This window comes from Carassius carassius, chromosome 4, assembly GCF_963082965.1.
Source record: "Carassius carassius chromosome 4, fCarCar2.1, whole genome shotgun sequence".
NCBI classification, from domain to species: domain Eukaryota; kingdom Metazoa; phylum Chordata; class Actinopteri; order Cypriniformes; family Cyprinidae; genus Carassius; species Carassius carassius.
Genome location: NC_081758.1, coordinates 20,198,925 through 20,343,103, shown reverse-complemented (window position 1 = coordinate 20,343,103; position 144,179 = coordinate 20,198,925). Strand labels below are relative to the sequence as shown.

The 144,179-nt window shown below is 38.2% G+C and overlaps 4 protein-coding genes and 1 long non-coding RNA gene across 6 annotated transcripts; 2 read left to right on the top strand and 3 right to left on the bottom strand.

Moving 5' to 3' along the window:
- The first annotated feature begins 38,001 nt into the window (after window positions 1-38,001).
- Window positions 38,002-106,567, top strand: LOC132139415 (death-associated protein kinase 1-like). 2 transcript variants are annotated; one of them, XM_059547770.1, is made up of 26 exons: window positions 38,002-38,140; window positions 38,688-38,848; window positions 58,482-58,703; window positions 60,842-60,980; window positions 61,795-61,924; window positions 66,697-66,745; window positions 66,835-66,861; window positions 69,354-69,506; window positions 70,577-70,622; window positions 70,714-70,803; window positions 71,278-71,370; window positions 74,204-74,323; window positions 75,235-75,333; window positions 77,053-77,151; window positions 77,889-77,987; window positions 79,274-79,471; window positions 79,674-79,871; window positions 86,767-86,865; window positions 95,279-95,356; window positions 96,370-96,586; window positions 98,241-98,426; window positions 98,650-98,847; window positions 100,125-100,263; window positions 100,407-100,527; window positions 101,061-101,249; window positions 103,611-106,567. In XM_059547770.1, the coding sequence occupies exons 2-26, from the start codon at window positions 38,787-38,789 to the stop codon at window positions 104,877-104,879; spliced, it is 4,320 nt and encodes a 1,439-aa protein (XP_059403753.1). In that variant the 5' UTR covers window positions 38,002-38,140; window positions 38,688-38,786; the 3' UTR covers window positions 104,880-106,567. The 2 variants fall into 2 exon arrangements, with proteins under 2 accessions (XP_059403753.1, XP_059403745.1); XM_059547762.1 differs by lacking the exon at window positions 38,002-38,140 and adding an exon at window positions 38,193-38,575.
- A 2,824-nt stretch (window positions 106,568-109,391) lies between these two features.
- LOC132139401 (procathepsin L-like) lies at window positions 109,392-111,841 on the top strand. Its single transcript, XM_059547752.1, has 7 exons — window positions 109,392-109,569; window positions 109,660-109,782; window positions 109,873-110,025; window positions 110,615-110,839; window positions 110,924-111,092; window positions 111,201-111,318; window positions 111,406-111,841. Exons 1-7 carry the CDS (start codon window positions 109,393-109,395, stop codon window positions 111,503-111,505), a joined length of 1,065 nt encoding a protein of 354 aa, XP_059403735.1. The 5' UTR covers window position 109,392; the 3' UTR covers window positions 111,506-111,841.
- Window positions 111,842-112,775: 934 nt separating this feature from the next.
- On the bottom strand, window positions 112,776-118,753 carry LOC132130217 (fructose-1,6-bisphosphatase isozyme 2-like). Its single transcript, XM_059541923.1, has 7 exons — window positions 118,320-118,753; window positions 117,594-117,756; window positions 116,771-116,874; window positions 116,017-116,155; window positions 115,297-115,434; window positions 113,994-114,113; window positions 112,776-113,103 (listed from the first exon to the last, which is right to left on the bottom strand). The coding sequence occupies exons 1-7, from the start codon at window positions 118,490-118,492 to the stop codon at window positions 112,915-112,917; spliced, it is 1,026 nt and encodes a 341-aa protein (XP_059397906.1). The 5' UTR covers window positions 118,493-118,753; the 3' UTR covers window positions 112,776-112,914.
- Window positions 118,754-119,765: 1,012 nt separating this feature from the next.
- LOC132134896 (fructose-1,6-bisphosphatase isozyme 2-like) lies at window positions 119,766-122,528 on the bottom strand. Its single transcript, XM_059547169.1, has 5 exons — window positions 122,372-122,528; window positions 122,064-122,155; window positions 121,582-121,719; window positions 121,256-121,375; window positions 119,766-120,395 (listed from the first exon to the last, which is right to left on the bottom strand). Exons 1-5 carry the CDS (start codon window positions 122,526-122,528, stop codon window positions 120,216-120,218), a joined length of 687 nt encoding a protein of 228 aa, XP_059403152.1. The 3' UTR covers window positions 119,766-120,215.
- A 9,212-nt stretch (window positions 122,529-131,740) lies between these two features.
- Window positions 131,741-137,675, bottom strand: LOC132130214 (uncharacterized). Its single transcript, XR_009428689.1, has 4 exons — window positions 137,442-137,675; window positions 135,007-135,181; window positions 134,606-134,748; window positions 131,741-132,736 (listed from the first exon to the last, which is right to left on the bottom strand). It is a non-coding gene; the product is annotated as an uncharacterized LOC132130214 (long non-coding RNA).
- Window positions 137,676-144,179: the final 6,504 nt, after the last annotated feature.

Below are 144,179 nucleotides of genomic sequence, written 5' to 3'. Positions count from 1 at the left end.
GGGCAAATAATGTCCCAGTGATTCACTTTAGCTGTTTCATTCACAGTTGTTGAAATGATGAAGTTTGGGACTGCTGATGCTTTATATCAAAACTTAAAGGGATAGTTCACCCTCAAAATTATGTCATTAATAACTTACCCTCATGTTGTTCCAAACCCGTTTTTATTTTTGTCAATTTTTTATTCATTTTAATTTCTTCTTGTGCTTTTCTTGAGCAAGTCGGAGTGAACTTCTGTACTAAGAGAGTCTCATGAACACTCAGCTGTGCACAGAAATCACAGTCAATGTCAGGATTTTTGTTTAAGTTAAATTTCAGTTTGTTTTTTACTAAACACAATTTTATACCCTCAGGACATTTTGAATACACAACATGTGTCACATTGGACCATTCTGTGATACTTTAGCATTTTTGATGCTGGTTTCTATTCACTGTCATTATATGGATGAGTGTGAGCAGGACATTTCTTTAAATTTCTTCTTTTGTTGTTTGAAAAAGAAAGAAGGGCATACTGCATTAGAACAACACAAGGATTAATAAATGATTACTTAATTTTGATTCGGAGGTGACAATCATTTAGATGTATTTGATATACATACCCACAATTAATGAGAGAGAACCATAGTTTAGGAAAACGTTACACCATCACACTTTCCATTTTGTCTATTGTTGTGAAATGAAAAATGGATCATGTGCCAAATATTATACAGTTACAACATTTTATAACCAAATAATTTATAGCCTACCTTGACAGTTTGCACCTTTTAATGGTCAAAACCTGCCAAGCTCGGGAACTGCTAAAGAGCAGCATTGTTTCTCAGTCCAAAGTGAGTTAACATCGCTTTTCCCCTGCAGTTCCATAAAGATACAATCACGCTGACCCTCCCTTCAGAAAGGAAATGATGTTTGTCTAGACAAGGTATAGTGTGGCACAGTAGGCATGAGGCAAGGGCACCTGTTACTCTGAGGTCATTATTTATAATTTTATTTTGGAAAATGAAAGGGTTTGGGATAAAATATATATTAAACTGTAAGTAGCACAGTGTCTGTAACTTGCATGTATTCAAATATACATACATCACATGTCTCATATTCTCAAATATATATATATATGTTAGATCATTTTTTTGGAAATCATTCGATTTAATTTGTCAGCTTAGTTTACTTGACTAATCGTGGGTGACATGTAACATCCCTTGTGTTTGAAATGGTCAGAACACAATCCCATGTTTGTTAATGCTTGTCAGAGTTGGCATAAATATCACTGTTATTGTAAGTGAATCACTGTTGTAGTCGCCCTGTCAAGATGGTGCCACATCAAATAAACTGTTTATAATTCCAACTTTATAGTCTCAGTGTCCAAGCTTGTGGTCAGACTTAAAACTTCAGACTCTCCAAATGAGCTTGCAGCTTGAATTTCCTCTTCAGCTTGCGTGTTTCAAAATGAAGTTTCACATTTTGACAAAAAATTCTTTGTTCATATGACTTGGGGATTCCAATGGATTGCTGGGACATAACCAATAAATGCAATATTGATTTGATAATTGCTCATGTATACAAAAGATGAATCACAGTTAAACCCCTGGGTATTGGAGCTTTCTTTTAAGGAGATTTAATGATTCCTCCAACCATCATAATCATAAATAATCGTAGTTATTATAAATATTGTGGTGGAAGTCAATCTAGTTCCTCCATTGTTGAAACTCATGGATCAGACATTTTCTTGTCAGCAGTACTTTGGCAATGACCTCCATCCATCATGCCAGGAGGTTTCTGGAGGCTGTGGCGCCAGCAGGCCTTCTACGTCTCTCAGTTCTTCAGTTCTTCAATGAGGTCTTCAGTTTTTCTGGAAGCCCCCCGGGACTTTGGCCAAACTTATGATCCATGTAGCTGGTTCTGGAGCATGCCACAAAGGAGCAGCCAGGAGAAAGAACATTTTTGTGAATGCAGCCCAGTTTCAGTAGGTCATGTGTGCTGGGTTTGGGTGTCAGTTAGATGATAGATACTGGTGCTTAACTGAATACGGATGCATGAGGCTCAGTTTATGATTGGGAACCTACAACAGGGCAATTAGTTGGAGGGGAAATGCTAGTAAGAGCAAGAATGATGGCTTAAATTTCTGACTAAGTAATCATGCTTCATAAGGCTTGGAATATAGATCATAAGTCATGTGGACTTTTTTGATGATTTTGTGTCCCATTTGAAGTTGATACATAGGGCTGCGCATTTAATCAAAATAAAACTGAAATCACATTTTGACTAACTATGAATATTAATCGCAAAGGCTGTGATTTAATTACATAAATACATGTGGTGCATGTTTTAGAGTGAAGCATGGCACACATGAGCAACTCATGATCCAGTGTTTGGGTCACTTGTAATTTGCATTTGGTAACAAAACATGTTCCGAAAAAATCTTCTACATTTGTAACAGAAAGTGCTCATACATTAAACTGACTATTGGCAAGAAAAAAGAGAAGCTTTACAGTAAATCTTCTGCCAAAACAAGTTTGATTATAAAAAATTAAAAAACACACATTAAGACAGCCAAAAAACTATAATTTTACACTTCTACATATCTATATAAAATTTTAACACTATATGTTTTTTCAATTAAATATTACAATATTTTGCATACAGCCCTGACTGAACAGAGGGGAAAAACTAGAGGGAAAACTAGGTCAAATGACAGAGACAACTAAAGCAAAATAGACTGCACATGACAATTATTTGACAATATTTATTTTGGGGCAAAAAAAGCACAGCAAGCATGGAGATTTTTTTCAAATTGCATTATAAATCACAATATTTATTCTAGAAAAAATAAAATAAAATCGCAATTACATTTTTCAACGAATCAAGCCTCCCATTCATTGTATTTGTATGCAAAAGACTAACCAGTACAGCCTCCTGTAAACCTTCTCCTGTTGTGTTCTACAGAAAAAGGGATGAACAACCTCTTTAAGAAGTTAGAAGTTTACATGAAGGATCCACCCAAATGCATTGACAACATGTTAATATTTAATGCCATCACAATAAGAAAACCATGTGCACATGAAGACATCTGGAGGACCTCAAAGTGCTAAAAGTGAAGTCAAGTACTCAAAAAAGTTAATTTCTCGGTTGACACCAAAAGATATGATAGAATTAGGAACATACATCCCTTGAAACACTCCAGGATCCAGTTCACAGGTTAGGATTCAGTCTGCTGTGTCATAAATTACAGCTCAGAGCGATCTGCAGGAGATGATGTTTGTTGTAACATCAAGGGCCGGAACATTCCTGCAAGTCAAGGGATCCCAAATATAGGTAGATCGAAGGAGGGGGGACACCAGTGGAGAGCACGAGGGAGATGAAGTAAAAGAGAGAGAGAGCTCTGGATTGTATTATGTGCTATTCCAAGCCGGGTGGTCCAAAGTTGCTTGGCTGCAGCAGTAAATTTAACTATTCCTCTCTCCAAAACAATCCAGACTCTGAGCTTCTCTGCTACGTGTAAGGGGGTCATTAACCATTTATGGGATAAGACAACACTGGCCGTTTTAGGAACACAAAGAGGTGAGGAGAGAGAGAATAAGCTGTAAATGTTAGAATTTTACATTTATGAAAACCACTAACTGTTACACAGTAGTCACACTAGACAAAGGAGAATGAACAAGGCAAACTATTTCAGTTTAGTAATTCATAAATCACATTTCCTTATCCAAATGCAGAGATCAGAACGCTCAGTTCTGTAGCACAGGATGGTTTCAGGGCATTGGAAATACCCTCCAGACTGATCATGCTTTATATTACGCCTGCGACGGGAGCCTGCAAATCATTATTTCAAATTTAAGTCAGTAAAGTTGTTGCATAGTTTAAATCTTATCATTTATGAGGAATGTCTTCTTGTACTGTAGCCTGTTTCTTCTTTCTTAAATACCTTCTTGTTGATCTGATCCATTCAGGCATTATCTTTGTGATTTTCTTTGAACACAGCGACCTTTGATGCTCCTGTGATGAAAGATCACCTGATTTTCTCATTTGAAAGTTAAGGCTTGGCTTGGCTTGGCTTTTTATGATGATGGCAAGGGCGTAAAATCATCTAACATTAGGGGGACAATAAACATAAAATTTATCAGGAACAATTTTTGAGAGGGACACAAATAATACAGCCAAAATTGTAATTGCAGAGATAGATAAGTGTGCACAGCATGTGTACATAGCATTATGTAATATTTTCAAACCTTTTGGATTGACCAAATTACAGATTGATAGGAAATAACATAATAATACGTTCATAATTGATATTTGCCTTGATTTGTTACATCACAACTCACGTCTCATATTCTCAAGCTCTTCACTAACACTATTGCCTCCTCAGTAAACAATTACACTAACATTAGAAACTTTATTAGGGGGGATACTAGTTTACTGAGGTGCAAATTCTGTAACTGATTGAAATAATTGTCACACAATAAATATTAAAGTTTTTTTATGTTTACTTAGCTCTTTGATTACATTTGATAGAGGTCAGGGACAAAAATAAAAAAGTAGACTCTTAGTTTTAATAAAAATCAACCCCTGGTCCATAAAAGTGTCCAAAGTTGAAGAAACGCATTAATATGTTGAGGAATCTGCTGTAGTACCTCTGTATTTTAGACTTTGCATTTAAGATCCCAGGGGAATCTCTGCAGTTTCACGTCATTGAGAAATGACAGGGGAGCATGAATGACCTATTGTTCACCCTCCACCCAGGAAAAAAATTGAGTTTGAGAAGCTGAGAGAGGGAGAAAAGAAGAGAGAGGGAGGGAGAGAGAGCACAATAATGACACTGTCTCATCTCTTTCATCAGTGGGAAACATCTTTGGTCTGAGCCATCCTGGATTACACTGGCTTGCCTCTTGTCTGTGAGAACTCACTTGGGAAACAATTGGTGGAACTAATTACAAGTTCAGTTCAGGCAATTCAACTTTGTATTTGGGTCTTTTGAGGAAAAAAGTACGAATCTAACGAATATTTGTTATTTTGAAACAGGAATTCCAGGAAAGATTATACTGGCAGATACTCAGTTTTTTGGTTTCTCTTTTGCTTTCACGAAGCAACTTTATCTAACCCATGGAGGAGTGAACGTCTCCCTAAGGTTGTTTATGCTGGCTGACGGCTCTTGACATTTAGTTGTGCAGACGGTAGATTCAGTGCTGAACAGATGAGGGATCGCCTCCATTACCGGCTGCCAGTGATAAACACGATTTGGTCTTAACACATTCCATGAAGGCCTTCTGATTTATCCCACTTCTCCACACTGGCTGCACCCACACATGGTTTAAAAGCTGTCAACCTCTTAGGCAGATCCAAATTTCAAAAATGTTTTTGTAAACATCTTTAGACAGTAAAATCTGTCTTTAACCTTCAGAATCTTTGTGTGTTGTTAAAGGAACAAAGGAAGGAAAGCTGTCACATATCATTCGGTTGAACTTTGTTTTCCTCTTGCACCGTTCCTCTTTATTGAGTTAAACTGTAGTCTTGCATAGACCTTTAGACTGAAGTCTGAAATGTATGGCAGCTTTCATTGGCCAAGGCCCACCCATGAGGCGGTTTGACCGACATCTCTAACAACCAATCACAGTTCATTTAGTTCAGAACCACATTTGGGGCATGGAAATGTCACCACAATAACAGACGGGTGTGTAAAACTTTCTGACGTATTTAAAAAGATTCTATGCCGTGAACTTTAAATATTTCACATGAAAAATATTTTTTGAAAACCAGGCATTTAGTTGATCCCGATAAACGCTCGTCGGCACAGTTGTAAACATAACTGCTTTCTTCTTTCGTGAGGGGGTTTGGGGTCATGGCATCTTTGTAACAGAACATTAAAGATCGCAACATGTCTCCTCCGAAAATCCTGCAGAATTCAGCCAATCCAATGACGACAATGCTGAAGTGTTTCCACATTTGTGTTCAAATGCATCAGACATTTAGCCAGCAGTCCGTGGGCATGATGTCTGAGGCTGAGACTAAGTGAAAGTGAAGTGACATTCAGCCAAGTATAGTGACCCATACTCAGAATTCGTGCTCTGCATTTAACCCATCCGAAGTGCACACACACAGAGCAGTGAACACACACACACACACTGTGAACTCACACCCGGAGCAGTGGGCAGCCATTTATGCTGCGGCACCCGGGGAGCAGTTGGGGTTTCGATGCCTTGCTCAAGGGCACCTCAGTCGTGGTATTGAGGGTGGAGAGAGCACTGTACATGCACTCCCCCCACCCACAATTCCTGCCGGCCCGAGACTCGAACTCACAACCCTTCGATTGTGAGTCCGACTCTCTAACCATTAGGCCACGACTAAGTTAACAGTTTCATTCTGTTCAGGTGTTTGTAGTTAAATATTCTTGTTCGGTCTATGTATTTAAGTAAATTGGGTTAAAGGCTTTATAAAACTTAATTTTCTTTGTGCATTTATTACAGCGTAACTGTGACAAAAGCTTAGTGGAAGGCTTTGACTGAGGTAACTTGACATCTTTTCTACTTTTGAGGATTTAAGCAGTTGAGTGTGTTTTTTTATGTCTATGAGCATAAGATTGTATTTATCTCATGGCATACAAGATGCTGTAAATAAAACACAGGCGTTTCAGCTAAGAATGTGCTACAAGGGATCCCGGATAAAGGCAGACGACTGCAACATAAAATCTGGCCAGTTTATGATGCACTGGAGAGTTTCTCAAAGCCACAGGGCATATTTCAAGGGCAGAAGAATGAAAGCTGAGGTTTCTGGTTTGGGGTCATCAGCAGAGTCAAGAATAAGCATCCCTCACGGGGCTCTGAGAGGAAGTCATCATGCAGTGCCCAATTATGAGCTTGTTAAGTGTGTGTATGTCTGAGGATGTCTCCCTAATCTGTTTTTGTTATGTTAGTATGGACAACATTTTGGCAAAATGCACTTGGAAACAAAGGTGGGTGGGTGTTTGGGTGTGGGGGTTGGGGTTTCATGAAAATCTGTGCTGGTTTTGCTTTCGATTTTTTTTCAAAGCAGTTTAACTCATTTAATTTCTTCTTAGTTTGTTTCTGAAGCCCTCCAGCCCACCCAAATCCTTATCTTTAAGCAATGTTTATATATTTTTTAGTAAACTATGTAATATACAGATAAGCACCTCAACATCAGAAGTAAGCACTCCGTTTCACTCACTCGTAAAAGCATGGTGTTAGTAAAGACCCAAGAGATGTTAACTACTCTCAGACACTTGTTTCTACTTCTAGTGCCATTTTTAAGGTCTCAGCTGGCCCTGCTTGTTTAAAGTAATATATCACACCCACCACCTCTTAAGGGCACTCACTGTAGTCTGGGAGAGTTCACTAAGGTTCACCGAGCATAATGTGTAAGTATTCTTACTTTAAATATTTCCTTATCTGTACATGTGTCTTGCGCCAATTTTTCAAGCAGTCCCCAAAACAATACTGGGTTTATAGGCAGACATACAGTGCCTGTCCAAATTGGCCTATGACACCTTGAGTATATATACAATGAACAAGAATCATTACTTCCACAATATTAATGAAGCATTTATTAATTATGGTTAATGTAATTTTTACTACCAGGCAAATGTTTGGGCACAGGAAGTTTTTTTTTTTTTTTTTTTTTTAGAAATTAATGCTTTAATTCAGCAAGGACATTTTGGTATTACTTTAGTTTGTATTTTATTTTTATATTTTATACATCAAAGAATCATGAAACTCTAAACATGAGTAACGGCTGCTGAAAATTCGTCTTTGCCAATACAGGAATAAATTACATTTAAAAAATATATATAAAAATAGAAAACTTAAATTGTAATAATATTAAACAAATATTGCTGTTTTACTGTGTTTCTGATCAAATAAATGCAGCCTCTGTGTAAAGGTTATTAATGTTTATTTGTATTAAGAGCATCTCTAACACTATAAATTATATAAACTATGTGATGTGTGATACAATTTAGGTTTTAAAAGTTAACGGCAAAAGAAAATGAGCACAGTTTTCTTGTCTTAGCACATTTTCTAAAAGTTAACTGCGTAAGACTTGCCTCATTTGTGAGTCACTAAATGAATGTATGCAAATGTCTGTTTTAAAACAAGTTTCAAAAACTTCACGTCTTTTCATTGGCTGGACAAAGAGCTCCTACCTCAAACTTAAGCCCCGTTCACACTAGCAGTGACACACAGGGGCTGGCGACGAGGTTGTTAATGGCCGTATACTGGTTGCCTGACAGCGAATCAGGTTTCTTGCCGCTAAGTACAAACAATTTGGAGGCAAAAGACTAAATATAATCTAAATCTAAATTAAATCTGTACATACAAACAAAAATTAATGAGAAACAGAGCATACTTTCTCCCATTGCGTATGTTCATCTATGGTGCTGAGAGGAGAACAATTATATGAACTCTACTGTCTTCTTTCCTATTGGCTGTCGCTCCCGAAAGTCACTATTTTTTATTTTAGTAAATTTTTTTACATAAAGTAGAAGGATTCTGAACTTTGTTGCATCGCTGGGCGTGTCGCTTGTGTGAACGGGGCTTTATGGGGTCAATATCATTATAAATGTCTTACAGATTGCAGTTCCATTTCTCACCATTAGTGGTGCAAAAATGACACACTTCACCTTTAAAACTCTAAAGCTTTTGTCTTATGCCATAGTTATCACTTTACATCTTCATGCATCAGTCTCTAAACCCCCAGTAGATGTACATGTGTGAATTCCCTGCCCAAAGATCATGAACCCCATGTTAGCTGCACAACTTATTATGCCAGCCTGATGCAAACACATGTGCAGTTTAAATGTCCACACTGTAATTCCTTCTGAGAGAATATGAAATCTTATCTGTTGACTGAGATTACAAGGACAGGGTGGAATGGTGGTCGGTTGTGACGGTAATATGATCTCTTTGGCAAAAGTGCAGGATTATGTGAAATAATCAGCTCCAGTATGCTGGCACCCTCAGCCCTGTGTCATTCTAGAAGCCCTCAGAGTCCTGAGGGTTGACAAACAAGAGGAAATGGAGTAATAAAGAAGACATTATGGAAGACCTTATGGGGTGAAAACTCAGACATGGAGTGTAAACAAATATATACCCAACCCAGAATAGCCATATCCTTATACTATAGTCTTTAAAGCCAAAGTAACTCTTCATCCGCAACCCATTTCACTGTTGAACTGTAATGTATTTCCAAGTGAAACCAAGGAAGGAAGGGATTTGTTTCAATTTAAATCTTCATTCTCAATCTCAACCCATTTTATTTCTCAACCGTGATTTATTTCCAAGTAAAAATAGAAAACATAAAAGGGACTTTTACGGTTGGTTGCTACCGAAGATTTTGTGTGCTAAATCTTTCCAAAGCAAATTTCAACATAGGGATCAAGTTTGATGAACTTTGACACAAATTTGCAGTAACGACAAATAGCAAGCCTCTTGGTTCGACAATGTTTCGTTTACGGCTGGAGATTCGTAAAAAAGCAAAACTGAGGATCTACAATGGTAAGGCGCTAATTTTGCCAGTGTCTATTCGGTTGTATAACACAACACGCCAATATTATAAAATAATAATCATTTTGGATGTTTGTTTCCTCATCATTATTATATTTTGTCACAACTGGACTCACTTTTCTTTCTGAAGTTTTTCTGAAGTTATTTAGCAGCACACTCGGCCTACTGACATCACCAGAGGTCATTTCAGAGGAAGAGCAAGTTATTACTATACTTAATATTAAATATATTATTTTGAATAAATATATTATTCTATAATTACAAAATTGTTCAGAATAACATGCAACAATGAATCAATCACATTAAGACTAAGAATGTGCATTAGAAACTTAAAGGGTTAGTTCACCCGAAAATGAAAATTATGTCATTAATGACTCACCCTCATGTCGTTCCAAAACCGTAAGACCTCCGTTCATCTTCGGAACACAGTTTAAGATATTTTAGATTTAGTCCGAGATAGGGCTGGGCGATATGGAGCAAAAAAATATCTCGATACATTTTGCTATATCTCAAAATACGATATACTGTATATCTCGATATCTTTACAGGAAAAATAATCCCCCAAAAACTACTGCAAAAACAAATATGCCAAATATTACGTTTAGGGCCCTATGAAACGTTTTATTTTTTTCTTCACCATATGTTTTATTGTTACCTAATTCTGTGTTTTAGCATGTGTAATTATTTAAATGCATAAAAGCAACTTAATTAAGTAGTTACAAAAAATTCTTCAGAAATTCTGTGTATTTACATTTTTCTGGTTATCAAATGAAGGCATAAAACATTCATTTAATTTATCTTTTAATTATTTAAAATTAAGCAAACTTTATTTTTTTGTAAACAAAGGGGATTTTCTTTTTAAAATAAAACATGGAAGAAGTGTTGTGTGATTATTCCTTAAAAAATTATGTTTGTTTCATTTTAATAGTAGTAGTAGTGGGCTATGTACAGTACATTCTGCTGAACAATAGTAATAGATTTCTGGCAAATACTTTTATTTTGACGGGTTTGTTCTGTGTATGTGATACTACAGTCTATGATGTGATATGAGCTAGTTTTACTCAAATCAAACGGTCAGATGCTCATGAAGTGACTCTCAGTGCAGTTCTGGAGATGTTGTTCATGTGTTCACGTCTTTATTTAGTGAGAGGAAAGACGCTGAGATCAGCACGAGCGTAACGCGCACTTCCCTGTGTTTAATGAATGAAGACGCGCTTCTGCACCATTCATTAACACAGACACGCAGAACATGCAGGATTCATATTTAAATAGACTTTTCCGGGTTAATATTTGCAGATATTAGTCCATATAGCGGTTATGATGTAAGTGCATGACCCACTTTTGATTAATTAATTCAAAATTTGACACATTTCGTTTTTATGACTGGATTACGCGATTCTGTCCGCGTTCTCTGCATCGAGGAAATCATAGGGCCTTACAGTAGACATCTACCTGCTGTTCGCCCTACGCCTTAAAACCGAAGTATCTCCATATAATGGAGCCATTTGTCCTTTTTTTTTAGACTAGTTCTGTACACGCGAGGGGAGGGGGGACAAAAGCAATGAGGCGGGGGGCAAGCGAGTGGGGGCGAGCACAGCACAGAGAAGGCAAACAAGCAAAGTGGCGAAATCAGAATTAAATATAAACAATATATATATATATATATATATATATATATATATATATATATATATATATATATATATATATATATACGATATGTCAAAATCCATATCGTGTTTAAAAAATATCTCGATATATTTTAAATATTGAGATATCGCCCACCCCTAGTCCGAGAGCTTTCTGTCCCTCCACTGAAAATGTATGTACAGTATACCTTCCATGTCCAGAAAGGAAATAAAAGATCATCAAAGTAGTCCATGTGACATCACAGGGTCAGTTAGAATTTGTTGAAGCATCGAAAATACATTTTGGTCCAAAAATAATAAAAACAACAACTTTATTCAGCATTCTCTTCCGGGTCTGTTGGGAGCGCATTCACTGCAGTGTAGTGATATCCGGTTCGCAAACGAATCATTCGATGTAACTGGTTCTTCTTAGTGAACCGGTTGAACCAGTTCACCTAATCGAACTGAATCGTTTGAAATGCTTCGCATCTCCAATAAGCATTAATCCACAAATTACTTAAGCTGTTAACTTTTTTAAAGTGGCTGACACTCCCTCCAAGTTAAAATAAACCAATATCCCAGAGTAATTCATTTACTCAAACAGTACACTGACTGAACTGCTGTGAAGAGAGAACTGAAGATGAACACCGACCCGAGCCAGATAACGAACGAAAGATTGACTCGTTGTTGATTCAAGAACCGGTTGCATCGGTTTTCGGATCACCAGTAGTGATGGGAAGTTCGGTTCTTTTCCGCGAACCAGTTCTTTCGGACAGTTCAATTCAATAAACCGGTTGAAGAAAATGCTTCACTAGTTCTTTTTGCGTTCTACCTAATGACGTCATTGGCGATGATTGCCCTTCAAGACTTCTTCAAGAGAAGAGAAGTCAATGCTGAATAAAGTCGTAATTTTTGTTATTTTTGTACTGTAGCAATCTACAGTTTCTTTATAAGCAGATATTTTCTAGTAATGACTGGGGTTTATATCAACTATATTTGAAATGGCCAAGTGCTTTGGTCTTGTCTTTGCTTTATGAGTTTACGGCTGTAAAATATATTTATAATTGAACATAAGTGTCCTAAAACAAGTCTGTCTTTATACTTTATTTGGAATCTATACAGCTTCTTAAATATTCCAGGCATACAGCAATACGCCGTACAGAATATTTCCATTCCAATTTGGGATGTTTGAAAGCAGCAAAGGCAACCGAAAGGCCGAGATAGAGTGAAGCGATATTAATTGCTTCAGTACAAGAATTCCATGAAGATAAATGATTAAGCACCACAAGTTGTCATTGTGTCAGGGGAAAAAATGTTCTTACCACAGTGGAATGGTCTTCCTCCCTTTGCCAAAAATAGGATGGAAATACTTAGCTACATGTACTAGAATAGCTAATAATTTGCTTAAAGTAGCCACATCTGGTATATGCCTTAGGTTAAGAGTCTGTCAAAACTAGAGCTCCAGGACCTTGTCAGGCAGTGGCTGAGAATAGGCCTGAAGTTAAACAAAAATGTGAACTACAGGAAATTAGCCTATTATCATAAAAAATGCATTTACATTGGCCGATGGCCAGTGTCACACATTAAAAAGCATTTGTTTACTATTTTTTATAAAACCAGAAGTTTACATATAAATAGTGGAGACTCTTGCAAAGCAGCTGCAGAATTCATTGGTTTATTTAGAAAAATCTCAGCCAAGAAACTGTTGCACATTCACAGAACAAGTGCAAACAGTGTTTGTGTTGACGCTTATCAGCTGCTGTGGAAGGCAGAGTTGATGATCTTTAGAGCTTCACTGATGTAAACCTACACACTAACTGAACCAATCAGCTGTGCTAAAAGGAGAAGCAATAACAGTATGATAGTAATTTTATTATTATTATTATCCACTTAGTTGACATTCTTGAACAGATCTATCGATCAATCTATCAGCATATAGAACTAAACAAATTACTTTGAGGTATTATAAAGCACATTTTTCCATTGGTTTAAGCATTATGTTCCACCTGACAACAGCAACAATGGCTCAACCAGTGGCATGAGTTTGCAGCCATTATTTTTGAAACGCTTTTGGTTTTAAGAAGAAAAACATATTTATTAATTGCGGATCTCTCAGTTGTTGTGCTATAGTCAGGTTTTCATTTCAGTCAACAATGAGGATCAGATTCAATCTTTTTAAATCTGAGTTTAAATCTGAGCTTAGTCACCAGTTCTTGCATGCTGATTTGAAGTGGTGTGAAAAATAAATGCTGGGACCCAGGGACTGTGCAGCAGCCTTGATAAGACAGAACCCTGCAGAGAAAAGTGTTATGTAAAAAAGGGAAAGCAGCTGAAAACACTTAGAGCAAAGTTTGGAAATTAAACTTCAGAAAACAAAGTTTTTTCTTCTGTTTCCAATTCCACTGGTAAGAAAAAGGAGGACCTAAATTGTCTGACAAAACAGCATGTTTTTGTCAGTTCCTTAAGGTGATTTCTTTTTTTTTTAAAACAGCTTGTAAGAGGTCAAGAAGGGAGTGACCAAAATGACAGGAATGTGATATCATGCCCAATTATCCACTGAGAAAATCAGTTTGCTTCCAAAATCAGGCCCCAATCAAACTGCTCACATTCATCCTTATCAGAATACCAAGCTGCTTTGATCCCAAGCACACTTAATCACAGAGAGACTTGGAGCCTCTATCATGATGGCCTGTTGATTATGAATGGAGATCCAAACAATTATGCTTTTCCCTTTGGTCTGTTTAGCTTAATACCAGTCTTCCTGAACTATTACTGTGCTATTATTAACCCTGACCCTACACATCAGCAAGAGAATATAGAGTCCAGTCTTCCAGTTTATAACATTTAAAGCTGTGAAAGCTGGATTTAAACCTAATGAAATAGTAATTAGAAAATTCTAATGCTTTTTTCTTTATTATTAATTCTTACTGAGATACACAAAATCAAATCTACCACACACATTGTACCTAAATTACAACAGTTTGACAGGAGACCCAGAGGAAGTACATTATACTATCTCACAGTAATCCATGTCTCATTTTTGGTGGTCTACAACATAAATGAGAGAGGCTACATCAACATACACACATCTGTCAAATTACCGTAATGAAACCGTTTGCTTCTGGCTGCACAAGCCTCTGTTACCGCATTTCGATTTAAAACAATCAGTGCACCGTTTATGAAAAATAGTCTGGGAAGTAACTCAGATTTTTAAGCAGAGTTGTGTGTGAATGTCGTATTTGTTTTCCTACCAAAATGCTTCCATTATTCCAAAAATGTAAAAAAGGCAAACAAACCACCAGGAGATTTTCGGCACACAAAGTATCTCAGCATCAGAGGAAATGTAAGGCAGGGGACCAAACTTGAACTACATTCTACAGTCTCTCCTCACTCTCATTTTTCCCATTTTTTTCCGGCTTCACAATGAATTCCAGATGTGTGTGTGAGTTTAAGTGAAATTGAGTTGGTGGTGGGGGCTGAACCTATTTCCTGCTTGTAGTTCACCTATTACACTGCAGGCAAAGGCAGGCGTTGAGAGTTTGAGGAACATTTAGGGTGTTTTGGGGGCGAAGGGATAACTGGTATACATACAAAAAATACATTTACATTGATGTTAAAATTTGTGAACAGAATATTTTAAAGCGTTTGTGCTGCTTGGCTTATTACCGTAACATTGTGTTCTTTGTGTTAATTCAGCAAAAAAATTAATTAAGTTGATAAATGCATAAATGTATATGTAATAAAGTTGGCTTTTTTAAGTTATAAGGTTTGCCAGAGGCTCAAGAGTTTCCCAGTGTTTTACTAGTTCACTTTGTAACTTGCCATTACTGAAGCTAAGCAGAATCAAATGAAAACTCTGGGAAAAGAGACTTGGAACAAAAAAAACTATAAGAAAAGAAAGCAAATCCTTTTCATTCTGATTTGTGAGCATGTGTGTGTTTTTGCCGCAGTGTTCACATATGTCTGTATTCATGTGTATGGGTCAGAGCGTGTGTGGTCTGCTTGCACACTGCAACCCCTGAAATAGAGTCATGACTGAAAGAAAAATACTCTCCCTATTTTTAATAAATCTTAAATCCTCTCAGCCTGAGGGCCAGAATGTAAACCGGCGCAGAGTTTAACCAAGATGTTTTATACAGAAACAACCCTTATTGTGTGCATCCAAGATGTGTGCACCTCAAGCTTTTGCACCGATTTAGGAGTCTTGTATAACATAATAATCAAAATATGTTAGGCTTTTTGTGTTGTGGTTTCATATTTTCAGGGAATTACTTTGCATTTGAAGACACACACTGTAAAAACATGTAAAATGTTACTGATGCTGATGTAAAATTGGCATGTAAAATAATATTTATAATATTTCACACACACACATACGTATTATTGCAATAATGAAGCTGTTCTAGCCTGAATAATTAAAAAACTGTGCGTACTTAAAAAGAGTTTAACTTTGTATAATCAACAAAAGTGATAAAAGCTAGAGCTAACAATAGCATTAATTATCTTAAGACAAGCAAATGAATACCATATGTTCAGTACTTGTAGACTACTAGTCTCTTAATAGAAAAGTTATCATTTCATTTCATTTTTATTTATATTTGGGTGTCATCAGCATAGCGGTGGTATGACACACTAAATCTACCAAATATTGACCCAATATATAATGAAAATAGTAATGGTGCCAAAATTAAGCCCTGGGGAACTCCACAAATGAGGGAAGTTGCCGAAGTCAGTAGTCGCCAAGTCTGATGCACTATCATCTCCTATTCAAAAGGTAAGACCGGAACCATTTAAGTACAGTGCCTCTGATTCCAGTACAACATTCCAGCCAAGGTAAGAGATTCCCATGAACGTCAAAAGCAGAGTTCCAATCTAAAAGCACTTAAGCCACAGTGTTGCCAGCATTGGTAGTCATAAAAATCAAATAGTTTCAAGAGGGCAGACTTAGTGAAAAAAAGAAGATAAGTAAAATCAAATGTAATTTAAAATAAAAAAAATTAAAAAATTAAATTATGCTCCCAAACCTAAAGAGCAGTGCTATTTCAAAAGATGTCTAATTAGGTACTGTCATCACGGTTATAAAAGCTATACCTAAGAGCTAATATTTATGCATCACATTGTAATAAAGCCGACAGACGCAATGCCACCCTGTTTTACACAGCCTCTCTGATCCTGTTTGTTTGTCTTTATATTTGTCACATTGGTGCACTTTTGATTTTTACACGCAGGCTTCTGGCAGCAGATGTTGGGAGAAGTGGTGAGAAGCAAAATATACTGACCGCCTGCAATCCATCTGCAAAAGCTAAATATTGACTTTGTGACCTGTAATCAGATTCATACATGACAGAATGGAAATAAACACCAACATGTGCACTTCGCCTCTAACTGCCGCCAGCCCACAACAGAGGGAGAGTGCGGGATGCTGGGAGATGGAGACCGCCTGAAGCTGTCTGTAAAGTTAATCTGGTAATCTGTGCACAGGAATGGGAGTTTAATGATCCCATTCATTGCAAGTATAAATATATATGCAACACTGTACGTCAATGTTTTTTCTGATTTCGTTTGTTCACTTTGGCATACAACAGATTGAACTTCCATGTCATTGCCATCAAAAAATTCAGGACGTGTTCACAGCTGGAAACTGCTGGTTGTAAAACTACGCTGTGCATGTGGAGTCATACACAAGTTGCTATGTGCTGCATATGCTTTAGTCATTTTTTTTTTATCATTAATTTTGGATAATAATACATAACCAGAAGAAAGGTTTTAGTGTTTTTTTTTCATCATCAATGTTCTTTGTTCTTTATTGAGGGACAGGTTTTTGGAGCAATATGCTGTGACATCAGGTGTGATTTCATTGAAATTCACAATTGCCTGTCTGGCAGAGAGAAAGAGAAAAAAGAATGAGAAACATTTTTCCTATTCTTAGCAGACTTTCATGTGTCTGAAATCTTCATGACTGTGAATTATTCATTAGCGTATACATGTGCATGACTGAGGTCAGGTTGCTGTAAACATATGCCATCAGTGGACTAGAAAACAGGAAATGTGTTGCAGGCACATCAACGTATCATAGAACACAACTGCATTTGACAAGGAAAGAACAAAAAAGGGTAAAATTCAATGGTGGACATTTTTTTACTTTAGCAGAGTAGTTTCATTATGGGAAACTCTTCCTTCTACGTTATTGCACTCCAAAGCATAATAACTGACTTTTTAATAGTAACACATTCCTTGTTATTTATTTATATATTTATTTCTCTGAAGTGAAGAAACTAAGTACTGCTCTAAGACCTGATGGAAATATCAGATTCATGAATGACTTTTTTTTTTCTAGAAGAACTGGCTGAATTGGTTCACAATTAATTTAACCAATAATCTCTCATGGCAATTTGTAACTTTTATGTTTTTGTACTAATCACATTGTGCAATTCATGAATTCACAACCTCATTAAATAGTTACATTTTATCATGAGATAAAGTTGAGTCAAACGATTTAATGATTTAGTCAGAGCGAATCGCCAGTCAACAACTCACTGAATTTGTGTTGTCCAACTCAGAATGAGCTAAGAACCATGCACAATTATGTTTATGAACAATAGATCTTGAGTGTGCTGCCTCATGTGTGAGACTGGAACCCCTCTCTCTTTAAATATATTTTAAGGAGAAGGATGGAGAATATAAAACAGCAAAAACATAGTCATTGAATGTACCTCTTGTTCAAAATGCATAATGCTTAAACTGCATAGCTCCTCTTTACACATCGAGAGTCAACTTCTAAATGCTGCCACTGATCGTGATTTTGGTTTACCAGAGAACATTTCCCAAGCTTAGTTCTTAATCCAGATGTTTATGAATTGTGATTTGGGCCTGTGCACTTTTCCATCTGCTCTTAATTAATTTCCTTTATGCCTCATATGAATTTTACACCCGTAGAACTGACATTCAAGACCTTTTATCACATGCCAAAACATTAAACGATGAAAGTAACAGAATCTTTTATCCAGATCATTTTGTTTTGAATTACAGTGTCTCCAAGTGCTGGTAAGAATTCACTCTGTGTTAAGGCCAATAGATGGTGTGCTCTGAATATGTAAGAGCGTGGCTTAATGGCTTTTGAAGTGCAGAGTCAAAAGTGTGCAGGGTTTTTAATGCAATGTATCGGGAGCTCCAAATGGACTTAGCAGAGAGGAAGGCTGATCATGTGACACAAGCAAACCATTAACATTCTGTCATCTAAGAAATCTGGAACTGGTTTAGTGTGACTAAAAGCAGTCAAACTGTTTGACACCCAACACACACACACAAACACAACCCTAGCTCTGCACTGAATAAAGGGGGACAAATTAAAGATGCATTTTCATTACAAACAACATATTGCCTCTTTGCACTGAACTCCTCTAATTGGTGCCTGAGTAAACTGTCGGCCATACAGTGAGATTTCTTAAACAGGCTCATTTTTTAATGGCCCATTTGTCTTGCATCGACACTAGCATGTTTTTGGCAGGACTACACATGAGATAGCATGCCTCTGATGCCAAGCACAATTGTGACTTTGTGAACAGATTTTTCTGGAGCTAATTGGAAGGGGAGTGAGACTAATCAAGCCCTGGGTTCATAGCCAAATAGGGCTGGCCTTTTGGGCTCTTCGCCCCAGTGTTGCACATGTAGGACGCAATGCAAAAGTCTATTTATGCAGTCAGTGAAAAGAAAAAAAAACAACAAACAAAGGACCAGACTAAAGACGCACAGGTATGATCTGAACCCTTTTTGAGGTGTTCTTCAAAAGAGAACACCAGGCAAAATACATTTTTAAGTATTTTTAAGATGCTCATCACATATTCTCCTGGTAGTTATTCATTCCTTGGCACCGATTTCAGATGTTATAGTCATGCTTGGTTCACTGAGTACAGAGTGTGGTTAAATAATAGATTATCTTGCAGTGTCACTGAAAACTTCAGCTTACTAAACTTGGATGTTATGTGGCATACCCACATAACTGCTATACTCATGTTTGTTTCGGTGCCCTGCAGTTATTCAATCTGCAGTAATAACGGGTTTTGATGTGTAAGCTTGTTCATATTTGTGAGGAGGAAAATGATTTTGAAGCCCCTAAAGACTTTAGAGTAACCACAAGACTGCTTAAAAAACAAACTGAAACATGATAAATGAAACCTGACAGTTGTGCTGCTCAAGATTTTTGTAGAAGCCATGATAATTTTTTCAGGATTCTCTAACGAATAGGAAGTTAAAAACAACATTTATCTGAAGTACATTTGTGTGTGTGTGTGTGAGAGAGAGAGAGAGAGAGAGAGAGAGAGAGAGAGCGCATGTGTGTGACAGTGAAAATATCCTTGTTAATAAATGTATCTTGAAAAACATCTTAGTGACCACAAATTGTTGGACAGTAGTGCTAAAAAAGTTTAAATATGCATTAAATGTGTGTTTAATATAAAATTATAATAGTATAAAATTATAAATAATATGCAAAACATGCATTAAATAAAAACCTCTTACTTAGAAGATAATCTAAGCTATAAACTAATCAATTCATTCTAATTAAATTTACCATCCAGCATATACGAGTAAATCTCATAGGCCTGGCTTCCCAATTGGCTTGAATAGCTCAGTGATCAGTTCAGGTCATGAGTAGCTATTTTTATCTTGTCAGGCATGTACTTGACTGTGGAGTCAGAGCTGCCAGACATGCCTGGAGGCCTCATAGTGAGGGATTACTGCTATTAAAGGGAAAAAGCTGGTGGAGACGACCTAACAGAGACCCACAATACGCCTTTATTCAGTGACTCTCTCACCCTATATTGGCTTCATGTATATATCATTTTGATTGAAATTTGGCCTATGGAATTATTTGCTTTTCCGATCTTCAGTTTTAGGTCAACACAAGTGTTTTATTCACACTCTCTGTGAACCAAGCACATTTTTTTCCCAGCATTTTTCATGGAAGATTCTTTTTTTGGGGTGGTGGGGGTGGGGGGGGGGGCTGATATTGTCGAGATGTACTTGACTTTACCTAATTACACTGGCTTACCTTTATCGTAAGTTTACAAATACTTCTGCACTGGACTCTAGTATCAACAGAAACCTATTCATAAAAATCCCCATTCACCAACATTGAATAAATACCTCTATATATCCACAATCTAAAGGGTCTTCTGACTTCCCTGTGTCTCCTTTTAGCACAATGCGATGATAAACGGATGTTTAATGAACTCTTACAGAGTTGCTATTGTGAACGCAACAGTTGTTCTTTGTAATAAGGTCTGCTGAACTATAAATTAAAGGACCAGCACTCTTCCCAAAGACTGGAATGGAATTAACTTGAATGCTATAGTGTTTCACTTTCCTAGACATGTCTGTCAAATGCCTTAAAATGAGTTCTGTAGCCAGACAAATGAACTCATGTTTTGGTGACAACGTGACAGCTTTGAGTTCTCAAAGATGAAGAATCTTGCATTTGAAAATAACAGTTTTGCGGAAATAAGGGACATCATTTAACATCATTTATAAAAATATTTTTGGAGTGTTGTAAAACACATTAGTACTTGACTCTCAACTCTCTCCATTTCTTCCTCTTCCCATCTCTTGACTTGAATGTGGTTCTGTGGGATTCATGTTAACACCAAATTTTCCCCATACTTTATTCTGTAAACCCCAAATTTGTTAGTCTTACAAAGTTGTTTAGTGTGTGGAGCCTTAAGGTGCAGTAAAGGGAATTTTAATCAGACAGAGTTTAGACCAATAAATTCTTAAGTGAGCATCACAAACGCATAGCAATGTTTTGAACTCAAATTAATGATTAAATAAATATCCACAAAAATATTAAGTGGTAAAAATGCTTTTTTCAGCATTGATAATAATAATAAATGTTCCCTGAGCACCAATTCAGCATATTAAAATAATTTCTGAAGGGTCTTGTGACACTGAAGACTGGAGTTATGACTGGTGAAAATTCAGCTTTGCCAACACAGGAATAAACTGCTAAATTTTAAAATATATTCAAATAGAAAACAATAAAATAAATTGTAATCAGCTGAATGCAGCCTTTTAAAAACATAACATTTTTTTAATCATTTCCAACATTTGACTGCCAGTGTACATAAAGGCACAAATGGCCTATGAGAGTCTGATGATTCACATCTGTGGGCCAGTAAAGCACAGAGGTCAGAGAGTCTGTGATATCGGTGTTAGCTGCTGCATAGGCCTGTCCCTACAAGCTCATCTGTCTCTTTACCTTGCCCCCTTATAGCTGGTTTTCCCAAACAGGAAACTCAAGTGGCTGGAATGTTTGCTGAGGTGAAGTGGCTGATTCTCATGGGATCAATCCCAAATCATGGTCTAACTCCTTCTCCTTGAATCCCATGCTGCATTTCAGGTTTTAAACACCTGGAAAGTTTTAAGTACATCTTCGTCATACCACTCAGAGGGTTGTAGTGAGATCATACAAAGATCATTATCATACAGTCTAGACTCCAGTATCAAGGCTACTCAGCATCTTCAAACATGCCTTTTAAAATGGTTAAGGGTTGGCTTTGGATTTAGCACTAGCATGCTAGAATACCTCTGTTGTTTAGTTAAAACAAATCATTCCCATACATGAAGCTTGATGCATGGATAGCTGAATAATGTCAGGAATGATGATGATGATGGCAAGCGAATAAACAAACAAACAGCAAATGAGCTATTACCTTCGGAACTTGTTGCGTCATTAGCGGCTCACGCGCGAGTTGGTCTGATTAGGCTTTGACCATAGACTGTATAAAAACAGCTTTGACACGGAAAATGTGAGTTAGGAGGAAGAGGAGGTATTTCCAGAGCCTCATTACAGTTTTTCTCAGTCACTTTGGTACGTTTCTTAGATCAGAATTGAAATTCTCAAAACTATTTGTTGAATTCTCACATCATTGTGTCACTTGTGCACATCAAAAAAGCAGTTTCTCATTTCTTTGAACAAGTTGCAAATGCTTTGGTACATCCATGCAAATGAATATGTACAATTAATTCTCTGTTGTTTCCTACATTATCAGTTGCTAATGTCATGTTGCTCAAAATTTATTATATAGTTTTCTGTGCAATAGTCTTATACCCCCCAAAACATCGTGTCTTTAGTTCATCGTATAAGTCATTAAATGCAAAATGGTTAATCTAGTTGTCATAAACTGCCAAGCACACTTTTCTTTACACATTATTATTAGACTTTTTGTCATCTTTGTGCCCATATTTATTTTTCCATTTCTATATCACAGTGACATTGTTTTTTTTTTTTTACAGTATTATAATTTTTTTGGACAGACCACTAGTAAAAGTGTAACTGGGAATTCTATCCAGTCTCTTTCAATCAATATCCCACATACAGTAATGTGTAAATTTTTACTTTTGAAATGGATATATGGCATACATAAGCATATTGCATACTGTTCAATACAGTAACTATCATCCAAAATGTTGCCATAGTTTACATCAGAACATCTCTCCAGAGTAGCTACACTGTTATATTGACAACATGACTAAGCGATTTGACTGTCTTATCCGTAAACTATGACACAATGACTTGTTATTCGATGGCACTGACATGTTCATTGACACAGATATTTATTTTTGAGCGATTAACTAAGGATTTTGAGCAAGACTGGCTTTTGCAGGTAATCCATGGTGTTTTGCTATTTGTACGAGTTGTTTTGAGAAATGCACTTACTGTTTTGCAAATTGTGAGTTTGATTCGAGAAATGTACCAAAGCGACTGGGAAAAACTGTAATGAAGTAAAAACGGTTTTACAGTCTCAGCACTTTCATTTCATTGCATTCATTGCTAAACTCAATGGTTTCTCTAAGCTCGAGCGCCCTCTTGTGGCGGAAAACAAATTAAAGCGTGTTTTCAAACTGGGAAAAACTTCTGTGTGTATCCAACCCTGCTCCTGGAGGCACATCAACAATTCACATTTTTGAATGCTTCCTAATCAAACACACATGATTCAACTCATCAGCCCATTTAGTAGAGACTCCAAGACCTGAAATGAATGGGTCAGCTAAGAAAGACATCTTATATGTCTGTACTGTTCCTGTGCCTCCATGAACAGGGTTGGGAAACACTGAATTAAGTTAATTTACTTAAACAAGTTTAAACTACATTTGCTTTATTATCATGTATTTTGCTCATACAATACATGTCTATGATTGTAAAATGCACATTTATCTCAAAATACCCAACTAGATAAAAAGCAGTGGTCTTCAAACTTACAGTGTGCAAACACATTTTGGCGTCAATGTATTATGTAGACATGTATATCTTTAAAAAGTAATTTTCACTGCCCACCCTTTCTTCCATATCTTGAGGCAATTAGAGCTATAGTTTTTCTTTACACAGGTTACAGAAGCTCAGACGTGTACCCAAGACGCACAGGAGACCTCAGTTAGACCAATAATTAGGCTGTGCTTCAAGAGTATTGCTGCGCACAGGTTGATGAGTAATAGCAGCCCCACTCGGAGGAAACATCAGCTGCCCAGTGCCAGAAGGGTTCGGATGATGGATTGAAAAATAAATGCCAATACACAATCCCCAAGCCTGACAAACATGACCCCCCTGAGGGGCCCATAGCTTCAATATTAAAGGAACACTCCACTTTTTTTTGAAAATAGGCTCCTTTTCCAACTCCCCTAGAGTTAAACAGTTGAGTTTTACCATTTTTTTATCCATTCAGCCGATCTAGCACTTTTAGCTTATCTTAGCATAGATCTGAAACTGATTAGACCATTAGCATCTCCCTCAAAAACGACCAAAGAGTTTCTATATTTTTCCTATTTAAAACTTGACTCTTCTGTAGTTACAGTACATTGTGTACTAAGACCGACGGAAAATAAAAAGTTGCGATTTTTCTAGGCTGATATGGCTAGGAACTATATTCTCATTCCGAAAACTCAACTGTTTAACTCTAGGGGAGTTGGAAAAGGAGCCTATTTTCAAAAAAAAGTGGAGTGTTCCTTTAAAGCAATAGTTCACCCAAAAGAGTTAATTCTGTCAACATTAACTCACCTTCAAGTTGTTGAACATAAAAGACGATATTTTCAAGAATGTTGGTAACCAAACATTTGCTGGTCTCCACTGACTACCATGGGGGGGGGGGGGGGGGGGTACTATGAAAGTCAAAGGGAATCAGTAATCACATTATTCAAAACATTTCTTTTGTGTGTTCAGCAGAGAAAAAAATCATACAAGTTTGGAACAACTTGCAGAATGTTTGAAAGAGAGGAGAACTTATTGCAAAATATGGCTTTATTGCAGAAAGTCAAAACCTAAAATGTTTCACCTAAAAATCCAATGTGCAAGGTGCAATGAATTTCAAAAACTATTGATGTGTGAAGTTAGTACAGCAAACCCTAACAGTCTTAATAGTTCACCCAAAAATCAAAACTCTGTCGTTAATTACTCACCCTCATGTCATTCCAAACCTGTAAGACCTTTGTTTACAACCTTCTACAGTGCAGCGTACTGTACACTTGGAAGTGAGCATTGCTTAAACCCACATGTGCCATGCGGCTGTTCCGTTTTAGAGGAATAAAACACACACACACACAGCGAAAATTACACACTGGCATTTTCAGAGGAGCAGAACTTGTTACACAAATACGCAAACAAACAAAGCCAAAGCATAGCTAAGGTCTCCAAATTGTTATGTGTTTAACCATCAAATTACAAGGCTACATTATAGTTTATGCAGCAATAAAAACCGTAATTATGTATTGTGGGTTCATAAAATGGTTAGATCTGAAATTTAGTTCGCTGCTAGATGCTAAATTCCTTTCTGTTAATTTGCTCCCTCTTTCATTTCCTTTGATATGCTCGTTGTGGTGAGAGAAATCCCATGAAATAATAGGACCCTTGATTGAGACACACTGCCAAAGCACACCAAGCAAATCGAGTGGAATATATATATATATTCCTAAAATATTATAGTATAATGGTAATAATGAAACATTCATAATCATAAGGGAAGTGTTCAGAAACCAAAATGTCTTTCCCAGAGAAACTCTTGACCTCTGCGTTATACTGAATCTTTAAGGTTTTTGTTTGAAGCCCTATTTAATGGTTTCAATCTTTTTCATCTTTTTATATGAACTCAAAGATTTCCTCCAGGAAATTATGACATTGCCTAGAGACGTGCAAACTTTCTTTGTAGTATGTGTCATCATGTACATGTAGATTTACACAGCACTCAATTCAGAAGAGTTTGTGGTACTGTTATTGCCACATATACCTCAGTACTAATTGGCAGATAAATCTACAGCAGAACTAGTGAAACCACAAAATTAGTTTCTGCTATGAGCATTCATATATTCACAGTAAGAAGGCTTCACTAACCAAACAAATTGATTTTACATCATACATCGTTCTAAATCCATCATGGGTTATATATTAAAAAGGCCTGAGTTGCAGTTGTTGACATTCACTCTGCCTCAACCCAAATGGCAGGAACAGAGTTATGCAGGGCCTGATTCTGTAAGTAGCATTGTGTGGACTGAAGTAGATTATAGAATTTATGAAAGCAATGTCAGATCCTATTTGGTCTGACGCTGCGCCTGCACTGGAATCACTGACAGAGGCAAAATGAAGTTAATTAAGTACAGGACTGCTCCAGCAGTGTGCTCGCTGAACTGTGGCTGTGGGTTAAAACTTCACTAATCCAGGTTTGGGAGGAAAACATGAGCTTGTGGTTCTGGAATGGCTATGGTGCTTGGAGAATGTCTCTGAGGAAACAAGAAGAAAAATACATTGAAAGATGGTTTGAATAGATACAACTGTTCATTGTTAGTTCATATCAACTCAGGTCCATTAAATAATCTGAACAGATAAAACTTTATAACAATAGTAATATATTAGGACATTTTGAAATGAACTAAGATTAATATATGCTTTAGTAGAATTGTAATTGTTAGTTCATGTTAGCTGATAATGGAATGTTATTGTAAAGCGTTACCAATGTTTTTTGGACTCAAATTGATCGAAAGTGAGAGTAAAATAATTATTAATCTCACAAAAGAAAATGTATTTTTCAGAGTAAGTGATAATAATACCAAATGTGGTCATTTATTATTGGTCAGGTAAAATGTATTAAGCCAATTACATAGTCAATTCAGAGATAATCAATACAAGACATCGAATTCTCAAAGATAAAGATAAGTGTAAAGGACGTGACTACCTGAAAAATACACACTGCAGTATGGAGTGTGTGAACAAACTCCACACTATAGGCTCACTGGCCTGATCTTCTCAGTACTCAGACCAAGACATTCATCCTTCAAATAAAGACAGGAACTAACAATTAGTTTTTGCATTGATCAAGTCCTAAACATGGAGAGTTTACACCTTTTGGGGACTGGTGGTAATCTGCATGAAATGGGAATGGGAAATGGCGCACCCTCTACATTAAGCAACATATCTCTAAACTCTAAAGTATCTGTATAACCTTTTAGTTTACTTACTCTTTGTAAGACTGAGACACTTGTACCAGTCACACTGAGACAATTCAAATTATACCAAACATGACTGTAAATATCACTTGCATTCATAGAACATTATATTATGCCATTGACCATGCAGAGCAAGCTGAGTGATGGGAATGATGGGCGAGGGGAAGGAAGTGGATGAAAAGGGACAAATGTGAAGGAGTTTTCCCACATCTTCTCTCAGTGATATGTGTGTGTACCTGTGAAATGGGCATAATGAGAGAGATGAGAGGAGCACATTATCCCATGACAGGAACACCATGGGGGATATAAGTAGGGGTGAAGAAAGTGGGGAGGTGTTCCGATTCTTCCACATCCCTGCTGGGCACCTAGATCTCCAGCATTTTATCTGAGTCAGTCTGCTGGAAAAGAGGCTTTGAAGATTTGGCTTCTTTTTGCTAATAAAAAAACTTCATTTCCTCCATTTCATTTTAGTTCAAGAAAGCTGGGAGCCATTTTAGCACCTGTTAATGTGACCTCATTTGGGAATTTGTATGAAGGTCAAAATATGTAAAGCTGACTTGACTGTAATTTATGTGTAATCAAGGCATCCCAAACTTTTTTTCTTCTTCTTCTTTAAATAAATGCTTGTGAAATGAAAAGTGCCAGACAATAAAAGGGAATCTGGAGGTGCTTTAGGCCTCTCGCAAAAGAAAGAGATGAATCGAGCCTGCAAAAAAATGAGATGAAATTCTTGAACATATTGAAAATGTGTTTTTGGATGAGTTCAGCACTGCCGTTCCTTCACATCCACAAACCCTAATCTGAAACACTGTGAGGGAAAGCTAAGGTAACACAACCAATGGCATTTCCATAAAAAAATACACCTTTTCACATTTTTGTATATATTACTTTTGTTTTCTGTAATACACATTCCCATATCTTAAACATTAGAATCTTGCTTTTGTTATGTTAGCATGTTTTCTGCATGAGGTCATGTGATTTTAACAGTTGTTTTTACTTTTCCCCTCACTGAGTCATTGCTAATGCATTCAAAACAGACCAAAAAGGAGTACACAGATGACACTAGCCTTTCACACTCATACATCTACACTTATTTCTCTAAGTAAATGGGTTGAAATAGAAAATTTATTTTTATTATTATTATTAACATTTTGTATTATTGTGGGGCCTGGAGAACTCCTTTAAAGAGAGTTCCTCTGTGTGAGGTGAAGATGTTGAAATTGTGAGTGAAAAGTCAAAAAAGCCTCAGAAACGCTTGCGGCTTCAACCCGGTGGCAAGAAAACAAAGACTCTGACATATACTTTAACTGCGATTTTACAAGTAAGACAGCTGGATGGGTGTGTAAATTAAATCCGACATGTTTACACCGATCATTTGGCTGTCAAGATGACTGTTTGTGTAACTCAGGTACAGACACTCATGGGTGTTTCCTCATGGTCATGTGCATGTCTCCCTGTGTTTGCCTGCATGAACGCCTCAGTGTGTGTGAACAGCTGTGAAAACACCAGAGATTCGAGGGCACCGATGGCCATACAGAAGACAGTGAAGCATTTTAGTTTTTGAGTATTATGTAGTTCATTCTGTCACCCTCTAATCACATTTGACCATGTTGTTCTGACACTGACTCAACAGAATAAATATAAAGTTGTCATAAGGGCTATATTTAGTAACTATAAAATTTTGTGTCAGAAGGCTAGGATTTTTTTTTTTTACTTTTATATAATAATTGTATTAATGTAAAATTTTGCTGAAAATAAAAAAGTATTTTATTTTTTTCAATTGTTAGTAAATGGGAATTTCCATTGTGATAACATACCTCATATAGTGTAATGACATGTACTGCTGTAAGGGTCAAGACTAACAAACTAAATCATTTTTTAATAATTGATTATATATTTGCCCATAATCTGCATCTGAACATGTAAATTACACAACCAAAAGTCATTCAAAACCACTTGTGAATCAGTTCTCAATAATAATCTCAATATGGCCATTCCATGTTGTGGCCTAATGGTTAAAGAGTCAGACTTGTAACCCAAAGGTTGTGGGTTCAAGTCTCAGTACCAGCAGGGATTGTAGGGGAGTGAATGACCAGCGCTCTCTTCCACCCTCAGTACCAAGACGTAGCTCCGTGTAGCTGTTTTTATTTTATTTTTTTCTCTAGAATCTTTATCTTACTATCACTCTCTGTTTTTTAAAGTGGTAAAATATAACTTAATTCACACCATATTTCTGATATTATCGATCAATCTTATCAGATTAACTTTGATCATTCACTTTTATTTTATTTCCGTGAGTGCAGTACACCTGCAAAGCGTTAGCACTCGTTAGCTTGTCATTAGCGTTTTCATTCGAACCTATCGCTGTTTTCTTTTCTCCTCTCCCTCGCTCCAGTTTTTCACAAGTTCATCAAACAACCGCAGTAAGAATTTTCATCAAGCATGGTGAGTAATGGCTTCTCCTATCATTGTTTCTTGCACCTCTTGCCACATGTACAGTTTATCTATCTCTGTCGCAGATGAGGGATTCACATGTGATAAATGCAGGGAAATAGTTAGGCTGACAGAGAAGATTTCAGAATTAGAGACACGCATCCAAACTTTAATTGAGGACAGTAAAAATGTTAGGGCTCTAGATACGGCTTTGGATGCGTCTAGCTCAGGGATTCCTGTACATTGTTCGGTTCCGGAAACAGAGCCCCAGCAGCAGGGCAACTGGGTGACGGTGAGGCAGCGTAGTCGTGGGTCAAAACACCGCTCTTCTGTTCCGATCAAAACATTAAACAGGTTCTCCCCACTCAGTGATGCACCCACTGAGAAACCTGATGAAAGTGCTCTAGTTATTGGTGATTCTATTGTACGGAACGTGAATATAGAGACACCAGCCACCATAGTCAAATGTTTACCGGGAGCCAGAGCGCCTGACATCTTGGCAAATTTAAAAGTGCTGGCTAATGCTAAACGTAAATACAGTAAGATTGTTATTCATGCCGGCGCTAATGATGTTCGACTTCGCCAGTCGGAGATCACTAAAAATAACATTAAAGAGGTGTGTGAACTTGCAAGCACGATGTCAGACACTGTAATATGCTCTGGTCCCCTCTCTGCTTACCGTGGTGATGAGATGCATTGCAGATTGTCATCACTCAATGGCTGGATGTCTAAGTGGTGCCCACAGAATAACATAGGTTTCATAGACAATTGGACGAGCTTTTGGGGCAGACCTGACCTGTTTAAAAGAGATGGTCTTCATCCCTCATGGGGTGGCGCCACTCTTCTCTCTAGAAATATGGCAAATAGTCTTAGTGTTTATACTTGACTAACTGGGGCCCAGGTCAGGAAGCAGACAGACTGGCTAAACCGACCGTCTGCTAGCTGCCTCCCGTCACAGAGGTCAGTTAATTCTCAGCACATAGAGACTCTTTCACCTAGATATCACACTATAGAGACTGTGTCTGTTCCCCGAACTAGAAAATACAAAAAACGTCCAAACCAAGTTAAGATTAACAATTTAATTGAGGTTCAACAAATAAAAAACAGAAGCAATATGGATAAACAAATGATAAAGCTTGGCTTATTGAATATCAGATCCCTTTCTACGAAAACACTTTTTGTAAATAATATGATCACTGATCATAATATAGATGTACTCTGTTTGACAGAAACCTGGCTAAAACCTGATGATTACATTATTTTAAATGAGTCCACCCCCCAAGATTACTGTTATAAACATGAGCCACGTCTAAAAGGCAAAGGTGGAGGTGTTGCTTCAATTTATAACAACGTTTTCAGGATTTCTCAGAGGGCAGGCTACAAGTATAACTCGTTTGAAGTAATGGTACTTCATATAACATTATCCAAAGAAACAAATGTTAATGATAAATCCCCTGTTATGTTTGTACTGGCTACTGTATACAGGCCACCAGGGCACCATACAGACTTTATTAAAGAGTTTGGTGATTTTACATCCGAGTTAGTTCTGGCTGCAGATAAAGTTTTAATAGTTGGTGATTTTAATATCCATGTTGATAATGAAAACGATGCATTGGGATCAGCATTTATAGACATTCTGAACTCTATTGGTGTTAGACAACACGTTTCAGGACCTACTCATTGTCGAAATCATACTCTAGATTTAATACTGTCACATGAAATTGATGTTGATGGTGTTGAAATTATTCAGCCAAGTGATGATATCTCAGATCATTATTTAGTTCTTTGCAAAATTCATATAGCCAAAATTGTAAATTCTACTTCTTGTTACAAGTATGGAAGAACCATCACTTCTAACACAAAAGACTGCTTTTTAAGTTATCTTCCTGATGTATCCAAATTCCTTAGCATATCCAAAACCTCAGAACAACTTGATGATGTAACAGAAACTATGGACTCTCTCTTTTCTAGCACTTTAAATAAAGTTGCTCCTTTACGCTTAAGGAAGGTTAAGGAAAACAGTTTGACACCATGGTATAATGAGCATACTCGCACCCTAAAGAGAGCAGCCCGAAAAATGGAGCGCAGCTGGAGGAAAACAAAACTAGAGGTATTTCGTATTGCTTGGCGGGAAAGTAACATATCCTACAGAAAAGCATTAAAAACTGCTAGATCCGATTACTTTTCTTCTCTTTTAGAAGAAAACAAACATAACCCCAGGTATTTATTCAATACAGTGGCTAAATTAACGAAAAATAAAGCCTCAACAAGTGTTGACATTTCCCAACACCACAGCAGTAATGACTTTATGAACTACTTTACTTCTAAAATCGATACTATTAGAGATAAAATTGCAACCATTCAGCCGTCAGCTACAGTATCACATCAGACAGTGCACTATAGACCCCCTGAGGAACAGTTCCACTCATTCTCTACCATAGGAGAGGAAGAATTGTATAAACTTGTTAAATCATCTAAACCAACAACATGTATGTTAGACCCTATACCATCTAAGCTCCTGAAAGAGGTGCTTCCAGAAGTCATAGATCCTCTTCTGACTATTATTAATTCCTCATTGTCATTAGGACATGTCCCCAAAACCTTCAAACTGGCTGTTATTAAGCCTCTCATCAAAAACCCACAACTTGACCCCAAAGAACTAGTTAATTATAGGCCAATCTCGAATCTCCCTTTTCTGTCCAAGATACTAGAAAAGGTGGTATCCACACAATTATATTCCTTCTTAGAGAAAAATGGTATATGTGAGGATTTCCAGTCAGGATTTAGACCGTATCATAGTTCTGAGACTGCTCTCCTTAGAGTTACAAATGATCTGCTCTTATCATCTGATCGTGGGTGTATCTCTCTATTAGTTTTATTGGATCTTAGTGCTGCGTTTGACACAATTGACCACAACATTCTTTTGCATAGACTTGAATACTTTGTTGGCATCAGTGGAAGTGCATTAGCATGGTTTAAATCGTACTTATATGACCGCCATCAGTTCGTAGCAGTGAATGAAGATGTATCCTATCGATCACAAGTGCAGTATGGAGTACCTCAAGGCTCAGTACTAGGGCCGCTACTCTTCACGCTTTATATGTTACCCTTGGGAGATATCATCAGGAAACATGGTGTTAGCTTTCACTGTTATGCTGATGATACTCAGCTCTATATTTATTCGCAGCCCGGTGAAACACACCAATTTGAAAAACTAATGGATTGCATAGTCGATATAAAAAACTGGATGACGAGTAATTTCTTACTGCTAAATCCTGAAAAAACAGAGGTGTTAATTATAGGACCTAAAAACTCTGCTTGTAATAACCTAGAACACTGTCTAAGACTTGATGGTTGCTCTGTCAATTCTTCGTCATCAGTTAGGAACCTAGGTGTGCTATTTGATCGCAATCTTTCCTTAGAAAGCCACGTTTCTAGCATTTGTAAAACTGCATTTTTCCATCTCAAAAATATATCTAAATTACGGCCTATGCTCTCAATGTCAAATGCAGAAATGTTAATCCATGCATTTATGACCTCAAGGTTAGATTATTGTAATGCTTTATTGGGTGGTTGTTCTGCACGCTTAGTAAACAAACTACAGCTAGTCCAAAATGCAGCAGCAAGAGTTCTTACTAGAACCAGGAAGTATGACCATATTAGCCCGGTCCTGTCAACACTGCACTGGCTCCCTATCAAGCATCGCATAGATTTTAAAATATTGCTTATTACTTATAAAGCCCTGAATGGTTTAGCACCTCAGTATTTGAATGAGCTCCTTTTACATTATAATCCTCTACGTCCGCTACGTTCTCAAAACTCAGGCAATTTGATAATACCTAGAATATCAAAATCAACTGCAGGCGGCAGATCCTTTTCCTATTTGGCGCCCAAACTCTGGAATAACCTACCTAACATTGTTCGGGAGGCAGACACACTCTTGCAGTTTAAATCTAGATTAAAGACCCATCTCTTTAACCTGGCATACACATAACATACTAATATGCTTTTATTATCCAAATCCGTTAAAGGATTTTTAGGCTGCATTAATTAGGTAAACCGGAACCGGAAACACTTCCCATAACAACCTATGTACTTGCTACATCATTAGAAGAATGGCATCTACGCTAATATTTGTCTGTTTCTCTCTTGTTCCGAGGTCACCGTGGCCACCTGATCCAGTCTGTGTCCAGATCAGAGGGTCACTGCAGTCACCCGGATCCAGTACGTATCCAGACCAGATGCTGGATCAGCACCTAGAAAGGACCTCTACATCCCTGAAAGACAGCGGAGACCAGGACAACTAGAGCCCCAGATACAGATCCCCTGTAAAGACCTTGTCTCAGAGGAGCACCAGGACAAGACCACAGGAAACAGATGATTCTTCTGCACAATCTGACTTTGCTGCAGCCTGGAATTGAACTACTGGTTTCGTCTGGTCAGAGGAGAACTGACCCCCCAACTGAGCCTGGTTTCTCCCATGGTTTTTTTCTCCATTCTGTCACCGATGGAGTTTCGGTTCCTTGCCGCTGTCGCCTCTGGCTTGCTTAGTTGGGGACACTTCATCTACAGCGATATCGTTGACTTGATTGCAAATAAATGCACAGACACTATTTAACTGAACAGAGATGACATAACTGAATCCAATGATGAACTGCCTTTAACTATCATTTTTGCATTATTGACACTGTTTTCCTAATGAATGTTGTTCAGTTGCTTTGACGCAATGTATTTTGTTTAAAGCGCTATATAAATAAAGGTGACATTGACATTGACATTGATGTGAGACCCTTGAGCAAGGCATCAAACCCCAAAATGCAAAAAATGTATGCCCACTGCTCTGGGTGTGTATTCACTAATCACTGCTGTGTATGTGTACGTGTACATGGATGGGTTAAAAGCAGAGCACAAATTCCCAGTGTGGGTCACTGTACTTGGCTACACTTAACTCTAATTTAATAAATTGACAGTAATTTGATTAAGATTTGCCATCATGTTAACTGGGTTAACATAAAAAAAAAATGTTTGGGCAATAAAATAACTGTCAGATTGAAAGGTCAGGGCTATGATAAATAAGATAAATGAGCAGGTGTGAGAGAGAAACTGTCACTTCAGGTTAATTAAAGTAGAAACACAAACACATATGCACACACACAAACAAAACTCACCCTGAGGACATGAGGGAATCCCAGCGTGACTGTTTGAGGAGAGACTGAAAACAACAGTGGAAAAAGAAAGTCCCTCAGTACTAATGGAAAGAATGGAAAGGAGGGACTGTGGTGGGGGACTGACTGTTTTGTCTTATCATAAACCAAAGCCAGTCACCAAAGCCTGACAGTTTTCTCTGATGTAGTTCATGTTTATATCAAAGGATGGTGCACAAATTTAAAAAAAGTTTCAATTTGCTTGTTTCATTTAAATGTTTAACGCATGATAAAAATGGCCTAATGCCCTGCGTCTACCATTTTAGACACCAGATGGCGCACTAAAAGCACAGACAAGTTATTTAAACTCTTTGACAGGACTGCCTATATGTTATTGTCTATAGAAAACAAATAGCCTATGTGAGATATTAGATTAAAATTATAAGGTTGCCACATAACATTTTGCAGAAGCTTACAAAGTTGTTATTGCTTTTATTCACTGATCTGTAAGTTAGATGAGACTATAAACAACAAAATATAAACAGCAAATTACCATGAGAGTGCAAGTCTGACATTTTTTATAAAAAGGCAGTCTTTAGGCTACAACATGTCATTAATGCATGGATGATAATAACCACTTTATAAGTAAACACTTCATGAAGGCAGACATGAGTCAAAACATATAAAAGACTGACACTAACAATCTGCTGTCAACAATGAGCTGGTTATTTCAGCACACGGTGAAGTTTTTATGTGAAGAAAAACAAGCCATAGTTCTAAACCAAGCAGAAAAGTGTCTGATAAACTGGAAAAATAATCTAAGAACATAAATAAAAAGAAATAAAATCTCAAATATTATTAGAGCGTGTTTATAGCTGATTGTATGTGGTCACTAGGTCTTCCTTCAAATACCACATTTATGTGTCACTGTCTAGAAACTATGTTACCAAAAACTTTGCATAGTAAATGTAGAAAAAACAAGTGTCACACAGTGTACCATCCAGTTTTACTCAAGTGGTTTTACTTTTACAGCCTTTGCCAGCACTCTCATTGTCGGCCTACAGTATACAGAATCAGATGTATCATAGTCAATCTGCAAATAGTCAGACGTTATACAAAAAGTGCTTTAAAATAAAATATTGGAAAATTTAATATAATATATTTACTTCTAATCAATTTATACATTTTATTTTTTAGAAACCTTTCATGAAACACTATAGCATATAGCACTGTACCATTATAGATTTACAGATTAATGGATGGACAGACAGAAAGACAGACAGACAGACAGACAGACACAGACAGACAGACAGATAGATAGATAGATAGATAGATAGATAGATAGATAGATAGATAGATAGATAGATAGATAGATAGATAGATAGATAGATAGATAGATAGATAGATAGATAGATAGATAGATAGATAGATTATGGTTGTTATATTCAGTGTTGGGAAGGTTACTTTGGAAATGTAATAGGTTACAGATTACAAGTTACCCTGTTTAAAATGTAATAGTAGTGTAACTTTTTCAACTACTTTATTAAAGTAATGTAACTAATTACTTTTGAGTACTTTTTGATTACTTTTCTAAATTTTGGAAAGTTAAAGAATAATAAATAAAAGCATATACATCAACTCAAATACAGTTATCTAATAAGCATGTGACGTATTCTGTGTACTAAACTCCTGAAACATTGGTGTTTTTTTGAAACTGCTGTCTCTGTATATGATGATAGTTTTCTCAAAATAAGTAAAATGCACATGAAGTGACACAGAGCAGTTCAAGAAATTATGTTTATGTGCTCGTGTACTCCTATATTGAGGCGGCAGAGGTTGAAAACACTGCGAGCTTCAGTAGGCCTCTGTGTAGTAAATGAAACCATGTCTTTGCCATTAATTTACAGGAGGGGCGGACTGGGAAAAAAATTCAGACTGGAAAATTCAAACTCATACAAACAAATTCATGGACAAAACTATTTTTTGTATGGACCTGACATAAAAAAGGTTTAAATCTTTAATTTGGGGACATGCAAAATAATTAAAAGTTCTCTCCTGAACTGCACCTTCACTTCCATTTTTCACTTCAGTCTCTTTATTTTGCCCTGTTATCCATCTCTCTCATGACTTTAATACTCAAGATTGAACAAAACTATACTTTACAATACAATACTCTACAATACTACAATCTTTATAGAAAAATCCTAATACTGTACACGAGTCATGTTTTTCCCTTACAAAAAATTACCATGCTTTTATTAGCCTATATAAAAGTAAAATAACCTTGTTTTTTTTTTTTTTTTGCAAATGGATTTGTATTTATTTTTAAATAAATACATTTGTAAAACAATTTTAAATTTTTGGTTATCACAGTTAAACAATATTAACCATTTTCTCTGGATTTATAGTTAAATATTAAAATGTTCATTTTCGTAAGGGTTGTGTTGTTGTCTGTCATAGTTCCCCCTAAACCTATAAAAAAATAAAAATTCAGCTAAATTACTACTGTAACATTTCAACAGATAATAATGATGTCCTTTATATAGTATTTTGAGTGATGACTGATGAGCAACGTGCTGCTGCTTGATTAAATAAATAAAAAACAAAGACAAAAAAGCATCTTTACAGATGAAACTGACCTGAAACCCTGAACAGTAGTTCTGCTTCTCTGCTCCAGCAGTCCACTCTATTCTATTCTATTCTATTCTATTCTATTCTAACGCATTCTCATCCCAAGGCGTCATATACTGACACTCTTGACATTTCGTCAACATCCTACGCATATGGCACCCTCTAGCGTCAATATGAGACACAGATTATGGGTTAAGGTTAGGGTTAGGGTTAGGGTTAGGGTTAGACCGCTAGGAGGCGCCTTCTGGCCCATTTTTATCTGCTTCTAATATTGACGCTAGAGGGTGCCATGTGCGTAGGATGTTGACTAAATGTCAAGAGTGCCAGTATATGACGCCTTGGGATGAGAACGGGCTGTCTATTCTATTCTATTCTCTCTCTCTCTCTCGCATTGATTACTCTGATCCAAACCGTTTGGCGGAGGCGCGGAGAGCGCGCGAGTCATGACTAACAATTCATGATTTATTAGAGATTTAATTATCAAATGGCGGATTCGCAAATGATCGCTTTAGTACATTCAGCAGGCTATTATACAATAATGATATTACATAGTGGGGCAAAATCGGCTGCCAGGCCACCGGGAATTGTCCCGGTTCTCCCGGTGTCCAGTCCTTGCCTGATTTCCACAGACACGCGGAATGTGCAGGAGTCATACTGTATATTGCATTTTTGGGGCTTTATATTTACAGACACTAGTCGATGTCATGTTTTGATTCAAGTGTACTGACCTACTTTTGATTTAGTCATCCAAAATGTGGCATATTCCGTCCGCGTTAGGCATTCCGTTTTTATGACTGGATTCTACGAACCAGACTGTATTTCCGCATCCCGGAAATTATTAGTGCGGTATGTCTCAGAATAATCAGTGCAATTTGGGAAAGAAATCAGTTAAATCTGTATGTGGATATGTGTAAATATTCAAATGTAATCCCCTTTGTAATCGTAAAAAATTTCATAAGTAACTGTAATTTAATTACTCATTTTTTCTTAGTAACTGTAACTAATTACAGTTACAATAATTTTGTAATTAAATTACGTAACGCCGTTACATGTAACTAGTTACTCCCCAACACTGGTTATATTTTAACACATCAGTGTAATATTGATCAGAATGTCTAGACTATATTTCTCCACAGCGCCCCCCTCAGGTGGACAGCTAGCGGTCTCATTACCGAGAGCCCCGCTCCATCTACATTGTTACAATCCTCCCATTTCCTGCAACACACTTCCATGTCTCGCGTGAAGGGTATGCTGTTTTATTGCTTCACACTGGATCGTACCTGCTGCCTGAACATTTACAACGATGGAAACATGAAGGTAAGCTACTTTTATAGGCTTTTATCAAAGTAATAAACATGTTACCGGTGAGAGCATACTATACTCTGTTAGACCGTGTGAGTAATGAAGGAATAGCTACGCCAGGTTTCTCTAACGATATGAAAGATACAAGGGAGGGCGTAGGTTTAATGAAACTGCCACTTTACGTGAGGTGTCAACCGCCAATTTCCCAGTGTAATTCGGTAATCATTCCGTGGTGAGTGAACACAGGGGTACGTATTAAGAGCAGACACACACACACACACACACACACACACACACACACACACACTGAACAGCGCTGTTCACTTGGCAACGCCGAGTGCCGTAGACGCCTTAACAAAACCGCTGCTACCTTTCTCCCGTGTGGGCTTGACTAGTTTCTACCCACCGGTTAAATCACTCTGAGCGCACACAAACACTAGCTGACATGCGGTGAGTGTGGTCAGGGTCTCAGAAGAGGTTTTTACATGAGTCGTGAAGACATAGAGCGTTTTTACGCACGACACGCGCGTTTTTCCTCACGCGTCTCTCTCTCTCTCCGCAGAGCGAATATGAAAGGGGTTCGCCGCAAACTGTCATTAGGTTGACAGAGGTGGGGTGCTGATTTGGGAATCCCGGAGAGCTGGAAGCGCCCAGGAGCACCATGACCGTGTTCAACCAGGAGAATGTGGAGGATTATTACGAGATAGGAGACGAGCTCGGGAGGTAGGTGATGGGTTTCACACCAGATTTTGGACGTGAGGTGAATTTTATTTTATTTATTTTAGTTAGTTATTTCAGGTTTATTAGGGCATTGTTTTTATGAATAGCAGAAGTCTCCCAATTTACATGAATTATCTCTATACATTTCTTAAACAGCTATTTTATTGTGATTAACTTATAAAAATTAATTGTTCAGAAAGTTTTTTTTTTCAGTCATGCCATAGATGAACCATTTTAGCATCCACAAAGAACATTTCAGTGAACAGTTCTTAAAAGAACATTTTAATAAACTGCCTTTTTTTCCCCGCAATAAAAAATTATTTGTTATATTCCATTTTTGAAGAGTGAAGTGAAGAATGAACACCATCTAAGGTTGTTCAATCAGAATGCATAAGTCAGCTTTAAGATATAAGATGGTTCATATGTCTCTCAGGGTTAGCTGTACTACTAAAAAAAGTACCTAAAAAAACGTGGTATTACCCCATGTTATCACAGCATGGTAATTCCATGGTATTCTTTGAAGTAGCTTAAGCTGCCATTCAGGTACCATTCGTGGTATATATCTTAAATGTCACAATTATTGTACCTTGGTACCTCCACAGTACTTGTTGTCTTGTGTCTTGCCTTGTGCTTGTCCACAGAGTTGTTGATTGTGTGGTCTCAAATAATTATCGGGTGTCCCAAACCCTCCTGGAGCCTGAAATATCACTGGTTGTCACTGTAGGCAGATGTTCTTGCATTCCTAGTTGTAATGATCTTTAATGGCATTTATTGATTAATGGGGCTCAGATGGTTGTGAATCTCCACTGTGTAGATTTCTCTTCTGGGAGTCCTACTTAACAGGTTGATCATGATAAATTGGATTATCCTGCTATGCTGAGATGCCGCAACAATTACATTTTTACTCTAGAATTTGGCTGTTAAAGACATCCAGTCAGCAATTGATTTCATTTCACAGCGCATCACAACTGATCAACGTGTGGTCACACTATACTGTTTGTTTTATTTACTTCCGTTTACATGCATGCGAATGCTGGAGACTATAATTGCAAGTTTATGTGAAGAAGCTTCACATTTTGCTACATTCTAAATTCAAATTTGATGAGCTCTAACCTGTAAATTTGTATGACGTTTAGATGTGACGCATAGGATATTGATATATCGCTGCCTGACCTCTGAGCTGAATTAAAAGAAAACAAAGTTTAAAGTTGCAGTGAAAGTTGGGTTCATTATTTTTTGTTATATGTTGAGTTATTTAAAAAAAAAAAATTGTTTTATGTGTGTGACATCATATCACAGCCGCTGCGGTGTCCAGCTGTCTGCAGAATTGTCACATGCTCAAAATCTAGTGTGACTGCCACTTAAGGCTTTGCTTTAGAGTTTGTGGTGGTCCTTTTACTCCTGAAATATCAGCTGTGTAACATTTCACCACTGGTGGTCAAGAGATAGACGTTCTTTTTGAACTGGGTTTCATGAGAATGCAGCTTCTTGGATTCCCATTGTCTGCTGTGTGTGCGGGCGATAAATCACCACACAGATAGGAATGAGTCTGCTTTTTGTGTGGGTTGTGGGAAATCGTCCTCTTTTGTATTTAAGAAAAATATTTTTTGTGTTAGTGCTCATGTAACAGTCTATAGGATGCCCACGATCAGTGAAATTGATTGCATAATGCGTAAACATACTGAGGGGACTTCGAATTGAATGTTCTAAGATGTTCTTGTCATTGGCTCCTGAGGGATGACGGCATCTTTCAGTTTTTCTGATTACATAATTGACTCAGTGACTGCAAAGCTGACTAGCTTACTCCAGTTTTTGCTGAATTAAACTGCTTTTGTTTAATAAGGAAGGTAGGAAGCAGTGTTATTTTTTCACTTAGGGTTTTTCAAAATAATTGCATTTGTAAAATCCTGTTTATTTGCATATTCATGAATATTGATTTAATATTTGAGTCTGGACAGGTTTTAATTGACAGTTACCTGTTTTAACTATTTAACTATGCATGATCTGTTCTTTATTTATTGGTAATCTTTGTCATTTGAATGTTAATTGAAGACAACTACTTTAAATAATTGTGATGACAATTTTTTCTATGCTGTCATTGAATTTTTATTCACATGTGAAATGGCATTTTACATATTCAAAATTATTTGAATAGTATTGAAGACAAAACATTTGAATATTATGGCCTCACCATGACAACTATATGTCTATCAAGAGTAGCCAATCCCACTATTGACATAAAACAATGAATGTATTGATGCTTGTTGAAGGAATCTATGACCCTGCATACAAAAAAAAGAGTCTGAAATAAAACAACGGGACTACCAATCAGTGAAGCCCAGCGGCACGTTTTAAGTTTCCTGTTCTGCATAACAAAAATACCCCTTTCCCTCCCCCACTGAACAAAAACTCAAAATCTGAACCAAGAACACCATTCACTGTTCTCAATTCAGCCATTAATTCCTTTACCCTCCTCACCAATATTCAGTGCTTAGATTTGATGCCTAATCAAAATAGTTTAGCATACCCCTCAGCACTGACGCGTTAATTAACCCTGCATCAGACGGTGCTTGTGTGCTACTCTGGCTTTAAGGTTAAACACACAGGCTCTCTTCATGGGGTGTATGACGCTCTTAAGTTAGGATGTTTCTTTATTCTGATGGGAACTGCTCTGGGTGATCCTCACCAGAGTAGGAGGAGCTGTGGACTGTTAGCTAAATTTGAAGCCGGGGACTGCTTTTCATGGATTAACACTATGAGCTGCTTTAACTCAAAGGTGAAGTGTGGTGTTTTTACTCCAATAGTGCCAAAAGAGTCTTCTGAACTAAAAAGGATATTAAAACTTGAAATGTTGCCTTCACAGCTAACGGAAATATGTTTAAGCTGAAGCACTGATTCATATACTATAATAGTAAAGAAATAATACTAAAATAACACTGCCCCACATTTTTCATTGGTTGAAGAAAATGAGATGCCAGGTGCTTTTAAGTACATTAAATATCACTTAACAACTTTTGGACAGGAGTCTGATTGACTGTCTGTTTCATGCGATATGGATACTTTCTAATGATATCTGTGTTCTTCTATTACATTATGTCTCTTAGACTGACTATATGCTTGGCTGCTCTTGGTCTTTCCTGACACTAATTGGTTCTCTTTTGTGTCTGTTTGCTCTGGCTGTGTGTGTGAAAGGGGAGGAGGAGCTTTTTGCTGGATCTCACTATCTCTTCAAGAGGCAGTGATTCTCTGACTGTGTAGTTTTGAAGAGTGTGCTCCAGAGAACTTATTACCCGGACCCTTATGCTAATTAGACTCCTCCAAAAAAAAAGCTGAAATCTCAGGCAGTTTTTAGGACCACTTTAACAATTTCCCCACCCCCCTGTAATGATATGCAGAGTATGCAAGTTGTTTGTTGTTGACCTATATTTGTGCCCCAGTGAAAAGTGTCAGATGGTGCTGGTGCTGAGGTTTGACCAGTGTGGGATATCAACCTTTTTTTGCCCAACAGCCGTGGTGGTTAGTAGCTATATGCCAGATGTTTCCTACCATTGTTTTTCTTGTTTAATATATAACATCCTATTTGAGAAAAATTAACAAATACTGGTCCTATAAGATGTCTCAGATTGGTCTATTTTATTATTATTATTATTTATTATTGTTAATAATTATTATATAAAATAAATAAATGAGCATTTCATATTTATAATACATAATATAAATAAATATATATATATATATATATATATATATATATATATATATACATACAGTACAGACCAAAAGTTTAGACACACCTTCTCATTCAAAGAGTTTTTTTTATTTTCATGACTATGAAAATTGTAGATTCACACTTTTGGTCTGTACTGTATATATATATATATATATATATATATATATATATATATATATATATATATATATATATATATATATACTATATATATATATATATATATATATACTATATATATTATTGCTCATCATTCGTAAATTTGCTACAACCGCTTATTTTTATAATGTATTATATAATGCTAATTTATTTATTTTATATAATAATAATAATTAGCAATAATAATAATAACAGAGCAATCTGAGATATCTTATAGGTCTGGTATTTGTTAATTTTTCCCAAATTGGATTTTAGTGTGGATCTATATATCACGCTGAAGATATCTGCTAGAATGAGTGGCTATGCACACATAGCATCATTCAGAGTGCTCTAGTGCATAAAAGTAGCTTCTCACCCAGCTGTGTGTTCAGTGGGTGAAGTTTGGGTGTCTCTTGTGAAGCCTAATGAGATCTGTGGGGGTGAGAATGTGTATGAGATGAAGATCATTTGTGAGTGAACGTGCCGGGAGGGTCATGGTACACTATAAAGCAATCCTGCTGTGAAGTATTATCCTTGACCAGTGAAGCATGTGTAAGACAAGAGTGAAAGTTTTTTTTTTCCCCTCTGTCTGTCATTTTCTATTTGGCATGGTGAATGCAGCTTTTGAGGTGCAAAATATATTCTCCCCCCAGCATCTAAAACTAACCATCTTTACTGGGCTTCCTGGATAGTACAAAGGTTAAACCAGCCACATCTGACCACAGCATGTTAATCAGTGCCAGTAAGGAGCCATTGTTAGTCACTGACAAAAACATGGCACATTTTATTTTTCCTTTCTGCTGTTGGGGTGAAATAACTGTTTAAACCAAAAGACAGAAGAACTAGGGATGTCAAAGGGATAAAGAACTGTATTTCCATTACCCTTCACAAACTGCACAAATTGACTTTGCAAATTGAAAATACGCTCGGAGGAATCAAATGAATTTCACAAAAACTCCTATATATCTCATGGTTTTTCAGGCAATTCGAAAAAGGAATATAATTTTTTTCTTGCATTTACAGGTCACCTGGCGTACATAAGTCAAATGATTATTCTTTAATTAACTATAATCTCCATTAAACACCCCATACGTGGTTGTTCTCAAATATAAAGGGCTCTCCTTGCCATTAATGCTTAGATAACCCCTTATTTACCTTGCACACGTCTGTGGCACATTATAGCCACTCTAGTCTGCTTGTGTTTATACCAGCCGTGCCATGTCACATTTCAGAAGTGTCCCTAAAACCATGTCTCGATGATCACGGCCCCTCCACTAAGTTGATTAGAGGTTTCGATTTGAAGCAGCGCTGCGCAGACCAATCGGTGTATGACATCAAAACACCGCGAGAGCTCTAGAGAGCAGACGCTCCTTGCTTTTGAATCCTCTCTGTACTTAGATGTCACACAATGATCGGGCTGCACAGCGCTGCTTCAGTTCGAACACACCTAATAACTAGAGCGCATTAGCATCTGTGGTTCATCTGCTCGTTACCGTTAGTCACTACAGCCCTCAGTTGGCTAGCAACTTTGCCTTTGTCACATAAATGCAATTTACAAAGCAGCTTGGTCTCCTTATTTAAACTAAGCTGCTAGGAGGCAGCATCCATTCAGGTTGTAGTGGTATTTGACAGTTTATGAGAGTTGGCAGCTTCAGCGCCGACGGTGGATAAGCCCCCAATGTTTGAGATCTGTAAAACTGCTTATTCTTTCAAGAATTGGTTACCTTATTTTATTTACTTGGCTTTTTTATCATCCATATTTGACTGGGTGGATAATAACACATTTTTCTGTTGTGTGACAAACTCAGAACACATACAGTATTTAATATTGCTTTACACAGACTTTAAAAAAGAATGGCTAAAGTGGTGGCTTTTACGCTTGGAAATTGGCGGAAATAAACCTACCAACATCCATCTGTAAACCTGTAATGAAAACACAGCTAAGGATTGGCTAGTTAGCATGCTAAATCATTAGGGATGCACAATATATTGATACCATGATAGTTACAGGCTAATATTATTATTTTTTTGCATTTACATTTTTTAATTTTTGACAATGGAAATTTAAGTATGCATGCTTGCTTACCCTATATTTACATTTAGAATGCCTTTGCCTTCATCTAACACATTTGAGTGTTTTTCAAAATAAATTTTCCCTTGTGGTTTTTAAAATTGTAGATTTTTAGTCATTAGGCCTATTTGTAATTTAGACAAAATAAATATTTATTCAGTTATTCATCGGTTATTAACCAAAAGATTTAATAGTTGTTGTATTATTGTTTTCAGCCAGAATAGTAAAATCATCGCATCCCTACATTATTCTGCAGTAGACATTTAACACGTGAGAGATCGTTTTGCTTACTTTTCCTAAAATGTTAAAATACATTCACATCACAGCTCAGTATTGTCACTAGTAAAGAACTGTATTTTTCCAGTACCATTAACCAATCAGCATCATCAGCCGTCAGTTTCCTCGTTTGTGGCTTTAAAGTGAAAAGTCCCATGACATTTACAGAATTTACAAATTTGCTTTCTGTCCCAATTTGTATTTGGTTTTTGTTTGTGCGCTGCAGTCATCTGCGAGGGGCTGTCATGCTGTTTTGTCTTTATTTGGTTATTAAAACTTTGTTTGATTGTCCGCCGGTTCCCTCCTCCTCCTCCTTCCCGTGATTGTGAAGTTTTTAATGTGTTACACTGGTGCCGAAGCCCATGAGGAAGGAGGGACGCGCTGCCAAAGATCCCTCGCCGCTGGGGTGAATCTGCGGTGCAATCGAGCAGGGCGAAGGAGTCTGCCATCGAGGATGCTCGAGGCGTGGGCTGGGGTGAGTTGCCGGGGGCACGGACAAACTCACTCCAGCCCACCGCCTCGAGCATCCTCGGCGGCAGACTCCTTCGGGAAGGAGGCGGGAACCGGCGGACAATCAAACGAAATTTTAATAACCAAATAAACACAAAACAGCGCAACAGCCCCTCGCGGACGACTGCCGTGCACAAACAAAAACCAAACACAAAATAAATCCCAGGCCTGGTACTCTCTCGTCCTTCACTGTCGTCGGTCCTCTTTTGTATCCTTCCAATCTCCTCCGTGGGACTCGAGACCGCTGAGTGGAGCAGGTGTCGCTCATTTCCCAATCACTCCACCGTTCCCGTGGCTCTCGGCCCTGCCCCACTCGATATAGCCTACCAACATTAATTATGAACTGCAATATCCTTAGTGTGATTTTCGAATTGCAATTAAGTCCGCGTGCGTTGTGTTTTGAAGCGTGGGCGCACACGAGTTGTAATAACAGTGAAGGTTTCAGAGCGATGTCATTAAAAGGTTAAATCGTTCCGCATTATTAAAGAGAAAAAATCATCCGTTCGAACAATGCACTTTTTTCAGTCCGGAAACGGTTTGTAAAAAGCATATCACATGTACAGGGGGAGCAGGGCACAAACGCAGGGTTAATTGTAACACTACAAGATTTAATCATTTCCACATAACACAATGTACAAAATTTCGCAATATTTCCTTTACGTATCTCTGTTTAGAGAAGTTCAGAATTCTTTTAAAGATATTGCTGAACATTTATTTAACCGTTGCAAAAAATTATTTCTGCCTAAACTAATTGTCATCCAGTTTTTTTTTGTTTTGTTTTTGTTTATTTAAAACGAGACCCATCTGTTTATTATAACTTTTTTACCTATTTCACAACTATTTTAATTTCCAAACTCTTTGCTTCTTGTGCTTTTCTAAAAAAGTGTTGGATTGTGCTCCGTTCTCGCCGACACACACAGAAGGATCATGAATGCATTTTCTGCAACAAAACACAGCAGCGAAGATCACAGTTCACTGGAGTGAGCCTTTTTCTCGTTTTTATGGACACAACATATTTTAACGTCTGTAAACAAAAATTAAACTTAAATATTAGTAGTGGACTAAGTTGTACTCTAAAATAAAATGGTTATTTTTCTTAAATACTTAAATTCTGTCATCAAACTTTTAAGTAAGATAAGGCTTAAAGTAATGTCAACCGTTTCTCAAATATTTTGGTGGGTCGTGAAATAGATTACACTTGTCTAGGTGGGTTGTGGAATGGAAAAGTTTGGGAACCCCTGATTTAAGAGAAACCCGGTCAACAGGAAAATGCTATGAGCTTGGATACAGGCGAGCGTTAATGCGTCATGCAGCTGGTGGCCTGTGTTGGCAAATGTTTACACAATTCAATATGTGTACAATGTGACCTGGCTGCTTTTTGTGCCACTCCTTTTACAGCTGTCTTGCATAGACTGTAAGATTATAATATTCATCTTAATAACATTTGTTATTTCATAATGAGCATGACATAGACTTATTTTCATTTTGAAACCATTCATCATGCCTTTTTTTTAATAATCAAACCTGCTAGAGTCATTGGCACTGTGGGTATTATTAGGTTTTACCATTTAACTGCTGTTTTATTGCATTCACTCACAATAGTTAATGTCCCAGTGTTGTCATACACAAGAGACCCCTTACAGAGTCCAGGAAGTGTTGCTACAGTGGATCATAGTCGCTTAAACGACTTAATTTGCACAGCCAACACTTCTTTATTCATCAGGGCCTGGTTTTACGATGCAGTCATGGTAATGATCTTGAGCATCAGCCATGATGGGGCTATTTGAGATCAAGTGTTAGCATATAAATAATGGGAATTCTCCTCCTGGATCATCATTCTTAATAGCAAACTACTGCATCTTGGTTAGTCAAAGGTGGCTTGACCAAGAGCTGTGAAACAACTTTTCCTCAGAAACATTTGTTAATATTCAGCAATAAATTTGTGTGAAAATGTTATGAATTCTTCTCACAGATCTCACAGCACCAGCACTGTTAATGCTGTTGCTAAGCTACTGGCAAAGTGATGTCGTGGAAGCAATTCAGAATCCTTGTGCTGGATATCGAGTGCTTTTCTTCATATCTTGTAAGCCATTGGCATCGTCTCATCAATCATTTAACTCGTCCTTTAGCATCTTTTTAATTCTTTGTTTTTACTTTAGATAAAGTATTTGACCCTATTTGAAATGCCAAGAGAGGCCTTGTCACAGTTCTTTCATATTGCTGCTAGAAGCCAGTCCAGCGTAGTTAATGCTGGCTAATCACATCCCTAAAAGCTATAATTTATCATAATTATTCTTTTATGGAGGGGGTTGAGCTACTGTATCCTCAGTTACTGTTAAGATGTCAATAGTGAGGCCGCAGAATGTGCTTTCAACACTCATGTCTTGACAGTAAGCAGTACTTGTCGAAACCAGGTGAATGTCAGTTTCTGTCTACATTAGGGCATTTGGAAGATAAGGCCTACAGCAGATTCCAGGTCTCCTCCCCTGGGTTGCTATGGGAACCGCCCATTTATCTGGTTCTTTCCAGGCGTAGCTATCAGTTAGACTCGGTCATCTGTAGGGGCTTCCTCCATTAGCAACGCTTCCCCAAACAAGCTCTGACTGACTAAATGTTTGACACAAAGAGAAGAAGTCCTTCATGCACATGGGAGATGGCCAATTAATCAGACAATGCTGCTTTTCTGATTGGTTACACTGTTTTGATTGAATTCTAAATGTGAGCTTGTGTTTTAGCTGGATTTTGAGGACTCGAGTAGTAATGGCTACTTCAGACCATGTCGTACACATTTGCCTCCTCACACAATGTGTGCTTTGTGTCTTTAACTCTTCTGGAAAGGACAAAATTACATTCCACTCACATGTCAGATGCCTTTCTGGACAAATAAAGTGTCCCACCCTTGCTCATTTTTACAGATTACCAAGGCTGCATTTATTTGATAAAAAAAATAAAAAAAATAAAAACAGTAATATTGTGAAATATTTTTGCTATTTAAAATAATACTTAATGGCCTGGTTTCATAGACAGGGCTTAGCCTAAACCAGGATTAGGCCATAGTTCAATTAGGATATTTAAGTAATTTTTATAAACATGCCTTAGAAAAAAACATTACTCGTGTGCATCTTGAGACAAAACAAAGGCACTGATATATTTTAAGATCAATCAGTACAAGTTTCTTTCATTTGAAACAACTCAGACTTGCATTTTAGTCTAGGACTAGGCTTAAGCCTTGTCTGTGAAACCGGGGGTATATATTTTAAAATTAAATTAATTTCTGTGATGACAAAGCTGAATTTTCAGCAGCCTTCAGTGTCACGTGATCCTTCAGAAACCATTCCAATATGCTGATTTAAAGCTTTTAAAGATTTTTATTATTATCAATGCGGAAACATTTGGGCCTCTTAATACTTCTGTGGAAACAGTGACACATTTTTTTTTAGGATGAATAGAAATTTTAAAAGAATACATTTTTTTTTTACTGTAAATATTTTAGTGTATAGTGTCTTTGTTGAATAAAAGTATGAATTTCTCTCAAATGTTTTATTTTTCTCTTTTTCACTCCGTTTCACATGTTCCTGTTTTGCCCTCAAATGCTGAATCAAATGTATATTTTTCTGGTGATTCTTTGGCTGTCTGAAGCACGTGAATATGAGGAACGTAATTGTGTGTCTGTTGCTTAGCATGTAGCCATAACATTGTTTCACACAGCACAAGTTTGGCACAGCTCAGAACCCCAGAGTAACCCATAAAGGAGTGCAAGACACCTCTTTGAGAGTGAGTCCAGATCTGGTCAAATGCCTTCAGAAGAGGGGTAAATACTTTTCCTGATGTTGTAATAAACAATAATAAAAAAGACATTAGTTATATACCTCAAGAAAAAAAAGAGATGGTGCAGAGAGTTGACCTTTTGTTTCTCCTTGTGAGGGAACGAGTTTCACTTCCTCTGACGAGTTTTGTTTGATTAAACAACACAGCGACGAAGCTTACACTGTCTACACAGGTTGTAACACTCCTTAAGTTGACAGACGCTTATTTTTTGACATGCTGCAGAGCTGCTTTAGCCACTTTATTTCCCTCATCCATTGGAAACAAAAAATATAATGCACTGTTTTTAAAAAACAGTTTAGAGTTCTTAGTTACTTTTGTGTACACACTTGAAGCGGTACTACTATAATGTTCAATTATTTAACTATTTTTAAATATAATTTATATAAATGTATATTAAATATAAAAATAAGGTCAATTGGGATTTCAGTTGAAAATAATCTACTAGTAATAAAGTTTTCCTGTTGTTCCTGAGTTTATTTGGTTTGTCATGACAGTTAATGTGCAGTTGCAAAGTTTCCAGTATATACACTTTTTTTTTTTTTCATTGAAAAACTTCAAATAGTTAAAATTATAGGCTTTTGTGTATGTCTTAGAGTGAAGGTTTAGCAGAATATTTTTAATGCAGTGTGAACTGACAAGCACACAGTAGTCAAGTGTTTCCTGTCTCTGAGAAGGATTGCTTATGAGCCTCGCTGATTGTATGCACGCAAACCCAGCCAATCTTCCTCCAAATTCCTAATATCCTCAGCTCAAAGCTCAGAGAGTGCCAGGCAGCTTTACTCTAACCACAGGTCTGTTTCCTTGGTTACTCCTGTGTGGCACTACAGCACCAAGAGGTATTGCATAACGTGTGCAGTTTGGGCGCTAAATATTAGTGGGCTCTGTTCTATCTGAACTCTCCACCCACATTCATTTTTTCACTAATGAACCAGTATATGACTCACATACACACATTATCATTTCAAATGATGCACATCTAAACGGGCTTATTTCCTGTCTTAAGATATATAGATCTATTCCCACCAATGCCATTTAGCATATATGAGTAACCTTGCACGTTGCTTTGATAGTTGATACTTCTGGTCCCTTCATTCTGTTGAAGTGCTGAGAAATATTGAGAAAGTAGGTTGATTTTTGTGTAATGTGTCTTGTGTTGCAGTTTAAAAACTCTCCAAATCTTAATTGTGTGGGATGACACAAACAAGGCTTATTTAATTACACTTGGACTGGATCAGCAGGCTAGAAAAAGTAAGTTCAGACTCTGCCAGATTCCTTCCAGAAGACTATTGACCCAAAACAATGACCAAAACAAAACCAGTTCACCAGTGGAAAAGGGGATCGCTGTATTTTGAGTATAACGCTACATACAATACTGACTTAACTGAGCATATTTGGCATTGCATTATAAAGCAATTAATTGCTTTTTGGTTGAAAATTTGTAAATGTATGGAAATTTAAAGCAAGTGGTGATTATAAAACCTTAAGAGGGTTTTAAAATCATCCAAGTTCAAATTCATTATGCTAGCATCTGACAATGCTTAAGTTAAAAATGTAGTCAGAAAACCTCAGATTTTGTACTTAGTCATTTTTAAACCAAGTTTGGGTCTCAACTCTAAAGCTGAGATCGAAACATCTGAGTCTACAATGATAAAGGGATTTGCTAAATTCAACTTATTGATAAAAGTGTTCTTTCAGTTCCTGGAAAAGTGGCAGATTGCCTGGGCTACAGCCTGTGATCGTCATGCTCTTTTACACTCTATTGATCTGACAGCATTCACATTGGTCTACCCAACCAATTTTATGCGCATAGTAAGCATTTCTAAAACCATTTATTTTGCAATTTCTACTTTTTTCTTTCAGTTGGATGACAATTCTGATTAATATTGAAAACTGAAGGTATGGAAGAAGAAGGCTGTATTGTCACTGATGCATTTTTTTTTAAAGCCAGATAACCCAGACTGCTATTTTACTACTAGTCGATTATTGCTGTAGGAATGCATTTGTTACACGATGAAAGATAATTCATAGACACGGTAGAACAGCACAGTCACACATAAGCTGTTTTATAACTAGAGATCTGATCTAGTTGGTTGTAAATAGCAATGTAAAAAATCAGGGAAGCTTATATCTTCCTCTTTCTCTTTAAAAACTAAATGGGAGAAATTGTTTTCCAAAAGTAATTTGAAAATTGTGTACTATTGGATTAGTACAGCTGACTGATATTTGGACAGATAATTATTTGTAAGGATGGACTTGTTGATGTCCAGGTTTGAGAATGCTAACTCGGTTTAACACATGGAATCGGGGGGCAATAGAAGTATATGTATTTTAAATAAATGCTGTTCTTTTAAACCTTGACAGAAAAAATGGATCATGGTTTCCACAAATATATTAACCAGCACAACTGTTTCTACCTAGATAGTTACAAGAAAAGTTTCTTGAGCACCAAATCATATCATTACAATGATTTCTATAGGATCATGTGACACTGAAGACTGGAGTAATGGCATCATGCTAACAGCAAACTCTGTTGAAACTGATTCATGTCTCTAGTTTTGTGTGGTGCACATGAGTGGTAGGTTTGAGCTCATTGGCCTTCTATGATATTGGCAAATCAATTAATGGCAGGCTCAGTGCCTACAGTACAGTGCATTACATCTTGTACTGGAGACATGAGGAAGTGAGAGGAAATGAGGGTAAACTGAAAGAGCGCCATATTCCCAAGTGTTTCTCCCTTGCTCATAAGTTCAAAAGTGCAAGGCTTTCAATAAACGGTGGGATAAACTGTATGGTAATCCTGGTACTGTAGTGTTTTTTTAATTTAAAATTGTTTATAGATCAGAACGGCTTAAATTATGAGCCACTCTTATCGTGGGGCTCTTTGGGTGTAATAATATGGGGGTTGCTGAAAGCAATCTCGGGGCTGGTGTTGTGCACCCCACTGGCCAGCCTGACGAGCCAATGGTGGGACAGCACAAAAGCTGCTTTGTCATAATGCTTGCAGGGGTTGAAACCCAGCCGACATGATTATACAGGGTAGTTATTATCAGACGAAGACATAGGCCACTCTGAAATGTACACTGTAGTGTTCATGTTTTGTGTCTTTTGTTTATGGGTCAATGACCTGTTTTTTTTTTTTTTTTTTTTTTTTATATCTATTTATTTTTTCAGAAATATTATTAAATATATAAATAAATTATATTTTGTGCATATTATATTATGCACAAAACCGCAGTTAACACAAGTTCTGTACTGCAGTTCTTATTTTTAGATGGTTTAATTCCTGCGTGTTTCTCGTCTTTGGCTGTTGGGTCCCAGTTGAGTTGAAACCCTTGGTTGGATTTTTCCCCTCACACATGTGGATGGAGGCCTTTGAGACCGCATTCACTCACTGCTGCTATTCTAAGTTTGCGTGATGTTGATTTGGCACCAGGTGAAAATGCATCTCATTTCCACAGTGTAAACATACTGATGAGAGCAAAATGGGAGTAAACACATTCCCTGAGCCACCTGATAATGACTCCTTGAGTTGACGCCATCGGGAATAAAAATAGAGCTGAAAAAATATGCGTCTTGAATTTTCTAGTGAAAAATTCTTTACCATCAAGGTTCACTATCTTTTTCTTTCCGGTAAGCATCACAGGTCTCTCTTGTGAGTTGAGCAAGCTTTGTTTTGTTCCAAGGTCGGTGGTCTGCCGGTTTTATAGAATAAAGTACTTGTCTGGTTCATAGGCAACTGTAATATATCAATGTGTGGTTTGTACTCTGAAAATGAAAGAAGGAACTGTTTCTTGAATTTGTGTCTTTCTTTCTGCTTATTTGTTCGCCTTAGGCTTTTCCAATTTCCCGCTTAAATGAGCAAGCTAGCGTGCAGAATTGGTAGGTGTCCTTCATAATCGACAATGTGTACACTCTGCATTTTAAAAAGTGTTGACAGCTGTCTCATTGCGCACTTTTCTCAGCTATAATCTGCAGTCATTCAATATTGAATACATTTTATGCAGTGTTTAGGATTTACTGTTGTATGCTTGCATTTCTCATGGCTTCAAATAAGATGGACAATTAATTGTGGGTCCCAGCCAGCATAAAGTGGCTTGGTCTAGTGTTTCCTCTTTGGCACATGCAGAGGAGTCAGCAGTCAGCGATGAAGTTAAGTAACAGGTTCAGGGGTCACTGTTCGCGGCACGCTGACATTTTCTCAGGTATTAAAGTGTTTTAATGAGCTATCTTCTGTCCTCCAGCTGTGTTTTCCTCATTGCTTTGCTGAGCCTGGTCTAAAAACAGCAGGAGGGCGGCTCTTCTGAGGTCTCATAGTAGAGATCTACAATCAGTGACAGTCTTAGAACTCTTAGAACTTAGTATCTTTTTTTAACAGTAGAATTTTTTAACAGTAGAATTTTTCAAGATTTGAAAAAAGATATTTAGAAGAATGTTTACATGCTGTCTCTTCCATACAATGAAAATGGATGGGGACCAAGAGCTGTCAAGCTTCAAAGGGATAAAAACATTATAAAAGCTTTGTAAAATTAATCCTCACACTGTATTTCAAGTATTCTCGGGCCAGAGTTGTTATTCACTAAAGATCTTGCTTGGCATTGGTCATCATTCACTTTAATTGTTTGGAAAAAGAGTAGATTGGACATCATATCATGTTGCGAAAACAAAAAGTAATACAAGCTTGGAAATTGTAAGGGGGGAATAAATGATGACAGAATTGATGAATTATCTCTTTAAATGCTTCATACATGACTAGAAGAAACATTTTACTTCTGCAGTGTGAAGGTACTCTCTAATTGCGTCTGTCTATAAATTAAAGACAAAAATATCAAACATTAACGGTCGTTTATGGTTTATTTGTGACTTCAGTGTAAATCTGCAATAGAGCAATAATGTATGCTGCATCTTCTTTACGTATCATTTAGAAATATTCCCTTGGTCAGCAAGAGATGTGTGTCTCCGTGGATGAAGTGCTGCATAATGGCTGTGCAGCTCAGCAAAGGTGCTCTGAATCCTAATGGCAACCTGGACTGGTGTTCAGCTGCACACAGAAGGGAGGGTCATTTGGAAGAAAATGTATTTAAAAGAAGAAAAGACCAAATGTACAATAGTGAAACCAAGATAAAATGAACAAGCCCTGAAGATAGTGGCATTTGATTAAGCCCCCTGTTCATCATTGCCTATGTTCATTACCTCTTGGCTGTCATATCGGTGATCTTGCCTTGACACCAGGTCAGGCTAATGCTGGGGATTTTGACAATGACATTCAAATCCTGTCTGGGAAAAGCTTGCTCAGGCACAAGGAATCTGTATTCAGATTGCGCTAACCCACTTAAATATTCATCCAGAGCAGTGCTGGCTGGTTAGGACTGTCCGTGTGTGTTACACTAATAGCACTGAGTGCACCTAGCATTTGTGTTTTCATTAGGAACCAACCACTTAGTGATGGATCTCATTTTTAACAGTTTTTCTACCTGACATACTTTTCTATTTGCTCTTTTATGCACATTCGTAACCCATCGTGACACAGTAAATCCTCCTCAGCTTGAATCGGGATTGGACTCTAATGGGTGATGGAGCGAATAAAAAATTATCAGTGATCCTCATAATAAAGGCTTGCACAAAATACGGGTGCCCTAAAATCATAAATGTGGCACTGAATCAAACACACACTCTGCAAATCAGATCAGCATAACAACCCAAGTGTGTTGAGTAATGCAGATCTCTCGGTCTCCGCTCTCTTGGCCTAAAGAGCTATTCAGTCACGCCTGGCCCTGGACTGTGATAGGTAGACAGAAAACAGGACGCAAAAGGGAAACAGAGGCTGTTCACATCCCTCCCTCCGGCCCTCCTCCACAACCTGGCTCACGTTTCACTGCAAAAGTTGGAAGCCTTTTTCCAAAGAAGTAACAAAGAACAACATGATCCCTCGCAATAGTGTGTCTGGGAGTAAAAACTGAGTTTGCTGGCCTGCTTTGTTTACATAATTTTTGATGTGTCCTTTATGTATAAACATGCAAATTAAATCATTAATGATATGCAATTTTGCCTCATTGAGGTTGAGTGGGAGTGTAACTTGCACTTAAAGCATGTGGGGTTTCTCCTTAGGATCCTATGGGAATAATTACAGAGCGGGATTTTCTGCTGAATGGGTTGTTGACATTTAGGCTCGTTCATAACCGAGCAGACAGTTGAGTTACAGAGTTCTCCTTTTATATTTTTGCTTTTTTATTGTTACAAACATATTGGCAGCGGGTCTGATCTATTCACATTAGACCTTCATTATGTCTTTGCTTTGCCCTTGACATCTGTATAATATCTGTCTCGTGATGGAAAAATTTGACAAATCTGAGCGTTGTAATAGAATTGCAAAGAGATGGTGTTAATGATTTAGATTTGATTTACCTCAAACTCTCTCAAGATACTTTACCACACTATGAGGAAATATTAATTATTGAGGATTATCTTTATAATCCGTCATTGATAGTGTTATTGACCTAAATTTGTATGCTTCATTCTGTTTCATATGTGATGCAAGTCCCAGGTTGTAATCCTGATTATGAATCTGGTGAACTTAATCAGAGGTTATAATTTGACAATGCTTTCTTTATTTTTTATTTTATAAAGGAGTAATCAGCCTTCTATGAATTTGTGCTTTCTGGTGCACAATGTAAAAGGAGGCAAAGTCTAAATGGCTAAAAGGTAAAGTCCAATGACTGAAATTAAAATGCACTGTTCTTTTTTTTTCTGTGTGCAAACATCTGCTGATGCCTGATGTGGATTTCTGTATTCAGAGAAATCCATTCCTTTCCCACTGTGAAGTTTCATTCATATACACTGAAAAAATGTTGGTGTAGGAAAAGGATAGACCGTACTTTGAAAAAAATTTCATTTCCGAAATTGCTAGTAAATTTTAAAGTAGAAATCTTGACAGTATTTTCTTGTAAAAGGTGCTCCAAAAATGTTAATTTTATTTACAACTTTCAATTTTTTAGTGCATTTCACATTGTATTTACAAACTTGGTGCTGAATTATGTAAAAACATTCAAGAAATACAGAGCTTGTGATTAATCATACAGCAAATATTCCTTATACATTAAAATCTCATGTCAGAAGATGATCATTTTTAACAAACATTTTCTTCACTTTAGGGTGGATGCCTGTATACCATCAAGCGAATTGCAGAAACAATGACAGTTGTTAAAAGAAAATGATTACTTCAAAGCAGAACCTGAGTGATTCCTAACTCCTAACACTAGATGAATGCCATGTCAGCTTCAGCCTTGATGATTGGGGCTTGTATCTTGTGCAAATCTTGCATCATGTGCCCATCTTTTATGTGTTTCTTGTGCCCACTCTTCTGGGCAAGCTCTTTAATGTCCGCTGTGATTGCCTCAGCTCTTCATCACCATTGTGCTACAGATTTCAGGAGCGCATGAGCCCTGCCATACTGATATCTTGATTCACACATTTGCCCCATCTCCCATTCAGACAAGACAGAAACAGCTGTGAAAAGGACTTTGGGAACTGCATGACTCGTAGAAGAGAAAAACATGCCGTGTCTATTGCCGGCCGGTTGCTTGGCTATGTGTGACGATGTTTGGCATGGACCGTTGTGCTCTGCAGGCCTCTTTCTAGCTGACACGACCCCCTCCTCTCCTGCGATCCTGCCCCAGCACTGCTATGGAAACTGGCACAGCTGAAGACCCATGCCCTCCTCTCACTGAGGAGTTTAGACATGCCTGAATGCCAAAAGCCATGCTGTCAGAACCACGAGGCATGACTTGATGATTTTCAGGACCTTTTAATTCAGTTCCTGAAATATGAAATGTGCATGGAATTGTGTATTTTATTATACTTTTTTGTGTGATTTTGGAGCTTGTCAGCCCCAGTCATCATTCACATTTAATGTGGATTTAAGGCCAGGACATTTTTCAGAAATTCACATTTTTGTTATATATATATAGAGGTTGCGATATGCATTTAACAACATGAAAGCAGGTAAATGATGCCACTTTTCATTTTTGGGTGAACTATTCCTTTAAGATTACTCAGGGAAGATGTCTGCTTTCTCCGAACCTTTCAGGCCCCAGATAAAATGCAAATGTACTGTCTCTCGTTGCTGTGGGGCCTGATTGCTGTCTGGGTGACGAAAGGTGGAGCAGGCAAGAATAGAGGCCCTGCGTTTTGTATTAGCATCAGAAAGCCCCATCCCAAGGATCCCTTTTCCTTCCCCGTGTTGTTTGGCTTTTTGTTTCTTTGCCCAAAAGCGATTGTTATTTCTGTGGAAGGAAACCTCCCAACAGCTGTCTAACAGCCACATTAAAAAGAGCCAGAAATGTTGCAGAGCTGTGACATTTTTGAGAGAATTCTGTTGGGAAATTCCTCACAATACATGCTGCTTGTTTGGCAGAGTTCTAAGCTTCAGGGGCCAAATGTTCTTGTCGGTGTATTATACTGGTGTGTTTGTTGTGATGCTTTTGAATGGCATATCGTAGGAGTCATTGTTAGCTTATCCACCCTTATAATATTATCCATAGAACAGCACTGAATATCTACAGTATGTGGGAAAACATGGCTATCATGCTGTTTTGTGTTTAATCTGCTGTTGTAATAGGCCTTATTTATGTCAATCAAAAGAATTCTTACACGGCTTGATATTAGTGATTATATGTGCTAGTGATGGTCAGCCTGACTTGATCTTGGTTTGGTGACTGTTGGTTTCTGGCAGTGGTTCAGAACGCATGTTGTGTCTTAAGGAGACTAAGATGGGAACATGTCAAAGGGTAATGTGGAGTCCTGCCTGTTGGCAATATGTTATAGAGGAGCAAAACTGAATTATCACCGTTTATTCTTCTAAAATTATCTTCTAATTTTAAAGCATCATGTCATTCTCTGAAATACTGTACAACAAACCTCTGCTTAATGTTAAGACTTTTGTAATAATACATGTATTTAGTTCTGTTTTTGGTCCATTTGTATTAAATGTGTAAAATAATTTTAAATAAGGACCAGGCTCTTGAATATTTGGTTGTTAGTGCTTAAATATGACAACAATCGTTGTTTTATTTTTTTTATTTTTTCAGTGGTCAGTTTGCTGTGGTAAAGAAATGCCGTCATAAGAGCACTGGAGTGGAGTATGCAGCCAAATTTATCAAGAAAAGGCGCAGCAAATCCAGTCGGCGAGGGGTCTTCAAAGACGACATTGAGAGGGAGGTCAGCATCTTGAAGGAAATCCAGCACCCCAATGTCATCACCCTGCACGATGTGTTTGAAAACAAGAGCGAGGTCATTCTCATCCTGGAGCTGTAAGTTGTTTTTTCTTGCATTTACAGCCTCCATTTTTAAAAACTGAGAACTAAGACTGGTAACAGACACTAGTATTACATAAACAACTGCCTCTTGTAGAGCTCTGGAACATAATAGTATAAATGAATCTATACAAGAAGATTACAAGGGCTCCTCACTGAATCCAGTAGCACCAGGCTTTACTTAAAAAGCAAACACTTGACAAGGTCAACAGTGGGGGGTTGAGGAGAACCAGTTCATGAACCAGTTTTGCCTGTTGTACTGTGCACATTCATACACTACTGCCAATGTGTTCAAAGAGAATAGATATGTATTGATGTCTGTACTGCCTTAACTATAGTGAAACACAAAAACAAAGACCTTTGACTGATAAAGCATGAAGCATGAAATGTATATTAAAGGATTTACATAACCTCTTTATGAGGGTTGCATAAATAAATTAATGGGAAAACTACTTTCAGAAACCAAGGCTTTGCTGAAAAAGTATTGCAGTCTGCTGGTGCTATACGATGTTAGGATGTAGTATCATCCTATTTGGCTTCAAGAAATACTTCCTAGAGTAACCATGCAGTCTAACTTGAAAAGCAACATGAAGTCTAACATTGCAAGCAATTTTAAATGTGACCCAAAGGACAAAATGATCAAGGATTAGAATAATCAAGCCATCACTGAGTCACTCGTCATTACATTGTGTGTAATTCCTCATTATCTGAGCAGAATGTTTAATAGGCATTGAAATATTCAGTTATTTAAATGGAGCTCTGTAATCTGATATTTTGCTATTTAGTCAGTACAGAAAGCATGCAAGAAAAACTGAATTGCAAAACTGATAACCGAATCAGTGTCTGGAATGTTAAACCTCCAACCTTTTCAGCAAAATTGTTTTGTTAGACATAATTATGTGAAGGATGTGTCTTTCCTCAGAACCTCTTGAAGTGTCTCCTCACCCAACTGGTTTTCTTTGCTTCTCCATAACATGTGACAAAGGGTGTCCATGCAGCTATGTTCTGAGCTCATATTTGTTACACATTACTCCTCAGTGAAGCTATTTTGTCTACTAACTGAAGCATCTGGAGTTAAGTACTTTGCTAAAGGACATAACCATACTAACCTGACCTTGGAATTGAAAGTCAAGTCTCATTTTCAAGTCATTTGCATTCTCTCAAAACCTTGTGAGAAAAGTGAGAAGTTACAAGCTATAGTGTTTTTTTTTTGGGTCTCGGATGGCACGCTCATAGACCACCCATAGTTAATTCACTGACTGTCTGAGGCATACAAAAATGGCAAATTCTAGCTAAAATCTGATTGGCTGGCACTACACAATTTCCGAAATTGAAAACCGCGCTTTTTTTCAGTTTGCCTGGAAACAAAGCCATGTTTTTAAGGTAACAGGTTGATACAATGAACGCGTTTGAGGAAGAACTAATTTAGTATAGTTTAATGGCGGTTTGTTTGCCTTCATTATATGTCGATCAGATGGTCTCGTCTTGATTAAGTGGCTGGTTCTTTGCCAGAACAAGCTGTAACGAGGTCTAGACAAGTCCTCTGACAATGAGACTTGAGCTGTTCAGGGTGGGGGCTGGTGTTTTTTTTTTCTGTTTCTGTGAAGACATCGAGACATATCTGCCACCGCTGTTTTTGCAGCTGGGCGGCTCGTTGCTGCACTTGCTCAACCTCACCATTAGCAGCAAGCGTTATCATGTCATCAGCGTGCAGCTGGTGTGCAGCTTCCTTCTGCTGAATAAATATATGCCCAGATCCTGTTGGTCCTCTCCCAAAAGCCATGATTATAGCACTGCCAACAGCCAGAGTGAATCACTCAGAAACATTAGAGAGGCTGGTTCTTCTGTTTAATAAGCTAGACTCCATTTATGTGATTTTTATTTATCTATATTTTCTTACACTATAGTCATCTCTTATTTAAGATGTTAAATTCTTATTTGATACTCTGATTAATCTTATTTAAATCAGTGAATGCTGATGTTTCTTTCCAAAATTCTTGTAAATTTCAGTTGTTTTTACCTGATTTGGCAATTGCATGAAACTTATTGTGTTCTTTGCTGCTCTTCTGATCAATTCTCAATTAATTTTATCCTTGTTAAATGAAGATTATCAAATCTGTCCTCTCTCTCTACAGTGTGGCAGGAGGGGAACTCTTTGACTTTCTAGCTGAGAAAGAGTCACTGAGTGAAGAGGAGGCCACCGAGTTCCTTAAGCAGATCTTGGATGGAGTCCGTTACCTACACTCCAAACAGATTGCCCACTTTGACCTGAAGGTACTGAGTCATGTTTGAGTTTTCCCCCCAGTGCCAGACTGTGGCAATTACCATCACTGTGAACCAGCCACAACAAATCAATTTAGCTGCCTTTATCCTCTCTATTGGTTATCCACTTATTTCCACCCTTCCACCCTTAATTGCTGGGCAGAGCTGGAATGGTCATAAATTCAGTCCTTTCTACCCCGATGTAATTTTTGAAAGGTTTTAATACGAAATTGGATTAATATTCTAGTAGTCAATGTTTTGAAAGTTTCAGGTATAGATTGAGTTTTTACCTCCGGCCAAAATCACTTAACCTGAATAACCAGTCTAACTGAAAAATGAATTTCAAAGCAGCCAACATTCACATTAACCAACTTACCTGTGACCTAAAGAATAAAAAATAAAATAGTCGTGCAATGGCGTTTATGTAATTAGATCCACTGCTTTCAGTGCAGTCATCCACACAGCTTTCCGTAACATTTCTTTTAAATATTTTGAAGTCATTGGAGCTTTTAAGAGATTAGTCCATGCATGAATAAAGCCCACTGAAGGAAGTATTGTTTTTATGGAATGTCCAAGCAGGGATCTGTTACTGACTGGCTTGAGTATGCCTGCGCTTTCTAGTGAACATTTCTGTAGCTTTGCATGTGATTTCCATGTGTTATGGCAGATTTCCTGCTTTCTATCTCTGTCTGTCTCTCTCTCTCTCTCTCTCTCTCTCTCACACACACACTTCTGCTGTGTTTTTGTTCCATACCTATCATTAGTTCTTCTGATTCTGTCTTTTGCAATCTCCCTCCAATTCTCTCTCTGCTCTCATCTCTCTCAGCCGGAGAACATCATGCTGCTGAGCCGGAGTGTGCCTCACCCACGCATTAAGCTCATTGACTTTGGCCTGGCCCACAAGATCGATTTTGGCAATGATTTCAAAAACATCTTTGGTACCCCGGAGTTTGTAGGTCAGTGTCATCCGCTGGTCAGTCTATAGAGATGTGTTGTAATTACACCCGCTCTTATTGTTATTGTCCTCTGTCCAATCCTCTCTTTTCTCCTTTCATGTGTAATCTGAACCGCAAGCCTGACATAACTGTAAAGAAACCCCATGGATCACTGCTTTGTTACCCACTGAATCCTGCAAATAGTCACATGAACATGTACTTTTAAGTATAAACGTACATAAATTAATTTTAATGTTATTATTATATATTTTTAATTTTAATATAAGCATAATATAGTAATTATTTATAATTACATAATTATTGATTAGTAAAATATAGTATAAAATAATTATTGAATAAATATATGGTACATTATATTGTTTTAGATGTGTTATTATTATTATTCTTATAAAATATTTGTATATTTTTATATTAATACAATTGTAAAATGCACATGTACACTGTACAATATATGCATGCAATAGACATGCATTTTCTTTTAAGTTTAAGCATAGGCTTTTAAATCAACTTTAACATTATTTCAGTCAAGTGTGTCTAGACTTTAAATGGTGTTCTGTATTGATGTGTTTTGGTTGGTATTTTGCGTACACATACAAAACAACCTTCCTTAAATCTTACTGTTTTTACTTAACAATATGAGTTAGCTCTGCTGTTTTCAGTCACATTTTACGTGAACAAGCCCCCAGCCATCCCAGAAAGCAAACAGACGCCCCCATCCCTTTATGACATTGGCTTCACATCCAGTCCTACCTGAATGGCAGCCAGTGTGGCTGCAGGCAGTGATGATACAGCAGTCTTAAAAAAAAACACAATGCTAATGGCCACAATCAAGTTCCAGCTAACCCACAGTGCAGTCTATTTCAGTGCTCAAAATTATGTTCAGTCTTTACAGAGGAGAATCCGGTCAAGCCAGACACCTGGTCCTGAAGACACTAATCCAATCCAATCCCAGAATAGTATTAGCCCATTACAGGAGCATGACTTCATTTATTTATTTTTTTAAACTTATGGTTAAGGAATAGCTTGCTTCCTCCCAACGCTGGTCAATGACCGAATCTCAATGGTGCATAATAATACAAGTAGTAAATCTAAGTCAATTCTCAGATGTAGAGAGCAGTAGCATCTCTCCCACCTCAGACTTCTTTCCTTGTTTCCTCATTAACATTCAGAGATTGAGATCCTCTGAAAGCAGTGACTCATTTCACAGCACATACCCTGAGAAACCACAAAAATATCTTACCATCGACTTGGCAGTTCTAGACATTTTTGCAGGCATTTTTTTAATGCTAGGGAGAGTGGGGTAGGTTGTGACTGTGCATTATTTTTGTCACATGACCATATATTTAGAAAGAGTTTATAATAAATAGCTGCCATATATGACTGTTTGAGAGATTTTTGTTTTAATGATAAAAACTATTTTGCATGTCTAAATATATATTCTGTTATGGCAGATAAAAACATATTCAGGTTTAACAACATATACATATCTGTGAATTGCTGATATATAAAACCATATAAATTACTTGGTTAAAGATTAGTCTTTCAAAAATTGAAATTGAAGCATTTTCCCAAGAGTGTGTCAGATGCTGCACAGATTACTTTTACCACAAGACTAGTAATGTAATTTTATGCAGATTTTAACTAAAAATGATGGTAAGGTTTACCTCCGAAAGCATGAAATACCATAATAAAATATTAATGGAATTATTTAATTCACTTATCAAATGTTTTCTTGGTTGGTACATGAATATGTGAATGTTGTAGTAGGGCTGGGCGATATATCTAACAATATGATCATGCGCATCTAGTCAGTAAATCTGGTCCTGTGATTACCGCTAAATCGCCATCACCTGCTTTCAAATGGAGTGGCATTTAATAGACAGAGCCATAGATCACTGACAAGCTACGCAATATCGCGTTCCTATTGCGTATTCATCAAAGGTAATAATGAACGCGATATTGCATAGCTTTTCAGTGATCTATGGCTCTGTCTATTAAATGCCGCTCCATTTAAAAGAAGGTGATGGCGATTTAGTAATAAAAAGGTAATCACGGAACCAGATTTACTGACTAGATGCGCATGATCATATTGTTAGATATATATCGCCCAGCTCTATATTGTAGGGTTATTTAGGTAAGACTACAACCCGAATTCCGGAAAAGTTGGGACGTTTTTTAAATTTTAATAAAATGAAAACTAAAAGACTTTCAAATCACATGAGCCAATATTTTATTCACAATAGAACATAGATAACATAGCAAATGTTTAAACTGAGAAAGTTTACAATTTTATGCACAAAATGAGCTCATTTCAATTTTGATTTCTGCTACAGGTCTCAAAATAGTTGGGACGGGGCATGTTTACCATGGTGTAGCATCTCCTTTTCTTTTCAAAACAGTTTGAAGACGTCTGGGCATTGAGGCTATGAGTTGCTGGAGTTTTGCTGTTGGAATTTGGTCCCATTCTTGCCTTATATAGATTTCCAGCTGCTGAAGAGTTCGTGGTCGTCTTTGACGTATTTTTCGTTTAATGATGCGCCAAATGTTCTCTATAGGTGAAAGATCTGGACTGCAGGCAGGCCAGGTTAGCACCCGGACTCTTTTACGACGAAGCCATGCTGTTGTTATAGCTGCAGTATGTGGTTTTGCATTGTCCTGCTGAAATAAACAAGGCCTTCCCTGAAATAGATGTTGTTTGGAGGGAAGCATATGTTGCTCTAAAACCTTTATATACCTTTCAGCATTCACAGAGCCTTCCAAAACATGCAAGCTGCCCATACCATATGCACTTATGCACCCCCATACCATCAGAGATGCTGGCTTTTGAACTGAACGCTGATAACATGCTGGAAGGTCTCCCTCCTCTTTAGCCCGGAGGACACGGCGTCCGTGATTTCCAACAAGAATGTCAAATTTGGACTCGTCTGACCATAAAACACTATTCCACTTTAAAATAGTCCATTTTAAATGAGCCTTGGCCCACAGGACACGACGATGCTTCTGGACCATGTTCACATATGGCTTCCTTTTTGCATGATAGAGCTTTAGTTGGCATCTGCTGATGGCACGGCGGATTGTGTTTACCGACAGTGGTTTCTGAAAGTATTCCTGGGCCCATTTAGTAATGTCATTGACACAATCATGCCGATGAGTGATGCAGTGTCGTCTGAGAGCCCGAAGACCACGGGCATCCAATAAAGGTCTCCGGCCTTGTCCCTTACGCACAGAGATTTCTCCAGTTTCTCTGAATCTTTTGATGATGTTATGCACTGTAGATGATGAGATTTGCAAAGCCTTTGCAATTTGACGTTGAGGAACATTGTTTTTAAAGTTTTCCACAATTTTTTCAGCAGTCTTTCACAGATTGGAGAGCCTCTGCCCATCTTTACTTCTGAGAGACTCTGCTTCTCTAAGTCAAAGCTTTTATAGCTAATCATGTTACAGACCTGATATCAATTAACTTAATTAATCACTAGATGTTCTCCCAGCTGAATCTTTTCAAAACTGCTTGCTTTTTTAGCCATTTGTTGCCCCGTGCCAACTTTTTTGAGACCTGTAGCAGGCATTAAATTTTAAATGAGCTAATTAAGTGGATAAAAGTGTAAAATTTCTCAGTTTAAACATTTGCTACGTTATCTATGTTCTATTGTGAATAAAATATTGGCTCATGTGATTTGAAATTCCTTTAGTTTTCATTTTATTAAAATTTAAAAAACGTCCCAACTTTTCCGGAATTCGGGTTGTACTTAAATAAGAGAGTGTGATGTGTTTTGTGCATTTAGTTAATTTATTTTTCTCACGTTTTTTTTTTATCTGAAATTGGATATGTTGCAATCTTTTTGCACCTTGAAGTTTAATTAGGTGTATTTAAACCTAAGTTTTCACTTGTTTCTTATTGCCAAGAAGATGACATAAAAGGATAGTTTACCCAAAAACGAAAATTTTATGTTTATCTGCATACCCCCAGGGCATCCAAGATGTACTGTAGGTGACTTTGTTTCTTCAGTAGAACACAAACAAAGATTTTTAACTCAAACCGTTGCAGTCTTCTAATTCATATAATGGAAGTGGATGGGAATCACAGTTTGAGATTCAAAAAACATACTCAAACAAACCCAAATTAGTCCCTGCAGCTTGTGACGATACAATTAAGTGTAAAGACTCAAAACTATCAGAAAAATCTAAAAAAAAAATTTTTTTTTACCTCTGATTCACACAATGTTCGAACTGTCCTGAGCGCATTCTCAACAGCAGGAGCACAAGGCGATGCCTTCTTGCTTTACGGTGGATCGCAGACTTATAAGTGCATTAAAACCACCTATCTCTTAGTGAACCGTTGACACTCCTAATTGAGATTGTAGATAGACCCTGCGTTCCAGCGACCCAGAGGTTAAAAAAAAACCTATATAAATACTGTTCAGTTTCTTGCACAGACCAACTGTTTTGTGTCTTTACAGATCAATGTATCGTCAAGAGTCACAGTATTAATTTGGTTTTGTTTGTGTATGTTTTTTGACTCTCAAAGCCGTGATTCCCATTCACTTCCGTTTATGACAGACAGACTTGCAATGGTTTGAGTTAAAAATCTTAATTTGTGTTCTACTGAAGAAACAAAGTCACCTACATCTTGGATGCTCTGGGGGTAAGTAGGTGAACATCCAATTTTCACTTTTTGGTGAACTATCCCTTTGAGTCAAATTTGACACAGCTTGCCCCAAACTCTACTGTATTGTAAGACTGTATTGTAAGTGAGTTTGTATTGTGGTTTGCAGCTCCAGAAGTGGTGAATTATGAGCCGCTTGGTCTGGAGGCAGACATGTGGTGAGAATGAGCATTATATCATTATCTGACCTCTGTGTTACCTCACTTCCTATGCTGCTAAACATGTGTGTTTATTTCTTTAACTCTAGGAGCATTGGGGTGATCACTTATATTCTGTGAGTATTCATAATCATCAGTGTTGTTGTGATGTTGTTATATAGTTATAATTACAAATGAAATCTCAATGCATTTATGGATTTTCACTTAGGCTGTAAATAGCATGCATTTCCATAATTGCATTATTTTTGTTAAAGCATGGCTGTAATTTCATTGTGCAGTAAAACAAAGGCATGAAAAATTTAGCTGAATATGAAGAAACTTAAGTTGAGTCAAGTGTTTTGCCATCATCCAGTGTCATATAATAAACTCTTGTTGTGCTACAACTGTCATAATGGTTAATATCTGAATGTAATGATAAAAGACTTCCTAGTCATCGGGAAGAAGGAGGCGGGAACCGGCGGACAATCAAACAACATTTTAATAATACAAAATAAACACAAAACAGCGCACCAGCCCCTCACGGACGACTGGTGCGCTCAAATAAAAACCACAACACAACTAAAAGCCCAAGCCTGGTCCTCTCTCCCTTCACTGTCGTCGCTCCAGTTTTATATCCTTCCATCTCCTACGTGGGACTCGAGACCGGCAGTGGGTCGCAGGTGTCACTGATTTGCCCAATCATTGCCGGCCTCACTCGTGTTCCCACGTCCCTCGGCCCCGCCCCCCTCGCCACACTGAAGTAAAAGGATTCTTTGTAAGATCTTGCATCCAGCCAAGTGGATTTGTGTGTGATTGTTTCTGGTTTGGTAAAAAAAAGAAAAAAGTTAATAAATAAATAAAAGGCAAGAAACAGAGAAAAAGCACTTGATAAGACTGAAAGTTCTTTCTACAGAAGTTCTTGTGATGCCAGTATCACACTAAAAATACCAAGCAATATAGTGTTTTACTGACATATAAAAATAGAGCAAGACATGGAATTTTAACCCAGTCCATCAGTGTGATGGATAATGATTATTCGCGCAACCTCTGGGTGCAGTGTCTAATTGTAATGTTGGTCTTCCTGTGGAAACATTGACGTTGCGATCACTCTCTCTCTCTCTCTCTCTTTCTGTGTGTGTGCGTTAATGTGAGAGGGAGCTAAGTATATCACAGAGCAATATAAACAATGGAACTTGCCTGTTGCTTGTGATAAGACCTGAGGGGGCCCTCCTTTTTGATGGGAACCCAATTCTCATGTCTCTGTCGTAAACAGTAAATGGCTGAATCTCTCCCGGAAATATGGAAATATCCAAATCACATTCCACCCTATGCTCAAAATGGAAAAAAAAGAAATATATTTCATCACATTAAAAAAAGTAATGTCTGTGTAAAAGGCAAGTTTAGAGATTTGTTTCTAAAAGCATTATAAATGTTAGAAATATAGTGGTGAAAACAAGTTACAAAGACCATGACCTATGTAGTACTGAATTGTGGAGTTAGACCTGTAAATAATTTTCACCATTTTTGTAAAAAAAACACAGCGAGAGCTCTAGAGAGCAGACGCTCCTTGCTTTTGAATCCTCTCGCAGTGTTTTGATGTAATACAATGATCGGGGTGCAAAGCACTGCTTCAGTTCCAACACACCTTATAACTAGAGAGCATTAGCATCTGTGTTTCACCCGCTCAATCACGAGTTACTGTCATTACCATTAGTCACTACAGCCTACAATTGGCTAGCTAGCTTTGCCTTCGTCACGTATATGTGATCATTTACAAAGCAGCTCGGTCTCCTTATTTAAACTAAGCGGGAGCATCCATTCAGGTTGTAGTGGTATTTGATAGTTTTTAATAAGAGATGGCAGCTTTCCCGTGAGTGGGCCTGATTTCAGCTGCCGACAGTGACAGTGCCCCCAATGTTTGAGAGCAGATTTTGTTTTTCATGATTTCGATACCTTATTTTATTTACTTGCCATTTAAATTTAGCTGACTAGTTAATAACACATTTTTATGCTATTTAATATGGCTTTACATAGACTTTAAGTCTGCTTTTAGGATTGCTTTTAGACCGTGCTTGATCCAAAAATGACTCTTCTTTGTCTTCTCTGTCCTGTCTGTCCATCACTATCTACCCATCAACATGTGCTAATATTAGCAGTCTAACGAGAACTGGAAAGTTCAATGTTTATCACAGGGCTGTTCCTTCCACTCCTCTTTCATCATAGGCAAATAAAAATAGAACTTTACATCAGGTAGATATCGCACACCATTGTCATGTCTAGTCTGGACGCATTCCTGTTCCACCATTCTTTTCTTTTTCTCAAACTTTTGGAGACTATGTTTCTCACCCATAGAGAATGCCATTAAATGGCAGTATTACTTTAGAACAGCTGTAAATGAACAATAATTTGTCTAGAACAGAGATTCTATCACAAAGGAAAAAATGTAATTGGACATGTAAAATAAAGTGCTTATGTTGAACGCTAAATGGCCTTTGCCTGTTTTCTCACACTTTAATAGTCATTGTTCACATCAAACTTGACTTTGTTGAACCTGTTGAATGCTGCTATATGAAAGACCTTTACATCCAATAAATGATAGATAAAATGGTCTTTTTTTCTATATCTTCAGGCTTAGTGGTGCCTCACCTTTTCTGGGTGAAAATAAGCAGGAGACACTTGCCAATGTGTCAGCTGTGGACTACGAGTTTGATGAGGAGTACTTCAGCAACACCAGTGCTTTGGCCAAAGACTTCATTGCACGGTTACTGCTCAAAGACCCAAAGTAAGAACCACTGAAGAAGCTTGTTATGGTTTATGGTGGTTTGGTAGGGTTTTAAGTCTAGGTGTATCTATTATTGAGCAATTCCTTTTTTGAAACAATCATAGAATAATTTTTTTATTGTATTATTATATTTTATACTTCTTACTATTCATATTATTATTAATTATTTATTTATTTTTGCTTTATTTAGAAATATTATTAAAGCTATAGTAACGATTCATTTTAATGACCAATTCTCACTATTAACTAGTAGCTTGTTAGCATGCATAATATTGGCTGTTTATTAGTACTTATTAAGCACACATTAATGGCTTATTCTGCATGACCATATTCTGGATCCCTTAACCCAACCCGACCCAATACCTAAACTAAACTACTAAACTACTTTACTTACTATTCATAAGCAGCTAATTTTCAAAGCAGAGTTTATTGAGGGAAAACTCTTAAGTTAATAGTGAGTATGTGTTCCCTAATATAAAGTGTTACCAAAGCTATTTGTTAAGTGATTGTCTGTGGTTATACTGAAGCAGTGAATCCTGCAAAGAACATTTGTCACAAATCATGCCACTAGTAAACTAACTGAGGAAGTGGCTTGTGTCAACAAACAGGAGCAGGGGGTTTGCACATGAAGGTGGAGATATTAATGATTCCTGTTTTGGTCCACCAAACTGCTTCTCTGCTGGTTGAATTCTCTCATTTAGTCTTTTTACACTGACCTCGTTTACTTCTGACGATTTTTAAAAGAGAACCAAAACTAGCTCTGCAGAAGTCCTCAGTACTTCATTAAAATGCGTCATTCACAGCATAAATGTTGTTTAGGTCTAAACATTGTCAGGAAAGCTGATATGTAACATTCCAGAGCCCAGTCTCACAATTCTGTCTGTCAGTTTTTTATTTGTATATTGATTGCAGTCTTACTTATTGCAAAGTTTGTTTTGACAGGCTTATTTGTGGGATCTTATTATTTAAGTTAAATGATGGAAAGGATTGAGATGACCGCCTTCGTTCACTACATACTGTATACTAAAAAATAAATATCACAAGTGAAAATGATGTTTTCATGTTTACAGAAAAAGAATGACAATCCTGGACAGTCTTCAGCATCCCTGGATCAAGGTTTGTCCAACAGCCAATACTTATGAATTGGTTAGCAAACACATTTTATTATCTTAACATTTGCTTAAATGTGTGAATGTCTTCATTAAAGCCAAAGGACACGCAGCAGGCACTGAGTCGTAAGGAATCAGCCGTGAATATGGAGAAGTTTAAGAAGTTTGCTGCCAGAAGAAAGTGGAAGGTGCTTTTTTTTATTTGACTTCTGACTATGCTTTCAGTTTAAATGCTAGTTCAGTTCTCAGAAAGCAAACATTATGTTCTGCTGTGAAAAATAGAACTATTTGACATAAAGCGTGAGCAGTACTGCACCATCAGTAGTGCTTTCTGAGGAATCAGCATTATGTGGCACACCAACAAGTCACGCTATTTCCACACACACTGTTAAAAGCACACAAAACAAACCCTTGCAGCTATGAAACAAAGAAGCACGCACAAAATTACAATGCCCTCAAGCACAGAATTAAGCTCACGTCATAAAAACAAATGATTGTCCACATGTAATTTGAAGAGTTTTAATATAATTTAATCTATTTGAAAAAAGAGTTTAAATCGCTATTTAATGCTGTAGATAAAAAAAGCCCATTAGAAAATCTGCATAAGGTGTCACTAATATCATCTCTCCTTTTAATATTGTTATTTTTTGTGTCTTCCTCAGCAATCGGTGCGTCTCATCTCTCTGTGTAACCGGCTCTCCCGCTCCTTCCTGTCTAGGAGCAACATGAGTGTTGCACGCAGTGATGACACACTGGTAAGAGTTCACAGTTCAAGAAACTTTAGATTACACTTATTAAAAAGCTTGTATTAAGGTTTTGCAGAGACAAGAGGTAGCATCAGATTTTATTCCAAAACACACACACACACACACAAAACACATAAAAAGGCAGCAGGAACTGGCATAAAGAACAACAAAACAGCTAGAAGACATGTGATGAGCCTGGCAACAGCAGAGGAACCGCCGTATCCCTGAGCTCTGCTGTGGGCTGTATTTATGGGATGAGCAGCTCTAATGAGCTCCGTCCGCTTCCCACACACCTGAGAATAGAGGCAGACATGCACATGCAAATCAACTCCACACAAAATATACTTGAACAGAATGAAAAACCTGCAGTTTATGTCCTATCTGAAGCCTGTAATGGTTTCTACAGGTTTTGTAGCATGATTGCTATTGCAGTGAAAGTTTCTATCGAAGCTTGCTGTGAAGTCAGATGACTAATATAAGTGCATTCACTGACACTCATGCAGCCACGTGGGGTTCTGCATGATCTTTATACCATCCAGATATTTGCTTAGTGATGTGTGATAAGCCTGAAGAGTGAAGTGTTATTGCCGTTGTGATGCATAAATTGTTATCTAAACTTTACAGCTTACTATCTCTCTGTTCCCCAGCTTCGTACACATCACACATTGCCATGAAATAAATGTTTTTACCTCATGCACTCCGTTTTCTACTGATCTTATAACCTTAATATGTGTAACGGATATTACATGCATTATGTTAATATTGTAACCGTAAGAATTATTGCTGAAATATTTCACCTAGTGCACTTAAATATGTGAGAAATGTGGGGTTTCTTTGAGAACAGGAAATGGGTGTGTTGCATACAGGAAGGGTGTCAGTAAAAATAATCAAGATGACATCCTTTATCATCCTAATAATCCTTCTAAACTCTACCGTTAATTTTTTTTTTTTTTGGAAGAAGTTAATACTTTTTTTCAGCAACAATGCATTAAATTGATCAAGCGTGACAGTAAATACTTTTATAATGTTATAAAAGATTTATTTTTCAAATAGGTTCTGTTAGAACTCTATTCATTAAATAATCCTTTTTAACATTGATGATAATAATGTTTCTTGATCATGTGACACTAAAGACTGGAATAATGGCTGTTGAAAATTCAGCTTTGCCATCAAAGGAATAAATTACACTTTATTCAGATAAAATAATATTTCACAATATTGCTGCTTTGTGTTAGTCTTTCAAAAACATAAAAAAAAACACTGACCTCAAATGTTTGAATGTTAGTGAATGATTTTATCAAGTGTGTGGTTTCAGTTTTTAAAATTGAGAAAATACTTTGGAATTCATTTTAAATTCCAATTTAAATTAATATGGCTCTCAGTACCATATCATATGCTGTAAAGTGCATGGTATTATAATCTGGTACCATCACACTGCACCATGGTCCTGTCACCATATTTTTTTTTTTTTCAGGGACAGAAGAAAGTTACACCCAAATCACCTAAAGGTCACAGAAAATGACACCAAATCACATAGAAGTCTTGTTTTACAATCAATGAGTGACTCTAGCATCACTCTCTTTAGAAGCCTGTAGCTGTTTGGAGAGTGTTCAAGAGTGCATTCTGTGTAATTGGATACACTCGTCTAGTATGAGACGTGTATGTGGGTATTATTCCAGTACACTCCTTCATTAAACACAAGCACACACACTCTATTTTTCTCTTTCTGTTCCTCATGGCCAGTCCTGCTTCACTCTAGCCGTTTATTTGAGTGTTTTGTTCCACATGTCTGAACTGTCAGATGCTGTTTGGAGGTGATTAGGTCACATAGCGATCAAAGTAGCGGTGAAGAGAAAGCACTGTCTCTGCTCCGCCTCTCGTCTGCATTATTCAATAGGATTAGGACTTCACGCTGTGTATTTGCTGATAAGACCAAGCGTAGTTCTACTGAGCATAAAAGGATTTTCTCAAAGTGTGACTGCCAACAGAGGCTTGCTGTTGTTTACTTCTAAAGCTTATTGTATAATAGCCTAAATACTGTCATGTAGGCAGATTTTTATCTGATTTTTATCACAGTTGAACTTTATTCAATAAAAGATCTGAGCTGTGCAGTAGACATCTTGGAACTGTGTAGCACACAAGAGTAATATAGGTTTAATTCTTATTTGTGACATGTCCTGATCAATGGAAGTATATTAATGTCAAAAATCTTCACTTAACCTGTCCACTAAGAAGCCCAAATCTATACAAAAATGTATCCATTAATACATTTTTTGATTCATTTGACTTGAAAATTAAAATCTGAAAACCGTTCAAAATTTAAGGGTTGGTAAGGTGTTTTTGAAAGAAGCTTCTTAAGCTTACCAAGGCAGCATTGATTTGATTAAAAATAGAGATTTCTTTTTTTATATATATATATTTTTTTTATATAATCACAATTTAAAAATAACAGTTTTCTATTTAATGCATATTAAAATTCGAATTATTAATGGCAAATCTAAATTGTCAGCAGCCTTAGATGATCATGTTCTTATTATTATGTTGAAAACAGTTTAAATGCTTAATATTTTTCCTGAGACGTTGATACAGCTGTTGACAGAATTCTTGGAATAGAACGTTGAATAAAACAGCATTTATTTGAAATGGAAATGTTTTGTAAGGATATAAAAGTATTTTTGTTGTCACTTTAGATGTAGTTAATGCATTCTTGCTGAATAAATGAATTAAATATATATAATCGTACTGACCCTAAACTTTTGAATGGTGTATCATATTGATATGTGTAATGCATGCTTGTACAATGTGTTATGGTCTGTTCTCATAAAGGTATTATTTTTGACAGGATGAGGAGGACTCATTTGTCATGAAGGCTATTATCCACGCAATCAACGATGACAATGTTCCAGGTCTGAAACACCTGCTTGGATCCCTGACCAGCTATGATATTAATCAACCTAACAAGGTGAGAGAGACAAAGCGAGACTCGGAGAGGAGATATTTGACAGTCATGCTCATGGTGTCTGCTTGACTTGGTCTCTGTCCAAGTGATCAGAAGCAAACCTGAACTCGATTAAGCTGATAAGTGTATCAGTTTCACTGTACGCCCGTGCCTTCTGAGTTCACATTGCCGTTTCAGCACTAACACTCAGATGTGAAGCGAGTGACTTGAGAAACCATATCTCAAACCATTTGTGTGTGGCTTTGCTTTGCGTAGTCAATGACACAATGTGAATTTTGAATAAAATGGAAAAGACTTTGGGGTTACTTGCATTTATTATTTTATTTTAAGTGTAAATCTGAAGAAAGTTTATTTAGGTTTATGCTAAAGTTAACTAACATACTAACAAACATACTGGTTAAGTCTTTTTCTCTGTGTGTGTGTGTGTGTTGGGATGTTGTGTGTATGGCACGTGTGTGACACAGGAAAAGTGTTTGTTTAGAAGGAGGGAATGAGGCCGAGGTTCATGTAACTGTACTCTGCTCACTGATGTGAAGAGACAAGCATGCCTATTAATTGTATTGCTCAGAGCTGTCCAGCGCTATCTGTGTTTATGTATGCACAGTGAGAACCATTCCATTGACTCTCATGCATTTATTCATTCAGAGGAGTTTATTACCATTCTTGAGAAACAATTCCAGTCTTGTGCCTGCAAGAATTTTTTTACCAACCACAATGACCGCTTTTCGCAATTAGTACTGCAGTGCGAACGATGAAAAATGAATCAGTCTAATCGGAATTGGCGTTTTCACACTGACTCTGAATTATAGGCTTAATTAAAGCTACTTTTGGATGCTGCGAGGAGCTGTTAGTGCCTTGTCATATTAAGTGTTTGTGTGTGTTTCTTTTTGTTTGTGCGTGTGTACATACTTCAGCATGGAACCCCTCCGCTCCTGATTGCCGCGGGCTGTGGAAATGTCCAGATCATTGATGTGCTAATGAAAAAAGGAGCAGAGATCCAAGCCTTTGATAAGGTGTTGTACTCCATTTTCTCAGATAATTAATGTACAAGAAATAAAAAAAAAAATGTACACTACCATTCAAAAGTCTGGTGTAAGTATGATTTTTTTTATGTCATATGATCACCAAGACTGCATTTATTTGATCAATATACAATAAAAACAGTAATATTGTGAAATATTATATTATATATATATTAGTGCTGGGCGGTTTGACCAAAAATTTATATACCGTTTTTTTTTTCAAAATTATACCGGTTTTCCGGTTTATGACGTTTTTTTTTTTTTTCATGCGTAATCAGGTGTACAATGCATTTTCTGCTGGTCTATGGATATTCCAAGACGTGCTTGCGGCTAAGGTGCTGGAGCAATTTGCTCGTGTTGCCGCCTTTGGTGACAATTTTAGACCTACAGCACTTGCATAAAATGGATATTATAGGCTATATGCATAATCTGCCTGCAGTGCATATGCAGTCTGCAGCACAGACTCATTGTGCTTTCACACAGGACGTGTTTGCAGTCCACTACTGATCCCGATTTGTTCATTGTTTTGATTTCATATCATGTAAAAAAAAATATATATATATATTTTTTTTTTTTCAGCATCGTAAGCCTTTTATCACAGAACAGTGACAATCTTTCATATAGACATTAGTTTAAACTCAATAAATATAAACAACGCATTATTCATGCATTTTACTTCTAGGTTTGTATAATAAGCTGATCAAGCAAGCGGCAAAACATTTAAACACAATAATTAGCCTACTTTTCTTGTTAAAATATTTAAAATTAAAACACCACAGACAGAAACAGTCTTGTGCATTTTGTATTTAAATCTTTGTCACAAGCAATCCCACGGGTCTTATAATGAACTTTGTTTTTCAGCTTCCATAAGTGAACATATATATTGTTTTCCTTGTTTATCTAAAAGTGCTCTTTTTCTTGTTTTAAACCTAGCCAAAAACCCATGTGACTGCGTTTCCATGTCAATCCATGTTCATTTTTCCCACGAACAATGCGCTTTCACTTTAATTCAGCACCTGCAGCACAGCAAAAATAGACTCAGTACGTTAACAATCGCTGCACTGCTGCAGAGCACCACTCCTGGAACGCACTGACTGACCGCAACCTCGTGCAGCTGGAATCCGTTAATACGACTGTGTGCAACAGGCGTTATAACGTAACACCAGAGCACTGCTGTGTGTACCCCTGTCTATGGTGTACCCTCACCACCATAGACATCTATGCTCACCATGCCTCGCAGTCGCTGCTTAGAAGTGCAACATTGTAAATGGTCCGTCTGAAACAGTGTCGCGTGGCTGCGGCGCAGCATAACGTTCGTTCCGAAAGCTGAGTATGGCGGTATATTCAAAATTAACATCGTAACAAAAATATACACCGGTTTTCGGTATGAACCGGTTTACCGCCCAGCACTAATATATATTACAAAGCCGAGATCAGCAGCAGTTTCTGCATCATTTTAACATGCTGATTTGCTGCTCACTTTTGTTTACTGTAATGTGCATTTTCTAAATAAAAGTACTAATTTAATTTTAGAAAATTTTACTAAGCCAAACTTATGAACGTTAGTAGACACAACAGATAAATGCCTCAAAGATATTGAATACACTGAAGACACTGAAAACATGTTTTACCAGTAGTTTTAACACCGTTTAAATGGTAAATGGCTGAAAATATGTACAACTCCACACAACATGCTATTATTTCCCTCAGACTGGAGCCAACGCTATCTACCATGCCGCCCGACATGGTCATGTGGGGACCTTGAGATTCTTGCATGAAAAGAAGTGCCCTCTGGACATCCAAGATAAGGTGCCTCTATCTCTCTCTCTCTCTCACACACACACACACACACACACAGATTCACACACACTCTCAACAATCACAAACCCGGGGAGAGGACAGATTCCTTTTTTCAAAGGCTTTCCCCATCCGGCACCTTTTCTCCAGAAAACCTTTCCTAGTGAGTTCACACGCCTCTCTTCTTCCAATTGGTAATTTGCAGTTGCTATGGTTACTCGCTGGCCTGAGGTCTGCCGTTGTATGAAAAAATTTTTTGACTGTTTGTTGACTGCCTCACTAGTCAGTGAAGTGCGCTCAGTCAAGCGAATTTGCAGGGTAAAGTGTTGTTGAGATTGTCAGGAGAGCCATACAGGATCACACTTTGAGTGTCCGCAGCTTGATTAAGGGTGTAAATTGAGTTCTTAAAACGTCCGCCTCAGCCTGAACTGCTTCTAGGAGGAGCGCTGTGCTCAGCTCAAAGCTGATTTGGGAATGGTTTTGGCAGTTCTCAGCACTCAAGAAGGATATCTCCTACTATCTTCAACTAATCATGTTCTGTTTACGCAGCCTTTCTGGTTGATATAACCCTACTTTGGCAGCAGGAAATCCTTTAATGAAGTTCTTAACTGTTTCTTACAGTCTAGTTCAGCAGTGTTGATTGTTTCTCTGATGTACACATACACATGGTCATTGCACTTTTTTATTTAGCTCATCAAAGTGTAATCACATTAATAACATGCCTGCTCATCACTGACGTTCTGTTCTAGTCTGGAGAAACGGCTCTGCATGTGGCAGCTCGCTATGGGAACGTGGATGTAGTCCAGTACCTTTGTAGCATCCATGCCAACCCTGACCTTGTGGACCGGGTATGAATCACACACACACACACACACACAGACACACTGATTTACACCACACTCAACAATCCAAGCCATTTTAGATGAGTATCACACTTAGCGTTGTGTATGTAGCATCACACAAATGCAAAAGTTCAGACACCATTGTACAAATGGAATAATAACAGTTATTTAATTCAGTAGATGAAGTGTTGGGTTGGCCATGTGATCTCAGTTTTTTCATCAGTCATGAGATGTTTGCACCCATGAGTCAACGTGCTCCATGTAAATAAAGCCACTTTTATTAGCCTTCTGATATTTTTCATCTCATGAATGATTTCTGAAGGATCATGTGACACTGAAGACTGGAGAAACGGCTGCTGAAAATTCAGCTTTGCCATCACACAAACTTGTGAGGCAGACAAACTTAAACTTGAAATAATATTTCACTATTACATTTTTACTTGTATTTTTGATCAAATAAATGCAGCCTTGGTGAGCATAAGAGACTTCTTTCAAAAAGAAAAAACAAATCTCTCCAACCTCTGCAAACATTTGAATGGTAGTGTATTTACTGTATATTAGTAAAGTTCAATTTGAAAGAAGAAAATGTTCTTTTATAAAAGAAAATGCTTCATCTGCTGGGATGCTGGTGCTGATGTGACATGAGTGCTGGGATCTAATCATGTCCGTGCCTCATTTTATTTGTTCAGCACTATGAGCTCACAGCAGTAACGTTCATAGGGAGATAGTCTCCTGTGCTTTCAGAAATATTGCTTACCGCATGGGGCGTCCATCGACTAACAGGCAAAAGTGTCCTAATTGATAGATTTCAGTCGCTATTAAACACATGCTGTAACTTAAATTAATGAGCCTGAAGCACCACTTTAGATAAATGCAATAAAGAAAATCATTTTAGGATAATAAGAGTGAGTTAAATGATTAGACCAATGATAAATATTGTGCAGAACCAAAATATTTATTTAATAGTATTACAGATTCATTTTATAGTCGGTGCTTTTGTGATTAACACAATATTAGGTTACCATTCTACTCTTACGTTTATTATTATATCCTGCTCTGTTAAAAGAAAACCAATATTCACACACAATCCCAGGAGGTAGACACAGCCACGTATTCTATATTTATAAATGTTACATTGATTGGAGGTGTCGGGGGTTGTTGGCTATTGAAGAGCAATTCTTCACGTGAAACGGCCTTGACACAGACTAGTGTTGTTTTGTTAGCTCCATGTGTTCAAGGTTATTCATGAGCTCTTGGTCTAAATGCCAAAGACTGTTTTCATGCCTCCACAGGAGCAGGAGACACCTCTCCACTGTGCAGCCTGGCACGGTTACTCCACAGTGGCCAGAGCCCTGTGCGAGGCTGGCTGTGATGTCAACGCCCGGAACCGTGAGGGTGAGAGCCCGTTACTCACTGCCTCCGCCCGCGGCTTCAAGGACATCGTGGAGTGTCTGCTGGAGCATGGGGCGGACATGGACTCTGCTGATAAGGTGAGCACAGACACTTAGAAAACATTAACCATTAACAACTGCTGTGGTTGAGTGTTCTAGGTCATTTTTCTTTCTTCTTTCTTCTGTCTCCTTTCATGCATGTTGTTTTTTTAGAGATTCTTGTTGTGAACTTTGACAGCTTGCCATTCAGGATAATTATCGATTACTCTTATCATGGTGTGTTTGCATGTATATGTTTCAGGACGCTCACATCGCTCTGCATCTGGCGGTGAGGAGATGTCAGACTGAGGTAGTGAAGTGTCTGCTCAGCCACCACTGCTATGTGGACCACCAGGATCGCCACGGCAACACACCCCTACACATCGCCTGCAAGGACGGCAACTTGCCTGTGGTGACGCAGCTCTGCGCTGCTAAAGCCAGTCTGGATATTCCTAACAAAGTGCGTTTCAGACCGGGATGGATGTAAACCTGCTGTATAATATGCTTTTGTTTGACTCCTAAATGTGTGTTTTCATCCAGTATTATTTATGTATTCTTTTTTAAATATTTTGTATCAGCTTTTATTAGATTTTTTCCAGTTTTTTCATTTTTATTTTAGTAAAATTTGTAGTAATTGTGTCAAATGCCTGTCACTTTTATTAGTGTTTTAAAATATTGCTTTTTAGGTTTATATTAATGTTTATTTATATTTCAGTTTTAATTTGAACTATTTCCAGTCAATAATTTTAGTGCTTCAACTTCAGCTTATTTCATTTAGTTGCCAAGCAACATTTGTTATTTTAGTTTAGTTTTTCATCTAACATTTTATTCTATTCCAATTAACAAAAATGTTTTTAGTAGTATGTGTTTAGTTAACCATAATAACGTACTCGGTTACTAAACGTAACCTCGGTTCTCTCTAGAAGAGCGAACGAGTACTGCGTCTTAGCTAAGACGCTACGGGAAAAGTCTCTTTTCACGAAATACTGAAGCAAAAAATTATCCTTAATTTTGTATTTTTGTAAAGTGCATTTGCAGCACTACACAGCCATAGACGAGACGGCTCGTCCGCTCATTGGCTTGTTCTGCGGCAACTGCACAGCCTATCGAGCGCAGGCTGATGCAACATCAGACCAATAAGGACGCTTCGCGTCCTTCTTGCCACTTCCCGCCGAAACGGGTGTGGCCCAACCTATAAAAGGAGCTCGAAAAGGCTGACTCACCTGATTTATTTCATCGTCGAAGCGAACCAGAGTGAATCATATGCACGGCAGAGAACGCAGTACTCGTTCGCTCTTCTAGAGAGAACCGAGGTAACGTTTAGTAACCGAGTACGTTCTCTTACGAGAGCTCTCTACGGGAACCCAATGTAAAACGCCGTGCGCGCAGGGATCACACACCAATAAACCTGAAGCAACGCCCAGGATTTACAGTGCACAGTCACCTGAGGGACTCACAGAGAGTCCAGGACAGAAAAGGGAAAAAGCCCTCCGTCCCATGTCTAGCAGCATCCGTAGATGTGGCCATATGACATCACACAGCCGAGGCAAAGCCTGACCAATGTGGCAATGCGGGTCTTACGCAATACTGCCCATATAACAGTCGGCAGCGCATAGCGCTCGTGAACTCAGAATTCCCCTCAGGGCCCTGATTCGACTATACCGACAGCAGCCTTGGGGAACCTCCAGGTTATAGAACCTGATAAATGTAGACGGCGAGGCCCAACCTGCCACCATACATATATCCTGCAAGGAGATCCCAGTAGACCACGCCCACGACGAGGCGATGCCTCTTGTGGAGTGTGCTCTGACGCCCAACGGGCACTGAAGGCCCCTGGAAGGGTAAGCTAACGCTATGGCGTCAACTATCCATCTGGATAGAGTCTGTCTTGAAACAGCCATTCCCTTGGTACGTCCACCGAACGAGACAAACAGCTGCTCCGTCTGCCGAAAGGCTGCAGAGCGAGACACATAAGCCCTTAAAACCCTGACAGGGCAAAGAAGACTCGAGTCTCTATCCTCCCCTGACACCGGCAGGGCAGACAGGGCAATAACCTGAGCCCGAAACGTTCTGTTAAGGGATTTCGGCACATAACCGTGCCTAGGTTTGAGTATGACCCTTGAGTCATTGGGCCCAAACTCCAAGAACGACTGGCTCACCGAGAGCGCGTGCAAATCACCCACACGCTTCACCGAAGCGAGAGCCAACAAGAATACTGTCTTAAACGACAGATGCTGAAGGCTAACCGATTGGATAGGCTCAAAAGGGGGACCCTTCAAGGCCTCCAAAACCGCCGCGAGGTCCCACATAGGGACTGACGGAGGTCTGGGAGGATTCAGCCTCCTAGCTCCTCTGAGGAACCGGATGACTAAATCATTCCTTCCTATTGACTGACCGAGCGCCGTTTCAGAAAACGCCGCGATGGCCGCCACATAAACTTTGAGCGTGGATGGGGCTCTGCCCTTATCCAACAGCTCCTGTAGGAAGGAGAGGACCTCCGTCACCTCACAACTAAGGGGTGAATAACCTCGAGCTGTGCACCAGCTGGAGAACACCGACCACTTCGAGGCATACAGACGTCGTGTCGACGGAGCTCTAGCCTGAGTGATGGTATTTAGCACTCCCACTGCGAGATCAGCGGGTAACCGTGGAGCGCCCACACATGGAGGGACCACAACTCCAGTTGAGGGTGCCAAATCGAGCCCCTGGCCTGCGAGAGGAGGTCCCTCCTCAACGGCACCGGCCACGGGACGACATCTGCTAACTGCATCAAATCTGGGAACCATGGTTGGTTCTTCCAAAGAGGTGCTACAAGCATAATGAACATTTCGTTTCTCTCACCCGTTCTATCACCTGCGGAAGGAGGGAGACGGGAGGGAAAGCATAAAGTGGGCAGCACGGCCATCTCCGTAACAGCGCGCCTTCGTTCTTGGAAAAGAACGCGGGGCAGTGAGCGTTTTCGTGGGACGCGAAGAGGTCCACCTCCGCCCTGCCAAATCTCTCCCACAACAGCCGGACTGTTTGCGGGTGTAGAGACCATTCGCCCGTAGGAACATTGCCTCTGGACAGCCTGTCTGGACCCAGATTCTGTAGCCCAGGCACATGCACTGCTTTCAGCGAACGCACGTTGCGCTGAGCCCAAACCAGGAGGTGTTCCGTCATCCTGCACAGGATTCGAGACCCGAGACCGCCCTGGAGATTTATGTAGGACACCACAGACATGTTGTCCGAACGGACTACGACGTGGTGATCCTTGATATGGGGACAAAAGCGCGTTCTACACTGCCAGCATTTCCAGACAGTTGATATGATGGAGCTTTTCCCGTTTTGACCATAGGCCAAAGGACGGTCTGCCCTCGAGCAGCGCTCCCCATCCCGAAGTGGAGGCGTCCGTCGACACCATCTTCACATTCGGGGAAGTCCCCAGGCTTACACCTGATCGGTACCAGCTGTTCGCTGTCCAAGGTGCTAGAGCTGCAACACAGCTCTGATTGACCTTGAAATGCAGCCGGCCAGACGCCCATGCTCTGTGTGGTACCCGAGCCTTCAGCCAGAACTGCAGGGGGCGCATGCGGAGCAGGCCCAGCTGCAGAGCCGGAGATGCTGAGGCCATGAGGCCCAGCATCTTTTGACAGTGTTTGAGCGACACGGTCGCGCCGCAGCGGAAAGAACTCGCTGCGCGCTGAATGCCCATCACGCGCTGTGGTGACAGCCGCGCCGTCATGGAACACGAGTTCAGAACTATACCCAGAAACAGAATCGTCTGACTGGGGTTCAGCGAACTCTTCGCCCAATTGACACTGAGGCCGAGCTTCTCGAGGTGATCGAGTAAAACGGCCCTGTGGTCCATGAGCTCCACTCGTGATTGGGCCAGAACCAGCCAGTCGTCCAAATAATTCAGCACTCGCATGCCTCTGAGTCTGAGAGGAGCGAGCGCTGCATCCATGCACCTCGTAAACGTACGAGGAGCCACGGACAAGCCGAACGGCAGGACTGTAAACTGGTATGCCTGGCCCTCGAAGGCGAATCCCAAATATCGCCTGTGGTTTGATGCTATCTGTATTTGAAAATACGCGTCCTTCAGATCTATTGACATGAACCAGTCCCCTCTGCGAATCTGCGCGAGGAGCTTCCTGGTCGTAAGCATTTTGAAACTGCGTTTCATCAATGCTTTTTTCAGCTGTCTTAGATCCAGTATGGGCCTGAGACCCCCGTCTCTCTTGGGCAACAGAAAGTATCTGCTGTACAGCCCCCCCTCGCTTTGAGCTTGAGACACAGGCTCTACAGCCCCTTTGCTCAACAGTTTTGATATTTCGGCCCGAAGTATGTGTGCTACTTCTGTTTTGACCGTAGTTTCGACGAGCGCTGAAAAGCGCGGTGGGCGTCGAGAAAACTAGCGAGTAGCCTCTCTTTATAATGCCTAGCACCCAATCCGAAACCCCTGGAAGCGCTGACCATGCATCTGCATGAATGGCTAAGGGCTGGATGCGAAGCGCGCTCTGTTGACTGGGCAACGGCGGCGCTCGAGTGTGCTGCGCATCTGAGGCGGGGAGCGCGCTGAACACAGCGGGCAGATCGCTCCTCCTCAACCCCGTCCCGGCGCTTAACTGACTGGGGGGAGGCTGAGCGGGTCCCGTGGGACTCGATATATCTGCGAGTAACTGTGGGCTGCATGTGTGCACATTTACCACTTTCAACTCGCTGTCTGCCTGTGCAGAATGTACGTGCACGGGCCTCGTTTTTACAGAAGCCCCGCGCCGTATGTGACATAGTGTATGTGGGCACTGGGAAGTGGGCACGTTTACTATGCGGCGCGCTCGACCGATCTGTGTCGATCTTATGTGCGCTAGCCCTGTGTGCAGGGCTGTGCTTACATGTGGAGATGGGCACTGAGTAGTGGGCATCGTCACTGCATTTATAGCACCATCGGCCGTGGCCGGACGAGCGTGCACGGGTTTCGTTTTTACAGAAACCACATGACGCGTGTGACATAGTAATTGTGGGCACTGAGGGGTGGGCACGCTTACTATGCAGTGTGCGCGACCGACTTGAGTCGTAATTATGGGCGCAGGCCCTGTGTGCAGGGCTGTGCTTACATGTGGAGATGGGCACTGAGGAGTGGGCATCGTCACTACATTTATAGCACCATCGGCCGTGGCCGGACGAACGTGCACGGGTGTCATTTTTACAGAAACCACATGACGCGTGTGACATAGTGATTGTGGGCACTGAGGAGGGGGCACGTCTACTATGCTTTTATGGGCGCGAGCCCTGTGTGAAGGGCTGTGCTTATATGTGGAGATGGGCACTGAGCAGTGGGCATCGTCACTACATTTATAGCACCATCGGCCGTGGCCGGGACACCAGAAATTACACCTTTTTCGGGAAATATCTGGGTAGCCGTGATAACGGTCTTTGTGTGCGGGCAACCGTTGCATTGCAAAAGACGCTGAAACAAGTCACAATTCCTGGAACTTAAACAGCGGCGCGCTCGGGTGAGAGCTCGGCCACAGCGGAACTCGTACACCTGCGCTTCGATGAAGCAGCCATCGTGAGTAGTGCAGCCGCAGCGTCACACAGCAGGCTTTAGATGGCAACACCGCTTTTGCCGCCGTCCAGCAGAGGGCAGACAAAGGTGCGTCGCTATCGCCTTATCCACCGGCGGAAGTGACTGGTAGTTCCTTTTTTTTTAGCATCATCAGTGTGGAGAATGCTAGTGAGACAGACGAACGAGTTCGCGCTGAATATGGAGCATTCCAAGCCTTCGCCACCTCTTCGTGAAGCTCAGGACGAAATGAGGCGGGCTTTGAGAAGTACACTCATCCGAAAGGGAAATACCATCCAGCCGGGAACGAGAGGGGGGGCGCTGGTGCAAACCACTCGCGGCCGAGACTCGTCGGGCCAACGCGAGCATTCGCCCCGGCTCCTTCTCGACGTCAGCTCGTCTGCTGGGCTTCTGAGCAGAAGGCGCGAGATCCTCTGAGCTCGCCCAGCCCTCACTGCCCGAAGCTAGCAGAGAGCGCGTGTCCTCTTCCCCCGACGCGGCCCTGAGATCGACTTCCTCGGACGACGCGCCGGCAAACAGCGGGCGCTGCCCACCGGGAAGCGATGCAGGGGGGGCCGGTGAAGCAGGGCGAACCGGCGAGCTCGGTTGAGCTGAAGACGGTTCCGGAATCAGCTGGAAGCGATGCTTTTACGGCGCCTCAGCGCAGCGGAGAATACAGGCTCAGAGAAAAAGGCCAGGCGAGTCCTCAGAGTCACCATGGCAACAGCTCGCAGTGGGGGCATCCGCCGTCAGCGAGCGTGAGCGCAGCATGATCTTCACCCAGGCAGGAGACACAGATGACGTACCGGTCTCCCTCGCTGAGTGGGGCTCTGACGAGCCGCAGGAAGGCATCTTAAAAAAGACGCGAGCTCTTTTACGAGTGTGTGTCGCAGGGCGAACACACACACACATAAAGAACAGCTAGATATAACAGAATTGAAAGGATATAGGCGCCAGATAGCGCAGCAGGAACGATAGTGGAAGGCGGCGATGCCAGCAGCTTCAGAATGGCTCGTCCTGCTGATATGCTTTCTCAGACGGCGCTTGCTTCCTCCGTGATCCAGCGATGCGTGAGCTTCGCTGAAGAGATGAAAAATCAGGTGAGTCAGCCTTTTCGAGCTCCTTTTATAGGTTGGGCCACACCCGTTTCGGCGGGAAGTGGCAAGAAGGGCGCGTTGTTGCATCAGCCTGCGCTCGATAGGCTGTGCAGTTGCCGCAGAACAAGCCAATGAGCGGACGAGCCGTCTCGCCTATGGCTGTGTACTGCTGCAAATGCGCGTTACAAAAATACAAAATTAAGGATAATTTTTTGCTTCAGTATTTCGTGAAAAGAGACTTTTCCCGTAGCGTCTTAGCTAAAACGCAGTACGAGAGAGCTCTCGTAAGAGAACCCTGATCTTATCCTATAGACCAGTTTTTACCTTTGCCTTGTTCAGGTATTAATGATTGTGATCATCCAGTCCTTTTTCATTTCTAAAAGTCCCCTCACATGACCCCATTTACTTGGTTGCAGTTTTCCTGAAATCTTTATGTATCAGTTATACATGGTTGTTACGTCTGTGTGAAATGTTGAAATGGCACTTCCATTACAGCTGGAAAATGATTTGTGTTTCTTTCTAACAGAGGGCTTTTCAGGTCAAGAGGAACCGAATTATATTAATATGAAATGGAGTAATCATTTCACACTGTTATACTTGAACAATTTTCTGACAAAAGCAGTTTTTCACCTTTTGTTTTCTGGTTACCATTTGTGATGAGTCATTCCCAGAAGGAGAGTGTTTACAGATGTTTGCCTTTTCTTTATCTGTAGTTTGGGAGAACACCTCTTCACCTGGCAGCTAGTAACGGTGGTCTGGAGGTGGTGCGTCATCTCTGTGTCACAGGAGCCAACACTGAAGCCATCACTAACGTAAGTTAAAGGGGTTTTGAGGTGAATAACATGATTTGTAACAGTATCATGACTGTTTTTGTCAGTGAGAGTTTTCCTTTTTTTATAACGAAATAAAACATTTATTCAGCAAAGATACATTAAATTGAACAAATGTGACAATAAAGACAATTTAGAATGTTACAAAGATTTCTATTTTTATTAGTGGTGGGCCGTTATCGGGGTTAACGTGCTGCGTTAACGTGAGACTCTTATCGGGCGATAAAGAAAATATCGCCGTTAATCTATTCTCAAAGTTGGGTTGGAAGCTGGGTCTATACTAAGCAAGCTATGATGACTTTCACCTTGATATTTTATATAACCGACTGGCTGAGGCCAGCCTAAAAAGATGCTCTGGACAGTTGACGGGCCACTGCTGCGCATCGTCACGAAAGTTTATCTTTTTCACGTGTTTTTAAGCCTTACCGCTTGTAGATTTAAACATTAAAGCATCCAAACACAAGACGCGGAAAAGCTGAACAGAGTAGCTGGTTACTCGCACGCTGTGTTCGGTGAGAGAGAGCCGCGTATCAAGGACAGCGACACTGAACCGAGCTCTCTTCTGAGAAGTTCTCCTCGAAGTCCCTCCTGCACCTGAACGAACAAATACAAATTGCACTTTGAACAAACAAAAAGATGTGAAAGAGCCCAATTCAGTACTCGCGGTGTTCTGGTGTTCAGGACTCACGCAGAGAAAGGCGTCTCAAAACACTTGAACACCGAATTTGCTTATTTTTGCTTTTGTGCCGACAAATACATACAAAATATGTCAAAATATCCACCTTGGAAATTATGCTCGAAAAAACTGTCATCTTCTTTCTTATTTTTTAAGTGAAAGTAAACAGTTGAGGAAAAAAATGGGATGTGTATTATATTAGATGCGTTCATCGTCTCTTAAAGTGACCGCGCCTAATTTAGCTTCTAGCTGCTGTAATGTTAATCCAAGAAAATGAAAATGAAAATCACTCACTGCTCTTGACTGAATTACTTTGTAGTTTTAACAGTCAAACCAAAAATTATTCAGACACCAGATATAATTTTTGATATATATAGCAAAAGTGTAATAATGTGAGAAATGTTGAAGGTGTCTGAATAAATGTAGGTTTGATTGTATATTTCATTTTTACATTGAAGACTATCCAGTGCTATTTTACATGTAATTATTTGGTTTCTGTACCTTGACACCTACAAACTTGAAAAAAACTTAAACATTGTGTAAATAGCACAAATAAATAAAAATAAACGAACATACAAATTAAACAGTTTCAAACAGGGCCCACTGGTACAACCCTCACCGGGTCCCCGCTGACCCCAGCTATGGCCCTGCTCACGCCTGTTTCACATATACTCAGTCTGCAGTGCGTATGCAGTCCGTGTGCGTTACGTATGTGGTGAAGCACGGACTCAATGTGCTTTCACACAAGACGCGTTTGCAGTTCGCTACTCAGTACGTAAACGATCGCTGCACTGCTGCAGCACACACTCCTGGAACACAACTGGAATCCGTTTACATGGGTGCGTAAAAAAATATGTAACGAATATGCACTGCAGACGGAGTATGTGTGAAACAGGCGTAAGGTTGTTTGCACCTTGTGCAATGTGGAATTAGTTTACAGATTTTCAAGCACTTTGTGATGCATTTTGGAAACAGGAGATGAGCCCCTTTTCTAATGCACCACCTAGCTTGATAAACCCCTTCTCAAAGACTTACTGTTTGTCAATTTTATTTGGGTAACACACATATCCTGAATGCCTTCGGCAGAATTCGATTGAGCCATTTTAATCTAGATTAATTTTAAGATTAATAAAGATCAAAGTGAGATTAATCTAGATTAAAAAAAATTAGTCTATGCCCACCTCTAATTTTTATTTACATTTATGCATTTAGCAGACTCTTTTATACAATGCGACTTACAGTGCATTCAGGCTATAATTATTTTATTTACCAGTATATGCGTTCCCTAGATATAAGAGGTCTGTCTACACCTCTTTATCTATTTCATATAAATGCTGCTCTTTTGAACTTTCAATTCATCAAAGAATCCTGAAAGAATTTTTCACAAAACCATTAAGCAGCTGTTTTGAACATGGATCATGTGGCACTAAAGTTTTTTTATCATGTGTTTTTAGTTTTTCACAATATTAATGTTTTTGCTTTATTTTGATTAAAAATAAAATTTGTACCTACCCCAAACTTTTTAATGAAATGGTATATGCTGCTAGGTCACTTTATAAATATTTGCATATATTAGAATATATATACATTGTACAGTCGTGCCCAAAAGTTTTGAGAATTACATAAATATTAGTTTTCAAAAAGTTTGCTGCTAAACTGCTTTTAGATCTTTGTTTCAGTTGTTTCTGTGATGTACTGAAATATAATTACAAGCACTTCATACGTTTCAAAGGCTTTTATCGACAATTACATGACATTTATGCCAAGAGTCAGTATTTGCTGTGTTGGCCCTTCTTTTTCAGGACCTCTGCAATTCGACTGGGCATGCTCTCAATCAACTTCTGGGCCAAATCCTGACTGATAGTAACTCATTCTTTCATAATCACTTCTTGGAGTTTGTCAGAATTAGTGGGTTTTTGTTTGTCCACCCGCCTCTTGAGGATTGACCACAAGTTCTCAATGGGATTAAGATCTGGGGAGTTTCCAGTCCATGGACCCAAAATTTCAACATTCTGGTCCCAGAGCCACTTAGTTATCACTTTTGCCTTATGGCACGGTGCTCCATCGTGCTGGAAAATGCATTGTTCTTCACCAAACTGTTGTTGGATTGTTGGAAGAAGTTGCTGTTGGAGGGTGTTTTGGTACCATTCTTTATTCATGGCTGTGTTTTTGGGCAGAATTGTGAGTGAGCCCACTCCCTTGGATGAGAAGCAACCCCTACACATGAATGGTGTCAGGATGCTTTACTGTTGGCATGACACAGGACTGATAGTAGCGCTCACCTTTTCTTCTCCGGACAAGCCTTTTTCCAGATGCCCCAAACAATCGGAAAGGGGCTTCATCTGAGAATATGACTTTGCCCCAGTCCTCAGCAGTCCATTCACTATACTTTCTGCAGAAGATCAATCTGTCCCTGATGTTTTTTTGGAGAGAAGTGGCTTCTTTGCTCTCCTTCTTGACACCAGGCCATCTTCCAGAAGTCTTGGCCTCACTGTGCATGCAGATGCGCTCACACCTGCCTGCTGCCATTCCTGAGCAAGCTCTGCACTGGTGGCACTCCGATCCCGCAGCTGAATCCTCTTTAGGAGACGATCCTGGCGCTTGCTGGACTTTCTTGGACGCCCTGAAGCCTTCTTTACAAGAATTGAACCTCTTTCCTTGAAGTTCTTGATGATCCTATAAATTGTTGATTTAGGTGCAATCTTAGTAGCCACAATATCCTTGCCTGTGAAGCCATTTTTATGCAACGCAATGATGGCTGCACGCGTTTCTTTGCAGGTCACCATGGTTAACAATGGAAAAACAATGATTTCAAGCATCACCCTCCTTTTAACATGTCAAGTCTGCCATTCTAACCCAATCAGCCTGACATAATGATCTCCAGCCTTGTGCTGGTCAACATTCTCACCTGAGTTAACAAGACGATTACTGAAATGATCTCAGCAGGTCCTTTAATGACAGCAATGAAATGCAGTGGAAAGGTTTTTTTGGGGATTAAGTTAATTTTCATGGCAAAGAAGGACTATACAATTCATCTGATCACTCTTCATAACATTCTGGAGTATATGAAAATTGCTATTATAAAAACTTAAGCAGCAACTTTTCCAATTTCAAATATTTATGTAATTCTCAAAACACTTGGCCACGACTGTATATATATATATAATATATATATATATATATATATATATATATATTGTATAGAGAGAGAGAGAGAGAGAGAGAGAGAGAGAGAATGGTAACATTTTCCACATGCTCCCCAAAGCTTTTTGTTGATTAGTTTGGCTGCTGTCTTCGTTTTATGTTAGATATTGAAATGTAGCTCTAATGAGCCGATGTCCTGCCCTCTTAGCACATTAATCAAATTGCAGCCTCTTTATCTCTTTAAATAAGTGTTCATTAATCATTCACGACAGCCTAGATTACCATTCTGTCCTTAATCCTTCATCTTTCAGTCAGCTGTGCCTTGTTTCATAAAGTGGCTCTTCCTCAGAAAGTGTGTTGTTATGTGATTGTGTGGGTGTCCCTCCTTTGGATGACCGATTTCTAACCTGACTCATTCTGAGTCTTAATGTGATCGTCAGGACATATCTGTCTGTTATTTGTTCACCTCTTTTTATCTGTAATATAATGATGTGCCTTCTCCATTAAGTTACCAGCCTGGTGCATTAAAATGCTCTTTCCAGAATGAAGCTTATTAATGAAAAAGTGCCAGTGGAGAATCATTGTTTCACTTTCAGCACCAGTGAAGGACAACAGGCCAAACCGACTCATCCCAAACAATGTACGTTTTCAATCAATAACCCCCACATCGCTCCTCTCGGCTGGCCTACATGCCCCTCGCTCACACTCCTTGCCTCAACACAATCTCAAAGCTCTCCTCCTCAGTGTTAATATTGTATAGTGGCTGATGCACAATACATGTTACAGCACGCGGGAATTTTGAGAATCCATAATTCATTGCCAGAGGCGTATGGGTCGGCGGGCTTGAGAAGAAAAAAAATGGCTTCCACATATAGGATGCCATTGATTCATGTGGTCTTCACACTTTATATGTAATTGTTTTTTTTAATCTTAATATATTTTTAGAATGTAATTTATTCCTGCGTTAGCAAAGCTGATTTTCAGCATCATTACTCCAGTCTTCAGTGACACATGATCCTTCAAATATTATTCTAATATGCTGATTTGCTCAATAAACATTTATTGTTATCAATGTTGAAAACAGTTGTGCTGCTTAATATTTTTGTGGAAATGGTCAGACATTTTTTTAAAGATTCTTTGATGAATAGAAAATTCAAAAGAACAGCATTTTGATCTAGAAATAGTTTGTACTATTATAAATGTCTTTACTGTCCCCTTTAATCAAAATAATGTGTTCTTACTGAATAAAAGTATTTATCTCTTTCACAAAAAAATTAAAATAATAATAATAAAATCTACTGTCTACTATGCCATCTCTTTCAGACAGCTATCATATATTTTTCATGTTTCCCTTTCCAATATGATAATGACAATAATGACGTAGTCTCAATGTGTCAAACAAACACTCGATTTTTAGGCATCTTTAATCATTGGGAGACAACCAGAAATCAGTAAAATGAATGCTAGCACATCCTCATGGGGACACGTGGTATGAGCTGGAGGTGAGCAGGCAGACACAAAAAGAGTCTGTGTATAAGAAAATGGGCTGTTTTGCAGTCATATCTCATAAAGCCTAATTGGCAGGAAAGCTTTGTGTTCAGTCAAAACACGTTAGATAAGAGTAATTACAGTGCAGCAAAGCTCTCCCATTACTATCCTTTTCATGGGTGCTTTAACACCTCTGCTGCATTCACCACATCCACTTTCACTCTAGTCTGCGTGGGGCTCTCTTTCAGAGGGAGGCTGGTTAATTTGTCCCTGTCGGTTTGAGGAGGAACACAGCTGTTTCGGGTTGTGTGTTTTGCTTGTGCTTGTGGCCCCAGGTGTTAGGTGTGGGTTTGTGTTGCTATGTGTGAGATTGTGTGTGTGTATTCTGAGGTGTTAAATCATTCATGGTTTCGGTCGAGGGCTGTGACTGTGGTGGGCTTTGGGTAAATAGATTTTTTTCAGGTAACCAAGATTGCCTGAGGTTTATGTACAGAGTTTATACGTTTTTGTTTCCTGATGCTGTCTTTAAGTTTGTATATTTTACAGCATTTTTGCATATGATTTTTCTGTGAAATATACTTTCTTCAGGCTGGCCTTCTCTGATAGTTATTCCCCTTCACAGCTGGTGTCTCTTATTGCTGATTTCACAATCACACATGTGCTGCCGTCACAGCCTCCTGGGACGCTCCTACGTGCGTCATTTTGGTTGTAATGAAATGAACACAGATTTCTATTTCTTTCTTTTTTTCCACTTCAAGTCAAATACAAAAACTTTTTTTTTAATGATTGTGAAACAAGACAGCAAAGGAGGAGCATTGGTTGTGTAAATGTGTTCATTACATATTTTATCATTCGAGTGCTGCCACGTAAAATGATAGGAACTGTAGATTGGTTGGTTCTCATTAACTGACTTAAATGAGTACCACTTTCCAGGGGGTTGCTGGATCATCTGGGGTTTAACCCATTAGTGCCATATAATGGAAGCAAAGCTTCCAGTTAATTAGGATTTTTAATTTGATGACTAATACTGAGGTCTGAATAATATAGATATACACTGGTGTTCAGTGGTTTGAACCCAGTAAGGAATTTTATTTATTTATTGAAAGAAATGAATATTAATTATTCAGAAAGGCCACATTAAAGGGTTAGTTCTCCCAAAACTTATATGACACCCTCAAGGCATACTAGGTGTATATGACTTTCTTCTTTCAGACGAATCCAATCATCCAAAAGTTAAAATTTGTCTTTGATCTTTCAAGCTGTTTGATGGCACTCAGCGGGTGTTGCAGTGCATCAGTCCAAAAGAAGTGAAAAAAGAAGCACCCATCCTTAATAAAAAGGGTTTCACACAACTCCAAGGGTCGAACAAAGGCCTACTGTAGTAAACCGATGCGTTTTCGTTAGAAATATATCCATATAATAATTGTATTCTAGCTTGCACCAACAGTTGTACACTGAAGCAGCTCCGGGCGGATGACGTATGGGGTCAGCGTTGCTTATGGAGTCTCGTGAAAACCATTGTTTGTTTACAGGAACAAAGGAAGCAAAGTTCCCTTACTTTAGCAAATGAAAACCAGTCTCCTTTTAGCTTATATCGAAATCTTCTGACATTCTTCTTTACAAATCCTCATTTTGTGCTTCATATTAGATTAAAGTGGTTAAAACGTTTTGAATATGGATATTTTTCTTACAAAAATGCATCAATTCATTACTGGAGGCATTTGTTCTCCTCCTGGAGCTGTGTGAAACACATTTTGTTTTATGGATGGGTGCTTCTTATTTCACTTCTTTTGGACTGATGCACTGCAAAACCCGCTAAATGCCATTAAACAGCTTGAAAGATCAAAGACAATTTTTATGCAAGTCATATGCCTAGGATGCCTTGAGGGTGAGTAATTTATGGGCTAATTTTCATTTTTTGGTAAAGTTCCCTTTAAACTGATCAAAAATCACAGTATTGATGTTGTAAACAAAAAAAAAAAGTACTTTGTAGTCATCAAAGAATCTTGAAAAAAAATAATTCTGTCATGGTTTCCACAAAACAAACAAACCAAAAACATTGATAATAAGAAATGTTTTGAGCACCAGCATATTAGAATTTCTTAAGGATGATTTGACACTAAAGACTGAAAAAGCTTTTTTCATCACAGGTATAAATGTACATTTTAAAATATATTAGGATAGAAGACACTTTAAATTGTTTAAATTGTAATGTTTGGGGGGTGTGGAAACACCAAGTGAAGTTGCAATTTTTGTGTCAGTGGATATGTTCTAGGAGCCAGGACATATTTTATTCTGTGGTGTAAGTGACTTCACCTGAACAGTATCATGCTACATGGGCTTCTAGCAGCTGAAGAGACATTTTCCATGGGCGGAACAGACAGATGGCAGCAGAAGTGAGAGGGGGTGGGTGATCAGTTATCAGGAAAATATTACCAATAAGGGCCACAGTCAGGTGGAATGAAATCGCAAATTGCAAATGAGTGAAACACTGTGTGCCAGGATGCCACACTTGTTCTGACTTACTATTTTTTGGAGTGATAATTAAATTTTTTTGTGGTGTCTTTTACATGCATTCATTTTGTATATACAATCATCTGATTTGTCTTGAAGGCAGCATTAGACCTGTCATTAATTTCAGCCATAATCATCACTGTACCCGCTGTTGTAATGTACTGTGAGTCACGCTGTTGAGCTGTTAGGTGAAATTCTCTCTCTTCTTTCTTTCTCACTTTTCCTTGTTAGCTTATCACTTTCTCTTTTACACCCCTACCCTGCAAACTCACTCACTCTCTCTCTCTCTCTCTGTCTCTCTCTCTCTCTCTCTTTCTCTCTCTCTCTCTCTCTATATATATATATATATATATATAGAGAGAGAGAGAGAGAGAGAGAGAGAGAGAGAGAGAGACGGAGAGAGAGAGTCTCTATCTATCAGAGCTTTATTAGTGCTGTGGTCTGGTAAGACTGAGCAGATGAAAGGCTGACAGACTTTTATTTATCTAGCTTTACTCATTCATATGTGTTACTGGATTGCCTGCAATGTTCTATAAGCTGCAGTTTATCCATCTCTGTCATTGTCTCTTGCAGGATGGAAAGACAGCGGAGGATCTCGCGATTGCAGAGCAGCAGGAGCATGTAGCAGTGCTGCTGGCCAAGCTGAAAAAGGTGTGAGTCTTTGGATATTATTCATCTCTCTGAGACTCAAGTGACATTCATTTGCATCACATGAATGCTTTGGTAGGGTTGATGAGGTCCTTGTTGTATTTTATATGACACCTGCAAGAGATTCAGTTTTACTCAACAGTCACTCTCATCCCTCTGGAATGTATGCTGATTTTGATAATTTTAAAATAAATGTTTAGCTTTCAGAACATTTTTTTTTTTAACCATTGATCTGCTATTGGTGATACTGGGTAACCCCCATTGGTCGAAAATCACAGTTTGTCAAATGTTGCAAAATCCATATGGAAAAAATGCATGGGGAAAATACTCTCTGAACCAAGACTGCTGAAAAAGTGTACAGGCACTGTTGTACTGTATAGTGTCATGTTCTTATTATGATTTCTTGGACATATAGTTTTCTTTAAACTACCTTGGAATGATATGTAAATATGATGGTAAAATTATATTGAAGTCAATCATTGCAGTGGCATTTATCATAACTGAAGCTTGAAGCCTCTCCTAATTAATCTTACTATAATCACCAATGGCGTTTTGAAGCTCTATGTAGTCCTTTATTTTGACGAAAACATTTTCAAGGTGACTTAAAATAAATGGTTTTCCATATGCTAAGATATTTCAGACACATTTAATTTGACTTTTAGTCTGCATAAGTTTCTTTTGAATCTTGGTCTTTTTAATGCTCCAGTCACTCGGATTTGATCAGATGTTCAGATGGTTTATCTAATAACCACAGGCTTGACTGAAGATTTTGAAAGTCTTTTAATTTGACAGTCACATATATTATTTATATATATGGCATTCAGCGTCTTGCTGTTTGCATCAAAAAGTGGAATATGCTCAGCTGGAAGACTGACTATTAAGAGCCTATAAATTACACTCATTAGGATGAACTGAACATTCTCAGACACTTAACCATTATGTCGTTGGTCTAGAAGTCATATTGTAATGCCACTGGGTTGTGTTAATTGATATGCCCTTTGTAACTGGTCTTACAGGACAACCATAAGAGTATTTACATCCAGCAGCTGCGGCCTACACAGACCCTCCAACCTCGCATCAAACTCAAGCTGTTCGGCCACTCGGGAGCAGGGAAGAACACTCTGGTGGAGTCTTTGAAGTGTGGCATTTTGCGGAGTTTCTTCAGGAGGAGGAGGACCAGGTTGAACAACCCTGTCCGGCACCCAGCCTCACCTGTCACCTCCAAACCAGCAGGTAGGGTGATGTGTTTTCCTTCATCTTCAGAAAACCTGAAAATGAAAGGAATTGTTCATCCAAGATATAGATTAATTTATTTCTTCATCAGAACAGATCTGGAGAAATTAAGCAGTACAACACTTGCACACCAATAGATCCTCTGCTGTGAATGGGTGCCGTCAGAATGAGAGTCCAAACTGCTGATAAATATATCAGTAATTCACAATTACCGTCTTGTGAAGTGAACAGCTGCATGTTTGTAATTGTTGACCAAAATACCAGCCCATAATCCATAATGCTTCCTCCAGTGAAAATCCATCCCCCTCCTCTCACATCAAAATCAACCTGTAACTTGTACTTGTTACTTGTAAACGGTGATTGATCTGTGCATATTTCTCTCTTGATTCAAACGAGACAACTTTTTCATTGGAGAAAGCAGTGGTTTTAAATTTCAAAATGTCTTGATGGATTTATCACAAACACACAGCTTTTCGTTTCGTTTCGTTGGTGGACTGGTGTCATATGGATTGTGGATTACTTTTGATGTTTTTATCGGCTGTTTGGATTTTTTTTCTGACGACACCTATTCACTGCAGAGGATCCAATGGTGAGCAAGTGATGTGAAGCTAAATTTCTCCAGATCTGTTCTGATGAACAAACTAACTCTTCTACATCTTAGATGGCTCGAGGGTGAGGACATTTACAGCAAATTGTAACTTTTGGGTGAAACTTGGAGTATAGAGCTTTTTGTGGGCCAACTTTGTTCACTTTCCTCACTCATTCCCCGATTAACACACACGTCATATAGCGCTATCCTTGGAAGGCGCAATCACATCAATGTAATATGTTACACACGAAGCTAACATTTTTCTCAGAAATACTGCCACAGCCAAATTGAGGAAGTCTTCTCTGGTTTTGTGTGAGAAAAGTATTTAGAAAGAACCAAAGCTCAGTGGAAAGCGTTGATTGTGCGAGACATATGCAGCACTGCGTGACTAACACTTTTGCAAGGTATAAAAAAGAGTTTGAGTCATCTGACTCTCTCGTGTTATTTGTAACTAAAATGGCTCTTAGCACTTCTTTGTTTTTTGGAGGGGAATAATTTTTTTTTCCTGCTGAACTATTTTAATTATATATATATGTGTGTGTGTGTGTGTGTGTGTGTGTGTGTGTGTGTGTGTGTGTGTGTGTGTGTGTGTGTGTGTGTGTGTGTGTGTGTGTGTGTGTGTGTGTGTGTGTTTGTTTGGTGATAGTGGCTCATCTCTTGTGGATTTTTTTTTTAACATGCAATCTTTGCCAGCCCATATCTTTAACCATACTATGCAGATAATTATTATTATTTTTTTTATCTTGTGTATGTTTTATTAATAATATTATTAGAATTAGTATTATTATTTCAGAAAGGGGGGAACCTTTACTAAATCTGTATTTTTCTGTCAACACTGGGAAAGCTGGAATCAGGCCTTTAGCAAAGAGCTCCCCCATGTTGTGGGTTTCCACATTTTATGAAATTATTTTGAACAGCTTATTTCATTTCATTTTATAAACCCCCAAACAATTTATATTCATTATCCTTTAGTTACAAATATGTCCTTATTGTATTTATTGTTATCAATTGTTAAAAGCCCATCTAATTTGCAGTCTTTCGTTTTGCTTCTTTGTTTGTGTGTAGTGTCTGTCAGCATCTCTAACCTGTACCCAGGCTGTGAGAATGTAAGTGTGCGGAGCCGCAGTATGATGTTTGAGCCCAGTTTGACTAAAGGAGTGCTGGAGGTCTTTAGTCCTGTTCACAACCCTCTCTCCACGGCTGACGACACTGCCACCAAAGCCATCGACATCCAGAACGCCAATGTCAATGGTAAAAGAGTGCTTTATAATAGATCTCTCTCAAAAAATAGGGTTAGTTAGTTTTAATATACAGTTTTTAATAATATAGTTTTTATATTATTTAATCATCTATATACATTTCTTTTTATTTTCTTATAATTTTCTTATTCTTTTCTTATTATTACACCAAGCTTTTGAATGATATCGTGTATGTTTGTTTTATTTTATGCATTGTATTATGTAATCATTTTCAGGTGTGGGAGACTTCAGTATATGGGAGTTCTCTGGGAATCCCGTCTACTACTGCTCATATGATTACTTTGCTGCGAACGACGCCACAGCCATTCATCTGGTCTTATTCAGCCTGGAGGAGCCTTACGAGACTCAACTGAACCAGGTCACGTTCTGGCTCAACTGCCTGAAGGCTCTCACGCTGCCAGAGGACAACATCGGTATGTGCTTGTGTGTGTCTCCTGAGACTACAGTGTGCAATGTATGGATTTTTTTTCTCCTTTGTAGAGAGCTTTCCATTACAATAATTACAGGGATCTGTAAAAATCTGTGATTGAGAGGTCTAGAGAGCAGTCAAATAATTTCTCTGTGTGGAAATGAATATTTTTTTACTTGGTTACTATAGCAATAGTCATTTATTTATTCATTCATTTATTCATTTTTACCAAATAATTGACTTGGTGTTTTTCATGAAAGTCATGCAATTACACCTTAACTTTTCTGCATTTCTTAATTAATTATAATTCATCGGTCTCTGCACCTTTTTTCACCATACTGTTGAAATTGTCATTTCTATAATGATTGAAATGAACATTTACTAACATGATAGTTAGTTACCCACAGCTCTGTTACTGTGAAAGTGCAGCATTCAATTGTTTAATTAATTAATTACATGATATCACATTATTGTGGCAGACAAGTAAAGTATTAAATAGACATCACAAAGTATGGCTTTATAATTAAATATATTATGTATGCAATATACTGTTTAATTTCCGTGTCATTCAACACAAGTATATATTTGGCAAACATTTTTTTACGGTTGAGTTTGTCAGTCTATCTGAGGCCCGATCACACACAATGCATTCTCACATTCCATCTGCGCTTTTTTTGCTTAGTTTTTCTGTGCACATATATACTAGATGGATGTTTTGGCTGCTGCATCATGTCTTGCTGTTTTCACACCATGAGCACCATATATTTGTTCTCTGACAAGTTAAAAGCAGTTCTGCTTTTGAAAGCGTATTGTGACCCCTTGCTTTCCAGTTGCACTTGTTGTCAAGCTGTTTTTGAACCAATTTTACGATAGTTAGTTATTTTTTAAAACAATTAGAATAATTATTTGTACTAATTTAACAAGTTTAACTGACAGTTCTACAAAATAAATGAGCTAATGCATGCAGTTTTGTTCTATGTGTTAACTGTTCTCCATTCATTGTGCTTCATTAATGCTGTTTGTAGTTTTCTCATTCTTGTCTCTCTCAAACTCTCTCTGGTCATTTCAGCCTAGCTTGCCTTTGCTTTCACTGTAGTGATGGATCTGTGTAAGTACTGTATCATGCACATCCATAGTGCTATGGATAATTCCAAAAGAGACTTCATTAGAGGAATCTAGTACTTGGTCTATGGTTCTCAAATAGTTGAGTTGAAAGATGATGCACTGAGAGCAAAGATGTGAAGAATAGACAATAAGATTGCCTCTGTGTTGTATCCACAGCCTTTGGAGGGAAGATCAGGAATCCACTGCGTGTGGTCCTGGTGGCCACACATGCTGACATTGTGAATCTGCCTCGATCTTTTGGGGGAGAATTCAGCTATGACAAGGAGAGATCCCTACTTAGGGAAGTCAGAAACAGGTGATTAAATTAATATAAATTTCGTAGGACTGATCAGATAATACAGATTAAAGTGATTTGATGGAAAAATACAATCTTAAGCCGCTACTCCACTTTGATCTTGGTTTGTGTCTTTCTGATTATAATGCCATTTTTTCTCTCAGGTTTGGGAATGATCTGCACATTGCTGAGAAGCTCTTTGTCATGGATGCAGGAGCGTCCAACTCCAAAGACATGAAGCTGCTGAGAAACCTTCTGTTGGAGCTTCGCAACACCATCATATCTGTACGATCAGTCTACTACACATCCCCGCACTTTATCCGTTCAATGACCTAAATACAGTATATACATTTAATGACCTGAAACACTCACTTTTCTGATTCTGTTCCGAGTCTGATCTCTATAATAAAGCTCTCTTCTTCTCTTTACCTTGTCAAATAACCAGCGCACACACACATGTGTTCTCTCTCCTAGAAATGCACAATATCAAACACTGACACTCAGATCTCTTGCTAACACATTCTTCTCATTCTCCTGCTACATCCCTCTCTCTCACTCATACACATACCTATACAGATTACTTTCTCAATCGCCGTTATATTGTGTCTGGATTTTTGTGTGTATAATGAAGGAAAATTACTATTCAAAGAAGTATACAGTAGTTTTTACATTTGTAATTTCTATAGCACAGTATCTTTGAGGTGTTCAAGGAGCCTGATTTTCATTTATCAGTGGAGGTTTCTAATGTAGCTCCTCCTACTTTCGGTTCAGTTATTTAGAAATGTAAAATCGCTTTTCTCTGTCTGTCGTTTTCACAGACCTGCAGGCCGATGACTCAGCTGGCAGAGAAGCTGTTGTCCACTCTGCCTTCCTGGAGGAAACTGAACGGGCCAAACCAGATGATGTCATGGCAACAGTTTGTTGTGGATGTGCAAGAACAAATCAACCCTCTAGCCAGCGAAGAGGATCTGCGGGAACTGGCTTCACAACTTCACACCATGGGAGAGGTGTGTGTGTGTGTGTGTGTGTGTGTGTGTGTGTGGGTGGCCCAGTGAAGGTGTGAGAGTGTGTGTGTGTTTGTGTGTGATGATGAGCAGATGTATAAATATGTATGCAAATGCATGAATTATGGGCATATTTCTATGGGTATAGTATAAGTGTGATTGAAGTAGTTGCAGGGTATCATTAATTAAAATAATTATTTTCATACATTCTGCTATAAACGCCCCCGCTAATAATGCCACATCCATTACATCAAAACTACTCAAAATATACAATGCAGAACATCTACAAACATGTTTTTCATGTGAATTCGAATGAGTCGGTGGGTGTCAGCAACTGAAAAGGGGCCTTTTCAGTCTATTGACCACCCACAAGCATTGCAACAACAGCTTCACCGATAGAGAGAGCAGGTGAATGAGTAATTCTCATCAATACTAGTCATTTGTGTTTTCAGCAGCAACACTTAAACTCATTTAAGGGAATGTTTTGATGCTGATGGGCTGAAATGCCAAGCTGTGATTCAGCTTTATTAACATTTCCTTACATAAGATACTCTGTTTGTACTAGGGGCTTCAGCTCCCTTGTATTTAACCTCAGCCCTTTTAAAAATCTGTTATGTCATTTCTCTTCAAAGAATAATTCACATAAAAATAACAATTCACATCAGCCTGTGTGACTTATGTGAATCAAAATGAAAAATAGTGAAAATGCACTAAAAGTGCATGAGAATCTGGGCTGCCAAGCTACAAAATGACAAAAAACAACAACAAATTATGCCACGTTTCCATCGCAGGAACTTTACCCAGGAACTAGGGACTTTGGCCTGGTACTCAGTGTGTTTCCACCGCAGGAACTAGACAAAGTTCCGGGTAAAAAATGCCCTCAGAAAGTCCCTGCTGGCGAGGTGGTACTTTTTCAAAGTTCCGGAACTTTCGGGGGCGGGACTTGGGCGCCAAACATGCTGATTGGTTGAGTTCACGCAGCATTGGTTGAGTTCAACCACCATTTATTCGGATCAACATTTTCAAAATATTACTATTATTGTTTCATGAAATGTAATTTTAAAAGTATTTCAGGCGAGAATGTAGTTGTTTAAAACTCAACTCTGTGGTTTATTAATAAAGACAGCGCCTATTTAAAAATGTGTTTCGCCGAGACGGTGGAGCTCCATGCGATCAGCGGGAGCTCAGTAATCATGTATCCGCCGAGATCAGCCTCATCTCGGCTAGACCTTCTGATATGTGCCACTGGCTCTGATGTCTCTTTAGTGGTTAAACATAAAATATAAATCATTTTGGGCAAATCTAACAGGTTATCTTTGGTCTGTATTCAATTTATGTTAAATATATGTTAAAATGAAAATAAAAAGGCAAATTTATATAATATTTCGTTTCATTGTAATGGCTGTGTATATACACATATCCCTGAACTAATTACATGTCTGCAGCTGTTATTATGTTTAAATGAAAACGAAAGGAGGCAGTGGTATTTAATATCTTATTTTGTTTTATTGTAAATATACAGAGAGGAATATTGCAGTAGCCATAGTCAGCTGACTGAAGTTATCAAGTACACTGCTGTTTGCAGATTTACCAGATTCGCGTCGTCGCAGACATCACACTCCCGAGTCAAATGAGCAAAGTCTGAACTACCGAGGATGCACGTCCAAAATCAGCGTACTTTGTGTTGAGAAACGCGCGCAGACCTACATCACCAGTCTATTTGCCTAATCTTCCTGGTACTTTAACTTTAGATGAACACATCTGCTGAAATGTTATGAAACCCACCTAAAGGTCTGTTCACACCAACACAAATATTCAGCACAAACATTCGGTCTATTCAGGCCAAAGTGTAAAAAATCAGCAGATATACTGAAATGAAAATTGGAAATTTACTATCTGACAGTAAACTAGAAATGCAGAATAACATATTTACCATATGGACGTGTTTTTAAAAAGCAGTTCAGATTTTCACAATGGTCACCAAATAAAGAAGAACATGGACTAGAGAACTGGTTCCAGATTTTTTTCTCTGCTATTCACTGGTGCTTTGCAAGAGAGTCTGTTCTTTAGTGCCACCAAGTCATATTTTTATGTAAAAGATAGTAGCGCTCTGGGCATGTGACCAAAAGCATGAATCTTATTGGTTGGCCAGATTTCTTGTTAGTACGATTAAAATCAGTTTAGAACACCATTACATAAAAAATGATGCCTTGACGGCATGTGCATATTTGTGATGGTCGTTCATTTAAATAAAAATGTAATCTCACCGAATATTTGTCTTGGTGTGAACAGGCCTTTAAACGGAAATCTTAGAATCACATATTTGCTTGCACTCAATCCTTTTTATTCCCTTCTTTCTTCTAGATTAACATCATGCAAAGTGAGACTGTCCAGGATGTTGTCCTGTTAGATCCTCGCTGGCTTTGCAGTAACGTACTTGGCAAACTTCTCTCGATTGAAACCCCCAAAGCGATCCACCACTACCATGGCCGCTACCGCGTGGAAGAACTCCAAAACCTCGTCTCAGAACGGGACATTGATGAACTTCTACAGGTGCTTGACGCCATGGACGTATGTGCCCGTGACTTTGCCAACCCAGGAATGGTCGACATTCCTGCCCTCATACGCACAGGTGGCCTCCAGCACACCTGGACGGATGAGGAAGACGTAGAAGGGGAGGACACTTTGCTTTACGGTGGAGTGCGAGTAGTCCCTGCGGAGCACTTGGTACCATTCCCTTGTGGACTTTTCCATAAGTTGCAAGTGAACTTGTGCAGGTGGAGCCGGCAGCAGAAGCCAGAGGTCGAGGCTGAGGATGTGAGGTTGTGGAGAGGTGGAGCTCGGGTTGGACTTGGCGGTGCTGAGGCACTGGTTCTGCTTGTGAACCATGGGCAGGGCATTGAGGTACAGTTACGAGGACCTGACTCGGATCCTGGCCGTTGCTATGCTTTATTGGACACGTTATGTGGCATGGCAGAGGGTCTGTTAGCTGCTACATTACCCGGTTTGCTTACCGCCCGACATTATCTTAGCCCTCAGCAGCTGCGGGAACACCATGGCCCTGTCATGCTCTACCAACCGAGGGACTTTTTCCGCGCTCAAGCACGAGGCGAGAAAGCACTATCGAACACCATGGGTGGCTATCGTGAGAGCTTTGTCAGTATCGTAGCATTAGGCTGCACCCAGGTCTTCAAACAGGGCAGTCTTGGAGGAGAAGTTCCTGTGGCGGAAGTCAGTCATCTGGCTCGACGCAAGCTCTGCCGTCTGCTGGACCCGCCAGATGCCCTTGGGAAGGACTGGTGCCTGCTTGCCATGAACTTGGGCCTTAGCGAGCTCGCTGCTAAATACAGTTCTGGTACCAATGGGACTCCACCTGCAGACCCACTTTCCCTTCCCAGTCCCACAGCCCTGCTCCTGCAAGATTGGAACCAGCAACCCAATTCAACCATAGGCGTTTTGGTCGCTAAGTTACGAGAACTTGGCCGTCGGGATGCGGCGGATTTTCTTCTTAGAGCTGCACCAGTGTTCCGGGTCAACTTGGAGATTCTGGGCATCCCGCCAGAGCCCTACAGCCCGGTGTGTAATGGGGGCGGCACATCCTACAACTCCATCAGTTCTGTGATCTCTCGTTAGGACGTCACTTGTATCTACAGAGAAACGTGCAATTTACTGGTGGCGTGGTATTAAATCTCAAGCTCCCTGGTGTCCTGAGACAGAAGTATTTGATTCAGATACTCAGCTCATGTCCGTTTTGTTGCCCTTCGTTTCTTCATTTCTGAATGTTCATTCCTGGTGTCTTTGAAAAGGTGCCTCTGTACTTTGTTTTTCCTGCACATCTTTTGACTGTCCAACATTCCCAAATGTCCTTATTGAATACAAATTCTGCAGTTTGCAATTACTTTTATATATTCTGACAGCTGTTTTAGGGAAATTATGCTAAATTTGATGACCGAATGATAGATCACTAAGTGCTCGGCAGCGTTATTAATAATTGACTCAAGCTATTGAGTGCCTTGAAGATGGTAAACTGTTGACAAAGAGCCATCGTTGTAGATTTCAAAATTGGACGTGCACCTCTGCAAGTGTTTCAGTGTTAATCTGTTTTATGAAGCTTTTAATGGACTTCTCTATTACGCAGCAATAGATTTACACTTTTTCTCAAACATACAAAATTGGGTCATTTGTATTTACTACCTGAATGTTCCTTATTGCAACTAAAATGCATCATTGTTCAGACAGAATTGAATTCGACTAATGAAGCACAAAAAAACATGCTAAACATTCTTTTAAAAATCAAAATTCATGGGAAATTATTTTAAAGTGTGGTTCCTAAAATCCCTCACGTTTGTCTTATTCACACTTATACTTGTCACAGTCACTTTTGTGAAATATTACGGTTCTCACTACCTGCCAAATGGAAATGATGAAATATTCCAGGCACTTACATGACAAGTTAGATTTCATTTTTCTTCATAACAGTTATGTCTGCTGCAGGGTCTTGATATGCATGATCTTTGTTACAATTGTTCAGCTGTTAATTCAATCTATTCTGTTTCATACATTTACACTGTTGAGTGTTTAAGAAATGTATTTGGAAGACATAGCCGTGTGTATTCTGTAAACCGGAGAAATAATCATAAAATGCCATTTTAAGGGAATTAAATGAGGCAAAAGTCTCATAAACTATGATGACTTTTGTACTGAAACTTAAAAGCAATGCCATTCCTCAGTTATAGGAATACCTGTCTGATTTACCGAATGCGGTATATTGGACACAAATGAAGTGACAACTTGAAAACTGTAGATGGCAGCAAAGACTCTGTTCCATCTAACACATGCTATAACGCTTTTGCTCTCCTTTGTATGAGACAGCTGCAGTTTCATCATATTTTTAATGTCTGAAAAATCCAGAGAACTGTTCCATATTATATTTTGGGACAGGACTATCCTCCAACCTTTTCATCATTCCCCTTGCAGGCTTAAAAACACAAACTTTTCTAAAAGGGAACTGGGCATATCGTGTTCTCTCGTTCCAAAAGGCACATTCTTATACTGTGATTAAGTCAATGTATTATGGAGCTCTTTCTGTGTTTAGCTGTGGTCAAGGTTCATGATTGCCCCTCTTCAGACATTAACGGGGTAAATCAGAGAGGAATTCATCCTAGTGTATTTAAGACTTGTACAGTCATCTCTTTGCACAAGACCTTCACATTATTTCTCTATTTATATTATGTTCGCATGTCTCTGAATGTCATGTCCTTAATACTACCTTAAACTTTACAGTGTACTACTTTTTTATAAAATAAATTGTTTACTCAATGGCTCCCTTCAGTGTGTCAGTAGTTTTTTTTTTTATCCCAATTCCAGGGTTGCTGTGGTTTCAAGCATTCATACATGTACGAGTAAACAAAAATAATAATAACAAACTCTAATAAACACTAGAGAAAGGTGAGCTGAAAAACTTTGTAGAAAAAATAGGTTTTTAGTTGAGATCTGAAAGAAGAATTGTTGCAGAGATTGCAGGGACATGAAGATTTTTGGGACAATAGATTTTACCCTACAGAATTGTAAATTATGTCATTTGTTAATAAACCTGTCCTTCTAGCAGCTGACGTATTTCCAAGTGCCCTCCAATTAATTCTTGGTAAGATGTCTTCCACACGTATGCTTCCACTGAGGCCTTCAATTCAACTGAGCTCGCTAAACTGAAAAAATAATAATGATCACATTGCTGCTGATGAATAATTAGTCATGTGTATTGTTTTATTTTTTGGGGGAGGCATCCTTCCCTGGCATGATTCAGCAAATGGAGTTACCGCACCTTTATTTCATCATAACATATAGAAGCTTTCCTGTTCTTTTACAGCTCTGTTTGTGACATGGTTGCCTTTGAAACAAACAAAACCCCTCAGCATTACTATTATTTGGTGATAATGTAATTCTGAATTACACACACTCTAATCATAATGATCAGAGACATGATTAACGTAGATGTTGCTCACATTTGATCACTTATACTTCTTTAACTGTTCCTGTTTGATCATTGCTGGAAGCGCTGGACTGATAGGCTTAAGTGATTACTGAGCAATCTTCCCATCTATAGATTTTGTGTGCTTTATTGTCACAGACGAGCCCATTAATCAGTCTGTTTTCTTTGTTGCTTTGTAGATTCAGCAGCACTCTAATTCTGACCTGTCACAAAGCTCTACACTCAATGTAAACAATGTGGATCGTTGTTCCAAAGTCAAGTTACAGGACTAGATAACCTGCACTGATGTCCTCACATAGACACACTGATAATCAGTTCAGTATACGCTGGTTTTGCTGTTCTGGTGATGTGTGAGCAGGGTCATGCAAGTTCACTACATTCATATTGTTTATTACTTGTGTTTTTGTGAATATGTGAAATTGTCTATTAAAACAGAGACCCTCTTGTGTTATAACCTTGTGGTTTAGTAGTTGTTGTTGGTTTGGTTGACCCGCACAGTATCAACAGACATTTGACAAAAATGGAATGAGATTAAATCTAACATTTTTGGGTCAATTTTAACATATTTCTAGTAGTGTGAAGAGCTTGTTTTTGAACAATTGAAAGGCACAGCACTACTGGTTGGTAGGTGGCCTATAATAACTGAAAAGCTTATGACTTCCGTATGATAATACTGTGAATGGATTAAATATCTCAGAAAAATATATAGTTGAAAAGAAAACCGATCAATCAGTAGCTTATATGCATTCTAATTTAAAACAGTAAATAGCAGTAATGTTAAATAGCAGATCACTATTCTGCATTGGCTGTTTACTTGTGCTTGTGCTTATTATATACATTTATGAACTGAATATATTACATACACGTAACATTTTTATGTTGAACAGAGGTTTTTTTTATTATTTTTTTTAGATGGCAACATTGTTTTTCTCTGTGAGTAAGACCATCTGGGAAGCCGTCACGTGCTGGAGGGTCACATGCTGTGACGTGTTGATCGGGGGGCGGGATCGATAAGCATCTCGACCAATGAGAAATTGAGGAATGTGCCTTCAGGTGCACTATAAAGTTGCGGCCCTTCTGCAACACACAGTATTTTCTTCTGGGTCCAGGTTTGCGGGGTGAGTCAGGAGTTTTTAAAGCATCTATTTATTTATTTTACATTTATTTGTTTATTTTTTAAACCTTTAGTGTAATTTTGATATATGCATCTTATTTTTAAGATTTTTAAACTTTATACAGAACAAAATGCAGCCTATGTCGCTCTTTTGCTGAGCCTTTTACACAAAACATTCTTACGAATTGTCTCCATTTTCTCTAGCGACACGGTTTTACCATTTCTTTTTAAATCGAGGAGTAAGGCGTGAAGCTTTGCCCTCTGTCCATTCCTCTAAAATGGCTCCAGATGTTTCTTTTTCGATTTCCGTGGCTTGGTTTCGGTCTTTGTTTTCTTTTCCTGGGAAATGTGGACTGGAGCCTCCCAGATCCCGTGACTGCTGCAAACGGGACATCTGATTCCCTTCTGCGTCTGTCCGGAGACCCGTGTAAACATCTATATTTTTTATTTCATGGGTAATGCGTCCTCTCCCTTTAGATTTAACGTTACCCGCTGGTTTTTATTACTCTTCGTAACAAAGATATTATGCTCCGCTTCCTGCCGGTTTTGTAAACAAAGATGTCGGGCCAGTAATCTGATCTCATGCCAATGGAAATGGACGCCAGTTCTTTTTAAATATACATACGATTTATTCTATAGGAATATGTGACATTACATTTCAGACACATTTAGCAATTATCTTGCGGTGTGACAAACTTCACCTGAAACAATTTAAAATGCGTTTATGCCGTATTTAGGGACGTATTAATTTAACACCGATGGAAGACCATTTCCGCCCCATAAGAAAAAAGGGGTTGGTAATTCAGACACTAAATTTTCGAAAAGATTACGTACTACATCATAACGCGATGTTAAAAAAAAAATCGAAATTATGAGATACTGGGTCACAATAATGACTCATGATTTGGTGTCTCATATAGTTAAGTGCCATTTAGCTTCCATATAATCTTTACTAAAATGTCACCATTAAAACTAAGGTGTATTCATTCTCTTATAAATGTTTTAATCCGATACATTTTATGCGGGATAAAAAAAAAAGGTTCATGGTCACTTGTTGCAACACGTCTGACCTGTTTTTTCCTCCAGTGTTCATCATGAGGGTGTATTTGGTGGCGTTCACCTTGTGCCTCAGCGCTGTATTTGCTGCTCCAACTTTGGACAAGCAGTTAGATGACCATTGGGAGCAGTGGAAGAATTGGCACAGTAAAAAATACCATGAAGTAGGTGTTAAAGGTTCAGTCTGGCTTAATGTAGATTAACTAGTCTAAAACGGAGCAAGAAGTGTAACCGAGTGTTATCTCGTAACACAGAAGGAGGAGGGGTGGAGGCGAATGGTCTGGGAGAAAAACCTGAGAAAGATCGAACTGCACAATCTTGAGCACTCCATGGGCGCGCACACTTACAGACTCGGAATGAACCACTTTGGTGATCTGGTAAGTCCGCAGAAGAGCTTCCTTTTGAGGTGTTTGCATATTGATTTATGAAATTCCTCCAGCATTCATCAAACTATTCTATATCTACAGACTCACGAGGAGTTCAGGCAGGTGATGAATGGCTACAAACACAAGAAGGAGAGAAGATTCAGAGGATCTCTGTTCATGGAGCCCAACTTCCTGGAGGTCCCAAACAAGTTGGACTGGAGAGAAAAGGGATACGTGACTCCTGTGAAAGATCAGGTGAGATGGTTGCCCATATGTAAAAGATCTAGAAAAACGATGCCTGTGAACGTGGCTCCCTGCAACTCAAACAGTAGAGCACTGCTCCAAATATGTCAAGGTCAGGGGTCTCATTTCCAGAGAAAACGAGGACCGACAATGTGTACCTTGAATGCAGTGGAAGTCCCTTTGGATAAATGTATTTAAACTCCATGGGGAAAAAATGGTCTGACCACTTGGAAAGAAGTAGATGTTTGATGTGTGCGACTATAGTTGTTTTCCAGGAAAACCTTTATAATAAAAAACATTGTGCATAACAATATTTAAAGGCCCCTATTCCTAGTTTAAGGCATATTTTAATCTTAAAAAAAAAAAAAAACTTTCTACACCATTAAATATTTTAGAAATTACTTTAGTAAAATGTGTATTCAAATTTCTTTATTTTATTTTTTTTAACCGTGAACATTTGTTCTTTAACGAAAGACATGTTTAAGGGGATAATCTAAAAATAAAAAATATAGATTTCATTTTTTTTTTTTTTTTCTCAATCTTGAAGCCAACTGTTTGAAAACAAGTGGCCTAAACCGTTCTGTATGTGATTTGTTTTCAGGGTGAGTGTGGTTCTTGCTGGGCTTTCAGCACTACTGGAGCCATGGAGGGTCAGATGTTCAGGAAGACCGGAAAACTGGTGTCTCTGAGTGAGCAGAACCTGGTAGAGTGCTCCCGTCCTGAAGGGAATGAGGGCTGTAATGGAGGTCTCATGGACCAGGCCTTCCAGTACATCAAGGACCAGAACGGTCTGGACTCCGAGGAGTCCTACCCCTATTTGGGAACTGTAAGTTACATTACCTTTTTATTCTTATTTATACTGATTGATTATATGAAGGATCTCCATAACATGCATGCTGCTGATTTTCAGGATGATCAGCCCTGCCATTATGATCCTAAATACAGTGTAGCTAATGACACCGGATTCGTTGACATCCCCAGTGGAAAGGAACATGCTCTGATGAAAGCTATAGCTGCCGTAGGGCCAGTATCTGTGGCTATTGATGCTGGACACGAGTCTTTCCAGTTCTACCAGTCAGGTGTGCATACTTCTCACCATATTTAGTTAAGCCAACTAAACGACTCCATTGAGAATTTAGTGAAAGATTCCCAATGGTGTGCACTAATGGATGTGTATTTCTTGTTAGGCATCTACTATGAGAAAGACTGCAGCAGCGAGGAACTAGATCATGGCGTCCTTGCCGTTGGTTATGGTTTTGAGGGTGAGGATGTTGATGGAAAGAAGTATTGGATTGTCAAGAACAGGTAAGATCACTTATACCCTAAAATCCAGTGAATGGCCAGTGTTTAAAGTCCGTGTTTTTAACCCATTGTGCTTTTTCTGTATTCTAGCTGGAGTGAGAACTGGGGTGATAAAGGATACATCTACATGACCAAGGACCGACACAACCACTGTGGTATTGCTACAGCAGCTAGCTACCCTCTCGTCTAACGAAAATACCTCCAGTGTCAAGGCCTCGTACCTGAAGGCCACATTAGTGTTTCAAAGCCTGAGTTTTCCACTGAAACCCACTAGTGTAGTGAAAAGGAGTCACCTAACACATGTGACTGTTTGTCTCACAGCCTGATTGAGACTGTGACGGAGAAACCTCAAACACTATGTATTGTGTAACCCTGTTTTAGGGAATTTTTGCAGTTGTTTTTAGTCATTTTAATGCACCTCATTCAGTTGATTTCTGCCTCAATGTGAAATGTTCTTCAGAGTAAGTCTAAATGTACAAATGTTTTTATTTCTACATTCTGTATGATCAATTAAACTCTTAAATTTAACCGTTTGGGTTTTTGGCTTGAATTTTGTTTTATATCTAGAAATGTAAAAAAAACTGTTCAAACGTTTTGGGTCAGTGAGACTTTATTCAGCAGAGCTTTGTTTAAATTGATCAAAAGTGACAAAGCATTTATAACGTTACAAGTTTTCTATTGCAAATAAGTGCAAAAAAAAAGCATCATTGTTCCCACAAAAATATTAAACCGCATTTTCAACATTTACAATGAGAACTGTTTGAGCACCAAATCATCTGACACTGAAGCATTGGGGAGCATAAGAAACTTTTCAAAACAATGCAAACTTTTAAACCATTTTCTTTTGCTGTAGCTTTCCATATCCGTTCCAAAATACTATTCCCATCACCTTGTCACGGTGTTTTGTTGACTAAGAAAATCAAAACCAGTCTACCAAGCCTACTTGCACAGAATGTTGGCTGGTTATGAATGAATGGTTCTGTCTTTACAATACTGCTTTCTAAAACCTTCACCTAAGCAGCATATCTAGAATCAGAATTACTTTATTTGGGGTTTTAAAGGGGAAAAAAACTTTCTGGAAGCGCCATGAAAGTTATATTCTGCCTTATGCCTGTTGTGAGGTGAAAATTAATATGGAGGGCTGTTCTTTTGCTCCAAGAATACAACCTGTCCTATTTATTTATCTCTTGGCACATTGCCATTACATGTGCCGTCATCATGACCAGCAAACTAAGACTTGCGGAGTGGAGATTATTGAGGTTTTGGTTCTTCTACTAGTAGGGAGGGCTCTGTTTGAATGAGAGGGTGTAAACACTTTACCAACTAACACACTGCTGAAGGAACATTATGTTCACTAAATAAGTGCGGAAGAAAGATTGCGAAAGGAACTGGAGAGCAAATCTGAACTGAAAAGACCTTGTGTTTGTGATTTGTGAGATCAGGGTAAAAAAAATAATGAATTAAAATACTGGAAATTTAATGTGATTGTTTACAAAAGCATTGCTTCTACTATATTAAAAACAAAAAAAAGCTACTGTGGTGTTTTGTATCTTGATGTCTTGTGTGGGCTTTAAATGGATCAAACTGCACCCGAAATCTCTACTTTTTTTGCTTCTTGACAAAGGACAAGTACTCCTCCACATCGTCTGGGGATCCGGCCACTAAGGGCAGCCTCTGGTGCAGTGACTGAGGAACAAAATCCAGGACGCGCTGGGTGCCCGTCGTGGCGATGCCCCCGGCCTGCTCGATCAGGAAGGCTATGGGGTTACACTCGTACAACAGCCTCAGCTGGAGAGAAGGAAACAAGAGAGAACCTTAGCCATGAGCACTTATCAGTTGTGGATTTGGGTCAACTAAGACGCATGGAATACGTTTTTGAGTTCACAGTTTCCTTTTATTCTTATCTATGTAGAACAGAGAAACTGGAATGTGTCAACACATATGAAAGTTCGTACACTAGCATTTTTTGAAAAGCAGCATGGACTGCAGATATAATATCTGGTTCATGCTTTCATGCTATAGTGTGTATTTGTTCCAGTCTAGACTCATGTCATGTGTTTAGTCACTGCCCAAAATCAAGAATGACATCGCTCTCTGCCATGAAATGAGCGACATCTGTTATCAGAATACGATCTGCCTGTTCCTGCTCTAAAACATAAGGTAATCTACAGCATAAAACACAACAGAGGCTTGTGGATTTTGAAAGTCTTCTTATGTGTTATGACATAGTGACCTAGTCTGCAGCAGTGTTGTTATTGTTAACTAAAGCTAAAACTGAAGCTGGAACTAAAATACAATTAAAATGAATTAAATGTTAGATTTAAAATTAAACACAAAAAATGAGAAATGTTGCCTTGGCAATTAACTGAAATTAAATAAATGTCACTCGTAAGTACTACAATTACTAAAACTGAATAAAGAAAAATATTAATAAATACTACATAAAATATAAATAATACTGGCAAGATGGACACAACAATGTTAACTTGAAAACCCATGCTGCATGAAACACTTTACTGTAACAGTATAATTAAAGTCTGTTATCTTTCATCATATTCATTCATATTATTTCATCACGTCACTATCGCCCAATGTGCTTTTTGTATGAATGTTTGTCCTGAATATCTTAAAACACATGAGCAAAAAATCATCATGCCATAAAACCTTAGCCGACTCACCTTTCCTTCTGGATTCTTCTCATTGGCTGGGTACATGAATATGCCGCCATAGGCAATGGTGCGGTGTACATCAGACACCATCGACCCAACATACCTGGCACCATACGGGGCAATGCCATCCTGTGAGGCAATCACATTTCATCAAAAGTAATATCAGCATTCACATAAACAAAAACTCAAACTTTCTGAATAAGATACTTAGTGAATGCATGATTTGTCTAGGCTTGGATCTCTAAATCCTAAATGATTTCTACTTGCACGACAGTTGGCAAACAATCCTAAAAAAAAAACTGTTGGAAGCAAAAGTCACAAGTGCATCAATAAAAGAGGACAGGAAGCAGGAAGTAGTGTTGGACGTTCTAGGAAACCGAAGCTCAGCTGGACAGCTAAAATCACACACAACTCTCACTTAATTCCTTTTCCTTTAGAAAGGACAAACATGAACTACATAAAGGTGTAATGTTTGTTTTTAAATATGGAGTTTTAGGGGTGGCAGTGTTTTCTCTTTCTGCCAACGACAGACACAATATGCAAACAAATCAATACGTCATGGGGTCAGAGATAGCATGTTTCTGACAACACTTCTACAAAAACATGATATCCCACATAAAGCATGACTGATAGCATAATGTATGTGATTAGCATGTTTCCCATTTCGTAATGCATTATCTAAGACAAGCTCTTCGGTCTTTACTCTTGTTTACTTTTTTCTGCTTATCATCATCAGATGATCAAAAAATGAACAAACAAGAGCATGTATTCCCGAAAAGACAACATCTTAGGCCTACATGTATTCACTAAAAACAAGTAACTTTAATAATTAACCAACTGACCCACGGAAAAATCATACTCAGCATAATTTATGATCACCCTGCACCCAGTCGCTTTCAAGACTTGTGCAGAGTAACATGAATCAGTTATATATGCTGAGTCTATGTTGTGGTTTAGAGAACAGAACTTGAATTCCTGCTGAGGAAGTTGCTCTTCGCTTTCCAGCAAGTACCGTGTGTAAACGTCAGCTGATGCTGAGCACAGCCATGCAGTCAAGCAAACATCTGACCTGCATTATTCAGACTTCAGGCCTGCTAAGCAAACTTCCCTGATCTGTCGCAACATGTCATGAACTTTTGAGTATGTTTGCTCGATCACATGAAGAGCACCGTGCATCACAGTGTGCATTCAGCGGTTTAAGTTTGTGCTGTGTAGGTACTGTGATATTTTGCCTAGCAACGAAAAGACTTTCTCAAAATAATAAAAACAAATAAAGCAATATTATTGGGCTAGTTCTCTGTACACAACCCACCTCTGGGAATTTCTTGTGATTTAAATAGTCATTCACTGCAGGCTCAAAGTACTTAGCGTAGCCCTCGTTGATACTGTAAATATTCCCCTTTTTCTTGATCTTCACATTTCTGTCTGTCAGAATGAATTCTCCAATTGCCTGAAGAAGAGGAACATAAAAATAAAAATAAATCAAGTTCTCATGAGCCCATGTCACACACTGACATACAAATGTACTATGATAATGTAATCTTTTATATTCCTTATGTATATAGTAACTGCATTTATAAGGGCCGGCCAAAGATGAGGAATCAAAACTAGTTCACTACAGCCACAAAATATTCAAGAATTTCTTTGGAAATTGAAAAAAGAAGTGAGACATCCCTTAAAGTGTAAAAAAATATAAAAAAGCCAAATCATAAACAGAAGTGAAATATACAACGTGTTATAAAGTAGGCCTACAGTGTCTCACGGTTTACTACGGTAGCTATTTTTGGCAATATTATGTTTGGCTTACGTTAGCCTATGTGCACTTTGTTCATATAGTCGTGAATAAACTGTAAATGAGTCACTTGAATCGTCCAGTGTGTCTTTAAGGATCTGATTCCTTGTACTTTGAAATATTATGACCATAAGACCCTGATCTCAGAACCTAAATGCTCTAACACTCAGTTTGGAAAGTCCTGGTGTTATTATTAATCCCTAATCAATTATGTCAGCAGATGTATCTGTTTGTGCTCACTGGATCCAGCATGAAGAAGTTAACTCCAGCTCCTGTACTGAGAGCCACTAGCGTGGCGCTGCCGTAAAGCGCGTAACCGGCACACACGATCTGATTGCCCGGCTGTAGGGCGTCCTTGTCAGTCGGTTCTCCTTCTGAGGTCTGAAACACGAGAAACAACAGTCAGCCGTCTGCCTCTGGAGCCAATCAAAAACTATTCAAATGTCTGTGTTGTGTCACATCTTGATTGCATGGTTTTTATCATTATTATTATTAATAATATAATGCACGTTTAAAAATAACCGTTAAAGCTACTAAAATTGTGCACACGTCAACTTTCAACAAACCCAACGACACCTTCTAGATTACATTTTTGTTACTGCAGTTTTGTATTTCTAACCATAACATAAAACATGAGTTTAACAATAAGTTAAACAATAAACTAATAAATTAGCTGTGCCGTTGCTTGCCTATTAGTTACACTCTAGTGCACTCAATAAAATTAAATAAAAAGTTAAATTGAGTTTATTGCTTAGCCAATATTTGTCATCAGGCAGGTCAGTGCAGTCAGGTACCTCGTCAGTCTGCATGGGAAAGTAGCACAAGAACACCAAACATCAAACCAATCCATTTCATACACACATAACAGAAAGCTTACACGAAAATTAATTATGTTATATTATTATTGTTATATTTGTTTGCTTGAATGCATGGAAAACTACACAAAATGCATATGCAACTCCAAACATCGTGCAGCAACTAATGCCGTCCAAAGCAAATGCTCACTCTTTTGTAGATGGCAAAGATGGTGCCTATGGGGGCCAAACAGTCAATGTTGGAGGAGCCATCCAGAGGATCGAAACAGACTATATACTTCCCCTATGACAAACAACAGATTCAACTGAGTATGCAGCTGAAGTCAGACGTACGACGACCTCATGTGGTAGTGATCTGAATTAACTCAAATAAAAATGCATTAGCAAAGAGGTAATATATTATAGCAGTCATTATTCATTTGAAACTAAATAGACATTTCTTAGGTTTTATTTATTTATTCCAGACTTGTCATTTATGTTAAGTACCTGACTCTTAAAGTTTCCCTTCATTTAACACACTGTAATTTTGATTGAGGTTTGATGGAAACTACCAGGAATTTTAAGACTGATTTCTAAATATCAGAAATAAGCAATATCAGAAATAAGCCTTTTCAGCAAACATTTTTTAGCCCAAATTATTCTCTTTTATATAATAACCATGTTTTTAAAAAGTAGTTACATTTAATTATAAGCACCTATTGTCATATACGTAATATTTACCATTTAGACCAGATCTAACTCCTATACATTCTTTTTCTTTTCCCTTTGGTTAATTTATAACACAGATTTAAGCTCATCATATGTTCAAAATTAATATATGAATACTGAAGAGCAACATAAACATCTTTACTTTTTGTGGACAGAAAGATCATCCTACAGGTTTGAAATGACATTATGGTGAGTAAATAATGACAGAATTGTAATTTTTGGATGGACTTTTCCTTTAACAATGAATATTCAAAAAGTATTCATGAGCAAGACTATAACTGATATTAATCATACTCTTTTCTCAGCAGGTGTGTAGATGGCATCCTTGTTCTCCTCAGAAACCATCATACAGGTGCCATAAGAAGCCCGCAGCATATTGATGATCAGATCATTGGAAAGCACATCCAGCTTCTTCTGCTCATCGCCTGTGACGTTCACCTGTCCCGCAAGGCCTTGACTGTGTTCAGTGGAACCAGAACATACTACTATTATTAAAAATCAGAGGTTCAGATGCTAAAACAGTGATAAAGTGGTGAACTGGGGTAAAAAAAAAAAACTCAGAAATTGCTATTAAAATGGACAAATAATGAAAGAAATTGTAAGTAGAAAGACTGAAATAGTATTTTCTTTGTTTCATAAACTTCAAAAAATGTATTTTAAAGTGTGATATTTCCTTATTCTTAAATAATGCTCAGAGGTTAGTGAATTAGAAATTAGCAGGCTTAAATGAAATGGATCATTTATATTGTTTTATTATTATGATGATATCAATAGTATTTCTTTCCAAAACAGCCACAATACTAACGTAAAGCGTTTATTGCTTAACTAACCATACTGGAACTGTAACTTTCTCAAAACCCATAACTATGTCTGTCTATTTCACCTCGCATTTGATCATTGACTGAACTTAAAAGACCTTTCTCCTGCTTCTATTTCATACAATCACAGCATGTTTTGACAACATAGTTACTAAAAAAACATATTCATTCACATGATGCAAAATAGTTTAATGAAACTTACAGGTGAACGAGTCCGGCTTTCCTGACAGCAGATGAAATAGCTTTAATAGCTGTTAACATGGAGTTAATGAGCTGTGTGAATTCTCCGGTGGCCCCCTTCGCCTGCCGCCCCATCTCCATGACAAAACGTGTGAGGGTCCATACGTCCACATCAAAGACCGACTGATCCGACATCCTCACGGTGTCCGAGTGTACAAGCAGTTGGACAGGCAGAGACTTACTGTAGAGCCACTAGGCAGTCTTTTTACACATACAGTGAGTGAATAAAGGCCAACGTTATATTGGTGAAGCAGATCAAGTGACACAAGTGACAGTAGAATAGTCTGAATGCTAGTAGAGCCAGAGCTCAAAGGGCCCAACTTATAAAGCAAGCTCCTTGGCTCTCAGCTAATGATTTATTACCACTTTTGACACGGGACATATTCTCAGGACCAGAAGGTCATGCATGTTTATGTCAATCATGTCCCACTGAATACTGGAGGTTTGTTAAATGGATCCCATTAATAATATTGTATATTTATTTATATGTAAATGTGTCCCTTATAACTCAAAATCAAACCTGTAAGTGTGACTAAACACATCAAACATGTTTTAAGAAAAAGAATATACAGCATGCTGCCCATGCATTATATTTGATTCACAGCACTGAAAAGTGCACTTAACATGCTTTCTGTGAACTTCATTTAAATTGTAATCCTCAGCATGCAGTGTTTATGCAATACATTTAAGCACTGGTATAGCCGTCGCTCTCCAGATTCAACAGATTTGACAGGTTGGCCGATGGGTTTCCAAACAGGCACTCAATCTATTGCCTCTTTTGCCTTAAATGTGAGTGCCTCCTCTGCTACAGAGCCCAAAATAATAAACTTTATTAGGATCAGAACCTTCCAGACAACATTTCACTCACAGAAGAAAGGCAGAGGACTCCAACAGCAGAGAGGTCACTGAACACAGGGAAGCATTTCTATGATCCTTTCTATACTCAAACTGAACATAGCATGTTTATTGTACAATGCTACAAATAATTATCATAAGATTTATTTTCTTACTTTAAATGAGAGTATAATTTATATATAGATATGCATGCACATATTTTGACCAAGTTCATGTACAGCAACACCCTAAAATGTGTCTCAGAAGTCAGCAGGGTTTTATGCACCAACTGGCCTTTACAGAAAAGGTCATCTGCTCTTTATTTGGTGTTTTAACTTGTTCTACAGTATGTCCTGTATTATTGTATTAAATTTCTGTTTATATATGAAAATATTATAGCGTAATGATGGAAGCTTAATAACATTTTGCATTCACAAATGCTGTGTTCTCAGAGGCTTACTGAAATGTGCACACTGTAAAGAAATTCAGAAGTTGTAATGTTTAGTGTTTGGATTTTATAAATCATAAATCGAAACCTCTTCATAATGTATGAGTTGTTAACAGAGCACAAACATCTCGAAAAGGCTCTGTTTTTTTTCAAGAACTTTATTCACAGCTTTCCTCAATAGGGTGCAATAGGGCACAAGTAATTATTTGGTCTGTACAGACAGAAACAAGATCAACTTTATATTCAAATCATCCTCATTTATGCCATGAACTTGCTTCTGTCTTTTTGGCCGACAAATTCAGCAGCTGTTAAGACTCAGAGAAACTGTCTAATGTGGAAAACAGTGTGTTTCTCTAAAAACAGCCTCAACTAAATGTTCTAATGTTCTAAAGTTTGGATGTAAAAAAATCAGCGTCATCAAAAATTCTTCTTATATTTCTTCATGGAGACAGTGTTTGGTTTTTTATAGAGGTATTTTGAAAGTAAGAATACACTTTTGTATCTTATTTTGGAGTGTCAAGTAGATATATCTTCATGATTCTTTGAGTCTTTGTTATACATTCTGACTATTGCTCTTCATTTATGATGTTTCTGATAGATGGAGATGTACTCTTGGACATCATCAGGGGAACCCATCACCCACTGATGGAGGCTCTCGGGCTGGATGTCCAGGATGTTGGTGGTCCCTGTGGTGGCCATCCCTCCGGCCTGTTCCATGATGAAGGCCATGGGGTTGCACTCATAGAGCAGTCTGAGCTGAAAAGGGAAGAACACAGACGACGTTTTACAACTCTCTACCAGCCTCCTCCTATATAAACTCATGAACATTTAGTTAGGGCGCTACAGCTCCCTCTACAGGCCTTTTTGCGCATGTGACGATCAAGTCCCACATTTTTTTGAGTATAAAGTTAAAAGAGTTCTCACCAAGGCATTTGTTTTATGATATTGTGAAATGATAGCATGGCACAATGGTTATTACACAAGTATCAACAGATCCATTTTCAGCTTAGCTCTTATGGATAAGAGGGAGTAAACACTGACACACCTGTGGATGTGACACCAAACAAAAGAACTGGAGCAAAGGTTATATATATGTGTGTATATATACTTTTCATGTCTTCACTTCATTCATGTATTTCTTTGAATAGTACATTGTCCTTAAATCTTTAAGGACACTTTTGAGTTAATATATGAACGATATTAAATTAATTGAACAATACATTACATATAAAGTACTATATACTGTATAGTCAGACATAGTGGATCATGTGACAAACTACACTCTGTGGTTATAACTCTGTGGTTACTTGAGAAGAATTCCCTCGGAATTCCAGTTAGTTAAAACCAATTGTAAAATGGCTTAGAAAAGTGAAGTGAATTTTGGTCTAGCATTTGTTAGCAACAGATGCCACCATTTATTTGTCTAATGCATTCAGACAGTTTTAAGTGTCCAAGTACTACTTTGATCAAGCTTTTATCAAGCTACAACTAAGACCTGAGTATCAATTTTATGCGATAATAATGAACTATTAGGACAGGCTGTTAGTTGTTATGCTGTCCATTAACAGTCCATTAATTGGCATGCATGTAAGCAAAGTCATGTTTAGATGAAGTGCCTTTCCTTTGGGGCTCTTCACATTTGCAGGGTAAAGGAAGATTCCTCCGTAAACAAGCGTCCGATGCACATCTGCCACCATTGAGCCTACATAACGCGCTCCATAGGGTGCACTGCCATCCTTAACACATTTTAATAGTCATACTCTAGTAGCTAGATATATAATATTTATGAATATTATATAATTAATATAAATTTTTCTGATGTACCATGTTTTTGACTATGCAAATGCGATTGGGGTCTATTAGAAATGTGTGTGTTTGTTTAGCTTTTGTAATGATTTGATTTGTCTCAAGTGAAAAAGGTTTATTTAATTGCATACTGAACCTCTGGAATCTTTTTCTTCTGCAGGTACTCTGTGACGGCAGGATCAAAATAAAGGGCACAACCTTCATTCAGACTGTAGATCTTGCCTCTCTTCTTAATCTTCACATCTCTGTCAACCAGAATGAACTCGCCAATAGCCTGATGTTACAGTAAATAACACAAACAAATTAATGAATGCATGGCTTATTTAGAACTTATTAAGAAGAAGAAAAAGAAAAAGACACATTTACAGTAAAATTCTTCTTAAAATTGGGGCATTAAGTCGTTGAGTCATTTAAAAAATGAAACTACTGAAACTGATTCAAACTATTCCTCCTAGCTGTATGAAATACAGTATAATTGCAAGCTACAAATGTTTTACTACACAAAATGAAATTCTTAGTTTGCTTTGTGTACACTGAATAAACTGTATTGAATGATTCACAGCTAAATGATCCCACAATTGATAACTGTGTAAGTAATGCAGAGTAAAACTGACTCACTGGATCTAACATGAAGCAGTTGACTCCCTGACCTGTGGAGAGGACAATCATGGTTGCACTGCCATAAAGTTGAAGGGCTTCTTGATTTTGACCTGGACATTATGGATCAGAATTATGGATATATATATACATATATATATATATATATATATATATATATATATATATATATATATATATATATATATATATATATATATATATATATATTAAAATAAAACAAATAGATTCGTTTTGCCACTAATGTTTTTGCATCCCAAACTTTATGGAGTCCCAGTCGACCGTGCATACTCACAGGTGCACGATACCTGCTTTCCTGACAGCGCTCGAGATGGCTTTTACAGCCGTGCACATCGCGTTCAGGAGTGTTGTCAGCTCGCCCGTGCCTTTGGCTTTTCTGCCCTCTTCAAGCAGAAATCTCGTCAAAGTCACAACATTAGTGTCGAAAGAACCCCGGTCTGACATGACTGCAGATTTCAAGATTCCTGCTGATGTAAAAATCTCGCTCTTGTATAAAATATATGTCTAATTCACACAACTCATTCCCTCGCGGAAACAAAAATATAAAGGCGGAAATACTGCAGAAAAGGGTGTATGGAGAGCTAAACCAATGAGAAGTGCACAGTGTGACTGACTGACTGACTGCGTGGAAGATTCAAAACTGTTGCATTGTGGAAGCGGGGATGTGGATGAAAGCCCCTCACGCCTTGGCCTGTGCTGTGTCATCATGATAGTGAGGTGCTGAGGTTACTGCTATTCTACACAATGAGTAGAAGCAGTTTTAGTGTGAATGGAGGCATTTCTGTTAACCCATTTAATATCATCTGTAAGATTTCTGTCCACATTTTTGAGTTTGAGTGGTCTAAAAAGGGTGCATGATTTTCCACAGTGCTGTCAACTTAATTCAAGTACAGTCTTCACACTGCCTTGTTTGTTGGTTTTAGCTTGTCTCCCATACTAGACAGGCTGGTTTGTTGGTTTTAGAGAGGCTTTACCTCTATTTTATTTATTTTATTTTTTTTCTGTTGTTGTTCAGTTCTAGAATAAAGTCCAACAAACAAATATAGTAGTTCCCCCAACACATACTTGAGTACACTACTTATGTATATAATAGACTGATCGTTTACTAAGATATACTTTTCTCTGATACAGACAGTATGTAAAGTAGGCAGCAGTACTGCACAGTGGAGCGGCGTTGTGCAATTTACATTTAGAGCTACATTGCCACAGGGAACTTTTATTGCAAAAGATAGGCAATGAATATTCAACATTTGCCTTATAAAGAGAAAGGTTCAGTGATGGCAGAGTGTTTGATAAGAATAGCTTTTTCAGATAGGACTTCTACGAGGCTACTTTATGAAATTATGCTTTTTATTTTATTTATTTTTTTTTGTATTGTGGCTCCATACTGAAGTACCTAATGCAACCACTAGAGGTCAGTTCTGATTAAGTGTTCTGCATTCTGAGAAGCATTGTCATGATCCTATTTCAGCATTAACTTTGTTCTCATAAAGTTCTCATACACTTTAAATAAATACAAACATAGACATTAAAATAGCCTGAATTTTTAGTTTTTTATGATGCTATTTGCTAATTTAAAATGTATAAAGAGCAAGCTTTAGAATTACCTCTATTCAAGAAATAACAGTAAAACTTTACAATGTGTCATTTGTTAACATTAGTTCATGTATTAACTTACATAAACAATGAACAATTCATTTATTACAGTATTTATCAGTCTTTGTTAACGTTAGTTAATTAAAATACAGTTGCTCGATGTTAGTTCATGTTAGTTCACAGTGCATTAACCAATGTTGACAAACACAATTTGGATTTTAATAATGCATAAGTATATACTGAAATTAATATTAGCTAAAATTAATAAATGCTGTAGAATCCGTCTTAGTTCATGTTAACTAATGTAGTTAACTAATGTTAACAAATGAAATCTTATTGTAAAGTGTTACCGACATGAAGCATCCAAAATGCTATTAGACTTGTTCTATCAGTTCCATCAGAAATGTTCTCATACTGTATAAAATATTAATGGCCTGCTACATGAAGCCAAACATCCCACATCAACCCTCCAAAATTGACACATAAAAAGATGACCCAGGTAAGAATAAAAGTGAAAGTGAAGTGATGTGCGGCCAACCATACTCTGAATTTGAGGTCTGCATTTAACACACAGACACACTGTAAACACACACGGAGCAGAGGGCAACCATTTCGCTGCTGCACCCAGGTAGCATTTGGGGGTTCGGTGGCTTACTCAAAGGGTCTCACCTCAGGTGTGGTTGCAATTTTTAACATTTTACAGATTTTGCAAAGTGCATGTTAACTTTAGACCAGGGCTGTATCTCTACATGCAGGTTCCTGCATTGTATCTTGTTCAGCCACACATTGGATTATTCAAAATCCCAATAAGTGTCAAAACAGAATAAGTGCAACACAGTAGGCTATTAATTAGAACAGAAGTGAGAACATTCAACTTAAAGTTATGGATAAAATTAAATGCTCAACATTTAGTAAAATCAACATAAAAGTAACACATTTGCAAAGTTGTCATATTGCTAGAATGGCTTGAGGAAAAAGTAAAAATGCCCCAGAAGAGCAGCTATAGGATAAACAATTCAACTTAAAATATAAACGTTAAATCATTTTATTGAAACATATACGTGGGTGAATTCGAGTGAACCTGCTGGTCTCCTCAGTAATAAGCGCGCGGAGCACTGCCTTTGTGTAGTCAGTCATTTGTACGTCACGCTCTCACGTCAGGGAACAAGAATTGTGCCTCGCGTCGTGTTCAGCGCGATTCGTGTAGCTCTTGTGCGCATGAGCGAAGAAGACGCTTCGCCGGGACTTTTACAAAGGGAGCGCAGGCACGGGAGAGGGACGTATAAACAAACTTCTTAGGAGGAAAGGTAATTCATTTTTCCGTTTAAAAAAAACTGCTGGCTGCATGTTTATAATCTTGACGTTATCGCTCACTTCAGCGCGCGTGCGAAAACTGATCCAGGTCTGCAAACACTGGTCTTTCTGTGGGAAATGTTGAGCTGGTGAATTTGGTCTCCGATTAAATAAATGGAAAAATATATTAATTAATCCTGACAGTAATGTAAGAAACTCTGAATCTGAGCTGCAGATGTAACGTAGGAATAAAGGACTGTGGTGCATTGTCGCGCGACTCTACTAGTTGCAATATAAGAGATAAGCTACAGTAGCTATAGGCTATTTTTAATGGTTAACAGGGTCAGATCTTTTTTTTTTTTTTTATATATATATATGTTTCTTAAGATGATGTGTGTTGAGACTACTCAGTCATCCGATATTTTGTGATCCCGTGTTTTGTCACACCTGTTCGATATACTTGATGTAGCCTAAATTGAGTTTCTTGCAAAGAATTTGTCTTGAAGCATACGTTTTTCAATTCCCCCTTAACACAGTTTAGGTTAAGTTTTTTTTTATCCGTTTGCAGGTGTGTGTTATGTTTGCTACATGGTCGGTTTAGTTCTCATAACTAAGTGGCACCTGTAGGGAAGAGCAGTGATCTCAGTTTCTTTCAAGGTCTGTAGCTCGGTGTTTTTGTGTCTCAAACTTTGATATACTGTTTATTAGAATATGTGTCTATAGTTTAGTAAAATAATTTTGATATACGTTCTAAAGCTTGGTATTATAACTTTTTTTAAGTTTTTAAAAATTTATTGTGCTCAAGGCTTCATTGATTTGATCAAAAATAAACGAAAAATTTATTATTGTGAAATACTATTATGATGTAAAATAACGTTTTTCTATTTTAATATACATTCAAATCTAATTTATTCCTGATGCAAAGCTGAATTTTCAGCATCATGACTCCAGTCTTCAGTGTCACATGATCCTTCAGAAATCATTGTGATACACTGATTTATTATCAGTGCTGGAAACTGTTGTGTTGCTTAATTTTTTTAATTTATTTATATATATATATATATATATATATATATATATATTTTTTTTTTTTGGAACCTGTGATACTTTTTTCAGGATCCTTTGATAAATAAAAGTTAAAAAAGAAGAGCAATTATTTGAAATATAAATCTTTTCTGACTATACACTGCCTTTCAAAAGTTTGGGGTCAGTAAATTTGTATTCTTTCTTTTTTTAAATAAATTAAAACTTTTATTCACCAAGGATGTGTTAAATTGATAAATACTGATAGCAAAGATTTATACTGTTAGAATATATATATATATATATATATATATAAAATATTATTATTATTATTATTTATTTATTTATTTATTTTGAATAAACACTTTTCTGTTTTTATTCATCAAAGAATTCATCAACTGTTGCCAACATTGATAATTCTAATAATAAATCTCCACTCGCCCCTAGTAAAAATAAATTGCCCTGTATACATAAGGTTGAGCAAACTTTGAAACTCTTCAGATTTAGCTACAGTCCTCAGGTCACTTGACAGGACGTAATGATTATGGTCGCCCTTCCTGTGCAGACTTCAGGAAGTATTTACTGATTTTCCTGATAACCTCGGTTTAAATTAATGATATCCTAAAGCTGGTGGTTTGAGACATTGAACAGCAGTCTAATGAAATTTTTATAATGTTTACACTACTGAATATATAATCATGTTATATCATATATGGTAAGTCATTATCCAGGCATATGCATTCCTAGTTGTAGTACCAAAATCTGCGTTGTACTTTAAAATATACTGAAAACCACCATAATAATTCAGGTAAGATGGCCACATAATGAATCAAAGTTCATCCTAAGTGACCTGTCATCAATAAACTGTGGCAAAAACTATAGACAGTGTACAGTTGTGGCCAAAAGTTTTGAGAATTACATAAATATTGGAAATTGGAAAAGTTGCTGCTTAAGTTTTTATAATAGCAATTTTCATATACTCCAGAATGTTATGAAGAGTGAACAGATGAATTGCATAGTCCTTCTTTGCCATGAAAATTAACTTAATCCCAAAAAAACCTTTCCACTGCATTTCATTGCTGTCATTAAAGGACCTGCTGAGATCATTTCAGTAATCGTCTTGTTAACTCAGGTGAGAATGTTGACCAGCACAAGGCTGGAGATCATTATGTCAGGCTGATTGGGTTAGAATGGCAGACTTGACATGTTAAAAGGAGGGTGATGCTTGAAATCATTGTTTTTCCATTGTTAACCATGGTGACCTGCAAAGGAACGCGTGCAGCCATCATTGCGTTGCATAAAAATGGCTTCACAGGCAAGGATATTGTGGCTACTAAGATTGCACCTAAATCAACAATTTATAGGATCATCAAGAACTTCAAGGAAAGAGGTTCAATTCTTGTAAAGAAGGCTTCAGGGCGTCCAAGAAAGTCCAGCAAGCGCCAGGATCGTCTCCTAAAGAGGATTCAGCTGCGGGATCGGAGTGCCACCAGTGCAGAGCTTGCTCAGGAATGGCAGCAGGCAAGTGTGAGCGCATCTGCACGCACAGTGAGGCCAAGACTTCTGGAAGATGGCCTGGTGTCAAGAAGGAGAGCAAAGAAGCCACTTCTCTCCAAAAAAAAAAAACATCAGGGACAGATTGATCTTCAGCAGAAAGTATAGTGAATGGACTGCTGAGGACTGGGGCAAAGTCATATTCTCCGATGAAGCCCCTTTCCGATTGTTTGGGGCATCTGGAAAAAGGCTTGTCCGGAGAAGAAAAGGTGAGCGTTACCATCAGTCCTGTGTCATGCCAACAGTAAAGCATCCTGACACCATTCATGTGTAGGGGTTGCTTCTCATCCAAGGGAGTGGGCTCACTCACAATTCTGCCCAAAAACACAGCCATGAATAAAGAATAGTACCAAAACACCCTCCAACAGCAACTTTTTCCAACAATCCAACAACAGTTTGGTGAAGAACAATGCATTTTCCAGCACGATGGAGCACCGTGCCATAAGGCAAAAGTGATAACTAAGTGGCTCGGGGACCAGAATGTTGAAATTTTGGGTCCATGGACTGGAAACTCCCCAGATCTTAATCCCATTGAGAACTTGTGGTCAATCCTCAAGAGGCGGGTGGACAAACAAAAACCCACTAATTCTGACAAACTCCAAGAAGTGATTATGAAAGAATGGGTTGCTATCAGTCAGGATTTGGCCCAGAAGTTGATTGAGAGCATGCCCAGTCGAATTGCAGAGGTCCTGAAAAAGAAGGGCCAACACTGCAAATACTGACTCTTTGCATAAATGTCATGTAATTGTCGATAAAAGCCTTTGAAATGTATGAAGTGCTTGTAATTATATTTCAGTACATCACAGAAACAACTGAAACAAAGATCTAAAAGCAGTTTAGCAGCAAACTTTTTGAAAACTAATATTTATGTAATTCTCAAAACTTTTGGCCATGACTGTACAGTCTGTAAGAGACTCTCACAAAGATATTATTATGCTCTAGTGAAACGGATTGTCAGCAACCTACAAATATCACTTTCAGAATTGAAACCTCTGTTTGGTGTATCTGAAACAAGAGCCTTTCCGCATTCAAATATAATTTATTGGATGCATTCACCCATCATTTCAACAGCAGGCAATTTTTAAAATCTTCTTTGTTGGCTTCCTCAGATTTTCCAGTTGCACTCCTCAAGAAGTCTGTGACCTCTTAGACCACAATAAACCTGTGCTAGCATATTTTGTATGGGGCTAATCCTGAGGAAAATTGGCTGGTCCACAGGGTGTTGACTGTGTGCGGTTCTGCTCCGAGACTGTGAATGGAAGAAGTCTTTGTGATGCCGAGACATCTTTTGGAGGTAGTCCTAGTTGTATAAAGAACAAACTATTTCAAGATTAATGTCTTCTAAAGCCTCCTTTCACCAATGACATGATGAAAGACCATATTACAGAATGTGAGATCCCTGTCTGCCTTTATGCTTGCTTTGCAGAGGGATTCTTATTGTTAAAAGTGAGATGGCTGTAACATTTGTTTAAAGTTGAGTGCTGTTCATGGGTGGCAGTGTGGTTGTTTCAAATGAGAAGAGGTTTAAATGTGCATACAGTGTGCAACTGTATATGAATTTTACTTCTTGTCCATGTGAACAGAATAAATGCTACTGTCAATTTAAAAACAATAGGACGGTTCTGTATACACACTGCGCCTCATTTAAGAAATTAATGTACAGTATAACAGAAAATTTGGCATGAATGGTGGCTATACAATCAAATCTCACATCTGGGGCCTGGACCATGAAGCAGGATTAGCTGGCTGGCCAGGTAATATTCAGGTTAGTTTGCACCAATCCTGGGTTTAAGGTACCATGTAAGTGGCTTGGCTTTTAGAGGCATTCATTGCCGTAGTAACTTACACTCCACGGCTAACCTGCTCCGGGGCAGGTTACGTTCTGGGTTAGAGATCTCATACTGAAGTTGGACCAATCAGATGTGAGAGAAGTGACACATGTCTGAGACAAAGTCACTCCCCCAGTTCATCTTGCTTCAAAATTGAAGGTCACTAGTGATAAAAAATAAATAAAAAGACTGGCTTTAATGATAATTTTATGTCATTTTATGATTTATATAATTATTATGATTCATATCGTTATTATTATTATTTATCCATTACACACAAGCAATTTTAGTTTAACAGTTATTATAAATCAATTTAAATAAATATGAATGTATATTCAGATCATGTAATATAAATAAGCTGTAGTATCAATACACAGCACTATTTAAAAAAAAAAATCTGATCTTATATGTTTGAATCTCTATCATTTTATAGTTTCAAATGTATAAACTAACTCAAGTTTCACTTGTGACTGCACTGATATAGCAAGTTCATTTATTTTATCTGTCCTCTTTCATGTTTCATATGACTTTTAAATTTGTTGCATTCTTCAATCTCTTAACTTTTAGTTTTGAATCTCGCTGTAAATCAGACTTGCTTTGTGTTCAAGGCTCGTGATTGGCTGTTCGCCAGTGATGTCACACATTCATGTGCACACGCTCCACAAACTCTGGATCAAAGCCTGAGTTGACAAAGAAAGTTGATGAACAGCATCATGGTACCAACAAAGCCAGATTGGAGAGGTTTGGTTTTGTCAACTCAAAACTAATCCTGTTACTCTGAATTAGTTTATCTACCATCATGGAACAGGCCCCTGTTCTCAGCTCGTGTATGCAAGCTTTTTTAGCCTGAACATGCGCACAGCATATAAATCTGGTGGAGAATTATAGAATGACAGCATTATGTTCATTTAGGTTGTTTTCCTTACCGACAACCAAAGCTCATTAGTCGATCACTGACCAGTAAGATTAGAATGGCTTTTGTTTTATTCAGGGCTTTAGCTTCATATGCGCGAATGGGAAGTTCGGATCATTTTACTGACTTAGACTTTTGAGTCTTGTTCAGCAAAATGGACAAATCTTTTTTTCGAGTCATTTCATTCATTTTAGCAAAATGTAATTAAAATGTTACGTGTTACTTCCCCAGCACATCTAGTACTTACGCAAACGTTGATCACACTACAAACAATACAAAACTATAATGCTATAAGATACAGAAAAGATTAATTGATTTTTTACCTGGGTCTTCAGTCTGTGATTAGCTCACCTCACCTCTTGTCTGACAAGTTCAAGTCATTCCTTAATCACGTGAGAGCCCCATACGCTAAACCAATGCAATCTGAGCCGGAAAGAGATTTGATTAGTTCATCTCATGAGTCTTTCAGGTCGAGTCGTTCCTTAATCACGTGACAGCGCCATACGCTATTTCTGACATTTCTATCACTGTGTTTTTGTTACTGTTTCTTCAGGATCTGTGGTGTTATTATTTTATATATAAATAAAACCCTGTTATATGTTGTCTTTTTGACTATCTATCAGTAAATAAACATTAGGCTATATAATGATATAATAATCCAAGCCTACACTGTTAAAAAATTACTGTAAATTTTACAGTAAAATACTGGCAGCAGGGTTGCCAGCCAGTTACTGTAAATTTTACAGCAGTCTTACTGTAATTTAATTTACAGATTTTTACTGTATTCTCAATTACAGTAACATTCTGTAAATTTAATTACAGCAAGACTACTGTAAAATTTACAGTAACTGGCTGACAACCCTGCTGCCAGTATTTTACTGTAAAATTTACAGTATTTTTTTATATTTTGTATACTGCATTTTTACCAAAAATAAATTATATACTGCATTTTTAATATATTGTATATGGCAATTAACATAATTATTATTATCAAATACACATATGCTTTTTTCAAAGTATGTAAAATGATAGCATTCAATATATTTTCCCTATTGCTGAATTAATGACTGGCAGCTGAATTGTAAATGTAAACTATTAACTGCATATGCTTTAAACAATTTTTAACTGCATAAAGTGTTGTATAATGCATAACTTAATTCACCAAAAAAATAAATAAAATAAAAATTCTAAAATCTTAAAAAAAAACAGGTCAAAATGTTATATATCACTTTCAAATTTACATGAAAAAATGCCATAAAAAGTACATTATTTTGAACTCATTTTTATTTATTTTAAAATTATTTCATTTTTTTTTTAATGGACATGAAAATTTTGGCATGATTTTTTTTTAATTACTTGGAACATATTGGCCATCATGGACCTTGACACAAAGAAATATTCAAACTGCGTTACAACCAAAACATGACCAACATGGTCATATTAAAAGTGATAATTCTGTCATTTCTCACCCTCATGTCATTCCACACCCTTAAGACCTTTGTTCTTCTTCACAACACACATTAAGATATTTTTTATAAAACCTGATGGCCCAGTGAGGCCTACATTGCTAGCAAGATCATTTCCTTTTCCAATGCCCAAAAAAGGTACTAAAAACATATTTAAAACCGTTTATGTGACTACAGTGGTTCAACCTTAGTGTAATGAAGCGATGAGAATACTTTTTGTGTGCCAAAAAACAAAATAATGACTATTCAACAATATCTCGTGATGGATGATTTTTTTAAAAACACTGCTTCATGAAGCTTCAAAGCTTTATGAATCTTTTGGTTCAGATCATAGCATATCAAACTGCCAAAGTCACATGATTTCAGTAAACGAGGCTTCGTTACGTCATAAGTGTTTTGAAATTTCAATAGTTCATGTGACTTTTGCAGTTTGATACACGTTCCGAGCAAATGATTTAAAAACAAAAGGTTCATAAAGCTTCTAAGCTTCATTGAGCAGTGTTTTGAGATCGCCCATCACTAGATATTGTTGAATAAAATCATTGTTTTGGGGGGGTTTTTGTCGCACAAAAATTATTCTCGTCGCTTTATAATATTTAGGTTGAACCACTGTAGTCACATGAACTGTTTTAAATGTTTTAGTGGCTTTCTGGGCATTGAAAAAATAAATGATCTTGCTAGAAATGCAGGCTTCACTGAGCCATTGGATTTCATCAAAAATATCTTAATGTGTGTTGTGAAGATGAACAAAGATCTTACGGGTGTGGAACGACATAAGTAATTATTGACTGAATTTTCATTTTTGGGTGAACTAATCCTTTAAAAACCACAAAGAAAATTTCAGATAGCTTTCATCACTTAAAGAATAGACCGATTTGGCCAAAGAATTCATACAAACTTTCCATCAAAAACAGATAAAAATCGACCAAATAACAATTATGCTCCAGATGAAGTTCCATCCCAGGATTCAAAGTGTGACTAGAAATATTGAAAAGAGCAAAGAGGACAATACATTAGATTTATTGCAAAACATAATAATACTTTCAGAAACAAATAGGGGAGGACAGATACAGTCAGAGACAGATAGAGGATGAGAGGTACAGTCAGAGAAAGATAGAAGGATGAGAGGTACAGTCAGAGACAGATAGAGGATGAGAGGTACAGTCAGAGACGGATAGAGGATGAGAGGTACAGTCAGAGACGGATAGAGGGGTGAGAGGTACAGTCAGAGACAGATAGAGGGGTGAGAGGTACAGTCAGAGACAGATAGAGGGGTGAGAGGTACAGTCAGAGACAGATAGAGGGACGAGAGGTACAGTCAGAGACAGATAGAGGGGTGAGAGGTACAGTCAGAGACGGATAGAGGGATGAGAGGTACAGTCAGAGACAGATAGAGGATGAGAGGTACAGTCAGAGACAGATAGAGGGACGAGAGGTACAGTCAGAGACAGATAGAGGGACGAGAGGTACAGTCAGAGACAGATAGAGGGGTGAGAGGTACAGTCAGAGACAGATAGAGGATGAGAGGTACAGTCAGAGACAGATAGAGGATGAGAGGTACAGTCAGAGACAGAGGGGTGAGAGGTACAGTCAGAGACAGATAGAGGGGTGAGAGGTACAGTCAGAGACCAATAGAGGGATGAGAGGTACAGTCAGAGACAGATAGAGGGATGAGAGGTACAGTCAGAGTCAGATAGAGGGACGAGAGGTACAGTCAGAGACAGATAGGGGACGAGAGGTACAGTCAGAGACAGATAGGGGACGAGAGGTACAGTCAGAGACAGATAGAGGGACGAGAGGTACAGTCAGAGACAGATAGAGGGATGAGAGGTACAGTCAGAGTCAGATAGAGGGACGAGAGGTACAGTCAGAGACAGATAGGGGACGAGAGGTACAGTCAGAGACAGATAGGGGACGAGAGGTACAGTCAGAGACAGATAGAGGGGTGAGAGGTACAGTCAGAGTCAGATGGAGGGACGAGAGGTACAGTCAGAGACAGATAGGGGATGAGAGGTACAGTCAGAGACAGATAGAGGGATGAGAGGTACAGTCAGAGACAGATAGAGGGATGAGAGGTACAGTCAGAGACAGATAGAGGGGTGAGAGGTACAGTCAGAGACAGATAGAGGGGTGAGAGGTACAGTCAGAGACAGATAGAGGGGTGAGAGGTACAGTCAGTGACAGATAGAGGGGTGAGAGGTACAGTCAGTGACAGATAGAGGGGTGAGAGGTACAGTCAGTGACAGATAGAGGGATGAGAGGTACAGTCAGAGACAGATAGGGGATGAGAGGTACAGTCAGAGACAGATAGGGGACGAGAGGTACAGTCAGAGTCAGATAGAGGGACGAGAGGTACAGTCAGTGACAGATAGTGGGGTGAGAGGTACAGTCAGAGACAGATGGAGGGGTGAGAGGTACAGTCAGAGACAGATGGAGGGGTGAGAGGTACAGTCAGAGACAGATAGAGGGGTGAGAGGTACAGTCAGAGACAGATAGAGGGGTGAGAGGTACAGTCAGTGACAGATAGAGGGGTGAGAGGTACAGTCAGAGACAGATAGGGGATGAGAGGTACAGTCAGAGACAGATAGGGGATGAGAGGTACAGTCAGAGACAGATAGAGGGGTGAGAGGTACAGTCAGAGACAGATAGGGGATGAGAGGTACAGTCAGAGACAGATAGAGGGATGAGAGGTACAGTCAGAGACAGATAGAGGGATGAGAGGTACAGTCAGAGACAGATAGGGGATGAGAGGTACAGTCAGAGACAGATAGAGGATGAGAGGTACAGTCAGAGACAGATAGAGAACAATAAAAGGAAGATGCAATCTTGGTGTGTGTGTATCCTTACATTCCATTGGAAATCCATTACTTTGCACAGAAGAGTGGCAACATGTGGGTTGACTGCCACACATTTTCCTCTGTATCACTTGTCCTGTTTTTTTTTTTCGATGGCACTTTTCCCTTGGCTTTGGTTCCTCTCTCACAGAGCACCTAAAGGGTCATGAAACAGACAATATGTAATTAAGATCGGTTTTAGGACCTCCCAGAAAGTATGAGATGTCCACTAATAAAAAATAACAAAAAACATTTAACTCAATAGCTTGATGGTGTTAAACTGGGAGACAAATATATTCTCATCTCGATTTAAGAAACATTGTTTTAAAGGCCTCAACAGAAATATATATAACTTATAACATAACATTATTAAAAGGAATGTTCTGATATAACTTATCTATAAAATGCCATTACCCAAAACCATTACCTTTGAATGAACTCCAAGGTACACACTGCTTCCTCTTGGTACTCAAGATTAAACAAGTAATAAGCAGCTAACAGAGTGGCAAGGCCGGACAGGAAACTGGGCCCTCACACACAACCTCGCCTTCAATACTCAGCATCCAGTGCCCACTTGTCAAAGTGTCTCCTAAAACAATCAATATCACAGTAGTAATTTTTTTACATTTACATTATATACTATATTTAGTAGGGGTGGGATAAAAATGTGATTCTTAAATGTATCGCAATGCATAAGCAGACAATTCTGAATTGATTCACAAATGTCAAAAATCTATTTTCTAAATGTAAATTGATAATGTAATGTTGACAGAAAGTAAAAGGCGGATCTCTGAAACGTGGAAGGGCTTGCCCGGACAGTCAGTGACGTGCACATAACTGTGTGTATCCACTGGCGCAGAGCGAGCTTTTTCAGTTCATTTATGGAAGTTGAGCTTCCATAGTTGCATATGGTCAATGGTGGATTGATTATGCAGCAAAATGCCTCCTAATGTGAAACATTAAACCTTCGGGTTGTTCGTTCTTTTGTCCCGTGACAACATTGGCTAGAGTGATTAGTTAATTTACCACCTTCCTTACAAATGGGTGCATAGTAGGTTTTTTTTTCATATAATAATTATTATTTACTCTTACAGTTATGTGATGCATTTCTGGTTTCAAATTGTTGCTTTTAATTTCTGTCATGATGGTACTTTTCCATAACACTGAATGTGGAAATAAAGAGTTGGTTATGCTTTATATGATGGCAAAATCACTTTGATAAAGAAGAGATTTTTTTCTGTCTTTTTTTTTTTTTTTTTTTTTTTACATTGGATTCAAATCTTCAAAAATGACCTTGTTGTATGATTTAACTCTTTTGAGTTCACCCTTCAGATTAGACTATAGAACTGTAGTGTTACTTGTTTAGGATTCAAAATGTTATTTGCTTTTAATTTATGTCATAATGTCCTTTTTGAGCAATCATCTTATACATATATTAGACCAATATGTCAAGTCTGCCTAGGAAAAGCAATTATTATACCAGCAAACTCAAAATTGGAGTAAAGATGAACAAACTAGGCTATAAATACTTTGTATTGTAGGCTAGGATTATTATATTATTATATAGCCTAGTGTTTATTTACTAGACAGTCAAAAATACAAATTAATCAATACTTTATTTATAACAGGGTTTTATTTATTCAAAAAATGATAACACACCACAGATCCTCAAGAAACGGAAACAAAAACAGTAACAAATATCAGAAATAGTGTATTGGTCTGTCACGTGATTAAGGAACGACTTAAACCCGAAGACTTCTTGTCAGACAAGAGGTGAGGTGAGCTAACCACAGACTGAAGACCCAGGTAAAGAATTAATTCATCTTTTCTGTTTATTATAGCATTTTAGTTTTGTATGGTTTGTAGAGTGAACGTTTGCGTAAGTACTAGATGTGTTGGGGAAGTAACACGTAACATTTAATTACATTTTGCTAAAATGAACGAAATCACTCGGAAAAAAGATTCGTTTATTTTGCTGAACGAGACTCAAAAGTCCGAGTCAGTAAAATGATCCAAACTTCCCATCACTACAACTGATGATAAGATTCGAGTCAAAGGGGCAATAAAACTTAAGAAAAAAAAGAAAAATATTCTACAACTACAATAAGTCAAGTCAACTCGTTTGTTTATTGGTCAGTGTCGCGCATGATCAGTTCATTTGTTCAAGTGTCACCGCACTGATAAGGTGCCTTTGTGCACCCTGTGCAAAAATACACACAAGATTTGCCTGCCGACATAAATATAGACACATATCTATAAATAGCATATTTAATAATTTCAAGGAAAAAGTATTTGGTTGCCCTATGGTAATAAATTAGGCTAACTATACAAAATAGACTTTAAATCAAACAGATATGTTAAAGTTTTCACATTACCTGAAGTTAGCAAAGGCTCAAAAAATCTACATCTCACTGGTTACGCACCACTGAGAATTTATATGACACACACATCCTCCGTGAGCGGCCTGACTGACCGCGAGGCTTTAGAAACGCGTTTTATTTCGGCGCCCGTGTTAACAGATGACTGCCTGTGCAAAGTTGTTTTAACGTTACATCATAAAATAATCACGACGAAGTGTGCTGATAAACACGAAGTTACCGTGAATATAAACTATTAGCACTGAAACATGTCATTCATAAGGAACCCAGAGATTTTCTGCCCATAGCCGCTATAGCGCCGATGTGTGAAATCCTACCGCGACCGCGCTACTGAAACCCCGCGCAAGTCTGCCTCGCGCCCCGCAGACGGATGATGCTTGAATCTGGGGTTACCAGTATAAACCGCGAATGTAGATACCTTTACAAGTTACCAAACAAGAAAAATAAAAAAACTGAAGTCAAGTCACTTACCACAGTTTTGAATCACTCCTCTTGCCTTTAACGTTAATCTCCTCGACCGTTGAAGACGTAACGATGCGGCTCTGAAGATTTGAAATTTACAGCAAAATTCTGTATATTTGAGTCAGACCTACACGTGACCCCAGAATGTATTGCAGTTTACAGCAATATGCTGTATTATTAAAAAACAGCCCGCGGCTGTAAAATAATGCTGTAATTTTTACAGCAATTCATTACAGTGTACTATACAAAGTATTTATTGCCTAGTTTGTTCATTTTTAATCCAATTTTGAGTTTGCTGGTATAATAATCGCTTTTCCTAGGCAAACTTGACATTTTGGTCTAATATATGTACAAGAAGATTGCTCAAATAGGATATAATGACGTGAATTAAGAGCAAATAACATTTTGAATCCTAAACAAGTAACACTACAGTTCTATAGTCTAATCTGAAGGATGAACTCAAAAGACATAAATCATACAACAAGGTCATTTTTGAAGATTAGAATCCACTGTTAAAAATAAAAAAAACAAACAGAAAAAAATCTCTTCTTTATCAAAGTGATTTTGCCATCATACGGACAAAATTTAAAGCATAACCAATAATTATAATAAAAAATAATAAGCACTATGCACCCACTCCTGTTTGTCATTGTGCACGAAACTTCACGCCAATAAATCATCAGAAATATTAGTCTTTACCAATATATTGAATCTTTACATTCGTCCTGCCTGTGGTCCGTGGATTTACCTATATTTGGTGTTATTTGCTGTATAAAGTGCATCTAGACATGCTAAATCGGTTTTACAATTGATTCAATGAACACTTGTCACTCAAATCAAACAGGATTTTTTTTTTACAAAAGTGACAACCCAAGAAAGCAAAGTAAACGGTCTCTCATTTGTAGGTTGCATTGACACCTAGCGCTGGATGCAAGTAAAGCAGTACCTAATTTTTTTTCTTCTCACCTGAAATTCATGCAATAAACATGTTTTTGACAAGGATTTCTATTTGTTTGTGGTCTATATAGCCTGCATCAAAATGAGGTTTGCAATGATGCGCCCGAAGGCACGGGTTGAAGACCCAGTCAGTGACGTCACGATATGCTAATTTGTTTAAATTCATAACTACGTAATCACCATCATCAAAATTGTATTTTTTGTTTTTTTACATTGAAACTTGAAAAAAAAACATAGACCTACCTACCGACCCCTTTTTTTTAATTATTTACTGCTACTGCAAACCAAAATATTTTTAAGGATGACCTCATTTGTACAATGAGATTGGTAATTTGATAGCATATGAATATTTCATGAATCATGATTTGTGAGCAAAGATCTGTTCTCGTTTCTTCGTTAGATTGATAAATGAGGCCCACTGTGTCCCTTATTAAATATTTTTCCTGTTCTATTTTTTCTGTATCAACATGCATTAGTTATCAACAGCAGGATTCTGCTTGAAATAAAACAACTACAGTTTAAAAACCTCCTTACCATTTTGTCCATACAATGAAACTCAATGTGGTCCAGTGTTGTATAGACATTCTTCATTTTGTTCAGGCCTTTGTGGACATATGGCAGAAGCCTCCTGAATTTGCACCTTACTGAGAAAGCTTTGCACATGGGAATCAAAGCTCAGTTCGTGGTGAAGGGAACTGTCACCTACATTTCTCTCTGTCAGGCTGTAAAATCCACGCTGCCACTGCCGCCTGTTTATACAGAGAAAATTACTTCCACTTTGCTGCTTGGTTAGAACTGTTTGTAAATCTAATCTACCCCTTTACCATCGCTCCAAGCCTACCAAACATCTCTAGCATAGAGAATCTCTCACTATAATGTGGATAGGTTACCATAAACTTTAGGCTGGTTTTTTAAACCGATTCTGGTAGATTTTAATTGTACATAAAGTCTATTGACAATGAAAATCTTGTAATTCTGTTTTATTACTTATTCCAGGTCAATATATGTTGTTCAAAAATAGTTTTTAATTTCTTTGTAAGGAAATCATTCTAATATGCTGATTTGGTGCTCAACTAGCATTTCTTATTATTATATGCTATGAAAACAAATAAAAACTGAAAATTAAATAAAAAATAAACCAAAATTAATTCAAATAAAAATACTGCTAATCTTAAACTGCAACTTCCCACTTAACTTTTTTTAAAGTGTCATATTGAGTGGACAGGATAAATCCAAAGATGCTTGTAATAGCACCCACGTCCTCACCTACAACTCTCTCAATCTTCTATCGTTCACTCTGCCTATATCTTTCAGCAATCTTTTTAATTCCATGGACTTTAAATATTTTTGGAAACTGTCTTCACTTTATGATACATGTAGGCACTCACATGAGAATTAATGTTTTTCTGTGATTCAGATATCCTCCTGACCCGCACCCGTTCTGCTCTAATTATTCTATAAATAAAAATTATATTCGAATTTCGCAAAAATGTCACTTTCTGTGATTCTCCACGGCATAATTGAAGATGTATGCGAGCAAAAAATAATGAATGAATGAATAAGGGGCCGTTCACATATCGCGCCTAAAAACGCGTGGAAAACGCTAGGCACGCCGGTTTCTCCTTCTTTCCAAAGCGCTCGGGCAGAAGCGCTCCTGAGGCGTCTGCCGTTGCTAAGCAACCATGACATGCTCCATGACACGCTCTCATTGAGCACGCAAAAGACACGATATGTGAACGGCCCCTAAGAACTGCGGTCTTCTACAGTACTTCAAATATGCCGTTGTTGCGGCATCTCTCAAGCAACGAATAAACACCGCTAACTTGGAGAATGCATTGAAAACTCCTCTTCTCACGTCCGCCCTAGACTTTCGGCATAAACATCTCAGGTTTAGTAAGAAAGTAAGTAAGTAAGAAAAAAAACTTTTTTGAACATTATCAGAACATTTTCCTTGATGTGAGTGGTGCGGATGCAGCCGCCGCCACCAACGATGAAGAGGATGCAATGCCCACTCGTCGGAAAAGGCTGAGCCAGTTCTTCAGCGATGATTACAGAGAGTCCAGCCGAGACGAGTAGGGAACAGTTCTTGCTGGAGCCATGTATTCCACCAGATGAGGATCCCATTCAGTGGTGAAACGAAACCACGAAGCGCTTCACAAAACTTATTCGCTTAGCACACTGTTATTTGTGAGTCCCGCCAATGCCTGTGCCGTCAGAGCGCGTTTTCTCTGCGGCCGGCCTTATTGTTAACAGACTAAGGAGCCGACTTTCCCCCGATCATGTTTACATGCCCGTATTTCTTAACAAGAACATGTAAAACAATAGAAAAAAAGCAAAAAAGATTTGCTGACAGTTTCAAAGTTAAGTGTAGGCTACGTTCTACAATAGCCTAATTGCTGCAGGCTGCTTTACGTTTTTTCTTTGTTCACTTTTTTTCTTTGTTCACTTTTTCTCTTTTTTTTTTGCTTTAATCTGTACTTATATAATAATGTCAGTCTCATTAAACTTAATTTAAATAAACGAATATTCGAATATTTATTTTTTGTGAGCTCAAATATTCGAATGTGATATTTGCGGAAAACACCCATCCCTAGAATCCAGTTGCTTTGCTCCTGGTGTGAGTTGGCACTGTTTGGAAGATGGAACAAAACCTCATCGGAGCCGTATACAGAACCTTATAAGGGGTAACAATGCTGACGGTAACATTATTGTAGGCTGCTTTTAAATGAACATTTGTTCATAAAACAAAAGTTCTTCTTTTCTTCTTTTGTGCTTTGTTTACAATGGTAACCAAGGAAACGCTGTATCACTGCTGCTTCATAAGTGCCACCTGCTGTCAGAGAGTGAATCCACATCTCATTCAGCCCATCTGATGTTTTTATCTTGTTCAAATGTTTTATGTAGCATAATATCACAAAGTTAAAATCAGACCATTCTGTTTTTGCTTCAAATTTCTAAATTATACAATTTAATTTAGATCATACAGCATTTTCATTTAATTTATAATTTGTCTTAAGTCTCTTAAATCTATGAGAAATTGTATCATGAATCGTATCGCATCATGAGTTGAGTGAATCGTTACATCCATTCATATTAATCAACTCTATTAGTCCTCTAGTAATCCTACCTTTAGAGAATATGCTGCTCTCTGTCTCTTCAACATAGAACACATGATTCTTTATGACTTCCTGGTGGAAAATGTGAGATGTTTGCATTTTAAATGCTACTTGCCTTCATTTCTGTGTAGTGTTTTAATGACCTGGATTTGATGCCTCATTAACTTAATGCATGCTCTTTCTCTTTGTGGAACATCATGTGCATTTTGAAATCAAATCAGTCATTTTTTCATAAGGTGCACTAAATGTTCCTTCAGTTCTCGTAATAATGCACCCGTTTTTGTCCCTCTAGCCTGAAGTAGGGTTTTATTCAAGGCAGAGACTTTAATGTCAGGAGGCAGGAGGTCCTGGTCTTTTGTTGTTGTTAACTGGTCATATCCAATCAGGGACCATCACACTGGCTTAGTTTAGTGCTTGCAATATTTACAAGAACAAAAGAAAAATGCATTCTATTGGCAATTTTTATGGAATACAGCTTTTCCTTTAGTATTTTCTTTAGTTTTGCCTTGAGGATCTAAGAAAAGGCTTCAAAAACAAACAAACAAACAAACAACAACAACAAAAAAAAATCCTGCATTGCTTTCCATTTTGCTTTCGAGAAAATAATTGGTGAAGAAGACTTTTAATTAGAAGAATAAAATATAAAATAATAAAATATAGAAAAGTGCCTGTATCAAACCTGTGTAAAACAAATAGCTTGTTTAGGTTGGCAGTCACAATATGATTGGAATTGGGTCAAAGACTTGAAACTGCTTTGAAAAATTTGTCCTTTTCTTTGTTAGCCAGAATGGATAGATTGAATGACACCCCTCATTCTGACCAGGAACAACTGGCCATTTGACGGTTCTTCTGTTTAGCTAGAAGCATTCCAGTAAAACAGAGAAGCAAAGGATCAGGTTTACTTCATCCCAGAGAGTTCTCGGCACTTTAAAGTCATTGTCCTGAGATTATGTTGCTGCCTAATACAGTGACTTTACTGTAGGCTGTTTGAAGTTCTGGATTGAGTAGGAGCTCGAGAAACACTTTAACAATCCATCCACTGGCTCATGTTTACATGTTTAACATGGATAAATATGAATGTAGCCATTTACAACAAATGTGTCTGTTTTCCATCTTCTTTCTTAACTTGGGCATGGTTTAAGTTTATTGTTTCCCATTTAAAACATTTTCTTTTCACAAAGGATATTTTACAGTATATACTTGTGCTGGGCAGTTTTAACAAATTTATATCAGTTTTTTTTCTAAATTATGCCGGTTTCCAGGTTTATGAGGGTTTTTTTTCCCCATGCATAATCAGGTGTACAATGCATTTTCTGCTGGTTGATATTCCAAGACGTGCTTTTAGTCCCACAGCACTTTCATAAAATGGTTCCCTTTTTGGCACATGTTCTTCTGTGTCATGTTCTACTAGTTTTTGCAGCATCCATCTTCCCTGTAACACCTGTTTCACACATACTCCATTTAGTTTTTCTGCCTCCATAAAAGTGAACATATATATTGTTTTCCTTGCTTATCTAAAAGTGCACTTTTTCTTGTTTTAAACCTAGCCAAAAACCCTTGGGTTGCGTGTGAAACAGCTTTAATTGGTATACATTTATTGTGAAATTACTGCATTTCCGTGTCCATCCATGTTCATTTTTCCCACGAACAATGCGCTTTCACTTTAATTCAGCGCCTGCAGCACAGCAAAAATAGACTCAGTACGTTAACAATCGCTGCACTGCTGCAGACGCACCACTCCTGGAACGCACTGACTGACCGCAACCTCGTGCAGTATGAACGCTGGAATCCGTTAACATGGGTGCGTAAAAAAATATGCAATACGTACTGCAGAAGGAGTATGCATGAAACAGGCATTATAATGTAACACCAGAGCACTACTGAAGGCGTTTCTCAATACCAAGTTCGCAGAGTCTGGACTTCCATTCTTCCGGGTTTGGACTTGCCAAGTTCGACTCAGAAGAACGAACTCTCGAGGACGGGAGGACGCTAGTCCAGTCATTCTACAAATGGAACGGCAGCGTACTTGATAGCGTCACTCAGCATGCAATAGGCCTGCATGCTTTACTTGAATTAACTTTATTTTCAATATATTAAATATATTTCTATTAAAAAAAACGAATATGTACCTACTCTGATTTATTTTCACTTTATTTTTATAATGAAATTGAATATAATATTAAACCACTGCCTCTTTTATTTTAAAAACTATTAAACATATTAATATGTGGTTCAGGGAACATTACTACTGTGATTTTTATATTTATATCGTTTAAAATAAAATATGTGGAAACAACTCCCCTTTTCCATGAACAATCTAGCAATAAACCCACTCCGCTACAATTTAAATAAAAAAAGCTTGAAAAATGGTTGAAAGGTGTAAATCAATTGTAAAACAACAATAGTATTTCAAAATGTATTACTAATGCTGTGTTCACACCAAACGCGAATAGAGCGTCTGGCGCGAATGATTTCAATGTTAAGTCAATGCAAAGGCGCGTTTACGCGCGTCTGGAGGTCTCATGGCGCGAATGAGGCATTAAGCAGAGCGGAAGACGCGAATTCGCCTCATTCGCGCGAACTGAATTCTGGGTTATGGTCCGTATCAAGTCCGCACAAGTCACCTCTCCATGCATCCTCGGTAAAAGGGGTGGATCAAGAACACATCCGGGGA

Bases quoted from the DNA above. Each gene is read 5' to 3' on its own strand.
- LOC132134896 (XM_059547169.1), bottom strand. From the start codon at position 122,528: ATGTCAGACCGGGGTTCTTTCGACACTAATGTTGTGACTTTGACGAGA. The intron at 122,156-122,371 runs GTATCGTGCACC...CATAATGTCCAG, and splicing joins GAGCGCTGTCAGGAAAGCAG to GTCAAAATCAAGAAGCCCTT. The intron at 121,720-122,063 runs GTGAGTCAGTTT...CTGTAACATCAG, and splicing joins ACTGCTTCATGTTAGATCCA to GCTATTGGCGAGTTCATTCT.
- LOC132130217 (XM_059541923.1), bottom strand. From the start codon at position 118,492: ATGTCGGATCAGTCGGTCTTTGATGTGGACGTATGGACCCTCACACGT. The intron at 117,757-118,319 runs GTAAGTTTCATT...CACTGAACACAG, and splicing joins AAAGCCGGACTCGTTCACCT to TCAAGGCCTTGCGGGACAGG. The intron at 115,435-116,016 runs GTGAGCACAAAC...CCTCTTCTTCAG, and splicing joins ACTTCTTCATGCTGGATCCA to GCAATTGGAGAATTCATTCT.
- LOC132139401 (XM_059547752.1), top strand. From the start codon at position 109,393: ATGGTCACTTGTTGCAACACGTCTGACCTGTTTTTTCCTCCAGTGTTC. The intron at 111,093-111,200 runs GTGTGCATACTT...ATTTCTTGTTAG, and splicing joins TTTCCAGTTCTACCAGTCAG to GCATCTACTATGAGAAAGAC. The intron at 111,319-111,405 runs GTAAGATCACTT...TCTGTATTCTAG, and splicing joins TATTGGATTGTCAAGAACAG to CTGGAGTGAGAACTGGGGTG.
- LOC132139415 (XM_059547770.1), top strand. From the start codon at position 38,787: ATGACCGTGTTCAACCAGGAGAATGTGGAGGATTATTACGAGATAGGA. The intron at 58,704-60,841 runs GTAAGTTGTTTT...CTCTCTCTACAG, and splicing joins GTCATTCTCATCCTGGAGCT to TGTGGCAGGAGGGGAACTCT. The intron at 95,357-96,369 runs GTGTGAGTCTTT...CTGGTCTTACAG, and splicing joins TGCTGGCCAAGCTGAAAAAG to GACAACCATAAGAGTATTTA.